Genomic DNA, 144,179 nt, shown 5'->3' on the forward strand with positions numbered 1-144,179 from the left:
TGTTTTACAAATAAGCTGGAGTTGGATAAAGAGTAGAATCTGGAACATGAGTCTTCCTTGGAGGAGGAATGAGAGGACCAAGCAGGTACTTGTACTTCACAACTGCTGAGGGAATATAACCAGCTGAGGAATTCAGCTGTGAAATTCACTACTTTACAGTGTGGAGAATGCCAGGAAATTTAAAGAGGAAATGCAGATTTTTAATTAGTAATGGATTGAAGGGTTATAGAGCACGGGCAGGAAAATTGAATTGAGGTATAGATGAGATCAGCCACAATTGTACTGAATAGCAGAGAGGCTTGGGGAGCAGAAATGCCTTACATTCTTATATCGGTGGTGCCTGATGCCCAGACTTTCGAGAGAGTAGACAAGCAGGAGGCTAGAAGAATTCAGCAAGCCAGGCAGCATTGCGAGACGCAGAAGTCAACGTTTCGGGTGCAACCCTTCTTCAGGACTGGGGATGAGTGTGGGGGGAGCTGCAGATAAAGGGGGTGGTGAGGCAGGGTGGTGAAGTGGGTAAAGGTCAAGACAGGTAGAGGGTATTACCTGGTTGGTCAATAGGAGGAATGAATTCGGTTGGTGGCAGTGAGGGGTAGGCAGTCAGGGGACAGGGAGGAAGGCTATTTGAAATTAGGGAGGTTGTATCCTCTACCTTCTTCACCTGTCCCCACTTCACCACCCTGCCCTCCACCATACCCACCCCCAGTCCTCAAGAAGAGTTACATCAAAATGTCGACTTCTCCACCTCCTAATGCTGCCTGGCTAGCTGTGCTCTTCCAGCCTTCTGCCCATCTACTTTGGATTCCAGCATCTGCAGTTTTTTTTTTGTCTCTAACCAATGCTTTGGAGGAAAAACCGTTAAGGCCATCCTAGCGACATGGTGACTCAGTGGTTAGCACTGCGGCCTCACGGTGCTAGGGACCCGGGTTCGATTCCAGCTTCAAGCTACTGTCTGTGTGGAGTTTTCACATTCTCTCTGTGTCTGTGTGTGTTTCCTCCCAAATCCAAAGATGGGCAGGTTAGGTGAAATGGCTGTGCTAAAATAGCCCATAGTGTTCAGGGATGTGTAGGTTAAGTGCATTAGTCAGAGGTAAATGTAGAGTAATATGGGTCTGGGTGGGATACTCTTCAGAGGGTCGGTGTGGACTTGCTGGGCCGAAGGGCCTGTTTCTATACTGTAGGGATTCTATCTATCTATAAAAAAGCTCGTAGCAATTGCCATGCTGACATGGCTGCAAGAGCCACACGCATTCAGCAGTGGTTCACTTGATTGTATGTCTCAGCTCTTATTACAGAGAATAATGTTACTCAGTTCCCAGCAAAGAAAGAAGTCAGCTGGCAAGCACACTGAAGAATGTTATTCTCCAAGATGGGAGTTCCACCACCAGCAGTGTCCTGTATTATAGACCACAGACTGTATACACCCTGAACATTCCATTTTCGGTCCAACCATCCATGCCGATCAGATATCCCAACCCAATCTAGTCCCACCTGCCAGCACCCAGCCCATATGCCCATCCAAATGCCTTTTAAATGTTGCAATTGTACCAGCCTCCACCACTTCCTCTAGTAGCTCATTCCATACATGTACCACTCTCTGTGTGAAAAAGTTGGCCCTTAGGCCTCTTTTATATCTTTCCCCTCTCACTCTAAATGTATGCCCTCTGGTTCTGGACTCCCCAACCCCAGGGATAGGACTTTGTCTATTTATCCTATCCAAGCCCCTCGTGATTTTGTTAACCTCTATAAGGTCACCCCTCAACCTCCGACCCTCCAGGGAAAACAGCCCAGCCTGTTCAGCCTCTCCTGCTAGCTCAAATCCTCCAACCCTGGCAACATCCTTGTAAATCTTTTCTGAACCCTATCAAGTTTCACAACATCTTTCCAATAGGAAGGAGACCAGAATTGCACGCAATATTCCAACAGTGGCCCAACCAATCTCCTGTACAGCTGCAACATAACCTCCCAACTCCTGTACTCAATACACTGACCAATAAAAGAAAGTATACCAAGTGCATTTTTCACTATCCTATCTACCTGCAACTCCACTTTCAAGGAGCTATGAACCTGTACTCCAAGATCTCTTTGTTCAGCAACACTCCCTAGGATCTTACCATGAAGCCTATAAGTCCTGCTAAGATTTGCTTTCCCAAAATGCAACATCTTGCATTTATCTGAATTAAATTCCATCTGCCACTCCTCAGCCCATTGGCCCATTTGGTCAAGATCCTGTTGTAATCTGAGGTAACCTTCTTCACTGTCCACTACACCACCAATTTTGGTGTCATCTGCAAACTTACTAACTGTACCTTTTATGCTCACATCCAAATCATTTAAGTAAATGAAACAAAGTAGAGGACCCAGCACCGATCCTTGTGGCATTCCACTGGTCACAGGCCTCCAGTCTGAAAAACAACCCTCCACCACAACCCTCTTCCACTTTGAGCCAGTTCTGTATCCAAATGGCTAATTCTCCCCGTATTCCGTGAGATCTAACCTTGCTAATCAGTCTCCCATGGGGAACCTTGTTGAATGCCTTACTGAATTCCATATAGATCACATCTACTGCTCTGCCCTCATCAATCCTCTTTGTTACTTCTTCAAAAAACTCAATCAAGTTTGAGACATGATTTCCCATGCATAAGGCCATGTTGACTATCTCTAACCAGTCCTTGCCTTTTCAAATATATGTACATCCTGTCCCTCAGGATTCCCTTCAACAACTTGCCCAACACTGAGGTTAGGCTCACTGGTCTATAGTTCCCTAGCTTGTCCTTACCACCTTTCTTAAACAGTGATACCACATTAGCCAACCTCCAGTCTTCCCGCACCTCACCTGTGACTATCGATGATACAAATATCTCAGCAAGAGACCCAGCAATCACTTCTCTCGCTTCCCATAGAGTTCAGGGTACACCTGATCAGTTCCTGGGGATGTATCCAGCATTATGCGTTTCAAGACATCCAGCACTTCCTCCTCTGTAACATGGACATTTTGCAAGGTGTCACCATCTATTTCCCTACATTCTATATCTTCCATATCCTTTTCCACAGTAAGCACTGGTGCAAAATACTCACTTGGTATCTGCCCCATTTTCTGCGGCTCCACACAAAGGCTGCTTTGCTGATCTTTAAGGGGCCCTATTCTCTCAGGACGCTAGTTAAATTTGTACTTATGTATATTATATAGCAACTGCAAAGTTCTTGGTCATTCAATCTGACTCCCTTTGAGGCCTCTTTGTGCAAGCAACAACAAGCATGTGTCAGCTTACAGTTAACTTTAATTGCTGATTTGACCTCACTGAAATCAGTAATGACTCATTTTCAAATTACAATTATTAATTTCAATAGAGATTGTGTCCATATTAACGTTGTTGCAGCTGAACAGAGACACTGGATAATTAGAATAACAGTATCTGATAAAAGTGGAACTAAGCCTAGAGCTTAAGATCAGAGAGAACAGGTTGTTATAGTGAGCTGTGTGGAAAACTGCAGAGAGGGTGAGAAGGGTAAGTCATCAGGAATATCACTTGTGAATAATAAAAGTGATGACAAACAAATGTGATTACTCAGTATGTACTGAAGCAATGCCTTTCAAAGGTTAAAACTGACTAACTCAATGTGAATGAAGTGATAAATTAGAAGAAAACAAAGTTCTTCCAGTGCCTTATTTTAAACAAAAATGAGTCAAATGAGTGAGTGAAAAAACTCCCAGCTTAAAGTGACTCACTGCACTGACACTTGTAACATCATCACAGTCTCTACCATTATGCGTTGGGAAAGTGAAAGGCGAGCAAACTGCAATACTCCAACTCCCAGACTGCACTGGGAGTGCAACAAACCAGGCGCATGCGCTTACAACCTCGCCACCCCCTCCTCTGATGTCATGACGGCGGCGTTCGATCCCGCACTCGCAAACGGAGACGGGCGTCCGCCTCGTCCAATCGAAGTAGTGCATTCGGCAGCGCGAGGGGCAGGGGAGGAAGAAGGTGGGACTTCCGGCACAACATTCCAAATCGACGCGGTAGGTAATCGGCTGCCGTTGGTGGCAGTAGCTGGGGAGTGGGAGGGGGAAAACGATGTCTGTCAGTGCCGTCGTTCATGTCCACTTTATATTTTAAACACTACTTTTCCCCATTTAGTCACTTGCTTTGATAAACAAACCTCTTTCGGCTGGAGAAATTTTGTTTTTAAATTTCCGCAATGTGTTCCTGAGGAAGAGTCAGTCGGCGGCGTCGCCTGCCGTCTTGGTCGTTTCCAGGAGGAGCTTCCCAACGGCCGACGCCGTGCGCGTACCCGGCACCGCGCACGCGCACGCACGGGTGGCGCGCCGCGGGCGCAGAAACAAAACAATTGGAGGAGAAAAAAAAGGGAGAGGAGGAGGCCCCGGCCCCGGCCCCAGAGAGAACCGAAGCTCCGGGACAGAGCGAGAGGGGAGCCGGGCCAGGAGCTAGATCATGCGGCCTGCTTCGGAAACCCTGCGTGCGCCCCACTACCACGGCTCCTGTTGACGGGGGCAGCCCTCCAGCCAGGCCGGGCCTCCCCTCTTCCCCTCTTTTCAAAGCAGAAGAGGAGGGGAGGGGGGAAGAAGGAAGAGGATCAGGAATCAGCAACAGGAGGAGGAGGAAGCAGCAGCAGCGACATGCTGGGGCCGGTTTGGGACTGTCCGGGCCTTCTCACATCCTCACTGGGCGGCTGCCAGCATTGAGCCTATTCCCCGGGCTCTGCCATCCAGGTAAGCCTCTGTTCGCAAACCTAACACTCTCCCTGATCTGTTCTCTCTCCTCCTTCCCTCCACTCCGAAGAGCTATTGGAATTGGGGAAGTGACAGGGGGCGAGACGTTTAAAATATACCCTCGCTCTACACGGTAGCGGCTCGACTTTACTCACGCCGGGAGTGGGGAGAGCGACAACATTGTTCGTGGTGCCACATTGACGAGTGCTACTTCTTAACTCTTCTCCCCCCTCGAAATCTTCATCTATTTATGAGAATTGCAGTGGTCAGATCAAAAAGTGATCAATGTGTTATTGGTAACAAAGACGTTTTAGAAAATAGAGAGGTGCTATTTATAAACAGTGACACCCCCACCTCCAACCAAGACACTTTTCAAGAGGACATAGATTAGTTTAACAACGTTTTAGCGTCCTTTGCTGAGATGTGCTTATTCTGTAAAATTATAAATGTCTGCCTTTGTTCAAGGATTTGATTTAATCTCCATTCCTGTTGATCATTTAATGTTTCTTTGCATCTGTGAATTATTTTTCTTTCACCACTGGTAGGATATAGATTTTCAGGAACTGTGTAACTATTGATTTTGCAGAACGATGGATCAGTTAATCTTGAATTTGAGAACCTTCAATTTTTTTCAGTCTTTATATACCCAGGTTTACAAGTCTGTTTACCAGAATCCTTCAAACCAACATGTGTGTTTGTACCTTTTTAACATTTGTGTAGCTAACCTTGTGTGCTATTGATAAAGGTGCTGTTAATCCAATGTGTTTTTGGTATTGTAAGATAAATGTTTTCCTGAGAAGTCAGGGTGTAACTAACAATCTGTTCATCCAGCTGTTTAAATATTATGCTTATTTTTAAGCTTCAGTGTGGCACTTTGAGTAGTTAGGTCAAAAATGTGAGTATGATTTGGATTCAAAATCTAAACACTAAACTTGGATAACCTGCTTCTGGATAATGTTGTGGGCATGATAATACTGTCCTACTTGTTGATGCATCTTAGAAACAGTGTTTACTGAATGTTGTTAGGATGTGGTCATTAGGAGAGACAATGACCTTGGTACTAGATTAGATTTAAATTAGATTCCCTGCAGTGTGGAAACAGTCCCTTCAGCCCAACAAGTCCACACCAACCCTCCGAAGAGTTACCCACCCAGGCCCACTTCCCTCTAACTAATGCACCTAACACTATGGGCAATTTAGCATGGCCAATCCATCCGACCTGCACATCTTTGGACTGTGGGAGGAAACCAGAGCATCCAGAGGAAGCTCACGCAGACACTTGGGAGAATATGTAACTCCACACAGTCTCTGGTATCGGAGGTAATGGTTCCCGAGGCTAGATTCGAACCTGTGACCCTGGTGCTTGGAGGCAGCAGTGCTAACCATTGAGTCACCATGTTGTTGCTGTGCTATCAATCCAGAGGCCTGGGTAATATACTGGGGACCTGGATTCCAATCTCACCATGAGAGATGGTGGAATTTGAAGTCAGTGACTGTGACACCATCATCAATTGTTGTTAATATCCTTTTAAGGAAGGAAATCTGCCACCCTTACCTGGTATGGTCTATATGCGATTCCAGAACCACAGCAATTTGGTTGACTCTTAGTTAGATATGTTTATCGTGATGTATTGTTTGCTTCCCACCTTATTTCTTTCCTAGGTTGTTTACATTGTTTTATGCCATCAATGTCAAATTGGATAAGATTGCAGCAGGCAAAGATGTACTTTGTCAGTTGCTGTAAGATTGCTACCCATGGACTCGGGCTAGGAAAGATAATTATGTGACGAGAATGCAGTTCTTTTCTGTCACATTGTGGAATGAAGCTTTTTGGTCTTTGGTATCGGAGGCAATGGATCAACACAACCTAGTTTTTGTTTTGTTCCATAAGAGTGAATGTGATTAAAAATATTGTATTTGTATAAACATTCTCTATTAGGGACGTAGGCCATTCAGCCCTTCGTGCCTTTTGTACCATTCAATGAGATCATTGCTGATCTGTGGCTGAACTCCAAATACTTACCTTTGCAGTTGTAGGTATAATATGCAGTTGTTATTGCTGGAGCCTGTATTTCTATTCAAATATAGATTGACTTGGAATTTGTGTGTAAGCTCTTCACAGTGATAACAGCCTTGTCAATCTGAGAATCTTTTGTACATAAAATTTCCTATTATACCTATCTGAAAAAATACCTTCTAAAACCTGTCTTCTCTAGGCTCTTGAGTTGTGGTCAGTGTATTGTTCACATAACCTGAAGGTATGTTTGGTGCAGATCATAAGAGTGATGTCTGTTGAATTTGTTGGACCTAATGTGATTTTATAGAAATTGAGATAAAACAGACTGAATGAATGGTCTTGTTGAGATATAATTCTGTTATAGGCTCATGGTTGTCATGATGGATCTCTGAGTGTAAAACCCGATTGTGTGATTGTTGAATGTGAAAATGAACTGTAAACTGACTAGTATATTAATTTCCTTGAATCATTTAATCTGTGTGATTGTTTTGCGGGCAGTGGACAAATTCCTTTTACCCATTGACACATACTTTGAACATTGGAATAACTGCAAGTGTAATATTTGTGCATGCACAGTTCCCTGAGTCATATTTATGATTTTGCAGAGCTTTATCGTAGGATGTTGTATACAGGATAACAATGTAAATAATGTGTTGGAATTTTGGTGGTGGCATTGATAATTTATAGGACAGGCCTGTCTCATGGGTTTATTTAAAAATTAATTAACAGACCATGGCCAGTCAAACCGGCATTTATTGCCCATGGGGCAGTTGAGTGTCAATCACCTTGCTGTGGATTTTAGTCACATCTAGGTCAGGCCAAGTGAGACAATTTCCTTCCCTGTAGGACATTAGTGAATCAGATGCTTTTCTCCACAATCGGTAATAGTTTCATGGTCATCATTAGACTATTAATTCCAAATATTTTTATTGAATTCAAGTTAAGAATAGTATAAGCTGAGACTTGATTTGGAATAAGATTATAGTTATGTAGAAATTTTGTAAGTTTTTCAGTGGAAATTTCAAACACAATTCAAACTGTAGGACTGCCCAGATAATGTGCTGGTCTTTGCTGGGATGATGGGATGGGTTCTACAATTCACATTTGGATTAAGGCAAAGTAAATTGGGCAGGATTTCCACTCGAGACGCTACAGAAACGAAAGAATAAGAACATGTTTCTAGGACAGGGAAGGTTCAATTTAGCTGTATTACCCTTGCTCTTGAATGGCCTGTAACTATGGTATTGTGATTTTCCAGTTGAAGAATATATAGAAGACCAATGATATGGGAGAAAATGATCAAAATCACAAATATCCACAAATATCTTGTATATAGCCTTCGAAGATGTTACAGTTCAGAAGAAATTAACTCATGTAGTCTGGTGTGAATTGTTGTATATTCCCACAAAATCAAAATTAATACCAAGAACTAAACCAGTTCTGACTCTGCACTATTTATTGTTTCAAAGTGCACTTTTTAAAAATGTGTTTATGATGCAGCAGGAGCAGTGATGCCAGTGGAAAAATGTGATTACACTGCCTGATTGGTCTGGTATGTTGCTCACTATTCTCTAACTGGGTCAGCTTTTATCAGTTGAGAACAGCTGATGCCGAAGTTTGATCTTTCAATTAGTGAATGTTAAAAGATGGCTTTCTGTTTTATCGTTGCTGATCAGTATGCAAATACAAAATGTAATCTTTGTAGGGAGGCAGTAAGGTAATGCTAGCACTTTTTGTTCAGTGCAGCTTGGGCAATAAAAGACAGCATTAAAATCACGGTAAGACTTCCTCATGGTTTTATGCTTGTTGCTACAAAAGTTGTATTGCGTTAGTCAGAACAGTTTTTCTTCCCACTTGAAATCTGTCTAGTTTCATTTGGAGAGTTGAAAATAAAATAGGATTTAACACTGATTGGGTTAGCAACTTGGCTGGTGGAATGTGATTGTAAAAATTTAACTAGACGTTTGGCCTGCTCTGGTAGCAATCGCTTTTGATCGCTGGCTATTTTTAAACTCCAGGTCAGAATCCCTTAGGATTTCAGTCATATGTAACCTTAAACTGCTTATTATTTGGATTGCATGTGGCATCCTACCCTTGAACGAAGTACTTGAGGAGTGACACCTGCAGATCCAAGCCATAAAGTAAAGAATTTGAAAGAGAGAGAGAGTTCATTTATATGTAGTCAGTTACAATCCAATTAACGGAGCCAGTGGGTTGAAGTTGTCAGTCGTTTTGGGTAAACCAAAAACATTTTTTCATTAGTGCAAGCGCTTTTTATTTTGCAAACTTAATTCGTCACATAAATTTGAGCATTGCTGCTTCAATTCTTTGACAGTTTTTTGAGACCAGGTCTTTAGCTAGTGATTATTTTGATTTTGGCTATAGTAAGCTGAAGTCAGAGTGAATGTTACTCTTGTTAACTTTGCAATAATATCAAAATTTCCTGCAAGTGTAGCACACAGGATAAGCAGGTGATTCCTTAAAAATGAATTTTCCAAGATGGTCAATTAAATTCTTTTAACAAATGTTAGGATTGCAAGATGATTCGGGAATAAGCTTTAGATTTATTGTATTTGTAAGATACAGGCTGTGTTCACAAGGCCAGCATATATTGGGTTACCACAAATTGCCCTCAAGAGGTGGTGATGATCTGCCATCTTGACTTTATGCAATTTTTAGTGCTAATCAAAAAGAAGTTCCTTAATTTTGACCCAGTGATGAAGACGAATAATGTATTTTTGGGTTAGTATGTGACTTGGTGGAACTTGTAGGGGTGCATTCCTGCTGTCCTTTCCTTTTCCAGCAGATGATTTAACAGGTTTGTAAGAAACTTTGAAGAAGCCTTGACAACTTGGTGAAATACATTTTGTAGGTAGGACATGTTGCTTCACCAGTGAGTGAGGTGTAGATCTTTTGGACTGCTTTGTCCCAGTGGTATCCGGTTTCTTGAGTTCCTGTTTATGCTGTGTGAGAGAGATTACTGCCTATCTAGCCATTAGAAGGGGCAGTTGCTAAATGGTTGCTTATTTATGCCGTGCATGTAGGTAAAAATAAAATTTATGGAGCATCTGTAATGCGATGAACTGTCCCAAAGCATTTTAAAAGGGTGCTCTGAAGTGAAGTGTATCATTCAGCTATAGAAGGCATTATTAAAGGAGTTGACCAAAAGCTAGTTCAAAGAGGTGGGTTTTAAGGAGTTTATTAAAGGAGGAAATAGATGCAAACAGATTTAAGGAAGACATTTCAGAGCTTGGAACCTAAGCAGCTGAAGTTAGAGCCGCTAAATTATTGGCTAGTGAATCCTGTTGTGGAAGTAAGATGACTGAAGACCTTACTAATTGGTTATGTAAGGTGTATGATCTCACATAGAACAAATGTGACCAACAACCTTGTGTACTGTAGCTACAACTTTAAAATGTCAAACATTATGTTAACTAACTTATGAGTAATATGCTTGTTTTTTGGACACTCTTTCATTGCACAGTAACTGAAAGGTACTGTTAATTAACTATATTTAGCTATATAAACCATTGTTCAGTTTTGCACTATTGGTATTTTAGAACTGTTAGGATCAGTCAGTTTGGGAGTGTGGATACCAAAATCCTGATAGAGAGGGGATGTACAGCATTTTTTTCTCTTGAGATGTCAGGTGGCCTTTCTTTAACATTCATTTTGTATATTCCTAAGAACAAGTATCAGCTTTTTATGATCACGTGAATTGAATTATTTTGGATACGTATATATGTATTTATTGAGACGGAGGAAATAACACTAAGAGGTTTGGTCAGCAGGTTATGAGGAAGTTTCAGTTGTAGCCTTCAAACAGCTCCTTTCTGTCTTTTACATTTATGTGGAGGTTATTTTAGGGGCTGCTTTTTGCATATGGTGTACCTAAACACCACGAATACAGAGGAACCTCAATTATCTAGAATTCGATTATCCGAATATGATATTATCCGGCAAGATTGCAAGGTCCCAATGCTTGGCTAAACTATATTACCTGACATTCGATTATCTGGAATTCGATTAACTGAACGAAACACTCCCCGTCCATGTCCTTCGGATAATTGAGGTTCCTCCCTTTACTTTTGTTTAATTATATTTCTTGAGTTGAGTTAAAAAAAATTGCTATCATGGCATATGTTAGGTATAGACAGGAGAGATCAAGTGGATCCTTAGAGTATAAAGACAGTAGGAATATACTCGAGGGAAATCAGGATGAAAGGGAGAGAATAGGGCCCCTCAAAGATCAGCAAAGCAGCCTATGTGTGGAGCTGCAGGAGATGGGAGAGATACTAAAAGAATATTTTGCATCAGTGTTTACTGTGCAAGATATGGATGGTGACATTTTGAAAAATGCCCATATTACAGAGGTGGTGATGCTGGATGTCTTGAAATGCTGAAAAGTGGATAAATCCCCAGGCATGATCACCTTATTGGGATTGTATTATAGACCCCATAATAGTCAGAGGGAAACTGAGAGAGAAATTTGTAAGGAGATCTCAGTTATCTTTAAGAATAATAGAGTGGTTATAGTGGGGGATTTTAACTTTCTAAAACATCGACTGGCACTGCCATTGTGTTAAAGGTTTAGATGGAGAGGAATTTTAAGTGTATACAAGAAAATTTTCTGATTCAGTATGTGGATGTACCTACTAGAGAAGGTGCAAAACTTGACCTACTCTGGGAAATAAGGCAGGGCAGGTGACTGAGGTGTCAGTGGGGGAGCACTTTGGGGCCAGTGACCATAGTTCTGTTAGTTTTAAAATAGTGATGGAAAAGGATACACCAGATCTAATAGTTGAAGTTCTAAATTGGAGGTAGGCTAATTTTGATGGTATTAGGGAGGAACTTTCAAAAGCTAATGGGGGGGGGGGGGGGGAGTATATTTTCTCAGATAAAGCGACGGCTGGAAAATGGGAAGCCTTCAGAAATGAGATGACGAGAATCCAGGAAAGGAAGTTCCTGTGAGGGTGAAAGGAAAGGCTGGGACGTATAGGGAATACTGGATGAGTAAAGAAATTGAGGGTTTGGTTAAGAAAAATAAGGAAGCATATGTCAGGTGTAGGCAGTATAGATCATGTGAATCCTTAGAAGAGTATAAAAGCAGTAGAAGTATACTTGAGGGAAATCAGGAGGGCCAAAAACAGGCATGAGATAGCTTTAGCAAATAGAATTAAGGAAAATCCAAAGGGTTTTTACAAATATATTAAGGACAAAAGGGTAACTAGGGAGAGAATAGAGCCCCTCAAAGAGCAGCAGGACAGCCATTGTGTGGAGCCATAGGAATTGTGGGATGTACTAAACGTGCATTTTACATCAGTATTTATTGTGGAAAAGGACGTGGAAGATATAGAATGTAGGGAAATAGATGGTGAAAAAATGTCCATATTACAGAGGAGGAAGTGCTGGATGTCTTGAAATGCATAAAAGTGAATAATCCCCATGGACCTGATTAGGTTGTACCCGGGAACTCTGTGGGAAGCTAAGGAAGTGATTGCTGTGCCCTTTGCTGAAATATTTGTATCGTCGATAGTCGCAGGTATGTTGCCTGAAGACTGGAGGTTAGTTAACGTGGTACGACAAATTAAGAAAGGTGGTAAGGAAAAGCCAGGGAACTGTAGACTAGTGAGCCTGACATTGGGGATGGGCAAGTTGTTGGAGGGAATCTTGATGGACGGGATTTACATGTATTTGGAAAATCAAGGACTGATGAGGGACAGACAGCAAGGCATTGTGCATGAGAAATCATGTCTCACGAACTTGATTGAGTTTTTTGAAGAAATCTCATGGGAGATTTGTTAGCAAGTTTAGATCTCAGGGAATACGGGGAGAACTAGTCATTTGAATACATAACTGGCTTGAAGGGAGAAGACAGAGGGTTGTGGTGAAGGGTTGCTTTTCAGGCTGGAGGCCTGTGACCAGTGAAGTGCCACAAGGATCGGTGTTGAGTCCATTATTTGACTCTATTTGAATTCTATAGTTAAGTTTGCAGATGACACCAAAATTGGACACCAAAGAGGATTACCTCAGAGTAGAATGGGATCTTGACCAGATGGGCCAATGGGCTGAGGAGTGGCACATGGAGTTTAGTTTAGATAAATGTGAGGTGCTGCATTTTTGAAAAATAAATCAGAACAGGGCTTATGCACTTAATGGTAAGGTCCTGGGGAGTGTTGCTGAACAAAGAAATCTTGAAGTGCAGGTTCACAATTCCTTGAAAGTAGAGTCGCTGGTAGACAGGATAGTGAAGAAGGCTGAAAATGTGTTGCTGGAAAAGCGCAGCAGGTCAGGCAATATCCAAGGAGCGGGAGAATCGACGTTTCGGGCATGAGCCCATGCCGAAATGTCGATTCTCCCACTCCTTGGATGCTGCCTGACCTGCTGCGCTTTTTTAGCAACACATTTTCAGCTCTGATCTCCAGCATCTGCAGTCCTCACTTTCTCCTAGTGAAGAAGGCATTTGGTATGCTTTTCTTTATTGGTCAGAGTATTGAGTACAGGAGTTGGGAGGTCACGTTGCTGCTGTACACGACATTGGTTAGGCCACTATTTGAATATCGTGTGCAATTGTGGTCTCCTTCCTATCGAAAAGATGTTGTGAAACTTGAAAGAATTCAGAAAAGATTTACAAGAATGTTGCCAAGGTTGGAGGGTTTGAGCTATAGGGAGAGGCTGAATATGCTGTAGCCCTTTTCCCTTGATCTTCGAATGTTCAGGTAGATTAGATTAGATTACTTACAGTGTGGAAACAGGCCCTTCGGCCCAACAAGTCCACACCGACCCGCCGAAGCGCAACCCACCCATACCCCTACATTTACCCCATTATCTAATGCTACGGGCAATTTAGCATGGCCAATTCACCTGACCCGCACATCTTTGGACTGTGGGAGGAAACCGGAGCACCCGGAGGAAACCCACGCAGGCACGGGAAGAATGTGCAAACTCCACACAGTCAGTCGCCTGAGTCGGGAATTGAACCCGGGTCTCGGGCGCTGTGAGGCAGCAATGCTAGCCACCGTGCCGCCAGGTGTGACCTGACATAAAAAGTTGTGAGGGGCATGGGTAGTATAAAAGACCATGTCTTTTCTCCCTGCGTTGGGGGAGACCGGAACAAGAGGGTTATAGGTTTAGGATGAGAAGGGAAAGGTATAAAAGAGACCTAAGGTGCAACTTCTTCACGCAGAGGGTGGTGTGTTTATGGAATGAGCTGCCAGAGGAAGTGGTGAAGGCTGGTAAATTACAGCATTTAAAAAGCCTCTGGATGGGTAAATGAATAGGAAGGGTTCAGAGGGATATAGGCCAAGTGCTGGCAAATGGGACTAGATTAGGTTAGGATATCAAGTGGGCATGGACAAGTTAGACCGAAGGGTCTATTATGACTCTAACTGATAATTGTAGTGACATAAGTTGAAGTATAATGCCATAGTATTTAGCATATGTTTTCCTTTTAGGCTTCCAACGATACTAAGAATCTGCTGCAAAATGAGTCTTGCAAATCTCCGATAGACATACATTGAAAGAATTAATAACTGTTCTTAATCTTTCTTAGGCAAATGCTCCAAAGCAAGCTACGTGGTACTGTTAAATTAAACTGTTGCTTCAACTTCACCCGTCTTCAGCTTGCATTTGTGTTTGAGGATAGTATTTTGTGTCAACGATGCTGATGACCTAGTTGAGGAAGTTGTTATTGGTAACATTGCTTTTGTTCTGAGTTATATGCTGAATCTCTGTAATATTGAAGTGAACTGTAAACAGATGAGGCAATGCTCCCCCCTAGAAATTTGCCAACAGACCAGTACTCTGCTGTTGACGTTAAATGGACATTTATATCTCACTGCTTGCACATCAAGTCATAGTTTCGCAGTAGTGTATATACATCTAGTAAGGGAACTGGGATTAACGTTACTGTTTGAAGAACTTAAGTTAAATTGCTCTCGTGGCTTGCTTATTACTAAATCAGCTGCTTGACGTTATGATCTATTCGAGGTTCAAAATCTCCTGTGCTATTTAAAGTAATGGTAAAATTCCCAACGAACTAGGACAATCTGTTTTTCCGAGTTACAAGTACTGAGCATTATATCACTGAGTATTATATCACATAACCTAATGTATAGATCTGTGTGAAACTTAAAGTGGCCCAAACAGAAAAGTGTTAGTTGTTTTTGAATGTCTTAATTTTGAGCTTTGTTTTAATGTTAATATTGGGAGATCGGGTGAATTCACGTTTTGTAGAATTTTGTTAATTAAGTGTGATTTGTTTTAGGATGTTCTCAATTGTCTCTCTCGCTGTTGGTGGAATTTATCGCAGCTGACAAAATGAGAATAGAACTTTCAAAGCAGATTATGACGTGGATTGGCCTGATGTCTTAGTGAGATGGAGGCTCTTAATAAAGAGTATTTTTAAAGCTTTGAAATGTTATCTGTTTATAATAATGTTGATTTAAAGTTAAAAGAGCATGATAGAATTATGTACACTACTTAGTGTACTCCTCACTTTTGTATACCGATTTTAAGGAATAAGTTAAAATTCACACTCTGAAAAAAAACTCTACAAAATTTATTTAACACTAGGTTAGCTGACAAAGAAATCATTTTGTTATTGTGGAAATAACAAACTAAAGATAAAAAAAAGTTCTTGTTTATAATAGCTATCCTATTTCTTAACTATTTTGCAATGTTGGGGAATAGACCTTTTGTTAATTGTCTCGGGTTTTGCACTCATGGTTTTATGATTACCATCAATCGCACTTGGAAAGCTGCTGGGAAATTCTGCTTTAACTTTTCGTGCAAGTTACCATCAAATATTTTTCCCCGAAGGTAAAATTACACATCAGCTTGCAAATATGTAGATTGTGTAACTCCCAAACTTCATGTTTTCTTTCTCTTACCTGATCTTGTGTTCAGCTCTTTTGTAATTATATGAACTAACTGGCATGCAGAAAGCACAACTGGAATACAGCAATTAAATTCTAATGCTTCCTCATGGCCTGTAGCCTGACAGAATAGGAATATTCTGAGGCTTCTCGACAGAACGGTGTTCCACTAGTATTACTGATGCTGTCATTTCTGTACTAAACAAGAGCCGTAGCTGCACTTAGCAGTGTAGGCAACGTTTAACAAAAGAAAATTAAAGATAGAAGCTGACATAATTATTATGCTCTTAATAGAATTCAGGAAAGGTGATTAGCCATCAGAATGAAATATGTTATAAAACAAAATTTGATACTGACCTATCCGGTTTGCTCTGTCACCCTTAGATATGAAACCTCAAGTACAAAGAATATATATTATACTCTCAATTTTTATTATTCTTGTCAAAACCTGAAGCTTAATATTGAGCACATTCATCAAGTTTGGTTGCTGTTTCAGTTCTTTTTTCTGCATTTTGTTGTAGATTTTGCTGTTCTAATCCTTCCTTTTCCAGCCGTAATTGATTAAGTTTTGTTGAATTGTCCATATTTAGGATTTCTAAATGTTAATTGAGTGAAAAGTTGCAAACGTTTGATGCTTGGTGCATTTGCAGTTAATGCAGACCTTGCTAGGTTGGAATTGCTCAGCTGTTCCATTTATTGGCACTGGGTGGAATTGCCATATGTGTAATCAGAATATATTATTTAGGGGTCACACAAAAGCCTGTATTTATTCCCATACTTGTAGCTATTTTATTCCTTGATTATAAAGGGTGTAAACAGTTTTAATCAGCAAAGCTTTTGAGGGTGCACTGCATTAAAATGCAGTTTGGGTGAAGCTAGTTAGCACAATTGAACCAACAATAGTGTGACGTTTCATTGCATTACTTAAATATGGTAAGATTGAAGCCATTGTCTTCAGTCACATCCTCTAGCTCTGCTTCTTCTCCTTTTGTCCTGGCTAACGTGAGGCTGAGCCAGATTGTTTGCAACCTTGATGATGTATTTTATTCAAAGACATGCTTGCATGCACACATTCAAACCATTAGCAAGATCATCTATTTTCAACTCCATAACATTGCCTGTCTCTGACCTTGCATTAGGTTTTCTACTGCTGAAACTCCCTCCTGTGTGCCTTTGTTTCTTTCAGATCTGAAAATTTTAGTGCACTTCTGGCTGGCCTCAATAGATTATCCAAAATTCTGCCCATGTAACTTGCAACAAATGCATCAGCCATCATCCCAATGCTTGCTGACCAACACTGGTGTTAAACAGTGCCTCAGTTTTAAAATTCTGATCCTTGTTTTCAAATCCCTGTGTGATCTAGCCCTTTCACTGTCTCTCCACGATACCCTCAAGCCAAGATATTTCAATTTTAGTGTCTTGACTTTCCTGATTGTAATTGTTATAGTACTGGTGGCTGTGCTTTCAATTATATGGATTCTCAGGTCTGGAATTCCATCCGTGAACTTCTCTGTTCCCCCAAGTTTTTCTTCCTCTAAGATTCCCTTCAGCTCTTTAAAACCTACCTCTTTCTTTGAACTTTTGGTCAACTTCTCATATATCCCCTTATGTGGCTTTCTCTATCTTTTAATATTACCTCTGAAGAGCCTTGGCATGATTTGTTACTTTAGAAATGCTGTATAAGTTGAAATTGTTGGTGCTTTTAAGTCCTGATTAGTTCTGAAATACAGGTCAATAAAGTTGGCTATGTAAAACCTATTTGACCTGTTGAAACCTATCTCTTTTGCCTCCAGCTTGCGTGACCTAGTGTTCATTTATGTTTTGAATATCCTTAGTGTCATTGGCTCATCTGCTTGATTAGCATTTGGATCAAAGTATCATTTTTAGAAAACAAAAAACAATCAATTCTAATCTGAAATTGTAATTTAGTTCACTTAATATGGCATTCAATTTTTGAGTCATATTAATGCATTCAAGCTTAATTTGTGTAGATAATCTAGATTGACTCCAGGTATTGATTTTTTTCATTGAATTAAATAGGTACTTTCAGAGGAGATGTTAAACTGAGACTGAGTGTACAGAACATAGAACATTACAGCACAGTACAGGCCCTATGGCCTTTGACGTTGTGTCGACCTGTGAAATTAATCTGATGCCCAGCTAACCTACACTGTTCCATTATTATCCATATGTATGTCCAATGCCCAGCTAAATGCGCTTAATGTCAGAAGTCTACTGCTCCTACTGATTAAAGAAACTACCCCTGATATCTGTCCTAAATCTATCACTCCTCAATTTAAAGCTATGTCCCCTCGTGTTAGCCTTCACCATCCAAGGAAAAAGGCTCACATTGTCCACCCTATCTAACCCTCTGATTATCTTGTACGTTTAGGTTAAGTCACCTCTCAACCACCTTCTCTCCAACGAAAACAGCCTCCGTTCCCTCTGTCTTTCCTTGCAAGACCTTCCTTCCATACCAGGCAACATTCTAGTACATTTCCCCTGAGCCTTATCCAAAGCTTCCTCATCCTTCCTATCATGCAGTGACCAGAACTGGACACGGTACTCCAGGTACGGCCTTATCACTGTCTTGTACAGCTAAAGCACGACCTCGTGGTTCCGAAACTCTAATCCCCTACCAATAAATGCCAACACACCATATGCCTTCTTAACAACCCTATCGACCTGGGTGGCAACTTTCAGGGAGTTATGCACCTGGACGCCGAGATCTGTCTGTTCATCTGCCAAGAATTGTACCGTTAGCTCAGTACTCTGCATTCCTGTTACTACCACTGGAATGAACTACCTCTCACTTTTTTTGCATTAAACTCCATTTGCCACTTCTCAGCCCAGCTCTGCATCTTATCTATGACTCCCTGTAACCCACAACATCCTTCTGCATTATCCACAGCTCTGCCCACCTTAATAAATTTGTAGATGACACTAACCCATTCTTCTACACCCAAATCCAGATTCATTATAAGAATGACAAACGGCAGTGGCTCCAAAATGAGCCTTGTGGCACATCACTGGTAAATGAACTCCAGGATGAACATTTCCCAACAACCACCACCCTCTGTCGTCTTTCAGCTAACCAATTTCTGATCCAAACTGCTAACTCACCTTAAATCCCAAAACTCTGTATTTTGTGCATTTGCCTACCATTTGGAACCTTATCAAATGCCTTACTGAATTCCATATACACCACATTGACCACTTTACCTTCATCCACCTATTTTGTCACCTTGAAGAACTCAATAAGGTTAGTGAGGCAGGACCTACCCTTCACAAAACTATGTTGACTATTCTTAATCAAATTATTCCTTTCCAGACTATTATAAATCCCATCTCTTATAATCTTTTCCAACACCTTATCCACAACCAAAATAAGGCTCACTGGCCTATAATTACCAGGGTTGTCCTGACTCCTCCTCTTAAACAAGGGAACAGCATTTGTTATCCTCCAGTCTTCTGCCACTACTCCTGTTGACAATGATGACATAAAGATCAAAGCCAAAGGTTGTGCAATCTCCTCCCTGGCTTTCCAGAGAATCCAAGGATAAATCCCATCTGGCCCAGGGGTCTTCTTTCTGCTTATCTGTGCTGTTGACGCAAATGGATGTTGAACATTCTGCTGTACTATTCAAGGAAGGTGAGGGAGTGTCGAGCATTCTGAACTTCTTCCTTTAAACAACAGTGCAGAAATATTTTTGTCTTGGTCGAGAGTGTGTGGATCTGGAAAAGCACAGCAGGTCATGCAGCATCTGCGGAGCAGGAGAATCGGTGTTTTGGGCAGGAGCCCTTCGTCAGGAATGAGGAATCCTCATTCGTGATGAAGGGCTCTTGCCTGAAATGTCGATTCTCCTGCCCATCAGATGCTTCATGACCTGTTGTGCTTTTCCAGCACCACACACTCTTGACTCTGATCTCCAGGATCTGCAGTCCTCACTTTCTCCTGTATTTTTATCTTGGCTGAGTGCTTCCAATGTTTTGAAGTGGAGTCTCAACAATCTGCATAAGTTTGTTAATTAAGACCAATTGAATCTAAAGTCTCAGTGAAATATCTGTGGAAATAGCATATTCCCATTGACATAAATGAAAGTGGAAGTGTTGATTGTGTGATATCGTTGAAGAGTTAACTATGTGAACGGTTAAAAAATCCGCAACCTTTGGATTTTCCTTTGAACTAAAATTAAAATTCAGTATTTTGGAATTTGATTGGGGATGGGGGAAGGGGGGTTTCTACATAGCATCTGATGCACTTGTTCAGCTTTGCAGCTATCATATAACGTAATACTTTACCGCAGTATCTCGTCAGGAATGAGGGCGATTTTAATATGGACTTCCCCACTCTGGGTGGGTTGAAATGTTCGGCAGCTGGCCAAATCTCTTCAGGAGGCTTGAGTCACAGGAGAGTTATAAGTAAACAAAACAGTTACATAAATGCTATTAGAAAATTGCCCAGAAAAAGTTACACCAGTGCATATAATCCAATATATATGAAAAATGTATGGAATTAACTTGTACAACCATTAAATGCAAATGTTGTACAATATGAAAAAGCACATAATGCTCAGTTGAATTAATTTAAGAATGAAGCACCGTTTTTCTACGTAATGTAGAATTTATAGACATTTATTAATAGTTTTCTTTGGTGTCTATACAGGTTTCAACTGGAAAGTAGGGCAGATTGATCTTGGTGACTTCAAGAGAAGGGCACAGAAGCGGGAGTAACCTTTATATAGTTCTGGAACCGTCATACTTAAGGAAGGAAACCACTACTGTGTCGGAGGAGTCATTCTTGTTGAATAAGAAGCTGACTTGGAGGTGGAGTTGCTTGGATTGGAAACTGCATACTGTGGGGGAAAAGTTTGTGCTTTGGATCTGGTCTGGGAGAAAACTGGCAAGCATTTGAGGACTGGAGAAAGTCTGGCTACTTCAGGAACTTTGTTGTGACAAGAGCTGCTGGTGGGGTGTGTGGCGTGACTGCTGCTTGTACAAGGTGGGTGTACCTTCCTTCCTTGTGAGGAGTTTAATTTTATAAGTTTTCATATCTTTGGGACCAGGTATTAAGATCAGCTGGGGGTGAAAAAGACTTTTGGGAATGGGCAGGGCTATTATAACTGGAGGGTTCTTGAGGCACAGTGGTATTATCCCCACTTCTGAGCAAGAAGGCCTGTGTTGAAGTCCTATCTGCTCTAGAGGTGTGTCATGACATGTCTGAACGGTTTGATTTTTAAAATATCTATCGTGGTTGAATGTTGCAAGATGGCGATAAATGGAGACTTGCATAAAATGGTACTGTTAGGCTGCCATGGAACTGCTGATGTTTTTATAATTTTTAAATGCATAGGTTCGTTCAGCAATAATACCATGAACTCTGATAAGCATATCCATTTTCATTAAGAATTCTAGAACATGTAATGCATTATGCATTATTCTGCAGCTTTGTATAATTTTGTGTGTCCTTTATGCAATGGGTATTGTGGCTTCCTGAGAGTAATGAGACACTTAGGCATTCCAATCGATTGACATTCAAACAGATGTTTCTTCCAATTTTATTCAAACATGCGCCACTTTGAAGCCTACATATATACTCTCTGCCTTTCTTGGTTCATTAAGTATTTTGTTTTTTTTTGATCCTCTGAGCCAGACTGACTTCTTATGGTAGCAGACACATTCACAACTAGAGAAATTGATTGATTGAGAAAGCACTAAAATTGCCTGCTGAATGTTTGAAATAAGAACAGAATGTGCCAAAAAATGCCCAGCTAGTTAATGAGCACCTGAAAGTTTAATGCTGGCCTGCCCAAACTTGTGACCAATATCCCTGGCAATGTAAGGATTCTTTCTCTATGTTTCTTGAAAAAATATTTTTAATTTGAATATTTCAAAGAAAGCTATTTTTAGCTTTGTTATTAGCTGTTCATTTAAGATTTATCCATGTGTAGGTATTTGAAATTGGTGACATATCTAAATTAAATGACACATTAAGTGGAACATTATAATTTCAATTATATATGTAATACATAAGGCTAAATGGTATGGGTTTATATGAAGAGAAAATGAAAGCCTGGAGACTCCTCCAAAGTTTTAGGAGCAGGCTTTTTAAATTAAAAATGAGAAGTTCTATAAGGAGTTGAATAGGTCAGTTGGATTTTCACCTAATTTTACGTTTTATTCTTGCATGGCCTCTGGGTGTCCCTAGTAAGGGCCAAATTTATTCCCTTGTTTAATTTTTCTTCAACTGAGTGGTTTGCTTGGTTTCTTTGGAGGGCAGTTAAGAGTTAATCAGCTAGCCACATGACTGTGTCTATGGAGTCACATACACAAGATAAGGATGGCAGATTACTAAACCAGTTGGGTTTTAGTGATAATCAATTACAGTGTGCAGTCACCATTATTAAGACTAGATTTGTCTTCCAGATTATTTTATAAATAGAATTTAAATTCTACTGGTTGAAATCATGGACCCATGTTCTCAGAGTATTGCTGAGGCCTCTGGATTGCTCCTCCACTGATTTTACCATTATGCTACCAATTCCCTCTTTACTAATTATGGTACCTCTTCATCAGTTGTGTATCTTTCAAAATAAGCATTCTCTCCTGACTTCCAAAGCAAATTTCAGTGTATTTCAAATTTTTACTTTGAAACTTTGGCACTCATGCTCCAGATTATTTTTGTCATTTGTGACATTTTTGTGGATTGCTTTTTAATTTGTTAAGCTCACACTTAAATATTGGGAATGCACAGTAAGTGAACACAATCTAAAAAAGTTTTTCATTTCAATTCTTGTGCCAGCTATCTCTTGTGCCTGTTGCATAGTTTCCAGATTCTTTGAATTTTACCTTTATAGTTTTATGTATGGAAACTTATCTAATGAAAATCCATAAGCATTGAAATATCTATCTCCCTATTGCTGTCAAAAAAAGGATGATTCATTTATTTATCACAAAAAGATGCTGACTCCCCCAATCGGCTTGTTCATTTTGACCCCAATGGTGTACTGTCGTAAATTTTAAAGTATTACAATGTGTTCTAGTGATTTTAAACTCACTTGTAATTTACATATCCCTTTTTCTGAGTAAAATATACAGTATAACTGCCTTGTAATCTTTGATATAATCCCTGAATTGTTTTCAACTTTATAGGCTTCATTATTCTATTCTGGCATCATCCTCTCTATACTTGGGAATAGACAGGAATAGTGCTCTTAGAATGGATTGGAATGCCTGGGCCTTTCAGACCCAGGAACACTGATATTCCATGTACTGGGCGACGAACATAACCAAATGATGCAAAGGTCCCTTTGCATCCTACTGTGTGCATATCGACACACTCGCACTCTCCCGTTGATGCTCTCATGTGGTCTTGCTCTCGCACTCAACCTACCTGGTGGTGACATGTTGAAATAGTCTAGCATTTGCATTTTCTCATAACTGGGATTACAAGGAAGGAAGTAGGTTGCATGTCATTGGGATGGTGTTCGCCTTGATATGCAAGTGCATTGTCCTTCGCCATCTTTCCTGAGAAATTCAAAATTCCAGAGCAGTCTAAAGGCAACAATGTTACAAATAATTTGTTTTATCTTTTTTTAATGGGGCCACCTTCTTTTAGGTTGACTTATTGATGTACTGAAAAGAAACTTAAGCTTGACATCACCTGCAAGTTTTTCTAAATAACTCTCCCTGACCTTGCTTTTTCACTTGGTTACTGCTTTTTGTAATCATACAGCCCTTCATTCCAGCTGTTATTCATCTTTCATGTGTAAACTTTTTTGTTCAATGTAACAATTCTTTTAAAATGTAGCTGTATTACCCAATGTTCCTTTTTTTGAACCTCAGAAATCTGGACATGAGTTATAATCCACAAATTACCTTCCTGATTAGATGTTACTGTTGATATGTAAATTTAATTTTTTCCAGTCTGTTTTAGTTATTACTTTGTCATTCCTTTGGTTCAGCCTTTGCAGATTTTGAGCTCTCCAAGTTAGATTACTGTTTTGATGTGAAAGTGCCAGTGTTGGACTGACGTGGACAAAGTCAGAAATCACACAACATCTAGCCCAACAGGCCTATTTGAAATCACAAGTTTTTGGAGCGTAGTCAGGTGAAATGAGAGGGAAGCACACTGATTACAGATTTTATGGGCAGAGAGATCAAAAGATCATACAATGGTGTGAGCGGAGTGTCAAATAATAAGCCTCTGCAGGTGACCAAGGACGTTAGATAATGTGAGTAAAGTGTCAATAAATGATTTAATGACTGGAGGACTGACCTAAATTCAGTTAAATGAGGCAGACAGATAATTGCAAACAAAATGTGCTGGAGACAAACCAAGTTACTGGAATAACATTGAACAAAAACAGAAGCTGCTGGAGAAGCCCAGCAAGTCCAGCTGCATCTGTGCGGAAAAACCAGAGGAAGGGTCACCGAACTAGAAACTTTAACACTGATTTTTCTTCTCAGGTGCCAACAGACCTGCTGAGCTCCCCTAGCAACCCCTACCCCAGCTCCTGATTTACAGCATCTGCAATTCTTTTTGGTTTTTATTTGACTGGAACAATTTGGTAGGTCTAAGAGTCGCATGCCGAGGGCCTAACCAAGGTAATAAGTAATCCAAAACTGTACAAACTAGTTAATGTAGAGAGATCATAACAAGTTATCAACGTGATGGTGTCAAAACAGGACAGTAAGGAAGATTTTACAGATACTGAACAGTATGATGGGGTTACACATCGCGTGATAGGAACTCAAGATCATGGTTGAGGCCACCTTCATGGATATGGAACTTGGCTATCAGTTTCTACTTGTCGTTTTTTGTGTATCTAGAAGGCCGCCTTGGAAGACGCTTACCTGAAGACCAAAAGCTGAATGGCCTTGACTGCTGAAGTGTTCCCCGACTGGGAGGGAACATTCCTGTCTGGTGATTGTTGTGTGGTGTGCATTCATCTGTGTCATTGTGTCTGCATGGTCTTGCCAATATCTAATGCCCCGGGGCATCCTTGCCTGCAGTGAATGAGATGGCCGATTCATGTGAATATCCACTGTGTATGTGGTGGGTGGTGTTCTCATGTGTGATGGGAGTGTCCGTGTTGATGGTCTGACATGTTTTGAAGAGGTTACCATGCAGGGCTGTGTGCTGTTGTGGTCGATGTTGTCCTGAAGGCTGGATAGTTTGTTGCGAATGATGGTCTATTTAAGGATTGGCAGTTATTTGAGGGTGAGAGGTGGAGGCGTAAGTATGATTTTGGCAAGATGCTCGTCATCAATGACATGTTGAAGGCTGTGAAGAGTGTGATGTTGTCTCTCCGTCCCGGGGGAGTTCTGGACAATGGTGCTCTATCGGTCATATCCTGTGTCTGTCTTCTGAGGAGTGTTCACTCCCAGGCTGGAAGCACTCAATGGTCATGGACAGTCAGCTTCTGATCTTGGGGTAAAGCGGCCTTCATGATTCTCAACAATGTAGAATTGCCAAGCAGAAACTGATAGCCAGGTACCATACCCATGAAGGCTACCTTAACCATGATCTTGGGTTCATCTCGTGTTACGTGTGACCTCCACCCGCTTTTTTGCAAACTCTTCCTTACTGTCCTGTTATGACATCATCACCTTTATAAATTATGATCTCTACCTTAAATAGTTTTTACAAAGTTTTGGATTACTTATTACGTTGGTTACACTCACAGGACTCTTTGCTGTAGGACTTGTTGGGCTTTTCCAGCAACATTGGTTTTTGATCCATGTTTTCCAGTCATTTGGATTGTCTCCAGCGCCACCTTATTTTTAATATGTCGTAAGAATCTCCCTTACTCCTTTAATCGGGTTATAGGTCATCCCTTTGATTGTTATTCAGCTATTGTCTCTATACTCAACATCTAACACTCTTGGTCACCTGTTGAGACTTAATATGTTACACTCCACTCACACCATTTGTATAATCTTTTGATTTTTCTGCCCATAAATTCTATGTTCTGTGCGCTTCCCTTTCACTTCACCTGATGAAGGGGCTACACTCTGAAAGCTTATGATCAAATGAACCGGTTGGACTGGTGTTGTGTGATTACTATTTCTCCAACTTGGTTTATTAGTAGTTATCTATTTTTGCTCTGTTGTTGAAATTTGTCCAGTTGAAGACTGTCTTAAAAGATGTCCTGAGAAAATCAAGTAAATCTTTGTGCTTGCATTGTTAGTTCTGTCCAAAGTATTAAAAGTTTAAAGTCTCACTAATATGACTTGCTTCTTGCAGGTGTTCCTATTCCTTCCGTGAAACCAGTCATGGGATCCATAAAATATTCCAATCAAAATTGTTTCTTCCCTTTAATATATTAACTAAGGAAGTAACAAAGAGGATTGATGAGAGCAGAGCAGTAGATGTGATATATTTGGACTTCAGTAAGGCGTTCGACAAGGTTAGATCTCATGGAATACAGGGAGAACTAGCCACTTGGATACAGAACTGGCTTAAAGCTGGAAGACACAGGGTGGTGATGGGGGGTTGTCTTTCAGACTGAAGGCCTGTTACCAGTGGAGTGCCACAAGGATCAGTGCTGGGTCCTCTACTTTTTGTCATTTACATAAATGATTTGGATGAGAGCATAAGAGGTACAGTTAGTAAGTTTGCAGATGACACCAAAATTGGTGATGGAGTGGACAGCGAAGATGGTTACCTCAGATTACAACGGGATCTTGGTCAGATGGACCAATGGGCTGAGAGGTGGCAGATGGAGTTTAATTCAGATAAATGTGAGGTGCTGCATTTTGGGAAAGTAAATCAGAGCAGGACTTATACACTTAATGGTAAGGTCCGAGGGCGTGTTGCTGATCAAAGAGACCTTGGACTGCAGTTTCATAGCTCCTTGAAAATAGATTCACAGGTAGATAAGATAATGAAGAAGGTGTTTGGTATGCTTTCCTTTATTGGTCAGAGTATTGAGTACAGGAGTTAGGAGGTCACATTGCAGCGTGCAGGACATTGGTTAGGCGACTTTTGGGCGTGCAATTCTTGTCTCCTTCTTATTGGAAGGATGTTGTGAAACTTGAAAAGGTTCAGAAAAGATTTACAAGGATGTGGCCAGGGTTGGAGGATTTGAGCTGTCGGGAGATGCTGAACAGGCTGGGGTTGTTTTCCCTGGAGTGCCGGAGGCTCAGGGGGTGACCTTATAGAGATTTATAAAATTGAGGGGCATGGATAGGGTAAATAGGCAAAGTCTTTTCCCTGGGATCGGTGAGTCCAGAACTGGAGGGCATAGGTTTAGGGTGAGACTGGAAAGATATAAAAGTGACCTAAGGGGCAACCTTTTCACGCAGAGGGTGGTACGTATATGGAATAAGCTGCCAGAGGATGTGATGGAGGCTGGTACAATTGCAGAATTTAACAGGCATTTGGATGGGTACATGAATAGGAAAGATTTGGAGGGATATAGGCCAGGTGCTGGGACTAGATTGGGTTGGGATATCTGGTCGGTGTGGACGGGTTGGACTGAAGGGTCTGTTTCCATGCTGTACATCTCTATGACTCTATGGGCAACATTATTCTTTATCTCTAATATTGAGTGTTTGACTATTGATTAAATGTAAGTTTGATGTTTGACAAACCAATGGTACTGTATTTATTACTTTAAAGAGTGATGTCAGTGTGTATTCACGCTAAATATTAATATGCAGTACTGTGAATCGGATAAATCCAATGTGAAAACCAGAACTGATTCAGAAATGAAGGAGTAAAGAACTCTGACACTCTCCTCCAAGAACTGTCAACCAGTTTTGTTGTGGTGTCACATTATTAGCTGTTTTGGCTCACGGTGATACTGCAGTCACTTTGTTTTTATCAGAACAAGATAGTATTTTAGTTAATGGAAACCTGAATTATAAATTGAAAACGCTGGCAAAACTCAGGACAGAGATACCATTTGCGGAGAGAGAAACAGAACTCATGCTTTGAGTCCAGTATATCCCCTCTTCATGACTCTTGAAGAGTCATACTGAACTAGAAACATTACAAAATGAGAATTTCTCCATCCAGCACTATGTTTTTATCTTGTGCGTATCCTGAAGATGTATTGTAGATGTAGTGTTGATGGTAATGGTGCTTAATGTATAGTATTATTAGTACCATGGGCTAGTGTATTGCAATTATTGTGCATAGCAGTTAGTAACTGTAATCAATGTTTGCTTTGATATGGCAAGATGGTGACAAAGTACACTCTTTCAAGGAAGCAAAATGTTTCCCTTTCTCTTACGTGGATACGTAGTTCCATAGGAATTTGGAGGGATGTGGCTGGATCAGAGGTGGGAGGAGTGGTGGTGGTGTAGCATCGTATCAGACATAATCCTGATCGTTACATCCAAAAAGAACTGTAGGGAGAATTTCAGTTCTCAACACTAACTCCATTATCCACACAACTTCATAATTAGCAGACTCAATGCTGCTCAGTTTCTGTACATCCTGTTATACATAGTGTATCAATTACTGAGTAGCAAAAGTTCAGTTGTCCTTTCTCCTGTGCTTCCTTTGCGAAGTTTCCTCACTGCCAAGTATACTGCTGTAGATGAATTATGACTTTACATGTCCTTACAGACCACTAGTACCTCTACCATGTAATCATTCTTCATGTATGAATTTCAACAATGGTTGTCAGCAGATTGCATGATAGATGGGGACAGAGCATTGATTTTAATTCCATCCTTTGTAGTTTTAGAAGTACTGAGACCAATTGAAGTACCCATGTAATACCTTGACTTAGCTGAGGTCAAACAACCCTCTTTTGTCTTTGACTTAAATGCATCAAAGGATGTAACATTATCATGCATTACACTAGATACTCCTATCTAAAGTAATAGTCATGATAAAGTTACATTTTTCTCAAGAAAGGGTCCCTTGTTAAAAATGTGTAAGCTGCACTCTGATTTGCAAGTTAAATTTGTATTTGTACTCAAATGTGAAAACAACTCTTCCTTTCTTTGCCTAACGAATATTACTGCTGCATATTTCATTGAGAAAGTTACCTTTAGTTCTTGGAAGTTTTCATAATTTACATTTCTGGAATCAAATGACACTGGGGACTTAGTACCGTATACTGTGAATACTACTAAGCATTTGAATGTATTTAAATTTACAGTACTACTTCCAGTTAAATGTTTCAGAAGAAGATAAATCACCACATAGTATGTGCTTCAGTTAACTTTGGGAATACATTCACGTAATTGAGTATTTCACTTCAGTTTAATAGAAGAGGTGAATTGTATTGTTTCAAACGCATTATAATAAACATTACTACTGACCAGCTTGGTTAAACACACCAGTATTAATCGTTTAGGCTGGTCTATGCTTTGCTTGCAAGTATAAGGTAACATTTGTTTAGAGAATTTTTAATTGTGTGAGGTGTATTTAGGAACATCTTTGACTAGAAAATTCTGTGGTGTTTACAATACTGTGCATGTGCAGAGCTGAAGTAGTGTATTTTTATTTTATAACTTATTTTTTATTTGACAGGTATGGCCTCACAACTGCAAGTGTTTTCACCAATGTCAGTAAAGTCTAGTGCCTTCTGCAGCGTGAAGAAATTGAAAGTGGAGCCCATCAACTGGGATGCAACGGGGCAAGGCTGCAGCACAAAACATTGCAATCAAAGCAAAAATCCTTCAGTGACTCAAGTACAGACAAATCTGCCCCACCAGGCATCAAGCAGCATCGTGGTTTATGAACAAAATTTACACACCACCACTGCCTCCGGGTTGATCCCGGTTAAGAGTGCTGACAGTGGGGCTTGTACGGCGGCCTTGTCAGTTGGATCATCCAACGGAGTACAGAGCTTGACACGCAGGAGCACAGTCACACTGTTGGATACCTATCAAAAATGTGGACTGAAGAGAAAGAGTGAGGAGATTGAAAGCAGTGGCAGTGTGCAAATAATTGAGGAACACCCACCTCCGATGCTTCAGAACAACACTGGCAGGACTGCGGTGGGTACAACTGCCACCACCACATCAACTGTAACTTCAAAGAATGGCAGTTCCACTAATGAAGGGGATTATCAGTTGGTACAACATGAAATACTTTGCTCAGTGGTCAGTAGTTATGAGGTATTGGAGTTTCTTGGCCGTGGCACTTTTGGGCAGGTAGTAAAATGCTGGAAAAGGGGCACCAATGAAATTGTGGCTATCAAGATCTTGAAAAATCATCCATCTTATGCACGGCAGGGACAGATTGAAGTGAGCATTTTAAATCGTTTGAGCACAGAGAACGCTGATGATTACAATTTTGTCCGGTCCTATGAATGCTTTCAACACAAGAATCATACCTGTTTGGTCTTTGAAATGTTGGAACAGAACCTGTATGACTTCCTCAAACAGAACAAGTTCAGCCCTTTGCCCTTGAAATATATACGACCTATCCTGCAACAGGTGGCCACAGCCTTAATGAAGCTAAAAAGTCTTGGTCTCATTCACGCAGATCTGAAACCAGAAAACATTATGTTGGTGGATCCGACCCGTCAGCCCTATAGAGTGAAGGTCATAGATTTTGGTTCAGCCAGTCATGTTTTAAAAGCAGTTTGTTCAACATATCTGCAGTCTCGATATTACAGGTCAGTGAATTGTTTTTAATTCTTCTTGGGGCATGCATCATTTTGCAATTCAGATCATCAATTATGGTAGTGATTCAATGATTAAACCAAGTTACTTAACCTTTATTTGCAAAGGATTTTTTGTTTTAAAGTAGAATGAGGGTTGCTGGGGAGGGTGAATGCAGAGCTTATGTCAAGCCACTTGTTTCCCCTGTTTGTTTTCCTGATGCCTTCAATTTGGCCTTGGCTATATTAACTCTCTGGCCACATTTGCATCCCACATTTAACCTGTGCTCTCATTGTCAATGTATACTTTAAAATAGCATGAGTTGGTGATAAGATTGGCATTATATTCCAAGTTTTCCACTCTGTGCTGCTTTTTGGCAGTAAGATTCATGTTTTCTCTTTTCATGATTGATTTTGAAGCGAGGAATGTTAATATCAAATCTGCAACCTCATCGGTAGAACTGAAAACTGTTGTTGTGCAAGGCCAGTATTGTTGACAAAGTAAACATAGTCGCCACCACTTAATATCTACATTCACACTAGGAAGCCATTTATTAGCTAAAACATATTCAACCATGATGAATACCCATTTCAAAGCTGTTGGTTATGATATTTAAATACTATTTGGGTAGAAGCAACTGTGTTAACTTGCGAGTTTGCTTGATCAACTAAGTAGTATTCACTCCATTAGACTGGCACAGCACAACCACATTAGAGCAAACTGACATGTGTTTAGCCAAAGAATACAGCTTTAGATTCAAAATCAGATTTTATTTTGCAAAAAAAAGGTTAATCGCAGTCTTCTTTAAGTAGTGTGTTTCAGCCATCAGTGGATGCAGTTGGTACCTATGAGATTCATGTGAGGTTTGCCAAAGGTTTTTAACTCTACTCCCTTTCAAAAGGGAGGTTCACAACTAATCTGCTCATTTTATATACTTAATATTCCGACAGATGTCTTTCCGAGGTTTTTCTGAAGTTCTGTCTAATTGCCCTTCTCCCAAATAATTTTTCAGTGCCTTTGCTTGTATAGCAATGTTTTCTTTATCCATTCATGGATGTGGGCATTTATAGTTGGGCTAGCATTTTATTGCACCGTGGTGGTGATGAGGCCTGATCTTGAACTTTGCAGTTCATGGCGTTTGGTAAGGCCGTAGTGCTGTTTGGTAGGGAGTTCCAAGTTATGACTTGGGCGGCACGGTGGCACAGTGGTTAGCACTGCTGCCTCACAGCGCCTGTAGACCCGGGTTCAATTCCCGACTCAGGCGACTGACTGTGTGGAGTTTGCACGTTCTCCCCGTGTCTGCGTGGGTTTCCTCCGGGTGCTCCGGTTTCCTCCCACAGTCACAAAGATGTGCGGGCCAGGTGAATTGGCCATGCTAAATTGCCCATAGTGTTAGGTAAGGGGTAAATGTAGGGGTATGGGTGGGTTGCGCTTCGGCGGGTCGGTGTGGACTTGTTGGGCCGAAGGGCCTGTTTCCACACTGTAAGTCTAATCTAAAAAAAATGACCCTGGACAGTAAAGGAACACTGATATAGCGCCAAGTCAGGATAGTTTGTGGCTGGGAGGGGAACTTGGAAGTGATGGTGATCTTGTGCAGCTGCTTCAGCACTTACATCTGAAAGAAGGGAGGTGAAAAAAAGAAAGGAGAGTAATGCATTTTAAGTGTGAAGAGAAGCTAATCCAAAATCTATATACAGATCATAATAAAATGCAATTTTTATGATTCACTGTATCTGGTATGAAATTCTCTGAGCTGTCAGGAGAGGGAAAATAACCCCTGGCATACTTTCTCTTCAGAAATGCTTACCCATTGCTCATTTTGTGGTGTAAGTTTTAATTTTTGAAATGGCTCTTCAGTATATACAAAAGTTTTAAAATAAAGTTTAAAGCATATATTTTGTTTTATATAGCATATTGGTTGTGTGTTTGTAAAGGTGTTCAATATGCATTTTATTGGGATTATTCACCAATTGCAGTCACTCATGCCAACTTTACTTCAAAAAATAGATTAAATTGCAGTAAATTCAAGATAGCCTGAAGTGTACAATGTGTCCACTGCTTCATGTTACAAATTGTATAGGACAGAGTGAGGAAAGTTGAAGTGCAGTACTTAGTGTCTTAAGTTGTATTTGCTCATGTTCACAAAATTGACATTCTTTCCTTCCCAAACAAGGAAAATATGTATGCTACTCATGGTTCAAAAACATATTTTCATGTTTATATATTTTGATTATGTTCAGGACATTTTTGTTCACTTCTGCTTGTCATGTTTATCTGGGTAAGCGATTGTTTTGTAGCTTTTTTTTGTCAAACATTTGTATTATTTTATTTTGCAGTACAGTATAAGATTATGATTTTTATTGTTGAATGGTTAAGTTCCTTGATGGAGCAAATACAGAATGTATATATCAAACTCTGAAACATTTGGTTAAAATGTAGCATCTTGTAATATGGAGCCTTATTTTGTGTCTGTTTGTTTTGGTATGAAGCCATTGAGACATTACAATACAAGCTCACTATGTTATTGCATAGTGCAACAAAGTACTTGGAAAAGTTGGTGTTTTACAATACAGTCAGTTCTTCTGTAAGGCGATGGTTGAGTTCTTGTGCACCCCTGTGTTATAGAAAAATTGTGCTTTATAAGCAGTGCTTGAAGTGTTACCGCTGTAATCACGTTACAGCCAACATGTTTTAAAAGTTCGTGCTTCAGAAACAGCCTCCCAATTCGTCAATTACATTACAGCAAAGTAGCCTTGACGAAATGCATGTTATAACAATAATTAAAAACAGAGGTCATTTGACAAGTCATCTCTGTGCTGATTCTCCATAAGAGTAAATTGACTGATCCCAATCTTTTCCTTGTAGCTGTGCCTTTTTTTCCCTCTTTAGATAATTCACTAATTCTGGCTGCCTGAAGAGGTTGTGGAGGCTGGTACAATTACAACATCTTAAGACATCCGGATGAATATATGAATAGGAGGGCTTTAGAGTGACATAGGTCAAATGCTGGCCAATGAGATTAGATTAATTTAGGATATCTGGTTGGTATGGACAATTTGGACTGAAGGTTTGTTTCCAAGCAGTACATCTCTGACTTTTGCCATTGTTTCTTTGGCCAATTACCTCAATTTAAATCTCCTCCAATTGTTGATCTTTATGCTAGTTGCAACAGTTTCTCTCTATCTATTTTGTCCAGTTTCCTTTATGATTGTGAATATCTCTACTGAATCGCTTCTTTACCTTCTCTAAATTGAGCTACTCAGGTCCACCAATCTTTTTTTAGGCAACTGAAGTCATATATTTTTGGAACCATTCTCGTAAGTCTCTTCTGAGCCCACTTCAATGCCCTTACATCCTTTGTATAGAGTGGTGCTAAAATTGCATACAAGTTTCCATTTGAGGCTGAAGCAATGTTTTTATCCAAGTTCACCATAATATCCTTGCTTTTGTACTTTCTATCTCTAGTCATAAGGCATATTTGGGCTCTATTAGCTACTTTCTCAATCTGCCCTGTCACCTTCAACAATCTCTGCATGCATACTCCTATGGCACGCTTCTTCAACACCCCCTTTAGAATTTTATCCCTCATTTTATATTTCCATTCCTATTCTACTTCCCCAAATCACTCCACACTTCTGAATTCAATTCTTGTCAACTGTGTGACTGACTACTCTGATGATCTGTCCATATCATCTTAAACTTTATCACCATCCTGGTTGCGAATATGACAGTTTTGTGGCTCTTGTTTATTTTGAGTTTGTGCTCTTTACAGTCAAGACCAAATCATTCATTTTTCTTGTTTTACAATATACATTGCAGATTAATATAACAAAAGTTCTGAGTGAAGGGCTGACACTGAACAGTTAAAAATGTGAGGGATTAAGAACATGGAATAGAAGAATCAAACCTAAATGAATTAGATCTAAACCAGGGATCAGAGAAAGCTTCACATGGAGTGAAAAAGCTGAGGAATTAATTTATAAGGTTATTCAGACAGAAACTGTCAACATTAAATGATTAGATTGAATATGAGGATGAAAGAAAAGGAATCAACGGGGTGAAAACTGTGGTTAAATGTGATTAGAACTAATTTACCTTTTGATGGGGAAATGTTGATGCAAACTTGATGTCTTGAATAGTCTGTAAGTTTGTGTCAAGAGTTGCATTGCTTTATGGCAGAGTTGATAGTCTCCTTTATGTAACTATTTAAAGAAACAAAACTCCGGACTTGATCCATGATCTCTGCTGTCTTATCCAAGTTGAAGTAGTTTAATGGAAACATCAGTGGTGTGCTAACTTTGCCAAAGTAATTTTTTCTCTCAATCGCAATCTAATGATGATCACCTTGCTCAGTTGCTCTCTAAGAGGAATAGCCAACATAAGTTCACGTGACAAAGTTTGCATTGGCAGTTCATATGGCGCATCAGGCCACTTTGCCATTCAGTATATTTACGGTGACCGTGGGCTTCAACTCCACTTTCCTGTCTATTTGATTCCTTGTAAGACCAAAGATGTGTGTTTTAATGAAGTTGATACTCCTTCGTCTAAACTCTGTAAACTCTAAACTTTGATGAGCCTCTTGTCACAGAACAGGGATTAATTTGGTGATCCTTAACTGTACTGTCTTCAATCCAAGTGTGTGTTTCCTTATGTGGAGACCAAAGCTGCATGCCGTATTCCAGATGTATTTTCACCAAAATCCTGTACAATTGTAGCAAGAGATCTCTTTACTCCTGTACTCCAATCCATGTGCAATAAAGTCCGGCATGTCATTTTCCCTTCTGATTGCTTGCTTTGTGTATCTGCCACAGCACACCCAAATCTCTCTCAATATCAGCACTTACAAGTTTCATAGATTTAAAAACAATCTCCATTCTCTTCTCAGGTGAATAACTTCACAAATCCTGCATTATAATCCATCTGCTGTCTTTTTGCCCACTCACTTTACTTGTCTGTATCTCTTTGTGGCTTCTGTGTGCCTCCCATTGTTTACCTTTCCATCTAGCTTTGTATCATTAATAAACTTTTCTGTTTCACTTTGTCTCTTTATCTAAGTTATTAAGTGGCACTATTCATTGCCTGCCAACTTGAAAGTACCTTGTTTATGCCCACTTTCTGCTTCCTGTCTGTTGTTCAGTTAAGAGATTACCCCTAACCCCATGAGCTCTTAAATTGCCTATTAATCTTTTGTGTCCCAGCTTATCAAATACCATTTTGGATTTTCAGTTATACTACTACTGCTTATTTCCCTTTTATCTACCTTGCTAGTTACATCCTCAAAAAATGTCAATAAATTGTCAATCAGATTTTTCCTGTCATAAGAGTATGTTCACTCTTTCACCTTTTTAGATTATTTTTGTTTTTTTTAAGTGCATTGTTTAGTCTTAACTAGTAAATTTCAGCTTTTTCCCGACAATTTGTTTGGCTAACTGGCATGCTTTCAATGTCTTGTAAAATGGTTTAATATTTGCAAGCTTCCACTCTGAAGGGACTATTTCCTAATCAAAGGAATTTTGGCAAACTGGTGCTAGTGCTTGCACTATCTCCACAGTTGTGATTACTGAAAGGTGGGTTAATTTTCTACTTGTCACTTACAGTTACCTTGGTCCTCGTAGTACTCTATTAGAAAATTTTGTCTTCCAGCCCTACTGTTTAAGCAGATAATCTCAGCTGAGACTCCGGTATGCCATCAAGGGAGCTCTCAATTATCAAGAGTAATGCCACTCAGTTTGAAATGACAAATGAAGGCAAAAAGTTGGCATTACAGACTTAATTGAAGACATATTATGTCACTTTTCTAAAATCAGCATGTTTGAAGATGGAAGCTAAATAGAATGTAAATACAATCAGTGCCAGTGAATAAAAGAAACTAATCATTAACCTGCTTTTTATACAAAATGGTGATTTTGTTGTTTACCTAAACAGTCTTTTACATTTTAATTGTTTTTGAAATCCATTTGGTTTCTGAAGAGCTATGATTAGACTGTATGTAACTTCATATCTCGTCCAAAAACACAATTAACTTGTCAACAATTGTGCCAGTAAGGAAAATGACATTAAGTGAAGTAAATTAGCATTCAGGTCTAAAGTTCAGTATTTCCCAGTGGCATTGTAAAACAGACTTTGTTACCTGCTTTGACTAGGATTTTTTTGCTGTTTTTCATTATTTTGAATGTACAATATTTGCAAAGAGACATTGTAACCTACAACAATGTATAAAAATGGACCATTTGTAATGCAAGGCAATCAGTTACAGATGTGTTCAATTTTCAGGGTGGTTTTTTTTGAGTGTGTGACAGATACACTGATGACTGGAAATGAAGCATGTACTTCTGACTCATGCAGGAAAGCGTGTGTTTGCAGTGTATGTTTGAGCAAGAGAGTTTTGAGGTCACAGTCTTGAGTGGTCTTGGACTTCCCGTTACATTGCATTACCATAGAGCCACCTAGTTCTTGTAAAATTAAAACTTTTGAAAACAGTTATTTTTTTCAAAAAGTACAGACCTACGTACTTAAGAATCTTTTCTCTTTAAGGAAATATGAGACCACATTAGCTATATTACATGTTAAGATTAACCACTATTGTTACCAAACATTTCACCTAGTGGATTGCAGAGCTAGAGCGGTGAGGAGGATCTCAGATTTGATGCTTCAGTGGAAAATTAAGCATAAGTTGGGAAACTGGACATTGCAATTAGTTTTAATCACTGAGGAAGAGAAAGTCAGTTCAGACAAGCTTCTGTTTGTGGTCCAGACACCAATGATGGAACTTTTTTTTTATTTAACCCATTTTTCTAATAAACCTGTCAAGCGATGATTATACACCTCAAGGACAGGTGGTACTTGAACTAGGGCATTCCAGTCCAGGGGGTAGGAACCCAATCACTATGCACAAGAGGGCCCCCTGGTAGATGGTAGATGGTAATGCTTGAGTGGGGTATCAGAGGTGGCCCTGTGTCTGTGGGAATTCTCTCAAGAAGAGAGGATATTGTGAGAAAACAGTAAACAATTGGCAGGGAATTAAGCTTTACTTTTTAAAAAATGGACCAGGTTTTTGTTATTGGAATATTGTGTGCTTTCTCTGGTTGTTCTTTGGAATTGTGAGGTCCCTAACAGCAGGTGGTGATTGTCTAATCTGAGAGTCTTTAAAGCAAGCTGTTTACTCAATTAATAGAGCATTGTTGGCCAGGTGAGCATTTATTGCACATCCTTAATTGCCCTTGAAAAGGTGGTGATGAGCAGCCTTCTTGAACTGCTGCAGTGGAAGGGATTTTCGTTCCAAGATTTTAATTCAGTGATAGTGTCGAAACAACTCTGGATGTCCAAGTCAGGATATTATCAGACTTTGAAGGAAATGACTGCACTTGTTGAGGTTTTTCATTGAAAACTGCACGCATATCTTGAATGATAGGGAGCCAGCTGGCAGAACTAAACCTTTGTGTGACCCTGTCCTCCATGAGACATGCAATTTACATGAACCTATAATGAATTAATTAGCCACCAATTGGAATCTGTTTTCTTTCCTCTTTTGGAAGAGATTAGAACTAGGTTAAGATTCAGTTTTTTAAAAACAAATTAGGGGTAGGGTTCTTGTGGTGTAGCAGTATCCCTTCTGGCCCAGAAGTAGGGACACTACTGTGCCTGATGACTTCTGAGGGAACTATAAGCTAATGTTGATCAGTTTTTTTTCCCTAATGCTCATTGCTTTTTAATCTCTTTATGGTTAAAAAAATATCATAGTGTAACTTTTTCTGAAAGTGAAATGTTGCAATTTCTGATTAAATTTTTAATTTGGACTTTGGGAGCAAATGAATTTAATAGTTTGCACAAAGTTGAAGTTAACTATAGATACAAGCTTTATGATTTTTTCAAATTCTCTTGCCTTTTGATTTTCAACTGAGAAAATCTGTCAATTAATGCTTAACATATAAATTTAAGTTGTTTGTGGATGATAACAGGCTAGTCATGTGAATCTTGAAATCGTTGACCCAGAAGGTAGAGATGCATTTTTTTCAGCATCAGATGTGCTGTCCTTATATAGGGTGGAAGTAGGTGATCCTTGTGCTGGAGAGACTATTCTGAACTTTTATCTGGTGCAGAAACTTGGACAACATCAAACAAAGTGGAACAATGATTAGATACTGAGATGAAATGGATGTGTGAAGTAATGAAAAAGGACAAAATTAAGAATTAGTCCATCAAGGGTTAGGGAGCACTGTGGAAGCTTCAAAGCAAGTGGCGATGAAGAGATGGCAATGGAATGGCCAACTGTTGCGGAGCGAGAAAATATAATGTTTTTAGTGTTGGAGGTGAGACTACTTGAATGAAGAAAAGAAAGGAGAAAATGAGGACTGCAGATGCTGGAGATTAGAGTTGAAAAGTGTGTTGCTGGAAAAAGCACAGTTAAGCAGCATCCCGAGAAGCAGGAGAGTCGATGTTTTGAGCATGAGCTCTTAATCAGGAATGAGGAGAGAAAGACCTAAGGCCAAATGCAGAGATGTGGCCATGGGAGACTTAAATGCAGTGGATTGGAAAAGGATCTGGATGACTTACAGGAACAAATTGAGAAGGGTGTGAAACGGGATTGTGGAGACCCTGTGTAAAATGGAAGGACCTGAAAGAAGAAAATTGTAACTAATCCATGACTGTTCGTTGAATAAACAGTCTGACAGTGAAGCAGTTGTCACGAGAAGTAACAGTGTTAGAGCTTGATCGACCAACTGATGTGGAATCTAGTCCTGTGTTTTTCATTAAAGTTGTCAAAGGTACAGCATACATATGAGGGTAGAAGCCAACGAATACTCTGGGGAATCTGAGACCAGGTTGTGGAGGCATGAAGTGGAGTAATACTAGAGAACTTCTGCATACAGTTTGACAAGAGGGGGTGCAAGCTTGCAAAAACAAAGTATTTAGGATCAAGAATTTGGTGACATTTGATCAAACCTGTTTTTCACTTCCCCATGGTTCTGGCATTAAAATTGATTAATGTTTCTAATAGCATCCTGCAGTCTGATATAATGATGACATGATTAAAAAAACACTCCATTCTTTGCACAGTTAACTGCATATTATCAAAAATAAATAGCAGAAACCATGTTTTTCTCTTGGTGAAACTGTTTTGCACAATAAATACCATATTTTGTAGAGGTACCTCTTGAATACTTAGGGCCACATCCTGAACACAACTGAGCATGAATAAACTGCAAATGGGGTGCATTGCAATTACCTTATTAGTATGGAAATTTTAGCTACAGTAATTCAGTTCTGGTCAGTGAAGAAACATTGTCTTGAAACAAAAACAGAAATTGCTAGACAAACGCATCAGGTCTGGCAGCATTTGTGGAGAGAAATCAGAGTTAATGTTTTGAGTCCAGTGATACTTGACAGAGGAAGAGTCACTGGACTTGGAACATATAACTCTGCTGTCTCTCCACAGATGCTACCAGACCTGCTGAGTTTTTCCAGCAGTTTGTTTTTGTTTCAGATTTCCAGCATCCTTAATTCTTTATGTATTGATTATTAGTCAATCTTCACTTTTCAATACCTTTAGACAAAACTGTTTAACATGTTGTACTGTCACCATCACTAGCACAAGTTGAACTAACTTAGTGTGTGTTGTACATTTCTGCTAAATACCAATCCTGATTTATGCTGAACCTACTGAGATCATCAATCCAATTTCTCTCTCCTTGTGATGCGATTAGTATTTTTGATGATTGACTTAATTTCCATGGATTCCAAAATATAGAATTTTTTTTAATAAATAGATATTTACTCGTGTATAATGCTTGCTTTTGCTTTCTTTCCTGCTGTCATGAGGACCTGGAATAAAAGCTACTGGAGAAGTAACTGACTTACAAAATTATCACCAACATTTAAACTAAACAGCTGGTCTGAAAGCAAGTTGTCTAAAAGCCTTCACAAAGAATGTTGTTTCTTGCGCACATGTTGAACTGACCTTATATTGTCAGTCACTGATAGTGTGTTGTTTTAAAATGTGCTGCATTCTTTAATCCTTGATTGCAAATGTAATAACACTATTTGATGAGGTGCAGTGTAAAATTATATAAAGTTTGTTTATTTTTCCACCCCCTGTCCAGCGCCGCCGCCACCTTCCTTCCTCCTCTCCACAGAGATGTGGGATCGCTGCAGTTGCTTCATATTCTTTGTCAACCAAGCCAATAACCAACAAGATTTTCTAGCTCTCATATTGTGTGCCCATCTGACATCCACACTTGGGCACTTTCCAGCATGGGTTGTTTGGGTATGATCAAGGATTGGAATTTCCATTGCTGTACTTCGCTACCAACGTATTGCAATTCTAGGGCTGTTGAGATCACCTTGGCTAAACTTAACAAAATAAAACTAAATCAGCACAGACCAGGAATTTGACCTGGATCCACGGTCTGTGCGCTGTTGCATGTTGGTTTTGTCCAATGAATTAGTGAGGAAACTTCCTGCATTTTAAAAGTAAAAGGCAGCTAGTTGACAGAATTTATATGTACCTTTCACTTGCATTAACAATAAATGTTGGAATGCAAACAGCATCTTCTCTTTTGGTCTGACATTGGTCTTCCAGCTTATGTATAAACCTTTCATTGATTTGATTCTTACTATGAGTAAATTGTGTTTATGTAGATTACAAAGTTATACATTTATATAATGCAGTGGGTACATTGTACACTCTCTGTAAATATATCTTTAAATGAAAATGCACCAAAATTTAGGGAGTTGGTAGCAATGCAAGAACTGGTCTGTAAAATGTACTTCCAAATCAAGAATTTCCCCACAGTAATGAACCCTGTAATTTGCAAATAGCTAGCATATCCAGACTCCCTGAAGATTTGCAGCCAAAACCAACATCTGTGGGAAGCCTAACCAAGTTATGTAACCTAAATATTTGTGGTGGGGGAGTCCAAAACTGGAGGGCAACGATTTAAGGTGAGAGGGAAAAGATTTAAAAGGGATCTAAGGGGCAGCGTTTTCACACAGAGGGTGGTGTGTGTATGGAACGAGCTGCCTGGGGAAGTGGTGGAGGCTGGCACAATTGCACCATTTAAAAGGCATCTGAATGGATATATGAATAGGAAGGGCCAAATGCTGGCAGATGGGACTATATTTATGTACGATATCTGGTTGGCATGGACGAGTTTGGCCGAAGGGGCTGTTTCTGTGGTTATCTCTATGACTCTTTGTTAACACGTTGGTGCGATGCATTTCCAAAATATTGAATAATGCATATTGCTAAATTGCTTTACAACTGTTTTTAAAGAAACCAATACTTCAAGCTGGTCAAAATAATTGAATTACGATCAGCCTTCTCGTTCCCATTGCAATGAAATAACACTACCTGGCCTTTTCCATTTCCATTTAGTCCTTTTTAAAACTCCAGCACCTTACTTTTTCTTTTCTGTGGGCTTAGCATTCATTTTCTTCTTATCTTTTAAGCATCCTACAATGCTAATACTTTAAAGATGATGACTTTATATGTGTTTGTTTTCTGTTCTGTGCTGAAACTGCTATTTGCATCCTATTCAAGCCATAGACTAATTTGCACATCGCCCTCACTTTGCAGAATCATATTGTCCTGCCCCACATCTCTGTTCACTTTTAAACATTGAATTTAAACATACATTTTTAAATCCTTTGGGTTTTCATCTTTCTCACTTTCTCTCTTTGATCTCTTGCTCACTCTCATGCTCTCTGTCTGACCCGCCCCCCTCTCCCTCCCATTAATTTCTTGTATCTCACTGGCACTCGCTCTTGGTCACAGGCTCTTTTTGCTTGAGACACTGTCTGTCTGGTCGGATGGTCGGTGTCTCTCTCTCTGTCTCTCTGAGTGTGTGTGTGTCTCTCTCTCTCTCGATCTGGCTGTCTCTCTCTCTCTGTTTCTGTCTCGCCTGCGCGCTCTCACTCTCTCTCGCCTGCGCACGCGCTCTCTCTCTCTCTCTCTCACGCGCCACTTTCTCTCTCTCTGTCTCTTCCTCTGCATGCGCTCACTCCCTGCCTCCTTCGCGTGTGCTCTTTTTTCTCTCTGTCTCACTCCTATCTCTAGCCTAGCTTGCTGGGAATTGTATTATCTGACTTCTCACTTGTTCCTTTCTCCCATATTCCCAGTCCCAGCATTGCTGGCAGTGCCTTCATGCATAATCTCTGAACAATTGAAACAATATACTGGTTATGTGTTTTTCTAGTTTAGCTGGTAATTTTTGGATTAAAGCCAGGTTATGCACCAGATAAGTATTTGGTCCTTTTTTGCGTATATCTTTTTGAAAGAATCAGTATTTGTTGTTTCAACAGGCTCCTCTACCAAGTTGAGAATTTTGTACCCAATTTAAACTTTATGCATGTGTGTTTAAGTAATCATCCACAAATACCATTTCAAGATACAGTAATTTGGGAAGATGCTTTACAGAATTGTAGAAAGTGCAGGTACATTGTGGAATAAAGTTGCTTTGTAAAATTACGGTTTGGTTTGATCATTCAATATGTTGTGACTTGTAGCTGCTTATATTCAAAAAATTCAACATTAGACTTGAACCAGGACAGGATCAATCTGGTATGCTCTATATACTCACTATTTTCTCTGTAACTGATGTGTCTTGTGTCATTTATAAAGTTGATGGAATCTTACTAAATGGAAACTTTGTTCAGTGCACTGAACTATTGTTTTGTGTGGAAAACGTGTTCGGTTCTACCATATAAAAAAAACAATTTGATTTAGTGGGTTGGAAAATTGGAAGGTGTTTTCCAGGTTGTGCTATCACACCTAAGATGGATGTTGACAGAGGCCTGGGTGTATAACTTTAGTATGAGGAGCCTTGAAACTTGCAGTGTCAACAATTTAGTTTCCTGTCATCAGACGTGTTGTTTACTTGATCTGAGAGCTTTGGTGCACTCAAATTGCTAATTTCAGTGAGTACTAAATCCTGGCTTAAAATCAGCAGTTTCTTCAAATTACTGTCTTGTGATTAAATGATTCAACAGAAATTCCATTCCATTGTTTGTGTTATCTCTTAAAATGACCAGAATCTAGTGATATTAGATTCACTAATCTAATCTATCAATCCGCACGTTATTTTGATGCAGCAAGTTTTACTTCACATGGACTAAGCTATTATTAAACACTCGTTCACTGAGCCGAAATAATACGAAATAAATTTGTGTTGATAACATTGGTAGTTGTGTAGGGATGTCTGTCTGTTCCTAATGTTAGCGTCCATTCTGTCACCAGTCAAAAGCAGCAATATGTCTTGATCTCAGTCTGAAGAGTTTCTGTTCAGTTACTACTTCCATCTCCTCCACATTCCTCTCACTATACTATTAACTGACTACACAAGTATTTTTATGTTTCTGTTTGATATGAACAATTAATGCTGAAAATGTGCAGCTTTCTACTTCTCTCTAAAAAAGTGAGTGCTTGGCATAAAGTGCAGAGACAGGAATTATGTATTCAGGCCACGTATCCTTGAGGTTTGGCTTCTGACTAAATATCTCAACAGAAGCCAATGAAAAATAATGGAGTTTCTTGGCTATTAAGCAAATTGATAACTGGTCACTGTAACCCCTTCAACATGTAAACAAAAATCAAAGCAAACTTAGTTGACTTTCACTGTATTGGAATAAGAGATAGCAAATCATATACATCGATACCTTGTATTTTTCAACCCAAGTAACTCCTTGTCCAGCTATGTTGTTGAATGGTTGCAATTGTCATATGTTGACTGACTGATTTGGATGGCTTAGACCAAGTGTAGATCTCACCAAAAAGAGCACAGCACAACACATGATTGTTTCTGGATTCAGTTGGGTGGCTGATGGCATTTTCAACAATTCAGGATGGCATTGATCTGTGCAATGACTGAGCTAGGAGGCGTTAATTTTCATTACTTTTTGCCCAGTTTGCTTCAATGTCATTATGGCTGTACAAGGTTATTTGGAGACATGGAAAATGTATTTGACAAGAATGTGATAGAATATTCCGTTTTATTTGTTTCTTGCTGAACAAATTAAGATTTTATATGTTGAATTATATAGAACATGAATCAGTTATTGTTTGTTTTTAGAGCTACTTCTATTTAGATCAAATAATTGGTTAACTGCAGGGTTGTAGCCAAAGTGCTTGTGTGATCTTAATCCTTGAGTGTCGTTAGTGTGATCTCACCTGTGGTTCTCTCAGATATTTAAACTTGGGTTTTATGCGTGCAAGAGGGCGGAAACCATCTGTGATGTTAAAGATCCAAAGCAGTCGTCTTTTGTATCCAAGTTAAGTTGTGATGCAACTCCTTGTATTGATTGTTTGATTTGGACACTTTGCCTGTCTGTGTTATTGGCCCAGATCTGGGAGGTCAGTGATGGAGTGGTGCTCATGTCTTGCTGCTCTTACAGCCATCACTGACTCTGATGATTTTGTCATCATGTTCAATGTAGAACTCTCCCATTGGGCATCGGGGGCATGAGTGTGGTTCTTCAACCAATCAGGTTAAAGAGGCATGACTGAGGTAAGAGTCCAAACCAGAAAGCATAGATTAGAATGAAGTAGCAAGGTACTTGAGGTCTGAGATTGTGTTCTGTTTCCTTTTGAGTTACCACAAACCCAGGTTGGGCTTCCAGACTCAGGGCCAACAGTGGAACCAGTGAATTTTCATTGCTGATGACAAAGGAGCTGGAACCTTGAGGAACTGGTACTGAAAACTTGGATTTCCTTTTAAGCATGTGAGAAACATTAGACGCGCGCTGGATTTTGAGGTGTGAATAAATGAACAGAGGATCTGTCCAGAGGCAGGTCACAACAGTATTAATTTAGGATATTTAATTAATTATAAATCATGATTAGAAAGCAAAAGGAGTTGAGGGAGGAAAAAGGCAGAATCTAAAGACTAAGAAAAAGACAAGACAAAATCTTAATATGAAACTTCACACAAAATAAGTTTGACAGTAATTCATGGCTCATCATACCATTAAAAATTTACTTACACCTAAATGCAACACTAGTGCGAACATTTTTTTGGCATGGTTAATAGTTTTTTTAATGCAAAGTGTAGGCTACTGTAATGATGTACTTTCTGTTCTATTTTGGATGATTTGACAAGGATTGTGTCTGATGATTCTTCTCAATACTCTGAGATGAGTTCACATTGCTTGGAAGTGACCTTTGTCCAGGCCTTTGCCACTGCTACTGGGATGTATGATGGTGTGATCGGCCAGGGAGAGGTTTATGTGATGGAATGTTAGCCGAGGATGGTGTTCAGAACAATTTGGAGTAATGGCACTGAATATGTATGTCATGTTTGCTTCCCATTGGCAGTTTAGTGTGCAAAGTCATTCTTCTTGAACATATTTTGGGAAACATTGCCTTCCATGAATTGCTTGCTATCTTAATGATTGCCGAAGTGGACTAAAAGCTATTTGAGCTGGTAGTTGGAATCACTATGAAATGGTTTACTCCAACTTTTTGTTTTAATATATTTATGAACAGTTATACTTGTCTCTGAACTTGGTTTCCATTATAAATTGCTGGGCATGTAATTGAATGTACCTAATTAATCTTGCCACTCAGTAATTACACTCTGCTGAAAGCAGTGATATTACATTGCCTCCCCTGAGTGATTACGATGTGACCAGTTAATCTAAGGTGCTTCCATTATCTTTGTTGACATAGGAATTTATAATGCAAAAGAATAACAAATATATGTGACAAAAATATAAATTTTTGAATATAAAATAGAAATAGTTATTAACTCCACTGTTGAAGTGATTGTCTTGTTTCATAACTTCCCCCATTATGTCTCTCTATGACTTGGTTCCATACTTTAATTTTCCACTACTCCTGTGAAGCACTTTGAGTCATTTGATTGTTAAAGCTGCGATGTGTATATATAGGGTGTTGCAAGACAGTGCTAATTATATTCAGTTATGGATAGGCAAATTGTATCTTTGATCTTCAAATCTTGGAAGTTTCAGTCAGGAAAGAAGCCATTTGATCAACTATGCTCTAGTACACAGTTGTGACCAAATGCAGTCTCCCACATTGTATCTGCTTAGAGTTAAAATACATCTGTGAAGTATATTTGACTTCAAATCCCAAGATTAATGCAGAAATAGAAGTTGTATTGTTTTTGAAAGAAAGAAAGAAATCTCATTTTAGATTGATTTATTGGGAAATACTAAATGTAAATTTAAATGTGGATAAATAGCTGTATCTGTTTGATTTGGTATTCAGCACTGTTAAGATACATAAAAATAATTTAAAAATTACCCATCACACCACTATAAGTTACTATTATTTCCAAACATTTCCTTTCAAATATGCTGTTTCAAATGCTGAAAATACATTATTTTTGTACCCAAATTTGCATATCTAATGCCTTGGTGATTTCAGGATGTATGTTGTATGATTTGCATGGTGCAATTACATCTCTCATTGTGGATGCGCACACATTTCTAAATTATCAATTTCAGTCTGTTCGCTCTTATTGTCCCTCCGTATCTATAGCATTTACAATCATCGGTTCTGTGACTGATCTAATTTGTCAATGCAAAATAGAGTATGTACTGAATGCAGTACAACTCCTTTTTGTTTAACCCTGGAGGATCAGTTTACAAAATTGCAAAATCCAGCAGTTGTGAACGTATTATGTCAAAAGCAACAATTTCAATTCAAGTTAGAACTATAATCATTGTAATTTGGACTTTCTATCATCCTTATTCCTTTCATCACTTGAATTTGTATGAAAAATCTGTGATTTTGTTTTAATTTTTATTTTTAAAATTCTTACTGTGCACTACCTGCTGCTGTATTGTCAGTAGTTGGTTCACTTCAGCTTTGCATGTTATCACTGTGCACTTAAACTTTCTTTTGAGGAGATTCTGTCAACAAGATTTGGTGTACAGATTGAAGAGGTTTGTTTCCAGAAATGTTTTTTTCAGTACTTGATATTATCTCTCGCTTTTGGGATAACTTCTTTCATAGGCTGTATCTGCATCTTTCCTAACCTCTGTTCCTTTTTATTTGTTTTGACTTACTTTCTGTCCTTTCCATCTCTCTTGCATTGTTTGTGCAGCCATTCTGTACCAGGTCAACCATACACTTTCACCCAGTATTTTTCCCCTCATTTCCTTTCCCCACCCCCACTTGAAATATTCAGGTAATATGCCTTATTTAGTTTAGCTTTGTCTTAATTTTCAACTTTTTTATTTTTAACTATTGCAAGTATTTTTGCTTTCTTCCTCTAAGTTTTGATTGGTACTTAAAACCATTATGATAAATGTGAACTGAGGTAACTTAGTTTAGTTGTCTGTTCACATGCACAAATGTCTTAACTTCTGTTCATATTCTTGAATTTACAGCATTAGAAATTAGTGTTAATTATTATCCTGTGACTCCAAGGCCAGTTCATTGCAATTCTGATGTGCTGTGCCATGAGGCAATTATTGGTCATAGGATTACTCTTCCAAGAGTCTGTTTGGACTTGTTGGGCCAAAGGGCCAGTTTCCACACTAGGGATTCTATGATAATATTTTGGGTAGAAATCCACAATCTCCAGTTGTCCTGATGGCGAAACATTTCTGGCAGTACATCAGCTCATCAGAGTTGCCAGGTTGGAGATATCTCTGTTAAATTTACCTAAAGCTAGCACAAGAGGAACCAAATATATTTTTAATCATTCTGAACTTGTGTGAGAAGCTGAGCAGCTGCCTTTGAATGAGATTTGTGCTGGGGTAAGTTTGACTTTAGTGGCAAGCAATTCCTTGGTAGAAAGTGTTTTGATTTCTGGTCAAAGGTGGGGTCGATATTTTGTCAAAAGTCATCAGTTAAGTTTAATGAGACAGATTATTACTTGAGTATGTGCTAGATATGAATTGTTTACCTCAAAAGGTCACATCATTTAGAATTTTTGTAGATATGACCTATAGTGTGAAAAGTAGAACTGTAATTGACCTTTTTGTTAACGCAATCAAGTTATTGAAAAATAATGTTCAATACTGTATGAATAGCCTGAATGCCTTTCAAATGGCCTTGGTTGCATGCTGGACTGCACTTTTGTTTTTGTGCATCTAAGTACGCAGATTGCAGAGTTTTGAAGGTTCATTGTGTACTTTATCCAAAAGGTTACAGTCCTAGATACTAAGTAATAGCATCTGTATATTGTTGATGGAATAATTTAATTAGCCCTCTTAAAATTAATTGGTCTTACTTATTGCTTAAGGTCTCATGTTTCTTTGCTTTTTTTTGTTATGTCCTATTTATATTAGTGATAATATAATAAATAAGATGTTCAGTGGCTTTACAAAGTTAGTATATGAACTTCCAAAATTGTGGATGGTCCCTTTGATTCTAAGCTTCACAAATGATGGAACTGGTGAGGAGCACGCTCGAGAATTCATAGAGTTCCAGTTGGAATGCCATTTTTCTATCAACAAACGCATTGAGTTAAACTCCATCTACCACCCCCTGAGAAAAAGAACAGGAAATGATTTCACCACAGGAAATGGCATCACCAACCCAAATAAACCAAGCATATAAATAGAAATCAGGAATCAGCAGCAGTGCTTCGTCCTGAGGCCTACTGAAGATGTTACCTAGTAGGGTGACGAAACGTCTGAAAATGAACCTTCCAGCTCAGCGAGCGAATCTACATTCAGAACTTCTAAATATCTGATGAATTGCCTCTTTTGTGCCATAGCTGAAATAAATCCAACTGTTTCTAGTTCAGCAAATACAATTGAATAAATGGAAACTTTGATAGGTTACCTCTTAGTTAAACTTTACATGGGACTGGAAGAACTGTGGGCAGCAGACTTGATAACTGGTTGTGGACTGTCACAGTCTTTTCCATTGAGCTCGGATGGTGTCCACTCTGAGATTCTCTTTAAATATTCTTCAGGTTTTAATAGTACTCTCTTTAAGTACTGGAAAAAGTGAACTTAAAGCTTGGCCTTTTTAAATAAATTGGCATCTGCTGAGCTACTTTTAAGTGTTCCTTGAGCTGCTATGATAATTCTGCACAGAACATGACTACTGATAATTAGTTCACTTACCTCCTGTTCTGGTTTTAGTTAGATTTCTGTGGTTACCAGTCTAAGACAGTGTAAAATGTGTCATTCTAAAAGTCGGACTTTAGTCTCAGTTTGAAAATATTATACTTTTTCCTATGTATTATTGTGGCCATGATATATCAAACATAAGTAAAGCTTGTGTTTTTAGAGCTGATGATTTGCATTGCTTGTTGAATGCAATGCTCAAGTCATGTTTTTTGTACATCTGTATCATTGAGGATTGTCTCTGGAATGAAATTGAAGGATTTTTGCATTTGTTACATTGATTGTAAAATACTATGATCCTTTTCCTGTTGTGAAAACAGAATACTTTTGTCTAATCAAGTGGTAAGCTACCTTTTGATGAATTGAATAACAAACAAATAATTTGTTAGTATACTTTGATATCCTCTTGCCATTTCTGACATTTAAAATCATGCAGTTCTGCTGTGACCCATTTTTTCCTACTGCTTACTTTATAGCTCCTAGTTTAAAACATGTTTGTATTCTATTCATTGTTCTTTGCTTAAGATGTAATAAGTGTGTTGTGTATTTACTTCATTTGCAGCTAAATTCATCTGTCATTAACAGATACGCATCACGATGACTCTTCTGAAAGTTTTATAATATAATTCATCTTTTTGGATTATCTTTCTGTTTACTGAAAACCTGAAATGTTTTGAATGTGTTATTCAGACTAATTTAGATTATGTTAATGCTATGCAACTTGTTATAAAGCCAAAGAGGAGCAATATCACTAAAGGCTAGTTAGCTCATTTGTGATGTGTAGTCAGCAATTCCTATTTTGTCACCGTTAACATAAGATATATTGGGGATTAGAAATTTTGGAAATTGCCTGTCTCAACTTAGTATGTGCTTAACTGAGCATGGCTCCCAGCTTGTTTTCTGATTGATGCTGTAAATTTTGAAGTTACATCCACAAATTAAGTCAATGCAGAAAATCTAGCCTTTTTTCCATTTATCACCTGTTGCAAGACATACTGTTTCATGTACTAACCCAAGAAGATTTGAAATGTCAAATAGTACTTCTAAGAGCCCATTTATTGATGTATTAAACTGGAAACATTACAAAGTGTTTCCAACTAAATATAAAATTTGGCTCATTTGTTTAAGAAAGGATAGAGTAAAATTGATCAAAGTCGTCTTTCCATTTGAAGTCTGGCTATGTAAACATGTGGGCATACATTGAGAGTTATAGATCAGACTCCTGAGTATATATATTCCTGGATGTGTTTACAGAAGATGATTGAGTACTGTTTAAGTTCTCTGAATACAATTACATAACAAAAGTCAATAATACAGAGAATGTTACAAGTGGCTAAAGTTACCTTTACATATTTATTCTATAATCCAAGTTTTATCTGGGATTTTGAATCTGTGCCGATTACTGTAGCTATTCTAATTCTAATATAAAGGTACAATTGACATGGGAGTTGTTGCATCTGCTAACCCACTTTAAACTACACACATTATGGGTATAAATATTTAAAGTTGTGCGATTATTTCCATCTTTGTTCCAATTTAAACTTATTTAAATTTTGCATTCATATTATTTCCTGGACGTCTGAAGTTCTTGTCTATTCAAAATCCTTGCAAAAATACTTTTCCTTTCTAGATTTAAATTGTCCTTAATCATGGATGTAGGTTTGGGTTATTTTTTTTTGTGCTGTTGATGTTCATTTACACTCTCACTAGTGTCCTTGCATATCCTTACACCACATCGACCGACTGGGACCACACATCCATCCTAGGACAAGCCAAATAGAAACACGCACAAAAATTCTTAGAAACATGGCAGTCCAACCGGAGCTCCAACAATAAACACATTGACTTGGATCCCATTTACTATGAGAAAAAGAACAGGAAATAACATCCCCATAGAAAATGATATCACCACATGAAGTGACATCACAGACCCAAGGAAACCCATACCCATAAATAGAAAGTGGGCTACATCGCCAGTGCTTTATCCAGAGGCTCACTGATGATGTTACTTAGTATGGTGATGAAGCGTCTGAAACGAACTTTCCAGCTCAGCGAGCAAACCTACATCCAGAACTTCAACCTGAGCTACAAATCTTCTCAAAACTCACTATCCTTGCAATGACTTCAGAAATTCAAAAAAATCTTTCAGCATCAGCTGTTTGGGTAGGCTGCAGTTACTTGAACTCGAAGAGTTAAAGGTATATAAGTTGACAAAGAAATTATCAGCGATTTCCTATAGAACATAGAACAATTCGGCGCAGAACAGGCCCTTCGGCTCTCGATGTTGCACTGACCTGGGAACTATTCTCAACTCGTCTCCCTACACTATCCCAAAATCATCCATGTGCTTATCTAAGGATTGTTTAAATCTCTCTAATGTGGCTGAGTTATCTACATTGGCAGGTTGGGCATTCCACGCCCTTACCACTCTGAGTAAAGAACCTACCTCTGACATCTGTCTTAAATCTATCACCCCTCAATTTGTAGTTATGCTCCCTCGTACAAGCGAACGTCATCATCCTAAGAAAAAGACTTTCACTGTCTACCCTATCTAATCCTCTGATCGTCTTCTATGTCTCTATCAAATCTCCTCTTAGCCTCCTCCTTTCCAATGAGAACAGACCCAAGTGTCTTAGCCTTTCCTCTTAAGACCTTCTCTCCAGACCAGGCAACATCCTGGTAAATTTCCTCTGCACCTTCTCCAATGCTTCCACATGCTTCCCGAAATATGGCGACCAGAATTGTACACAATATTCCAAGTGTGGCTGCACTAGCGTTTTGTGTAGTTGCAGCATGATATTGTGTCTCTGGAACTCAATCCCTCTGCCAATGAAATCTAGCACATTGTGTGCCTGCTTAACAGCACTGTCAACCTGGGTGGCAACTTTCAGGGATCTCTGTAGATGGACTCCAAGATCCCTCTGCACATCCACACTACCAAGAATCTTTCCATTGACCCAGTACTCTGCCTTCCTGTTATTCTTCCCAAAGTGCATTACCTCACATTTAGCTGCATTGAACTCCATTTGCCACCTCTCAGCCCAATCCTGCAATTTATCCAAGTTCTCCAGCTTGGATTAAGTTTGATCTGGGAAAAGGGTTTATGCAAGATAGGACTACATAATTCGAGTGGAAAAGTTGGCCAGTTTCTTTTGTTTATGAAATCTGAGATTTCTCTTGCTTATATTTTCTTATTATACATTATTCTAGTAACTGAAACAGTCATATTTGATATTCTAATCTGGCAATTAACATTCACTGCCTGCTCCTGTACTCACGTCAACCAATCGCAATGTTGTTTACAAAATAATCTGAAATGCAACTTTAATTTTTTTTGTCCATGACATTGTGCTTACTGAAGAATTTCTTCAATGTTTTGATTCACTTGCTCAAATATAGGCATTGAGAAGTTATTACTATACACAATTATATTTGCCATTAAAAGGATATTGCTGCTTTTGCTTGACCTTAAGTACCTGTTTTGATTGTTTTAAATTATTATGCATTGTTAGTTTAAAACAAAAACATTCAGTATGCACAAGTTCTATTTTGCTAAATAAATGGTTCTTTGTGCCACAGTAAATTAGCGATCAAAGTACTTTTCAAAAATATATTTAAAAACAGTTGAATTCATGAGCAACTACTACAGAATTGAGAAGGCTGAGGAGGGAAACTACACTATGGTTACAGTTTTTTTTAAAGGAGTGATTGACAACCTCAGCGCTACTTTTCCTATGCATTTTGTAATTGACATGTTCAAAGGTTTTACAACCTTAGATGGCCCAGGTGCCTAAAATATTTAATGTATGTAGTTATGTCTTCAGTTATGCCTTATCATGTGATCGTCGTCTTTGTTAAATGCAGTGAATTGTACTCCTTTAGCATTCTAGATTTTCCTGTTTCCATAATCAAAAATCAATACTAAAATTGGAATGCTCTTTACTGCATCACCAGAAAAAGAAACTCCATGCAGTAGTGATAAAGATGTTTTGGATTTATGTAACAACATATCACATGGAAATACTTAATACACTAACTTTTTGAGTGCAGTATTGTTTCAGCGAATTATTATTGTGATTGCTCTGATGTTTACATCAAAGGCCAAATTTTCTTCAGGAACCATTATGCATTAATGTATCAGTACTTTGGACCTTTGCTTTATATATATTGAACCGACTACTGTAAATATAATTGACTCCTATTGTTATCTGGATGGTCTATCTGGAGCATTGCCACAAACTGCATTGAATAAATTTATGAATTCACATATTATATCTGTAGTGCTTCCAATTTAGGCAAAGTCAGTTGAAAATGTGATCTGTTCAATAGTGCTTCCTCATAATATCTTTGTCAATCCCATTCTTCTTCTATAGGTCTCCCGCTAGTTTCTCACTTTCATCTTATTCATCCAAAATCAATCCAGTTTTTGTCTCATACTAAAGGGAGCTCAGTCTTGACCTAACTTGAGTGTCTTCTCCCTCACACCCTCCCTGCCCCACATGCCACAAAGTTAAACTTCTTACGTATGCTTTTAAATCTGTGCTTTTGAGACTTTTGCCCTTTGACTCTGTTTTGAGGCTTAAAAACTGGTGTGACCTTGTCAGACCAGGGGAGGAAGGGCTTAAGCAGGTGGGTGGGATAGGGGGCAACTGTTATAATTTGGTTGGACTCGATTAAGCCAATTACCGTCTCAGGGACTCGTGGTCTCAAAGTTTTAGCCTCTGTCTCCCGTTGGGATCCTGACCTCTGCTTTGAGCCACCCTGGTTTAAATGATCTTGTGAGTTCACTCCTTCGATAATTCTGTGATCGTCAACTTATTCTTTTCTCTTTTTTGGCTCCATCATTAGCAGCCATACTTTCAGCTATTTACAGACATAATTCCCACTTTTTTTTGCGTCCCTACTTCCTTTTCAATCCAATTTTGAACCTATCATATTCATCAAGCTTCTAACATCTTTTAGGCTTTGTCCTTTCTTTGTTTTATTATACTCTGGACAGCATTGGGAATTTTTCCTACTTTCTAAGTACTCCAGAGAAAAATATTTTCTAAGAATCTTAAAGTTCCAAAGCTCTTATAACCAGAGGAAAATCTTTGAATTGGTACCACTGTTGTAACATAAGAGGCAAAAACCAATTTTATCCACAATTTCGTGCACGCATCCCACGTGCAGCATCTGCTTTAGGTGTTGATTCAGGATTAAATGCTGTATAGGACAGCAGAAATCTCTTACTCTTTTTTTGAATAGTCTCATGGATGTGGTTATGACCCCTTTCCTTGCTGTTTGAAGAGTGCAGGAAGATCTTTATGCTAATCTGATCTTAATATCTTGCTGATAAGATGACACCTCCATTGGTGCATATTTCCTCAGTGCTACACTAAGGTGTCATCTTAAGTTATGTACTAAAGTAAGGTTGAAAGCTTTCGGTTCTGAGAAGGGTGTCACCAGTGAGCTAAGATTGAGACAAAATGCAAAAAGCAAATTGTCGTGTTATTGATTTGTGTCAAATGATTAGTGTCAGGACTCTTGTGCTATTATTAGCTGCTTGGGCATGTATGTTTTGCATTTCGGTTAATACTCTCAAATGGAAAGTTTACCCATCCGGGAAATGTAAATTGCAAGTTTCCAAAGATTTGAAATGCACATTTACTGTACTTGAATGATGTTCAAACCATCAAAATGACCTTAGAAAGATCTAGACTTCTTTTGAAGTGTTCATTAATTAGTGTACAATTTTGTGCTAGGAAAATGAACTGATCCTTTCATGTTCTTACAGTTATAAAGATGTATGGTACATTGCCCTAGAATCAGTAGGTGCTAATATTTGCTTTTTATGCCTTCCAATTTTTCATGTTTGAATTCTGCTCAGCCCATCACTGACTGGGACAGCATAATACTGTGTCGTTTAGTAATTTCAGTACATAAGTGGCCAATATGCATTACCATACTAGCTTTTCATTGAATAGTATTCCTAAATGACATGATTTTGAATAAACTTATCCTCTTTCATCTGTGATACACGGGTAGAATGATAATATATCTTTGTTTCTTTAAAATTCTATTGTAAAATATTTATTTCAAGCACCATATGAATTTGGCTTTTTGGCTCTTTCTAAAAAAAATTGAAAATTAAAGTTGCGTTTGACAGCCAAGAGATTTGAATGGCCAGGCTTTAACATGTGAACAGTGATAAAATAACCTATAACGATGTTACAAATGATACCACATCCTTTTTTTAGCGAGAACAGGATTCTCAGGCAAGCACGCCCCTGAAACTTCTTGCAAGGTTGTTCTTGTAAGTGATGTCCTTCATTTATGTACATCTGAAATGCCGATTCTAACTTTCACCTCACCATTGCCTTTGCAAGTTTGGAAGCTAATTTTTATTTGATCTGATACTAGCTGGGTTCCAGGGAACTTATCGCTTAATGTGATATTAGTGTGATGGTAGATAATGTTAGTTGTGTGCATAATGCAAGTAATAGTCATGATTTGAAAACTGTACACACGTATCCCTATGCTGGCACAAAAAGTTTCTTGTTTGTGTAAGAATGCGCATAAAGAAAAGGAAATTGAAGAAAAATATAATAGTTGAGATGTTTTAATTTTGGGTCTGCCACCACACTCTTCCAAGGTTTCTGCATTTATAAAATATAGTATATTCTGAATTAAGTACATTTAAATAGGCCCTTGAGTTTTTATTTTAATGTATAACTTGAATTAGTGCAAGGCTAATATAGTAGAAAGCATTTTGCTGTAACTTTTCTGTGGATCATATAAATCTTTGATTGGATTTATTATTGCTAAAAATGTGTTGCTGGTTAAAGCACAGCAATTGGTGGCACGGTGGCACAGTGGCTAGCACTGCTGCCTCACAGCGCCAGGGACCTGGGTTCAATTCCCGCCTCAGGCGACTGACTGTGTGGAGTTTGCACGTTCTCCCCGTGTCTGCGTGGGTTTCCTCCAGGTGCTCCGGTTTCCTCCCACAGTCCAAAGATGTGCGGGTCAGGTGAATTGGCCATGCTAAATTGCCCGTAGTGTTAGGTAAGGGGGTATATGTAGGGGTATGGGTGGGTTGCGCTTCGGTGGGTTGGTGTGGACTTGTTGGGCCGAAGGGCCTGTTTCCACACTGTAAGTAATCTAATTTCTAAAAAAAAAAGGTCAGGCAGCATCCTTCCTGTTCCTTGGATGACCTGCTGTGCTTTAACCAGCAACACATTTTCAGCTCTGATCTCCAGCATCTGCAGACCTCACTTTTTACTTGGATTTATTATTGTCACATTCACTGAGGTACAGTGAAAAGTATTATTTTGTATGTTCACCAGACAAAGCTTAAACACGTACATCAGTAATCAGTATGTAAGTAATCTTTCCCCAATAATAAGTTTCTTGGCTATTTTGAAATGATAGTAATGTAAAGAGAAATTTCATGTTGCCTACATCTAAATTAACGGTCTATGAAAAATTTTTGTTGCCTGGAATAATAGAATCTTGCAGTATCAGAGAAAAAGCACTATTTCTGTGCTAACTTAGTGAGTGAGCTATTTGTTTAGTTCATTGTTCTTTTGTTTATACATAGCCAAGTAAATGTTTCATTTTCCAGTTCTACTTAATCCATTTTTGAAAATTGCAATAGAATTTGCTTCCACCATTTTTTTAACTGTGTATATTCCAGAACAGAACTGTCTGTTTTAAGAACATTTCCCTATTTTCCCCTTTAAAGTTTTGTAATGTTATCTTAAATGCACATCCCTTGTTTACTGATGCATATGTCAACAGTTTCACACATATATACTATCAAACTATGCTGTCCTCTCCCACCAACCATTTGAGTCTCTAACTTGTGTTATGTCGTCTTATTCTTCCTACCAGAATGCATCACTCTACACTTCATTCAATACACTTTATCTGACTTGGGTGTCATGTCTGCATGTCTCTGAGCTGTTTGTTATATTTTCAACTTTTTGGATTGCCTGAAATCATTTATATCACTTGAAAGTGTTCTTCTGTAATGGCCAAGCACAAGTCATTAATGTACCAAAAAGGGCAATGTCCCAACACTGATCTCTGGGGAAAACATTGTACATTTCCTTTCAATCTGAAAAACAAAAATTCTCTACTGTTCCACCTCTTAAACAATGTTACATCAATGTTGCCATTTTAATTTTTATAGGCTTCATTTCATAACAAGTCTATTATGTTGAATATATTTGAATGTCTTTTCCTGACATTTTGGCTATTTTGACTCTTTCTTAATTTGAACAGAGCCTGACAACCCTGCCCATTCACACTGGACAGCATAAGTAAATTGATGGGTAGCATAGGAAAGAAACAGGGAGTTACCTTTGCATTAGAATGACAAATTTCACAGATGAAAAGAGGGACATTAGGGTTTTGTGAGCTATCCAGACTTTTTGCTGAATAACTATGAGCTAGCAAGCATATAGAGTAGAGTAGCTTTTTATTCATATCACAATGTACAATTGGTAAAGTAAAAACTCGACAACGTTCCTCCAAGACTGAGGGTGCTACGTGGGCAGTACCAACTACACAATCATATACGGCATAAAGTGCATAAGCGCAAAACACGCGAAAGTTACAGTGTAATAAAAGGATGTCAAATAATAGATATTTTTCTGGCAGCAATTTGAACTCATGCAAAGAATTCCAGATGGAAAACAGTCCAATCATATAGTGGTAAGGAACCTGATGGCTTGGGGGAAGAAACTGTTGCACAGTCTGGTTGTGAGAGACCGAATGCTCTGGTATCTTCTGCCACATGGTTGGAGAGAGAAGGGTTTGATTGAGAGGTGTGTGGGGTCTTCCACGATGCTCTTAGCCTTTCGGATGCAGTATGCAGTGTAAATGTCTGTAATGGAGGGAAGAGGAACCCTGATGATCTTCTCAGCTGTTCCTACTATCTGTTGTAGGGTCTTAGGATCAGAGAAGGTGCAAGTCCCGAACCAAGCAGTGATGCAGCAGCTCAGGGTACTCTCAATGAATCTTCTGTGGAATGTGGTGAGGATGGGGGAAGTGGGAGGTGGGCTTTCCTCAGCTTGCGCAGAAAGTAGAGATGCTGCTGGGCTTTTTTGGCTATGGTGCTGATGTTGAGGGTCCAGGTGAGATTCTCCACCAGGTGGATACCAAAAAATTTGGTGCTGTTCAGGATCTCCCCGGAAGAGCCATCTTATACCCAGCGGAGCGTGGTTGCCATGCCCTCCTGAAGTCAACAACCATCTCTTTCGTTTTGTCCACGTTCAGAGATAGGTTGTTGGCTCTGCACCAGTCTGTCAGCCACTGCACCACCTCTCTGAATGCTAACTCGTCATTCATGCTGCTGAGACCTACTACAGTCATATCATTAGCGAGATGAGCGGGCAGTATTTTGTTCCGGTAATTGATTATTCGGATAATCGATTCAGTGACTTTCCCCTGGGGCTTGGGAGCATTCTACTAAGTCTACTCCCTGTTCAGGAAACTGCAGCACACTGTGTGCGAGGCTCCACCTCCCGCCCGCCCCCAATCCTGTCCAACATTGCCGCTCTCTGCCCACCCCCGTCCACCCCCAAAACCCTGTCAAACACCACCCTCCCGATTGCCCCTGCCCACCATAAAACCCCGGCCAACACTGCCCCCCACTCCCCATCTGCCCCTAAAGCTCCATCAAACAACAACCACCGCCCGCCCCCGAAACCCTGTCTAACACCACCACCTACCAACAAACTCTCCCCCCACAATGTTGAGCTGCCTCTTTGATGGTCCAGGCCAGGTTGGCCGTTGCTCTTGTTAGGATGTGGTATTGCAAAGATGTTTCTGGGATGGCCATTGTATCCAAGTGAATCAGAGTATGATCAGCTATGTAAAACCTCAAAAGTTGTAAAATGTGGCACTTTTAATATGTGTGTATTAGTAATGCTCAAATATCGCCATTTATGAGATGGCAGTAGGTGGTTGTGAATATGGGTTGGTGGGTTTATATGGGTGGTGTGGGGGGGGGGGGGGGAGGAGTTGGAAGGAATTGTGTTAGGAGGATTGGAGAGTAGGAAACTCTGGAGAGAAAAGGTGATGAATTGAGATGAAAGTTAAAATCATCCAAGATGAGGCATTGCTTGGTGCAGATACTGATGGAGGAAATCATTGAATTATTTTGTAAAGGAAATTGAAGTGGTCCTTGGGTGGGTAATATTAAACCTATATATAATCTCAAAGAATGTTTTGTCAAAAATGTTCTATGTATTAGATGAATTTAGTTTTGTAATTTTCAATATTTTGAACAAAGATGGATAGATGTTTGTGGTTCCTGGTTAAGCAGCAGCTTTTCAATTGAAATGTCTGAGAGGTTCTGACATAACACAGTACCATTTGGCTAGCCCCATTTATTCCAAAGCCAAAATTCAACTTTTTAAAAAATTTTATTGACACTTATTACCTTGCCTTGCTTTTAAATTACATTCCAAAATTTAAAGGATGTTCTCTTTGATTTCTGCCATTGCATACCTGTGCCTTGTGTAATGGCAGTAGAAATTATAATAAGAGGTTTAAATGTTTGGTGTCATGCTTCCTAGCTAATGCATTACATTTGGAATGCTGATTTTTGTTTTTCACACAATGCCTATCAATCATGTATGAAGGGTTTTTGACTTTTTCTGTTTTCCTCTTTGCAGAGCTCCTGAAATTATTCTTGGACTACGATTCTGTGAAGCCATTGATATGTGGTCACTAGGATGTGTTATTGCAGAGATGTTTCTGGGATGGCCATTGTATCCAGGTGCATCAGAGTATGATCAGGTATGAAAAGCCTCAAAAGTTGTAAAATATGGCATTTTTAATATTTGGTGTGTATTAGTATTGCTCAAATATCACCATTGGTGAAAATGCTTCATTTTGTGCCAAATGACTTTATTTCCTAATAAGTAGACTATGATTGTAACTGATGAAGGGCTTTTGCCCGAAACGTCGATTTTGCTGCTCCTCTGATGCTGCCTGACCTGCTGTGCTTTTCTAGCACCACTCTAATCTAGACTATGATTGCAACTGATCTGATTTAGAATACACTTAGATTTTGAGTTTGAATATTTTTCCTGATTTGAGAGAGGCTTGTTGTGGCAAAGTGCAAGGCTGGTGGTATTCAATTTGCATATCTTTCTGCTAACACGTTAGCTTTTTTATTTTATTCATTTATTCACTCGTGGCTTGTGGATGTCACTGGCTGGCCAGTGACAGTGAAGGAACAGTGATATATTTCCAAGTCAGGATGGTGAGTGGCTTGGAGGGGAACTTGTGAGTAGTGGTGTTTCAATGTTTCTCCTCCCCTTATCCTCTTAGCTAGATTAAAGTGGATGTGGGTTTGGAAGGCGCTGCCTAAGGATCTTTGGTGAATTTCTGAAGTGCATCTTATAGATAAAACATAGTCCTACTACTGACCATTGGTGGAGAGAGTGGTTGCTTGTGGATGTACCAATCAGGTGGGCTGCTTTGTCCTGGATGGTCACACTCCTGACTTGTGCCTTGTAGATGGTAGTCAGGGTTTTGGGGAAGGGTTTTAGTTCCTGATGAAGGGCTTTTGCCCGAAATGTCAATTTTCCTGCTCCTCGGATGCTGTCTGACCTGCTGTGCTTTTCTAGCACCACACTAATCTCCACCATCTGCAGTACCATCTTCCGCCAGGTTTTGGGGAGTCAGGAAGTGAGTCACTCAGTGCAGTACTCCTAGTCTCTGATGTGTTTTTGTAGCTACTATGTTTACGTGACGAGTTCTTTTGAGTTTCTGGTAAATGGTAACGCCTGGGGTGATAATGGGTGATTCAGTGATCATATCACCATTACATGAAACTGTGTAAGCAACAAGGAAGAAAAGAAGGTTCAAGGAATGAGAAGGGGAAGACTGGTATTTTGAGGATGAGCAGTGGTAGGATTGTGGTGTGGAACAAGTAAGGGTGATGGTCATGCATGTAAGATGGATAAGGAGAGCAGAAGAAAAAGTAGAAATAAATGACGATCGCATTTGCCTCCAAACGCAGACAGGAGTTGCAGGTGACCAATTTTCCTTACAAATGAGATAGGCAAGAAGTGATGGTCTGTTACTTAAAATTATCAGGACGGATGCTACTTTGGCATCAATTGCAAGAGCTGTGTGAAGGTTGGCAAAGGGTTTTTATATTTTGAACTTGACTTCAGTGGAAAGAGTGGTAATTAGATTAGACTAGATTAGACTTACAGTGTGGAAACAGGCCCTTTGGCCCAACAAGTCCACACCGACCCGCCGAAGCGAAACCCACCCATACCCCTACATTACCCCTTACCTAACACTACGGGCAATTTAGCATGGCCAATTCACCTGACCCGCACATTTTTGGACTGTGGGAGGAAACCGGAGCACCCGGAGGAAACCCACGCAGACACGGGGAGAATGTGCAAACTCCACACAGTCAGTCGCCTGAGTCGGGAATTGAACCCGGGTCTTCAGGCGCTGTGAGGCAGCAGTGCTAACCACTGTGCCACCGTGCCGCCCATTGCCACTGTGCCGCCCATTGAGCTTCTGCCTGGGGGCTGAGTTGGAAATCATTTGATGCGCTGCCTGGTTTCAGCTTTGTGAATTCACCTTTTTGTGGTTGAGCAATTTTTCTGCTGTCCAGTCATGTGTTGGGGACAATTCTGCAGTCTCTTGAGCGATAAGTTTATAACTTAACAGTTTTTACATCAAAACTATAATGTTCTGTATTCAAGAAAGTTATCTTCTATTGGTTGTTTAGCTGCAAGTGCCTTTTAGCTCTTTTAAATAAAAACAAAATGCTTGGAAGTCTTCTGTAAATCTGTTTTATTGAAGAGTTGGTTTCAACTCAACACTTTAACTCAGGTTTTCCTTTGTCGATGCTGTGAAACGTGAATTTTTCCACCATGTTTGTTTGTATTTCGGATTTCCAGTATCAACATTACTTTACTTTTTTGTTCTTTATTTCCTTCTCTTGAAGTCCAGAATTTTTTTTTACAGTGCATTTCATTTTCTTTAAATATATCCAAAAATTTGCTGCTAATGTTTCCTTTATCTGCTACTTTGTCTTGTGTACCACCTTCAAGTGAAATTATTGTGTGTTTTAGCCAGCTTTGGTGTCTAACTCTTGCTGTATTTTTTCATGTGCATGTCACTGGATAATGTCAATATCCTTGAGCATATATGTAATGTACCTTATATTTATGCATGGCAGTAACAAATTTTGAAACTATTTCCACTAGCTAGTAAGAAAGGCTGCTTAACTGTAAAAGTTACAATTTCCTTATTTAAACTTCAACCACTTGTCTGTTACCTGTACTTCTGATTTTATAGATGGTTTACTGTGGTACTACCACAGTAGTTGCGATTTCAGCATTTGATGTGGTATGCAAAAAACTGTAATTATTCAGCCATACTTACCCCATCCCTGAAACAGTGTAGGTTTGTGCTAGGGAGCATTTACTTCCAGGAGAGCAAAAATTCTACTTTGACATTTCAAGTTTCTAATCAAAGAACATATACTGAACAAGACTGAACCTGCATATCAAAATATTTTTCCATATCCTTAAATGTTCTTATTGTTATAACTCGGTGACTGACCGAGGCATATGAGGACATCTGTCCTACACTAAATATGTGTAAGACAGAGCTCCCCACCAATCTGCCCCTATCACATCATATTGTGTGGACAATGTGGACTACATTTCATACCTTAGGAGCCTACTATTGACAAGGGCAGACATCAGCAAGGTTCCTCATCATGTTCAGTGTGCCACTGCAGCCTTTGGTCACTCGAGGAAGAGATTGAAGACCAGGGCCTCAAGCCCAATAACAAATTCATAACCTACAAAGCAGTAGTGATGTGCATCACTTGTGTGTCTGAGATCTGGACTATGCATAGCAGACGCTTTAGAATCCTGGAGAATTGCTAACAGTGCTGCCTGTGCAAGATCCTGTAAATCCATTAGTAGAATGGGTGTACCAATATCAGTATTCTTGCTCATGCCAACATCCCCAGAATCAAAACATTAACCATGCTTGATCAACTCCGCTAGTTTGTCAACATCGTCACAACGCCTGACGTGAGACTCATATAAAATGAGCATTGTATTCAAGAGCTTCAACATGGCAAGTGAGCCCCAGGAGAGCAGAGGAATTGCTTCAAAAATACCCTTGATGTACAGTATTCCCATCGACACCCGGCTACCTGAAGAAAGGCATCTGTGGAAGTTCTGTAAAACTCCAGTCTCATTGCCAACAACCAATAGACGTTGAGTGTTTAAGAGAAAGGGGTGCGTACCCTCCAGGTATCCCATACTCTGCTCCACCTGTGGCAGACTGTTAGTTGTGCATTAGACTCTTCATTCATCTGAGAACTAATTTTTAGCTTGGAAAAACCGCAAGACACTACCTAAGAAAGTATCAATCCTTATTAGGAAATCCATGAGCCTCATTTATCTATCAGTTTCTTTCATAGAGAACTAAGTGGGGAGTTCTTTTCATGTGAAAAGTCACTGTACTCATTTTCACTTAATGAGTCAATCAGTGTATTTGTAAAATGAAGATTTATTTTGGTTGTGGTCAGATTAAGGGCTGAATTATTTGCTCTGATAACAAGCCAGTTATTTTAAATGGGATTGTACCTCCAAACTCAAGAAATAAATGCTGAGTGACATTGAGTTTTCTCATTAGCAAATATTCAGACCATTTGTAGCATTATTATTTCTTTTCCACCTGAGATCTGACTTGGTACAGACGTTGTGTTGAAAATAGGGTCTTCTACTCTCTTAACTTGATCATTGTCAGAGATAGAAGAAGTGGTTTTATTTTGGTTTTTAACCCTCCTTGAGTTAAAAATCATTATTTCCATATTGATGTTTAATTGACAAAACTCTACTTGAGCTTAAAACTGAGAAGACCATCTCATTCATAGTAACTGCCCTTTTGGCAAACCTGCTGGAGGTCTAGTGGCTAAAGTTTTGTTCTTTTAAGCAGTTTTTTTCAGTGACCTCAATCCATAATATTTAGAAGATATCACTCTGAAGTTTAATGATGTCACAGTGACCTCAAGGCTGATTGAGTTTATTACTTGAATCCTAAGTTGTTTTTCTATAAACTAAAAATACCAACATGAAGTGCTAAAGCGTAATTCTGTTCCAGTAGTCTAGTATCTTCTCACACACATACAATTTGTATCACATATATATCTCTGCCTGTGAAATGAATTACACATGAAATGAGAGCCTGAAAGTGAGATACATGTTTATTATCACTGTCATTTCTGGGGATGTTTTGCATCAGTAAATAGGTGTGGATAATATTGCAACAGACTTGTTTTTGTCCCAGTTGATTAGCAGAAAACTGGTGTCTGCATGAAGCAACAAATGACTGCTATTATTGGCACAAGGTGCTGCAGTTAATGTTGATAGTCAATATTTGCATTTAATCAGTTGTAAATTGCTTTCAGTTAATTGAGATAAATTTAAGTAAGGAAGGCAAAATGCTGACTCTTCCATCAATATTACGTCACCCCCAATCACCCCATTAACTCCATTTCTTGCACCTGTCATTCCAACTAGAACAGACAATTAATTAATATTTTCCATGGATGGCATTGATTTTGTGCAACCAAATCCCACCTTTAACTGTAGCTCTTCAGATAGCGGAAAACAGTCATTTCAGCATTTTATTTGTTGCCTCAAGTCCAGGGGTGCAAACTTGAATGAAATTGATACATGTCTTTCTTTGTCTCTATGAATAGGTGTGGCTGGATCACACCAAGCTGCAGGATCACCTTTGAGAGTAGAGATAATAATGAGCTTCTTTTCTCTATAAATAACTGTCTCTATAAACTCCTTTCTCCGATCCCTTCTCAAGTCAAATGCCTCTTCTCTTTCAAATTGCCAGGGTAGGGAATGATAGAATTTGTGCAAATCTTTACAGAAATACAATGCAAACTTGCACTTCCGAGCTCAAATCAGCCAAGTGAAATCCCAATTAAAATCCACCACCTGAGTACAATTTTCAAAATTTCTACAAAGTTTGACCCATCCGCTTTCTTCTCACCTACTTAGTCAAGCTTTCCTGTTTATCTGGCTTGATAATTGCCCTTCCATAATTGGCCTTGAGAAGGTGGTGGTGAGCTGCTGCCTCGAATGACTGCAATACACATAATGTGAGTACCCCTTCAATGCTGTTACAGAATTTTTGAGCAATAATGAAATAATAGTGATAGTGTCTTCATATAAAGGATGATGCATGGCTTATTGAGGACTTTTTCGGAATGTGAAGTCTCATATGTGTGTTACCCCAAACTCTTTTTAAGTGGTAGAGTTTGCAAGTTTGGAAGATGCTGTCAAAGGAGCCTTGGAGGCTTGGTGCAGTACATCTTATAGGTGCTGCATACTACTGCAACTGTGAATCAGTGTTGGAGAGAATGAATGTTGAAAATGGTGGCTGAGGTGCTAATTAACTTTGAGTAACTTTGTCCTGGATGGTGTCAAGGTTTTGATTACTTCTAGAGCTGCATAGGTCCAATTAAGTGGAGAATTTTCCATCACACTCATGGCTTGTGCCTTATAGATGGCAGATGGGTTTTAGGGAGTCAGGAGGTGAGTTAAGCACCACAGAATTCTTATATGGTGGGTGGGGAGGGGGATGTGAGTGGGAGCCGGGTGGGGGCAGGCAGGGTCTCACGCGGTGTGCTTTTGTCTCCTCCTGAACGAGGAGCAGACTTCACATAAAACTCCGAGTTGCAGAGGAAATCAATTATCCGAATAAACAATTTCCAAGCAAAATAGTGCCTGCCCATCTCGTTCGGATAATTGAGTTTCCTCTGTAGACATAAACTGCTTCTGTATTTGAAGAGTCCTGAGTGATGCTGAGCATTGTTAGCAAAAATTACCACTTCTAACTTTTTGATGGAGAAAATTGTCAGTGACGAAGCAGTTGAAGATGGGCCAAGGGCACAGTCTTGACTATCTCCTGCTGAATGCCTCAGGACTGCCTCAAACAAACATAGCCATGTTCCTTTGTGCTAGTTCTGACTCCAACCAGTGAACATTCCCCCAAAATTCTCATTGACTTTGGTTTTGCCAGGTCTTCTTGATCAAGTGCTACTTCGATGTCAAGGGCAGCCACCCGCACTTCTCTTGAGTTCAGCTTTTTTGCCCCCTTGGACCTAAGGCTGTAATGAGTTCAGGGAATGCGTGGACCTGGCAGAACCCAAGCTGAGTGTTAGTAAGTTTTTGTTGGGTAAATGCCCTTCATTACCACTGTCACGGATCCCTTGTATCAGTTTAGTGATGGAAAATAGACTGAGACATAATTTTCCCCAAATTAACATTGCGAAAACTTATCATAGAATGTTGCAGAGTGGAAACAGGTCCTTCAGCTCAACATATCCACACCGATCCTCTGAAGAGTATCCCACCCAAACCAATTTCCCTGCGCTATTACTCTATGTTTACCCCTCACTAACGCACTTAACCTACACATCCCTGAACACTATGAGCAAGTCAGCATGGCCAATTTACCTAACCTGCGCATCTTTGGATTGAGAGGAAACCGGAGCACCTGGAGGAAACCCACACAGACATGGGGAGAATGTGCAAACTCCACACAGATGTTGCCTGAGGTTGGAATTGAACCTGGGTTCCTGGTGCTGTGAGGCAGCAATGCTAACCACTGAGCCACCGCGCCACATTCTTTAGCTTCTATAATAAAGGTTGCTGTTTCACCAGTGACAATATTCCCCACTCAATCCATATTTTAGGTTAAACTCTATCATTGGTAACTGTGACATTCAATTTGCCCTGAGCTAAACTTTTTGATCATAAAGACTACTTTCTGTATTAGTGTTACTTGTATCTGTCTTCATCTCAAATTGCTGCGTAAATGTACTTACGGAATTAGGGAGGATATTGATTATAACATCTTCCAACCCTAAAATTATCTTCTACCAAATGTTAGAACTGTACTCATCCAGGTAAGTGGAGAGTCTTCCATCACATTCTTGGCTTGTGCCATGCAGAGTTAGCTATTGGAAAATACAGGGGAACCTCGATTGTCTGGTTCAGATGGGCAGGCACTATTTCGTTCAGATAATCGATTATTCGGTTAGTCAATTCAATGCTTTTCCTCTGAGGCTTGGAGTTGTTAAAGTCTGCTTCCCATTTAGGAGACTGCAGCAGTACACAGCATGTGAGACTCCACCCCCAAAACTCTTCCTCCTCACCCCAACCAAACCCCTTCCACCACAATCCGCACCCCCCCAACCCAGTCCAACACCACCCTCCGCCGCCAACACCGCTCCCTGCCTGGCCCCATCCAACACCGTCCCCACAAGCCCCCTATCCAACACCGCCACTGCCTGCCCAAAGCCCCTCAACACTCCCAGCCATGTCCACCTCCCCTACTCCAGGGCAGCCAGATAGTACACCATCAACGAGACTGTTGTTGGTGCAGCTCCTTTGTGGGTAAGTCTCCAAATAGCACACAGACACGCATGCAACTTTTTGACAGGTTCCACCTTGTCCCTGTACAGGACATTGTTGGAGAGATTATGTGGTGAAGGGGGAGTTTAGGTTACACCCCTCTGTAGAACTCCAGGGAAAGTGGGGTGAGAGAGGGTGGAAGGTCAGTCATTTGGAGACGGTGCCTGTTTAATCACTGTAAACAAAAGACACGATTACTGTTGGAAACACATCTTTGACGTAATGTTTCTATTGAGACGTTGAGATCTCCTTCAGATAATCCGATTTTTGGATAATCGAGGTATCTCTGTACTCAATATCTGACAGTACCTCATGACAGCAGTTGTAATATGACAAGTGTAGTTACATGTTTCGTTGGTGGTGATCCTTGGGCTTTTGATAGTGAGATTCAAATTTTTAATTTTTTAAGTTAACATATTTTTCTAATTGACAATTGTACACCTCTGGAGCAGGTGGGACTTGAACCCAGACCTTGCTGTCCAGAGATGGGGACTCTACCTCAATGTTACAAGAGGGCCCAATAGTGAGATTCAAAGGATTGAATGTCAACATGGTTCATCTGACTCCCTCTTGGTGGAAATGATCATTGCCTGGCATTCAGTGGTATAAATGTTAATTACCATTGCCAGCTCAAGACTGAATGTTGCCCAAATCTTCCTCCTTGTGGGCAAAGACTGCTTCACGATCTGAGAAAATTCAAAGTGGGATTCCTCACTCTGCAGTCATCAATAATTGTCCCACTTTAAACCTTCATGATGTTGAAAAGATCATTGAAGTAGCTGAAGATGTCTATGTTGAGGGAACTGTCTAGATAAATGTTTCCAGTGATGTCCTTCTGAGATGATTGATCTCCAACCATATCAGTCTTCCTTTGTGCTTCATATGATCTCAAACACTGAAGTTTTCTCTTTGATCACTGCGAAGTCCTGGTTTTACAAGGACTTCTTGTTTCCATATCTCAAAGCAGATTTGTTTAAGGGCAGTCAGTGTTATCATAAAAGTGGAATTTATCAATTGTATTTATGTTTGGACCAAAATTGTAACCAGTCCTTGAATAGCCCTGGCAGAAACCATTGAGCATAGGTGAATGGATAATTACTAACTAAATGCCTCTGAGATTATGAAATTAGAGGTATACAGTTATGTTATTGGTGATAGTCTAAAACAGCTAAAGAATGCCCCAGTTTGAGCTACTGAATTTGTTGAATCTGTTCCATTCAGTATAGTGTTAGTGCCACAATACATGAATGAGGGTGTCCTCGTTTTGAAGCCTTATCTTTACATTGGTAGGTGTGACCACCAGACTAATACTGATATGGATGGATTAATATGTGGCTGGTATGAGCATAGCATGGTGTTGTATTGCATTGCAACTCTGCAAACTAAATTGTAATTTTTCAGTAACTTGGTGGGAGAGGTGTGTGTTTTGGAAGGGCGAATTTCTGCATTGCACATGAATTTAATAAAGTCATCTACGCAAGCTTTAGAATTAGTAGAAAGTTGCAATTACAGTTCTTTTCTGTTTTTTTTCTTTCAGATACGCTACATTTCTCAAACACAAGGTTTACCAGCTGAGTACTTGCTAAGCGCTGGAACAAAGACGACAAGGTTTTTTAACAGAGATCCAGATGCAGGATATCCATTATGGAAGCTGAAGGTTATTTAGATCTTTGATTTAAAAAAAAAGCTTCTGGGATTGACAGAAGTCTTTAAGTTAGCTTTTGAAAGTAGATGTGCAAGTTTAAAAGCTTAAAGCCCAGTACTCCCCTGAGGGGTATCACTTGTCTGCACTTGCAGCCAGTTTTTAAAAAGCAGTTTTTATCATAATCCTTCTTATCTGTAATAAAGTTTGATGTGGTTTTTGTCTTTTCAACTCGTTAATACAACGTATGATTTCATAAATTGAAATTGTTTTGTCAAGCACAGGGCGTTTTTCATTGGAGAAAAGGAGAAGAAAAGGGGACCTAATTGAGGTATACAAGATAATGAGAGGCATAGATAGAGTCGATAGTCAGAGACTATTTCCCAGGGCAGAAATGATTAACATGAGGGGTCATTGTTTTAAGTTGGTTGGAGGAAAGTATAGAGGGGATGTCAGAGGCGGTTTCTTTAAACAGAGTTGTGAGAGCATGGAATGCGTTGCCAGCAGCAGTTGTGGAGACGAGGTCATTGAAAACATTTAAGAGACTCCTGGACATGCATATGGTCACAGAAATTTGAGGGTGCATGCATGAGGATAAGTGGTCAGGACAACATCATGGGCTGAAGGGCCTGTTCTGTGCTGTACAGTTCTATGTTCTATAGTCTGAACAGCTTTCTAGCTAACTAGATAATGCATGTTTAAACAAGTAGGGTTGGGTACTCGATGTAACTCCTATTCTTCTCTTGAAATTTGGATGTGAAAGTCCGACTTAAGTTTAACCTTGGGTGTTCTGTTTGGAGAATTCCGAGCGTTACATCTGCTGAGCTCTTAGTTTTTAAACTTCTGATGTATCGCTGCTGTTAGTAAATGCTGTGAACTAGTCAGCTGATTGACATACCTTTGCTCATAAATATGACACTTAATAAGAGTTTGTTCTCCTCGAAGTAATTCTGATTAGCTGTAAGGATAATCCAAACACAACTTAGTGTTCAGATTCTTGTCCAGATTGCATTGTGAAGTAGCTGTTTCCTGCAAAATTCAACTATTGATCGTTGTAATCTCAATATAACAAGGAAGAAGTCTCTTTTTAATCAGTGTTAAACAGCTGCAGGCATTGGATGATACTGTGTGCTATTTCCCAGCTATAGTGCAAGAAGTTTTATAAAACCTCCTGTTTGCCTATCTAAGGCTATTTTTGTGTTGCTACCAAAGTAAGAGAGAGCTTGGTTTACTAGCAATTGTAAATGCCAAAATCATGTTTTAATTATTGCAGATGATATATTCTGAATTTGGGTTAAGTGTAATTCTCTCTTTTTTTTTGTTTTATCTGTCTCGGAATAAATTTTTTTTGTGAATAAGTAATAGACCTTTTAACTAAATGTGTTAAATGTTAGAAGTCCGCTAATGGTGCTATTAATTCTGAGTTATAACCAGTCAATATGAATGAGGGAATGAACAAGCATCAATGTGACCATGACAGTCTTCAGAATTGAAGCTGAGATAAAAATACATTAAGGAAATATTTAAATGTATGTAACACTTGTTAGAATTCCTCTGTAAATCTATCAAAAGCAAAGTGCACTACATGATTAATTTACAGAGTAAGAATCCTCCAAACTTGCTACCAGAAAATGATAGAAAGCAGATTAATGTTTAATTCTGTAGAATTGTCATGGCCATTCTTTGAATTTTTAATGAGATTAACCTTTTTTAAATTTTAAAACAAATCATACTCATTGAGCTGCAGTGCCTTCCATTCAATTTATGGAGTCAGTAAAATGACCTGGCCAGTAGCAAGTTGAAGTTTTGGTTGAGGAAAATGCCTTCAGTGCTTCTTGTTTAGGAAAATTTATCTTTTTTTTCTCTATTAGACACCAGAGGAACATGAGTTAGAGACTGGGATCAAATCGAAGGAAGCAAGGAAGTACATTTTCAACTGTTTGGATGATATGGCACAGGTAAAAATGGAGTTTGACTTGTTTAGCTTCTGCATAGCTCTGTTGTTATCTGTGTGTAAAGCACATTTGAGGCAATGCTGGGAATTCTCACTCTAGTATTCTTTCTCTTAGATTTCTCCCCACTTCTCTCAGTTTTGAGCAGATTTGTTGATAGCGGAAGTAGCCATATTTGCCACTGGTCCTTAAAACTTAAAATATTTGACCTCAATTTGAAATGAACAGTTTCACCAAGCTCATCAGATCCACTTAGGCTTTCACTTTCAACCCATTAAATGATGCTGTTCCATCAGAGTCTTTTTAAAAATTGCTTTTGTTAGTTGTCTGGAATTTAACATGGGCTGGTGGACAAAACAGTTCTTTCTGGTTTATGTTTGGTTTGTTCTATCATATAATATATTTGCATTGTTATCGTTATAGTTTGAAAGTTTGTATTTCAACAGAATATTATGCGACTTAATTCTTTTGTGAGTAGTTTTAGTTGTTGACCTATGAAGATACTTACTGTTATTTGTAAAAGAGCTCCACAGAGCTCCCACTTGGGTTAGTAGATTTTGCATTAAGATAATGATGAGGTTCAATTTGTACTGAATTAAATAGAGTAGCTGTGGTTGCAAAAGTTGTTCCCTTGGTTTAAGAAGCAGAAAATTGTTTTATCATAAGGAATATTGTGGGGTATCTGACATCCCCATATGAATTTTTTTCTGGGAGGTGGGACTAAAAATGGCACATTTCATTCGGCAGCTAGAGTGACCTCATTCTCTCCTCGATGCAATGAACTTAAAAATCAGTTGCTTTCCAAAGCTGAGGGATCAAAGTCACATCTTCCTGAATTTTATTTCTTGGTTTCCCGTTGAATGAAAAACCTCATAGATGTGATGTTAAACATATGTAGATGCAGAAAATCTGAGGGAATTCAGTGAAGACCAACAGGACAAAACTTGCACCTATCCACTGTAGAGACCCCCAAGTCAGAAACCCCACAGTCAGACTACTTAACATAACTCTGGTGGGCACCAGTCAGTTTTCAGTATTACTGGTACACTGATTAGGTAGGAATCTTGCTGCAGTACCTTGCCTTATCAATAGTTAGCTATGATGAGCCTCTCTTATTGCAAAATTCCTGTTCTGCTTAGAGCCTGTAAACTATCATTCTCCAATCAATTGTATTGTCAAACTAGCCTTGAAATTCTGAAATTTCCTGTTTGTCCCAAGTACTTCCCATGTACCAATCAACCCACAGCGCGTTCAGCAGTACTGGAAGTTGGATATTCATAGATATGTCTGAAGTTGTGTACCATTAAGAATGTAAAGTAAGAAAGTGCATACATAGTTCAACTAATGGAGATTACAAACTCCAATCTCTCTTCGTTTTCTTCCTTATTTATTTTGATTGCCTGAATTAAGCTTTCTTGTTTGTTCTGGTGACAGTGTTACAATAGATTCTACTAAATTATGGAGCTTTTAAATGAAAGAATGAGACTAAATCCAATGTATTTCAAATGTTACTGCTTGGAGTGCTATTAGTGAGCTTAACATTTTGTCCAACTCTAGTGAAATCAATTTCGTTGAGCAGTATAATAACATCGTTGTTTGCCATTCTACTTTCAGTTTTAAAATTCTGATTCTTATTGCAGTTTTAGAAACTACCGGACCACCATCTTTTTGTACTACTCATTCGGCTGCCCTCCTGATAGCAGTGACTAATGCTGGTACATTGTTCCATAATTAGCCCCCAGCACACGTCTGTGTTATATGCACAAATCAAGCAAATTATATTGGAAAAATTTCTTTACAAGGAGTCTGATCTGGTCTTCTAGTTCTCCTGAATGGACAACTTTACAGTATCTAAAGAGAGATTAGAAGAAAAAAGATTGGCTTGTAACTTTCTGGTCTTTTTTTTCCTTTTCACTTTACACCTTGTATCATTGCCCAGTAGTGTTAAGACCAATTATATTACCCTAACTATATTGCAATTAAAATTCGCTATAGGCCAGCATCGTCTGGTCTTTAAATATGGGATGCAACATATTTACAAATTTAATCATTGGGAAGCTTGTCCTTTTTTTTAAAATAATATATCTGGAATAAGGACAAGTAAGAAATTAATATTACTTCAGTTATGTTCTTTGACAGTTCATGCCTTTACTGATTGATGGTTTTAAAGTCTTTGCATGTTACTAAGTGTTTAGTGTACAACAAGATCCGCTCCTATGCAATGCTGAGTACTTAATCCACAAGTGTATTTAGTGATAGAGGATTATTATTGAACATTATACGTATGTTGATAAAGATTCTTTTACCAATTCCCAGGAATTAAAAAAAATATTCTGTGCATTACTACATAAGGGACTTGAACAAGAGAAATACTCCAAAGTCTCAAGGGCCATTGAAATTTGCCAAATACACTTATTCATCTCTTAAACATTTTGACATTTGGTATTCATTGATATGACCTGAAACATGTTAGTGCAGTGAAAGGAACTAGCCAAACCCCTGCCATATTTTTATCCTCAGAAAATCTGACCTCAACCTGTAAACTGTGCACTTGACGCTTAAGTTAGACCAAAGATTAAGTACAATCTTGAGATAGTCATAGCCTCTGTAACTTCTTAATACTAACTTATTTTTTCAAGATGACTGTCTTAATTCAGTTAATGACAAACCTATTATCACATTGTCAATCAGTAAAGAGAGACAATGATAATGTGTAATGTTTTCTGCTTTTAGGTGAACATGCCAAATGATTTGGAGGGAACAGACATGTTGGCAGAGAAGGCAGACCGGAGGGAGTATATTGATTTGTTGAAAAAAATGTTGACAATAGATGCTGACAAGAGGGTTAATCCGTTAAAAACCTTAAACCATCCATTTGTTACCATGACACATCTACTTGACTTCCCTCATAGCAATCAGTAAGCTCTTTAAAATACATAAATATTATTTGTGAAATGAAAGACGTTGTATCTTGAGTTTGGAAATTATAATGTTTCACCTGTAGAAAGTTGCCTGACTGTACTCCTGTCTCAGCTCATCTGTTGCAGGAAACTTTTTCCTTGTTTTGTTCCTTCTAGATTTGTGTTCCATTTGTACCTCTTACTGGCGCTCTCACCTTTCAACCTACATAAACTTGATGGCTTTCAAAACTTTGCTTTCTTGTTCTAACTTGCACTGAGCTTCATCCATCAACCCCTATGCTTGCTGAAGTACATTGATTCCTGATGACTCATGGCTCAATTTTAAAATTATCTTCCTCATTTTCAAATAATCTCTTGTCTTGGTCCTCGCTATCTCTATAGCCATAGCCATGTACAACCCCCAGAGATGTGTGTTCCTCCAGTTCTGGACATACTCAAACATCCAATTTTAAATGCCCAGCAATTGTCGGTATTGTCTTTGTCTGCTAAGGCCAACTGCTTTTATATCAAGTTAACCACTTCACATTCCTTTCTGTCAAACTTATCTGTAAACCTACCTTTTATTTTAAAGGTAATTCTTCAAATATACATTTTGACTAAACTTTTAGTCATCTACCTTAATACCACTTGCATTTGCTCAAAGTCAGACTTTTTGATATTGCACCTTGGAGGTTGAGATGTTTTACAATGTTAAAGGTATTCTATAAATGCAATGTTATTGTTCCTAGTTAAGGTCTTATTTAAAGCTACTTTTATGCCATGTAAATATTATGCAAGCACATGTTTCTCCAAACAATTCAACAATTCAAAATAAGTCAATTAAACCAGGCATGCAGCTTGCAGTCCAAGTGTACTTCATTGTCTGGAAAATCTACCTCCTACTTCATGCAATGACAGATCAGATATACCCCATACTAGTTTTTTTTCATCTGACAAAAGAATCCAAATAATGATACTTAATGATAGAATGGTACAGTGCAGGCAGTACTTAACTGTAATTTGGCAATTTATTGTGTGTCTGTGCATGGCTTCCCCAGAACCCATAAAGCTCCGCTCTTTCAAGATAAAAAAGAGTAATTGTATGTAAACCTAATGTTTCTTCTGCAGGTTAGGCACTATCGTTGTACTTTTTATCCATACTTTTGCAAAATGTGTTTACTGCAGATGCATGGCTGTGTACAGGAATGTGTTGGAATTAAGTGCACAGCTTATGTTTTTAATCCCATTTAAAAAATGAATATATTGACATTCCTTGTAGTGTGAAATCCTGCTTTCAGAATATGGAGATTTGCAAGCGTCGAGCCAACAACTATGAAACAATAAACCAGAATAAAAGCCCATTTATTGCACATGTTGCACCGAGCACAAGCACAAACTTGACAATGGCCTTCAATAACCAACTCAACACCATGCACAATCAGGTATGAAGATGTCTTTTTAAGCCCAGTTTAACATAAAAGTGTAAAAGTTTCCTTTAATTGCTTTCTAGTTTGGTGTAGAATTGAAAATCTGAGTCTAGAGTTGTTGTGGTTCTGTTCGCTGAGCTGGGAATATGTGATGCAGACATTTCGTCCCCTGTCTAGGTGACATCCTCAGTGCTTGGGAGCCTCCAATGAAGCGTTTCTGTGGTGTTTCCTTCGGCATTTATAGTGATTTGTATCTGCCGCTTCCGGTTGTCCGGTTGACACATCACAGAAGCGCTTCACAGTAGGCTCCCAAGCACTGAGGATGTCACCTAGACAGGGGACGAAATGTCTGCATCACATATTCCCAGCTCGGTGAACAGAACCACAACAACGAGCACCCGAGCTACAAATCTTCTCACAAACTTTGAGTCTAGAGTGTTATTTCATGTAGAAAGTAGCCAGAAGTTTCACATTGGTATACTAGGGACTAGGTTTTTGACTTCACGTTGCTAAAGAATGTTTGTAAAGAGCAAGTGTGTCTGTTATCGACATTGCACATGAGGAATAGAGAATGTTCTGAATCCTAACAGAGAAGTTTAGACGCTTTGAGCACAGTTATTGCAAAATGCATTTCATGCAATTGTAAGTTGATGGTCACAGAATTTGCAGTGTAGATTTGCAGTTATTTAAGTCATATTCTGGAGTTGGATTTTCATCCATTTAGTTGCATGGACAATGGAGAGACAATTATACTAACTGAGCAGTTTTTTTGATTCTATCCTATGGGGAAAGAAATTACCATGTGTTGTACTCATTCTGATACAATTTGCAGGACGAGCGGAATTTGATAAGCCCAGAGTCTGTTTTTGAGATTGAATTACAGGTCTTTCTTAAACCCTATGTTATTACTGATGTCTCTCACATTATAACCTGTTTGTTAGAAAATAACGATGCTTGCATTTTTTCTCACATCTCACGATCTGTCTGTATTTTAAAATAATTACCAATGTAGTGTCCTTTTTAATTTAAGTATATTGGCTATTTTACATCAATGTATGCAAATGAGTTATTGGACAAACGTAATGTTTTAATACTCTGATAGATAGCAAGTATGTACTAAATTCCAAAAGAAGGAATTGGAGAAAGAAAATAAATGTTAAGAGCAGTAAGGGCAATTGAAATGTTGCATGAGTGATATGGGGAAGGTGTCTTCTGGAAGGGATTATGACTAAGCTAGATATATGCACGCCATATATAGGGTAACAGTCCTCAATCTCTATATTCTTAAAGCAAAATGTGCAGGTGAACTGTAAGTTTAAGTGAGGTAGCTTCAGAAATTCTAATCAGTTCTATTATGATTAAGACATATCAATATAAAGGTTAATTGTAGAGCAGAGAGTGTAGCTGATGTGTAACTTGTTAATATTACCTTCCTTTCAAGAGTAATAAACTAACATTCTTATTATGGCCCACAAAGTAAAGTGGATCCCCTTCTTTAATACCTGTGTGTAAAATATTACCAGGCAGCATCTGTTAGTGGAGGAACAGCATTAACATTTATGCTTAATGATATTTCATTAGAACCTACAAAAATTAGGTATAACAGGCTTTAAACTAATTCAGAGGTGGGGAAATGGGTGGCGTGTATTGACAGTGAATAAAAAGGATGGTTTCTAATTGGTTGGAAGATGCAGTATAGGATGATACAGGATGAAAGGATATGCCAGTGACACAGTAAAGAAACAAGGATTTGGTCTAGAAGTAGTGCACAGTCAACAGATTTCCACCATTGCTACAATGATGCCAACACTAAACAGAGCTTCCTGTCCCTTTTCAATGTTATGAAGTGACTTCTGGTCCTGCAGCAAACCAGTCCACTTCTCTGTCAAGCCCTCCCTCTCCTTGCATACAAGAAATTCTGCACCTACCCTTTACCTTCTCCTTTCTCATATCTAGTTTTCCAAACTGCCCTGTCCAGGAGAAACAGCAACTTACTTTGTATTGTTTTTGTTTAGTACAATTTTCAGTTGTTAATGTGATCTATTTTACTCTGTGCAAGGAAGACCTCACAAATTGGGTGATCGCTTTGTGGAATATCTCTCCAATCCACTGATGTGACTCCCAACTTTTACTTGACTCTTCTCCTATACTAACCTTTCTGTCCTTAAACTGTTCTTTTAAAATTTTGCTGAGCTGCATTGAAACAGACCCTCATCTTTCAATTAGCACTTTATAACCTTCCTAACAGCACTGATAACATTCTGTAATTGCAAGTCATAATCTCACATTAATTGTTTCATACCAGTTACTACCTGCCCTGCTGTATTTTCTGTGCTCATTTCAGATTTCCACCATCTGCAGTACTTAGAATCGAAAGTCAAATTATTTCAAAAGCTATCAGATTTGTTAGACAGTAAAACATAAGATCAGAATTAGGCCATTCAGCACATCGAATCTGCTCCATAATTTGATCATGCTTAGTATGGTTATCAACACCATTCTTCTGCCATTTCCCTTTAAGCCTTGATTCTGTTATTAATCAAGAACATACTCCTTTTATATTTTTATGGATAGGATTTTGTTAGCTTTGGCCGCTTAGTGGTTGAAAGGTTTTAACATTGAGTGTAACTTTTTTTGCTCAAAATCAAATGAGGGATGGGAACAGTGTAAATGGATGTAAACTGCTTTGTGGGAAAAAAGGAGAACCTTGTGAAAATACTATTTCAGTACTGATATATCTATTTTGGGAATTACTTGAGTGACATAGCAGTTGTAAAAAGATAATCCTCAAGAGATGTATTGAGATAATTGTTTGTGTAGAATATTCTTGGAATTCTTGAGGAAAAGATTATGACATGCAGCGGTAATGGTTAAACTGGCTATAAATGTAATTTTTTTTAACTGGACAATCTACTTGCATACGATTCTGTTATAAATCCTATGAAAAGCTCCCACTTTGTTATATTACTAACATATAATTTGATTCTTGAATTCTTTACTTCCTTTAGGCCAACACCCTGGCACCTACCTCCACAGCTGCAACCCTTTCACTGTCCAGTGCTGATGTATCTCTGCTTAACTACCAACCTGCACTCTACCAGCCTGCAGCAGCACCCGTGGCAGGGGTTGCACAAGCAAGTATGCCTCTGCAGGCTGGAACGACACAGCTGTGTGCGCAGGCTGACCCCTTTCAACAAGCCCTCATTGTGTGTCCACCAGCATTTCAAGGTAAACGTCTTTTCTGCCCCTCATAACTGTCTAATACAAATGCCAAGATCCTCGTGCAATTCAAATACCCTCTCTGAAATCTGAATCCCTTCCAAAATCTATTTAATGTGCACAGACTGCCAAGCTCAAAGAGCAACATCAGCCTTACAATTTTGAGTGTGTATATAGACTACACTATTTTATGGCAAACCTTATGTTTAATTTAGTTTGGAAATTGTTCAGCCCTGTGGTCAGCAGTGGATTGTATTTCTGTGGAGTCTTATTGATTTTGCTTGTTGACTGCTTTTCAAATTGCATTACATTATGGAACATAGCAAAGATTTTGGATTTGATTGGAAAATATTTTATTTTAACAATCAATACTGATTTACATTTGTCAGTTACTGGCATCTTGATTTTTAAAAAAATAATTGGAGCTGTTAGACATCTAATCTTTTGAGTGCTATTCATTGAGATGCTGCAGTTTGAGATTCAGTGGAAACATTGAGAAATCATTGAAAGGGCGAGAGAAAACATTGGTCAGTACTGAAAGCTTGAAAGAAACAGCAACTGTAGTTGAGGAGTAATCGCAGTGAAATCTTTAATTACAGAATAAACTAATTCTGTATACTAGGAGTTGAAATTATTTAATGAGCTGGAAGCATATTAGTATGGCGAAAGTGAGGACTGCAGATGCTGGAGATTAGAGTGGTGCTGGAAAAGCACAGCAGATCAGGCAGCATCCAAGGAGCAGGAAAATTGATGTTTCAGACAGGAGCCCTTCATCAGGAATTCCTTCATCAGAATTTCCTGCGCAGATTAGTATGGGTAAGGCTTGGTGTTCCAGAGCAGCATCTGAATCCACATTTAAATTCATTTTTTCTGTCACTATTTGGGTAGTTCATGTAGAGAATTAAATATGAGGTCTGGTTTAAGCTAGCCTGCTGAGTAGGTTTTGAACAGGTCATAAGATATAATAGCAGAAATAGGCCATAGATAATGTGATTTTGATGGTGTGTAATGATTGTCCGGGGGGCTGAACAGGCACCTTGAATTTAGCTGAGGCCGGCGCTTGCAATGTCCAATGAATGTCTGTCTGTTACCCTGTGATAGTAAATGAATTGCAATCTTTATGAAAGATTTTGGCTGTTCTGTTTAATATAAAAAGTCACCTTTTAACTTTATTTTTGTGTTTTGAAATTAACTGGACATACACGCTGTGTCTTTTTATTGACAGGGCTGCAAGCATCTGCAAAACATTCTGGCTTTTCTGTTAGAGTGGAGAATGCAGTGCCTGTTGTACCACAAGCACCAGCTGCACAGTCCATTCAGATTCAGCCAGGTGTTCTTGCTCAGGTAAGTGGCTGACCAGTCTATTTAAAGTTGAAATTTGTTTCCCAATCCTGAACACATTAACTTTTGCTGGGCTCCATCAGATGGTGACATCTCTCTGGTACCATGCCTCGACAGTCATACATCATTATGGTTAAATATCACAAGCAACCAATGGCCATTGATAACTTTCTACCCCTTTGTATCACTCTTTTGTTTGTCTACCAGTGAAACAACATGAAAACTAATAACTACAGGCTAAAACTTTTCAAAAGTACAATTTCCCTTCTGAAGGTTGCCTGTGTGATTGCTTAATTAAAGTTAAAACTATTTAAGATGTTGATTTACAATTCAACATAAAACTATTTTTCCAAGGATCTTTGCAAATACTCAGTATATTTTGTAAGCTTAAATAACTGCAGCTAACATTTATTTGTTGATTAATTTTCTTTCCAAAACATTTTTTTAAACTAGACCAGTTCTCCAATCCTTCGCCCAAATAACTTGTCTCCATGGTTGAATTTTGATATTTGATGCTAGCAAGCTATTCAATCACTGGCTACTAAAATCAGCACTAGTTCTGTTTAGCAGGATAACATTGTGCACTTTGATATGTTCTCGAGCCACTGAGTTCTGTAGTAACACCCTGCCACCGTCCTTCTGAAATTAATTAACCGGGATTGATTCTGGGACTATGTGGCTTGTGTCACAGTACTTCTCGAGTTAATTTGCTAAACCACAAAGGCAGTATGTTGTCAAATGTATTTGTTATTTTATCATAGTATTTAAATTTATAGATTACTTAATAATTCTTAAAACAATTACTTTTATCAAGTGTAAGTTATTGAATTACATGAAAAGGTGCAGCTGACAGTAATTTAGCTGCAAAGGAAAATAGAAGCCAGAGGCTTTAACTTGAAGAAAGCAAAACTTAAGGATTTGTGTGGATGTGAAGTTATTTGTTTGAATAAAATATTAAAAGATTAACTTTGGAGAAGTAGTTTGCACATGACAAAAATAACTTCATAAAGCATACCAATATCTCTATTTAAATTGTGCCCCTCATGCTGAAACATTTTCGGGTAGTATATACATCAAACAAATGAAAAGAGCCTTTGGAATGTATGCCTCCACAATCTGGTATTAACTAAATGTTAGTATAATTACTCACTTATGGCTAGCAGCTTTTCCCTACCTGGTTTTTGGTTTGTGACTATAAAACTAAAATAAGATGTATTTATGTTTTAGACCTTCCATCATAATGAGCAGGTTTCAGGTCACTACATATCCAACAACCTGCTGTTAAAACTCTGCTTGCATTTTGACAACTGTGAAAAAGTCCACCATAGCAGTTGAGACAATTGACAACATTCTGAAAATAAAAGCCATTTTTTTCCTACCTCCCAATATTAATGGATGGGGTTGGTGGGGAGGGAAGATCCTTTCTTTTTTAAAAAATAGTCTCAGCGATACAGATCATCATCTTCATAATAAATTAGCCAGCTTTTGCTTAGGCCATACTCTGTATTTGAATCAGGTCTTGTTGAAGTCTGTCCATTTTTAAAAAAATGCCTTGCCATTCCTAGGAATATCTTAGCCATTTGGATTGCCACTCCACTCATATTATTACATTAATAGAGTGCTTCTGCATTTTTAGCCAGGATTTCCATTAGGGCTGCCTGGGCTAGCGAGCAAGTCAGGTGTTGGGGCTGGCAAAGTGGCAGAAAAAATTTGGGGCTGGTGGAAGAGGCAAGGTTGAACGAGAAGATTGGCTGGTAATGATTGGGATTCATTTGGAAGTTGAGAGTGGCTGGGAGATTATCAGGGTAGGTAGGTTTGGGTTGGCAGTCAGGTTAGTGTGAGTGGCGACTGGGTCAGATTCAGAGTGGTAAGATTGATTGGGCTGGCTGTGGTGGGTCCCAGGAGTTCGGGCTGGCACTGATGGTATCAAATCCTTGGGGTTCAGACACTTGGGTAGGAAGGAGTCACTGCCAGTTCTGCAGGCCGGTTGATGGTTGTCAGGTGTCCCAGAGGTCTAGTGGTTCAGGGAGATTTAGTTGAGGCAATGTGTGGTGACGGCTTAATAGTTATCCTTATGAAAGTTTTTAATTGTCTAATCTTTCCCAAACAGCAATTAACTCAACAGAAGCAGAGCTTTTTGAATTATTTGATAGTGCAGGTTTGTTTTTTAGGGGATATGAGCTGCAGGAAAATTGTACAACAGACGTTTCAGCTTCCCGTGCAGTAGCCATGGAATGAGCTGTATCTGGGATTCCTCCGGGTCCTGATGCACAACTCCAGTCTGCATTGTCTGACCATTGGAATATCTGCACCTATGATTAAAGATTAACAGGGATGATAACATTATACCCATCCATCCATAGTAGCAAAAGCATATAAACTGCAGTTTTATGTCCAAGTGTTGAATGCCCTGCCCGTATCAGTGGTGAACTCTCCTTCTTTATGTTCATTTAAGCGGGCATTGGATAGGCATTTGGAAGTTATTGGGCTAGTATAGGTTAGGTAGGACTCGGTCGGCGCAACATCGAGGGCCGAAGGGCCTGTACTGCGCTGTATCCTTCTATGTTCTATGTTTTATTTTAATTCACTTGCTGGAGTTGAAATATTTTGCTCACAAATCCACATTTTCACTAGTGTATAATTTCTGTCTATTCAGATGTGACTCATAGACTGTTTTGAATCAGTAAGGGTAGATGAAGTAAAATTCAGTTAGTATGATAGCTTTTATTACATTTGTCCACATGCAGCCAACAATGACCTCTTTTGCATCAGGTTCAGCTGTTAAAAGCAGCCTAAAACCCAAAAACAATCTAAAACCACACTGGTTCAATCAGTGTATAGGAAGCTAGTTGTCCAGGCCAACAGCCTTAACTTGTATCTATATAAAAAAAAACCCAAAACATTATAGCTCTGTTATTGGTGTTGAGTTAACATTTAGGGTTACAATGCTCAAGTGGTTCACAGTTGTGGTACCTTTTTGCCATTATGTCAATTTCAGTGTCTTTTATGCAATATAGATATCGTTTCATTGGAAACACGCTGTTTGGAAATTCGGCAAAATATCACATCCTTTTTTGAGTCCATTTGCAGTCTTTATTTGAACAGTAATCCAATCTTCTTTTGACTCCATCTGGACGTAATTCTACAATTTGAGCTTGATTAGTGCAGTGATTCAGAGTCATCCAGAACCCAATGAAACCTGAAAATGAGTTTTGCCACAAATCATTGTAATGTATCAGGGAATGTCTTTCTGTTTATTCTCTTTTTCTTCTAGGACTGTGGCAATATGGAATAAATAATAACCTTTCTTTTTACAGTGTTGGAAAATGTAATTGTGTACATGATGGTAAATACCTCATAGCTTTGAATGCCATATTGCTGAAGGATATGCATTTCAGTGCGGAGTTTTGAGACCATCTTATTATAGATGTCTTTGTTTAATGATTTTGTTGAGTTTTTTTTGGGGAATGATGGTGAGGAGGAAAATAAAGAAAAAAAAGGCAGAAAATGTAGTTCCAGGTGGCACAGTGACTCACTGGTTAGCACTGCTGCCTCACAGCACCAGCGACCCAGGTTCAATTCCAGCCTTGGGCAACTGTCTGTGTGGAGTTTGCACATTCTCCCCGCGTCTATGTAGGTTTCCTTCTGGTGCTCCGGTTTCCTCCCACAATCGAAAGATGTGCAGGTTAGGTGAATTGGCCATGCTAAATTGCCCATAGTGTTCAGGGATGTATAGGCGAGGTGCATTAGTCACAGGCAAATGTAGAGTAATAGGTTAGGGGAATGGGTCTGGGTGGGTTACTCTTCGGAGGTCGATGTGAACTTGTTGGGCCAAATTGCCTGTTTCCACACACTGGGGATTCTTTGAGTTTATAATGATAAAAATGCATCCTTTTGCTGATGATTTTTAAAGCTATGATGGTGATTTTTACTTTTCTTTAATTTGCAGTTGGCAGTGTCTCTTTTTATATGCCTGATTAAGATGTGCATCAACCCCACTTTAAAATCAAATCTGGTATTGATAGTAGATTACTTTGCATATATTATTTATATTTGCTTCTAAAATAGTTGGGGGTTTAGCTTTTCAGAGTGTTTTATTGCATTGGGATTTGTTGGCTATGGTTTTCTCATGGCTCATTCCTGCTGGTTTTAGATTTAAACTTAAATCTGAATGAGATGGATGGTTCAAGAAACCCAAGTAAACCAAATTTGAATACTCAGCTAAATTTCTGGTTCACTTAACATGCACAGTATTGTCTTTAAGTTTGTTTTTTGTTTTGCTCAAAATTAAATTTTCATACTATTCTGAGCATCAAAAAGGGACACTGCATGTTTGAGAACAAATATATCATGTAACTGACTCCCAACCCCCCCATTACAGGGCAGCTGCACACCGCTGATGGTGGCCACTCTACATCCTCACGTTGCCACTGTTGCTCCGCAGTACGCGGTCCCTTTTACCCTGAACTGCGCAGCCGGCCGGCCTGCGCTGGTCGATCAGACGACCACAGTACTGGTAAATGCTCCCACTCGGTGTGATTCTGTGCACTAACAGATGCTCCTCTAATGCTGCTGCAGAGAAACGGAAGCATGTATCATTGTGTGCCTTATATATTTTCCACGTCATTGGACGTCTTGTCTTTCTTACTCTTCTGAGCATTCTGGTGAAACAAGCTATACTTGAGTCCAAAATACTCAGCATTTCTAAAAGGCTCAAATTGTTTTAAGGACCAACTACAGTGGAATACATTTGTGCCTGACTGTATCTAAATTCCCTGAGAAATACATCAATTGTAACAACTGCCAAATCTTTTCATATATATCGAGTTAGATTGAGGTCGTCTATTTACAGGCATAAGGTTGCAGGGAGGGAGGGAATGATTCTGTCCATAAAATAGTATGACAGGTCATCTTGATGAATTCCGCTTTATGGAAATCATTTCAAGGGAAATCATTTTGACATTCTCTGGATTCTGCCAGATGGAACTCAGTAATTTTAAGTGGATTGTGAATTGACATAACTTATGTTGTTCCCTCTCCCTCTAGCCTCATTTTGTTCAAAACATGTGGGAAATATGGATAAGCACATGAGGTAAAAAGGAATAGGTGGATGTTGACAGTTTTAGTTTGAGGGCTGTGAAGAGTCTTGTATGGAGTACAGATTATTGTTATAAACCAGTTGGATTGAATAACTTGTTTTCAATGTTTTAAACTATGTAATTAAGATTCCTCTCTTGTGTCAGTTTTTCTGCTCCATTGTAATTGTTACAGTAAAGCAGTTTCTGAATAGAAACAGCTTGCTAGAAGCCTATGATGCTTTCCTAACCAGCTAGTCTCTAAGACTTGAAATACCATTGAGGATTGTCAGTAGATCTTGAACTTGTTTTTATAAAAGGTTTTGAAATTGAATGTTGGATAAATAGTTATAATAATAGAGTATAATTTTGATTATAAGTTATATAATGCATTGTTCAAAATTCTTGTGCATCGAGGTAGTTCAGTTATCCTATTTTGAGAGATGTGTCTGCATTCAAGAGGACAGATGTGCAAAGAGGATGTATATTGCTATACTAAATAAATAAGTAATTAAAATGTATTTGATGCTGAACTGGGCCTAGCTGCAAAATCCATACGATTCCATGGTGGCTACCCATAGAGGCTATTGGATATTGATGATACATGTTAATGAAACTCTGCTCTGACTATTACATCCTCCTTCTCTCCTCACATTGTTCAGTCCGAAAATTTGCGCACATGTGTAATTGAAAAACACTGAATTTCTGGTTAAGATGACAAAATTGCCTTGCATTGTGCAAACATCGGGCCAGTTAGAGGTTTAGTTTGTGCTATTAGTGGAACTGTAGTGTACCATTTGTCTTACCATAGAGTCATAGAGGTACACAGCACAGAAACAGATCCTTCGGTCCAACTCACCCATGCCGACCAGATATTCCAACCCAATCTAGTTCCACCTTGCCAGCACCTGGCCCATATCCTTCCAAATCCCACATCCAGATGCCTTTTTAAATGTTGCCATTATATCAGCTGCCACCACTTCCTCTGGCAGCTCATTCCGTGCACGTACCACCATCTGAGTGAAAAAGTTGCCTCTAGGTCTCTCTTATATCTTTCCCCTCTCACACTAAACCTATGCCCTCTAGTTCTGGACTCTCCCACCCCAGGGAAAAGACTTTGTCTACTTATCCTACCTATACCCTTCACAATTTTATACATCTTTATAAGGTCACTCCTCAGCCTCTGACACTCCAAGTAAAAACGTCCTAGCCTATTTAGCCTCTCCCTATAGCTCAAATCCTCCAACCCAGGCAACATCCTTGTAAATCTTTTCTGAACCCTTTCAAGTTTCACAACATCTTTGCAATAGGAAGGAGACCAGAATTGCACGCCATATTCCAAAAGTGGCCCAACCAACGTCTGTACAGCCGCAAAATGACCTCCCAACTCCTGTACTCAATACTCTGACCAATAAAGGAAAGCATACCAAACACCACCTTCACTATCCTATCTATCTGTGATTCCACTTTCAAGGAGCTATGAACCTGCACTCCAAGGTCTCTTTGTTAAGCAATATTCCCTAGGACCTTACCATTAAGTGTATAAGTCCTACTAAGATTTGCTTTCCCAAAATGCGGCACCTCGCCTTTATCTGAATTAAACTCCATCTGCCATTTCTTAGCCCATTGGCCCATCTGGTCAAGATCCTGTTGTAATCTGAGGTAACCATCTTCGCTGTCCACTACACCTTCAATTTTGGTGTTATCTGCAAACTTACTAACTATACCTCTGATGCTGATATCCAAATCATTTGTATAAATGCCGAAAGGTGGTCCAGCACCAATCCTTGTGGCACTCCACTGGTCACAGGCCTCTGATCTGAAAAGCAACCCTCCAAACCCCCCTCTGTCTTCCACCTTTGAGCCAGTTCTGTAGCCAAATGGCGAGTTTTCCCTATATTCCATGTGACATAACGTTGCTCACCAGTATCCCATGGGGAACCTTGTCAAATGCCTTACTGAAGTCCATATAATCACATCTACCGTTGTGCCCTCATCAATTCTCTTTGTTACTTCTTCAAAAAACTCACTCATGTTTCTGAGGCATGATTTCCCACACATAAAGCCATGTTGTCTGTCCCTAATCAGTCCTTGCCTTTCCAAGTACATGTGCATCCTGTCCCTCAGGATTCCCTCCAACAACTTGCCCACCACTGATTTCAGGCTCACTGGTCTATAGTTTCTTGGCATGTCCTTACCACTCTTCTTAAACAGTGACACTACGTTAGCCAACCTCTAGTCATCCGGCACCTCAACTGTGACTATCAAAGATACAAATATCTCAGTAAAAGACCCAGCAATCACTTCCTTAGCTTCCCACAGAATTCTAGGATACATTTGATCAGATCCACTTTTATGCATTTCAAGACATCCAGCACTTCCTCCTCTGTAATATGAGACTGGTTCATTTGAGAACAAAGGCGAGTCAAACAGTCAGGGCAGGGAGATTTGCTAGAGCTGCTCAGGAGGATTTACACTTGTAAGTTGGGCGGTGGGACTCAGGGAGATAGCGAGGAAAGAGATCAATCTGAGACTGGTACAGTTGAGAAATAAAGTGAGTCAAACAGTCAGGGACAAAGGACAAGGACAAAGCAGAGAACAAGGTAGGACTAATATTAAACTGCATTTATTTCAATGCAAGAGGCCTAACAGGGAAGGCAGATGAACACAGGGCATGGTTAGAAACATGGGACTGGGATATCATATCTTGATGCTGTAGACTTGATTTATAGTTCTTTCATTCATGACTTTTCTGAAACAGGAGTTGTGCTGGACAATAGCAACCAGATTTTAAAGCCTTTTAGGAATGCTGAATCCATTGGATTTAAACTGATACTTCATTCACAAGCAGTCAATGACTGGTGACGTAGTCAAATTTTAAAAATTGACTCAATCTGAACTGATTAACAGTTGAGCAAATTTATAGTGAAGACTGCAAAAATTAATTAGCATTTTTGTTTTCTTTAAAATTTATAGTAATAGGTAAAATTATGGATTTAAATTGAGATTGCAGGGATGTGAGTGATCACACCAATGACAGCATTGGATACCTTTGATCTTTGAAAAAGGTCACTAACTTGCATCCTGTCTAATTACTGCCTCAAATAGCCTTTTAATAGCAGACAAAACCTGCTATCACAGCTGACCATCAGATGTTATTAATATATTCAATCTTTAATGTAATTTCCTTTGGGAAAAAAACTTTAAACCTGTCCCCTATCAAACTATCCTTTGATTAAAAATAAGTAAAGCATTACAGCTATTAAATTACAGCCCATTAGCAATTGGCTTTGTTTTTCAAAAAAAACATTCCATCTTAATGGTGGGAACTGGCAAGAAAGAATTGGGAAGCATATTGCAAGGATCCAAATTAACAGAATCATTAATCATGGGTTTCGGAGTAATTGGGTACTTATTCAGTGAGTTCAATAGCTGTAACATGTTTATTTTACTGATCTAATCTTTATATATGAAGTCATATTAAAATTGGGATGTTAGGGAAATCATAAGCTAAGTATTTGATATTTAAAATTGTCCCTGATGGTGTCATGCTGTTCAGTGAAACTATGTAAATGTGCACTACTTGTGATTGTCAGAATTACTTCCTGTAGCATTTGTTATATGCCTGTTTTTTGAAACCAACTCCTATTGTTATAAAAACTATATCCATTGCGGATTTGCTCGTATATTAAGGAAAATTAATTATGGTGGTTGTTTTCAACAATTATTGAAACACTTAGGTGATTGTAAGATTGCTAAATAATTTTTGTGGTCTGAAATTAAACATTAGTAGCATGTTTATTTTTGAAATGGCTCATCCAACTTCTGCAGTTGCTTCCAATGACCACGTGCATTTTGCTATCGCAGATCAAAGGTTGGTTAGAATGTTCCCTCCCTTTTTCCCCTTGCTGCTTGGCATGAGCCTGCTTAGAAGAGATCGCTGTGTCTGTGTGTTCGTATTCCTGCAGAATGGCTCGTCGCACAGAATATCCAAATGTTTGTTTCTGCTTCAGAGCTGCGAGATATTGGATATACTCACTTTCTCTTTCTCTCATTAAACTGTAATGCCTTGTCCTGTGCAGGTATTGGCTTTGGAGGGAGGCGTTGTGTAAATCTAACATCACAGATCTTTGTTTTACCATTGTGCTTCTCTTGCCAGCTGTGTGCGGTCTTCACCTAGATGCTTTGTGTTCTTTTCGGGTGTCTGCAAACTTTTGGGCTCATGTTCCAGGCAGTGGCAACCTTGACAGTCTGTCTTTGTTTGCAGCAGGCGTGGCCTGGAGGAACCCAACAAATCCTGTTGCCATCAACTTGGCAACAGTTGCCTGGAGTGGCTGTCCACAATTCAGTTCCACATGCTACTGTGATACCAGATGCTATGACTAGTACCCAGCAAATAACAGATTGGAGGCAAGTAACCTTTAAGGAAATAAACATTTTTCTTTTTCAGCTCTTATTCTTTGCATTTCCATCCATTTACAAGGAAGGCTTGTCTTGGAATGGAATAATATTTGAATAATAGTTTGCCAGTAGCATTATCACTCGAATGAAATTGTGCCAATTTTGATGAAAATGCTTTTAAAAAATCAAATTGATGTTTTAACAAAAAAAATCTGGATCCCAGATATGTGTTTAATTCTAATTGGTGCTTTTTAAAAAAAATTCTGTTTGTAGAAATTCCCCAAATAAGATTACCTCCTTGTATGGTAACTTCCAATAAATTGGACATGCTGATAATTTTTGTCATTGTATCTTTCATGAGTTATGTGGAAGGGAAAGTACATTTGAGCAATAAAAACAAGCTGCATAACCTTTTGGAAATGAGTACATTTGATCTTTTGGGTATGAGTTAAAACTGATACCTCGGTTTGCTTACTAATTATCAAGTGCTATGATATACTCTAGTTTAAGGTTAATGGAAATGGAAGTTACACTCAAGTGCATTTTCTGAGAGTTATACTGTAGAATTTTTAAATTGGTCATTCACAGACTGAGCATTGTTGGAAAAATTCCCCATGCTTGATTGTTCTTGAGAAGGTGAGTCACCTTCTTGAATGAAGCTGAATGGCTTTTCGGCTAACCATGTTGCTGTTAGTCCAGGCTGACCAAGTTCCTTGAAGGGCCATGCAGTGAACCAGATAGATTTTTATGACAGTCCACTAGTTTTGAGGTGACCATTGCTGATGTTAGCTTTTTATTCCAGAATTTGCATTTCTGTCTCCGGATCATTAGTCCAAGCCTCAATTAGTCCGATAACATAATCATCGCATATACTGTAGAATCCAATGATATCGTTTATCTCTGCTACTAAGAAGTAATATAAAATGACAACTGTGAAAATCTGAGATAATGCTGCACCTTGTCGTGACACAAATTTAAGATTATTGAGGGTGAGGGGAAGTAAATATAAAAGATATTTTTAGGTTCACTGTAGTACTGAATAAAAACGTTGAACAATATCATGTAGCTTATTTTATTTTTGCAGTGGTAATTTGTAACTTAATTGGGTGATTTTTAAACTTCAAAGTAACTTTTGAAAGTACTGCAACAAGATGAGTCATCAATGACGGTTTTATTTATAGCTTTCACCCATCTTTCTGAACCCAGTTTTTGGGTACCAAGTTCACTTATCTTTGTTGTTTTAATGTTAACTGTTTGCTATTTTCATTTACATTGTTTTTACTCTTTGTTCTCAGAAATGCACATTCCCATGGAAGCCAATATAATGCCATTGTGCAGCAGCCATCTTTGTTGGCTGGCCATGTGACTTTAGCTGCACAGCCACTAAATGTCGGTGTTGCCCATGTGGTACGCCAGCAGCAAAACTCCAGGTCTTCCTCAAAAAGGAATAAACAGCTTCACAATGCAAGGTAAAGTGCATATACTGTAGACTTAAAACATAATCCATGTGCATCAAATAAAGTGGATGAAATCAGTTACACTTCATTTTAGATAAAATATTTAGGGCTAAGTAAATGTATTGCTTTTTGTAGAATTGATCCATTGAGATAGTGAAGATCCCTGACTCAGTCTCTGGTTTCTGCTAAGCTGGCTGGTTCCAACGAGCCCATTAGTTGAGTAACTGTAATGCTCCATTGGCATCAACTCCCTTTGCTAAATCAGATTTGTTATCCGCAATGTTTTCTGCTGTTGATTACTGTCCTGTGGCCCTGTATTTCTGCATACTACATTGCCCTTTCCACATCCCCAGTTGAAAAGCAAGGGACACTTAATGCCCATTGATTCCACAAGAAGGGTACTCTGATCTGTGTCACTAGGCCTAGAACATGTACATGCATTTAAGAGCAATATATACCTCTACTCTCCTCAGCCGTAATATGTGGAATGGGGTGTTGGTAGACATTGGTGTCCTAGCGTCTAGACCCAGAATGGGGAAAATAAAAAGGCTTAGATCTTCACATGACTGTCAAATGACTGTTGAAAATGCTTCCTTAGATCTAGCAGAAAACAGGTCCTCAGATGTAATACCCCAGAGTAATGAACTCAATCACAATTACTTTCAAATATCTCTCATAAGGGAGATGCAGGCACATGAACCCTTATGAAGCTGTCACAACAAGCATTAATTATTTTGGGAAGAGGCTAGCTGAGTGCATGGGTAATGCGTTCAAAAAGTTAAACATTCAGATTTTACCAATATATTCTTAAAATCCATTTACGTAATATGGATGACACTGGCTGGGGCAACATTTATTTCTCAATCCTAATGGTCCTTGAAAATGTGGTACAGGTGGTCAGACATCTTCACCCATCGTGGCCCATGTTGGATAAATATACTGTCAGTACTTTACCTAAGAGATGTGGAGTTCTGTGATTTTGACCAGCGGCATTGATTGTATAATGATGCAGTTCCATGTCAGGATGATTTGTGGCTTGGAGGGGAATGTGCAGTGGGTCGGTGCTCCTATGAAATTGCTGCACTTGCCCTTCCAGATAGTTGTGAATTTAGAAATTGCTAGGAGAGCAGCCTTAATGAATTGCTGCAGTACATCTTGTAGACAGTGTACACTGTGTTAGTGGTGAAGGGAGTGAATGTTGAAAGTGTTTGAATGTCGAGCTAATCATGCAGGCTGTTTTGTTTGGATGGTGTTGAGCTTCTTGAGCAGAATTAATTGACAAATGATCAAACAAATACCAAACAAAATTGTCCTATCAACACAAATTACTATATTCTGGTTGTTCCTTGTGTCTAATAAGATAACAATCTTGATCCTAAATCACAAAGAAGGGAAGAATAGTCAACCTCAGTATAGTGGGATGACAGAGTATTTGAAGTAACTGATTTGATCTTAAAACATGAAGAAATGTGTAGAAAGTACAGGTCACTGAAGTCAAAGTGGATTCTTCTGCAAAATCACCTGCTCATGTTTCAGGCTTGAAGTAAACAGATGCTATAAATGTACAGAGTAATCGAAAAATTATGGTTGAATAATCATTTTTGTGTGCAACAGGAATGTTCCTTGCATGGTTTATGATGTGTGATGTTTTGTTTCAGGAGTGCATTCAACCTTCTAATGTACTATGGGGAAATTAAAATATTTTTCCATTCAGAACGTTAACTTATCAAGTCAGGAGACTTGGAAAAGTTTTTATTTTGCTTATTTAACACTTTTTATCTGAAATATTAATTATTTGGTAGTGCAGTGAAGAAATCTTAATTCAATGGAATTAACAATTCCTTGCATGCACTATTGTTTTAAGTTAGAAATGTAATTATTGGCAATGAATTGAATACCTTTGTAGGAACTCTTTAACTTGAAGAATTGAAATAATTCTGCCTAGAGTTGAGCAGAAATCAGATTTAAGATCAAATTGATGCATTTGAAAACTCAGAAGGATAAAGTAATTTAAGTCAGAACTTTGTGCTTTTTCGAACTGTATTGGGAAGTCAAAGTGTTAAACAATGTTTCCTGCTTGTACTTGTGAAAGATGTCATCTACAGTTGGTTGGCACACTAAACGCGTGCATAAGTGTTAATGTAAAACAAAGGAGGTTCCTTTTTGGGGGTGAGGCACTGTTTTAAAAATTATAGGGCATTCTTTTATAATGGAGATGAAGAAAATTTTTTTCTCGGGGGAGTAGTGCAATTTTGGAGCCCTGCCTCAGAAGACAGGAGAAATAAATATTTTTAAGGTGGAGGAGGGTAGATTCTTATTAGACAAGGGAATCAAGGGTATACATAGATGTGGATTTGAAACACACATAAGTCAGCCATGATCTTGTTGAATGGTGAATCATACTCGAGGGACTGAATGACCTACTTCTGCTCCTAACTGATGTGTCCCAAATCCCATGTTGTTCGGCTTGCCTATGGTGCTATATTGGTTTAGCAATGTGCCAGTACTTAGTTTGATATTCTTGCAGAAGAATGCCTCTTCAGCCCTGATACTGGTGATGCTAAGCACCAGTGAAACTGCACCTTCTAGGAACCTCTATCTTCAAGGGAAGAGTTGGAAAAGAAATAAATTATCAAAAAGTATTCTTTAAAAATTCTGAGAGGAGAATTTGCTACTCTATTTGAATTTGAAACTACTTATAACTACTCTCTGGACTTGAGTAACATCTGATCCATTGTATTCACTATTTTCTGCATGAAATGCAGCACACGTGTGGTGAGTTTTTCTAGATGGTCCTTTTGCAGTTATGTTGTCAAAAACAGTAGGAAAATCCCTGAACTAACTTCATGGTCCATTCATGGTATATTGCCAACACACTAAAATTAAAATAACCACCTTTGACGGAATATGTGGGTTTGCATGTGAACCTTTCATGCATTACACAAATTATATTTTTTGTCTGTGTATAATGAGCTCAGCTTCTTCAAAATTGAATTATATAAAAGTCTAACTGCTTTGATATCTTTTTGAACAGAGCTTCTGTAAAAGTTTAACTGATGATTTTAAGCCATGAATCTCAAATCACTAGTTTTCCATAACAAACTTGTCTGTTACTTAATTCTGTATCAGAAATGTTCCTGTGTTGGATGTCACTCCCTCTCAAACATACATGGTGGTTCAAAACAGTCCATCAAGTGCACCCTCCCCATACTGCAGCACAACAGCTGACCATCAGCGACAGACCATTGTGATTCCCGATACACCCAGTCCTGCTGTCAGTGTCATCACCATTCGTAGTGACACAGATGAAGAGGAAGAAACAAAGCAGAAGGTTGGGAGGTAGGTATCTTATTCTACACAAATAATCACTGGAGGTGAAGACATTGCCCACACCACTTCCAAATGCAACCTAGACAGTCAAAGCTTGCTTGACTTTGGAGGTGCTGAAAATACATTGAAATCTGCATTGTTGTTCATCAGATCATTGCTTATTTACTTGCCTTTGAATTGATATTATCATCTTACCTGTGCCTTCTGGTTTGGATCAAATTACTTAATGTTTTTCTGTAAATTTTAATGCAATATTAGTGCTAAACTAAGTCCTAGAATTTTTAGAGTCAACAAATTCAGATGCCCAAGAAAAGATTTCATTCCATACAAGTGGTAGGCTGTCAGTAGTTTTAGCTTTTTGGGTCCAGTTTCTGGCTTTCGCCCTGACACACTGTGGCAGCTTATAATCTATGAATGGCACATACCTTATGATATTCAATTAGATGTGCTTTCACATTTTATTTATAGTGTTTACATGCTCTTGTTCTTCAAGTAGTGTTGTTGACCTCAATGGTGTTCTTGCCTGACTTCCATAGAGTCATAGAGATGTACAGCACAGAAATAGACCCTTCGGTCCAACTCGTCCATGCTGACCAGATATCCCAAACCAATCTAGTCCTACCTTCCACCACCAGGCCCATATCCCTCCAAACCCCTCCCACCCATATACCCATCCAGATGCCTTTTAAATGCACACTTCCTAGCAGTATGTTGATCAAGAGGAGGAATCACAACTATCTTGGATAATCTGGTAGTGATCAGTTTTGAAATTGGGACTGTGGTGATCAACAAAATTTGCATTTCTGTATTTTCTACATTCTTTGTTCAGTAAGTTTAACCAAAGTAATTAGTATTTGGATGGCAAAATAAGGAGCGTTGATCCAGAGTTGGAAAGAGGCAAATGGAGGTCAAACAAATATTAAGTGTCACTGTTCCGTCACTTAAATCCAACAATTGAGTTTCCGGGAGCATTGAGATGGCCCGACAACCATCGTAAATATTTTACTTTCCTTTTTTTCTCTTTAGCTCGAGCACGAAGCAGAGATCAAATGTCATCAGTTACGTCACTGTGCATGATTCTTTAGAATCTGACTCCTCAAACAGTAACAGTCCCTATCCATGTGAACGCCCTCGAGCAACACAAGTTATCAGCAGTACACAGGAAGCTTCTAAAAGAACTTTGGATGCCAGTCATAGTTCTGGATCTCGTACAATCATTGTACAGCCTTTAAAGACGCAAGTCAGTGACAGTATGGGAGAAAGCAACAGTTTGTCAGGTAGGAATATAATTGTGTACCAAAGTGCTTCCAGCAATGAAACGTCACTGTAAACTTAGCTGGATAATTTTATCTTCGCTTCAAAATGTATTCAACATTGATTAAAAATTGAATTACTTCAATGTATAATTGGTTTTGTCATCTGAGCTTTCTCAACCAAGCTGATAATGAGGGACATTGAAATCAAATATGCTTATTAGTGTTTCAGACATGTAAAAACAGATTTTTTTTTAACATTCTCTCCTTGAAGTTAGTTTTGTCTCACTTCCTTTAAAATGTGGCTTCAATTGCTGATGCTGATGAAGTAATCACCTCTATTTTTAATTTGGAAGTGTTACCGTTATTAACCTTTGAAATGCAAACATCCACACTTGGTTTTAAAAGCTTATCAAGATACATCTAAACATTGCTTGTACCTCCATACTGACATGGAGTACTATTACATATTCATTCCATCCATTTGGTAGCAGCACTAGATATTCATAAGAAATTCAATCCCTCTTTCCCTCAACTGTCCCATGCCTTCCTTTTAATCTGTCCTCACTATGAAAGGTATTCTACAGGAAGAAGATCAGAAAGGTTTTGTATTGAAGTGATTACAAGATTCAACTAAATTCATTGGGTGGAAAAATAATTTTAAAGAGGTATTACGTTTACTCAATTGCCCAAGTTTTTCTATTCTTATCCCTTTGTGGTGTCATGAGTGCCTTTGGCAAGGCCAGTATTTGTTGCCCATCCATAGAATCAGCCACATCACTGTGGACGTACAGTGATATGAAGGCCAAGCTTCTAGGATCAGCAGATTTCCTCCACTCCAGGACATTTGTGAACAATATGGATTTTTTTGTATTAAAAGATTTTTTGTCACTTTTACTGAGATTAGCATCCAACTCCAGATTTCTGATTGAGTTTAGATTCTACCTGTATACCCCAGATGTTAATCTGGGATTTTGGATTATGAGTGACATTACCTTTTGTGCAACCATGAATGTTATATTGGGAACTCAATTCATGCAAAAGTGAAACCAGTCTGACTTTGGATTGATTTATTTATTTATTTATTGTGGATCTAAATTGGTTCTTAATTATACTTTTGGAAGTTTGTTTCCTTTTTCACTTCTAGGTTCACCTGATTTTAGCTCTTCGTATTGAAGGGGATTGAAATACAGCATGTTGTTAAGTTTTGCATTGTGCACTCACCTATGAATTTCTTATGCCTTTTAGGCTTTTTCTCGAATGTTTATAAGGCAAAAACAGGCATGCCTATGAGTGGTCAGACTTCAAGCTCAACAACACCAACCACATACCGACAACGGCAGCCTCTTAACCTCAGTCAAGTATGTAATTATTATTTTTGTTTGTAAGATTGATACATAATTTTATTTAGGGAGGGAACCAGTTTTGCTGCCAAAAAAAAGACATTTAAACTAAGTTCTAAGATTAAAGATTGTGACCTACGTAAGACCATAACACGTTAGGAAAAAACACTGACTTTTTGAAGAATAATGTAGAATCGGTGTTAACTGGTGGTGGGGAAATTGTGAACAAATGTAGTCAGTGTGGCCTTAAAAATTTTGTGTGGCATGCAGCCAATTTATCTGTGTGCATGCCCTTTAAATTTTTGTTATGGTTGTATGTGCATCAAGTTACAGTAATGTTTTTAGGCTGCTGCGCAGTTTAGCTGAAATGTTGTTTCACATTAGTTCCATTGTTTTTTTTCTACCATTTTATTAGCAATGATCAATAAAGTCTAGGACAAATGTATACTGTGAAAAGCAATAACAAGGTACCTCTCATGGTACACCATTTATAAGTAAAAGATAAGTGCGAACTTGTAACGAAAGCTACAAGGTTGGCTTGATGAAGCTGATGTTAGAGCAAAGGAGATTGAACACTGATTTAATTGAGGTGTACAAACTTCATGTCAGATTTATGTAGTCTGGACACAAAAAAATGTTCCTGTTTGCTAACTTGAACTAAGGGATATGGGTTTATGGTTTTTGGCAAGAGAGTCTGTAGGGAAAATATGCTAAAAACAAGCCGCAAATAGCAGGAGTCATAGAGGTCAACAGTACAGAAAAGGTCCTTCACCCATCAAATGTGAGCCAGGGAAAAACAAGCCATAACTATTCTAATCCCATTTTCTAGCACTTGGCCCATATTGATGTCTTAGCATTGCAAGTGTATACCTGAATACTTATAAACCATTATGATAGTTTCTGCCTGGACGTGGGGCTTGAAGGCAGTCCTGGGCTTGTGAGGGGAGCAAATGACTTTGAGCTCCAGGATGGGGAGGGAAAGGGAGAAAGTTTGAGAGCTCCAGGATGGGAATGGATGTATTTAAGTTCCTCACTGATGTGCTTCAGCAGGGAGGGATGGTGGGGTGCTGTTTGAATTTGAGCTGAATGGGATTGAAATATAGATTACATTTACTTAGATTAGATTACTTTACAGTGTGGAAACAGGCCCTTCGGCCTAACAAGTCCACACCGACCCGCCGAAGTGCAACCCACCCAGATCCATTCCTCCACATTCACCCCTGCCCCTAACACCACAGCCAATTCAGCACGGCCAATTCACCTAACCTGCACATTTTTGGATTGTGGGAGGAAACTGGAGCACCTGGAGGAAACCCATGCAGACACGGGGAGAATGTGCAAACTCCACACAGACAGTTGCCACAGCACCAGAGCCCTGTTCTCTGGTGCTGTGAGGCAGCAGTGCTAACTACTGTGCCTGAATTCTTGGGAGTGGCAACCAGGGTTTTTGTGCCTTTTGAACTCCTGATATTGGGGCAAGCTAGTGGTGTGTTTTAGCTCCTGGCTGACATGGGATGCATTGGTCAGGTGGCATAATTAGCCCCTGAGCTGAGGGGGGCAGTAGAAGATGGTCACTGTGATGGGGAATTGTTTAAACTTCAGAATTTTAAAGACGCAAACAGGGATTTTATTTGCAATGACAATCAAGCTTCAAAAACTCCATTAAGCCAAAGCCAGTAGTGGACAAAACAAAACACAGCCTCACAGCTATTGGCATTCAAGCAGCCTTCTTGGAGTTCACAACCGATACTATCCTGAAAGGGCATCTGATTAATATCATTTTTCCCATATTTATTAAGGAATATCTGTGAAGAATGCAGGAACTTGAAACACTGGCTGCAACTTTTCTGCAGCTTCCTAGCCTACAATCTTTCAGCTATTAAAATGTAAAGTAGTCAGCTTGAGGGATAAAGGATTGTGACATCTTAGCCATGACCTCACTGAAGCCTGTTGATTGTTTTCAGAACCTGAGTACCAATGGTCTGTGTTACTCAGTTTCCAAGTTAGTTAGTTCTTTGCATTATCCACTAGTGCTGATGCTTTAAAAGTTGCCATTGTATTGCAAAAGGATCTGGGGAGTCTGATTTTTTTTTTACAGAAGACTACTTAATGTACATTTGTGTTTAAAAGCAAAATTTTATCTTTAAACGTTTTATAATCATTTTCACTTCCTTGTTTTTTTTAGGCCCAGCAATCTGTCACTCAAGAGCGAAGTGTGAATCCTGCTCCCCGCAGACAACAGGCATACGTGACACCAACTCTTGCACAACCTCCTTACTCTTTCCAGCATAATAGTCCCACACATCCAGTGGTTCACCCTCACCTGACGGCTGTGTCTGCCCCAACGCACCTTTCAGGACAACCCCACATGTATACCTACACACCAACTGCTGCTGCCTTGGCAACCTCCAGTTCCATGGCCCATCTTCTGAACCAACAAAGTTCCTCCAGACATGCCATGCAACAAGCAACGTACACAGCTCATCCAACCAGTCTCCTCCAACAGGTGCCAGTCAGCATGGGCCCAAGCCTTCTGCCATCTGCCAGCGTTGCTCCCAGCCAGTACCAGCATCCATTTGCTACCCAGTCATACATTAATGCTTCCAGGGCACCTACTCTTTATGCTGGCTATCCACTCAGTCCCACTAAAATAAATCAGTATTCTTATCTGTAGCTTTCTTATTTGCAAATGTGCTGTGCTACTGTACGAGATCTAGACAAATCCAGTTTTGTATGAGGGAGGAGTGCGCTTCATTCCATTAGACAGGACTCTTCTGTGGTGTCATGTTTTGCTTCTGAGCTGGGTCACAAGTCTGCAGGACATTCAGCAGTAAGGAGACTTGGTTTTTAACCCTTTTTTAAAGGAAAAAAGGATATTGGAAATAGACCACATTTTAAATATTTTACAATGATTTGGAAATAATTTTCAGAACCAACACAAATATTTGTTTTTAAATGTACTGTTGCTTTACTTTTGCCAGCTCTTTGCCTGAACACACTGATGAATCTGCTACTTGAAATAGGTTTATGCTGCTCAAAGTGTTAATACTATTGCTTAGGAAGTTCAAAGAATGCATTTTTTCTAGGCCTATTACATAATAAAATGGCAAGTAATGGATGTATCATTTAGATTGATTGAAAAGTTGAAGCCTATACAAATCCTGAATTGCATAACTCATTAATCTTCAAGCGTATCACTGTTTCATTGTATTTTGGAACATTTATGAGAGGTCTTCAAAATTAAAGAAAAATTACATTTTTGAATGGTATGTAAAATAGTTTGAAATATCACATTTTTAGAGTTTTGTTGCAACATTAATTTTGTATTAATCTGGATTTCTTAAAGTATTGGTTTCTGAACAGTACATTTAATTAAGTATGAAAATGAGAAATGAAAACATCTACTTGCTCTTCTGAGAAGTGAATCCATTGAACATTTCAGTCATCTGGTGCTGCCGTCCATATGGGATTAGTGAGCTTTATTTAAAGCTGCAGGTTTAAGAACCGTTTAATCACTTTTCAGTGAGCATATTTTTAAGCAGTTGCTTCTGTAAATTTTACTTGCCTGTATGTTCTTCATAGTTGGTCAAGAATTGTTGAGGATGAATAGCTTACTTAAATGAATTGGAAGTTGGAGAGATGGTGAACAAATATGGTCACTGCTGTATTATTAAATATTGAGTAAACTATTCTAAGTCAGCCATTCTTTAAACTTGTGAAGGACGTGTATTTTAATTGTACTGCACATACTATGTCATTTCTCAGAGTCCAGGGATTTAAGGTGTATTCTGGCACCTCATCACTGCTAGAATCTGTGCACTGTGTAGATTTCATTTGGGCATCAGTAGTGCTGATTTGTAATTTAAGATAACTAAATGCATGCACACACCCTAAAGCTGTGTTTAAATCATGTCCCACATCATGTTCCAGAGCCGTTTTGATCCCTCCCTGCTTAACTTGTTGGTATTTTTAGTGTGTCATGCAGATTGAAAGTGTATTACACACCAGCTCACTGTATAGACTTTCAATCACGAGGGCCTGTGGCATTGAGTTGTTATTGTCAGTTATGCTTGTGCAATTTGCAGTGACATTACTGCCATAATATCCTATTTACGTATAGGAGTAATTCAACTAGTTCCAGCAACTAATACAGCTTTAGCATCAGAGCTGCAGAAGCAGACATGTGACTCTTACAGTTTCCAACAGAACTAGCTACAACAGTCTGAACAAAAATGTAAATTATGATACTTGAATTCTGAATTTTTTTGTAACTCGAGATTTAGTTCCCGATCACCCCAAAGGGATTCTTTTTAACGTACCTGTCATTTCAAGAGAAATTAAGTTGGAACATGTTGGAATGTACATGCAGTGTCTTTGGATACATTTTCGGAACTTTATTAAATGTTGTAGCACTGATGAAGTAATTGTGTTTGAAAAGAAGTGGTCACAGAACAGGCATCATCCGTGTGTTCTGGATGGGAGTAATTCTTTGACTCAGTTTTTGCACAGGTGTGAATGTTGTGGGGGCTTATTTGATGAGTTCTTTCCCCTAGTTAGTGCCTTAACAGATTTTTACATAGTACATTAAATTAAAACTTCTACACTGTGCTTTAGAGAATCCCAACTTGTTACAGTTAGATCATTTGGACTTGTGTGCATGGAAGGCCTCTCGGGAATACAAAACAAAGTGATGGGAGGGTAGCACAGGAAAGTGTATTGTGCTGTTGAAACAGATTTTAAAACATTTAAGTTTATCTTTTCAAAAAAAAATCAGTTGAGTATTTTAATTGAAGTTTGTTTTAGTTTAAGAAAGGGAGATGGAATTTGAAACAGTATTCTTTCTGTTTTGAAGTTTTAAATTTTCGTTTTCATTTGGCACATATAACTATGCTCCTTTTAATGCAGCAAGCTACTTAGAATGTGAAAATGCATGTATCCATGTACTGTCTTCTGAACTTCAGTTCCTTTTGATTTTCACCTTATTATTAAGTTACAATGGTATGGCTGAGCATATTGTACTTATGTGAGGATAGTGCAGTATTTTGGTTTGTTTAATGGATTTTCGGATGAGGAAAATTATGTGCAATTAGCTTTAGATGGTTGTGGTTCTTCTTGATGTGTAATTTTTTAAACTTTATTTTTCAATAGTTTATGGATGCTAACATTCCTTGTGGCAGTAGGATGCTGTCTGAGTAAACCCTTTGAAAGGCGACTACCCAGATTTTGGCTTCTTGCAGGCAGACTGCCTGTAAAGCACATGTTCATCACACCAAAGAAAAGCCGATTTATTCTGCCTCATTTACAGGGCATGGAATAAGTGGTATTGCTTAACAGATATGCAAAGTATTTGCTAATCTTAATTTACAACTTTTAAAAACAAAATCTGCTATTCATTCCAACAACCTATCATTCTTGTTTGCAAACAGCTGCTCAGTGCTCCATTCTGTATTTGAAAGGAAAGTACTACTTACACTACTTCCCTTACTTGGTGTTGAAAGTGTTTATGAAAGCCATTAATTTTGTTTCCTTTCTTAACTCTTATTTCATGCCCTGACTTCATAAGGTTGCAAGGAGTTGATGTGCACCTGGCAATCTCCCAGAGAAATGGCTTTTAGAAATTGCCTCTGTCAAATACCTCTGGTGTTGCAAAACCTGTCTTGTTTCAAGGTTGACCGGGAGATGGTGTTATACGGTGTTTCTGTAGGAAAGGCATTATTCCTGTGTATATGTTTGGAGAGCACAGATCTACATTAGAATTTATCACGCTTAATACCAGCATTATAAAATGATAAACTGGTAGAAATGTGAGGGTTTACAGAAATACACTAGCCTGCTGGTTCAGATGTTTTTTGTAAAAAATTAAATTTCTAACAAGAAACTAACATTCCACCAATGCTTCTATAACCAGGTAACTATTTGTATAGCATTTTTAAAGTGCTCCACTTTATGGAACTTTCAGATGTCAAGAACACCAGGGCCTGTACTTTCCAATCCTCACAAGCTGGGTTTGTATAATGCAAACCAAGGTGTGAGAATCGACCAATTAGTTTCAGGAAGAGTATTGTTCTGTCTGAGCTGAGCACAACATAATGTGAATCTTGTTTTGTATTTGGTTCTTGGTATGCAGGTGCACAACTCCAGTTGATTGGAGAGAGAGCTCCACAGGTCAGCAAAATCTGCACAACAAACTTTTAGTGCATTGAGTTGGTTGAAGCTGTTCACTTAGACAGTCATAGCGAGCGGGGTAAAGTGGTGCTCAAAAATCTGGTGGCTCTTAGTTAAAATTTCACTACTGTCAAATATTTTTACTTCATGTCAGATCCATTTTGACCAATTGCTGAAAGCTACTAATTCCTATATACTATTTACCCCTTCCCTGTCCCCTTTGGATGCTATACTGCCTGGAATTTAGGGAGATTAAATATATATTGACATTCTAAAACTTTGTATTGGATTCCTACAGAGCCAAATGCTCCACTTTATCTCTGCCAAGACTCTGCAAAGTGCTTTCATGATGTAGTATTTCATAGTCTTACTGTATTATATCTACCTTATTGGTGCAGTGAAGAGCATGTGACCTTGTGAAATGGGACATTTTTTTTAACCTTACGTGGATGAACGTTGGTTTAAAGAAAAACGTCTTAAAAGCTACAGCTAAGCACTTTTTAATCTTTGCTGTCAATAAGTGTTCCATGCCCTGTCATTGGGAAATGCACTTGCTGTAGATTGCAATGTACAGTGTCTTTTATCCTGCCCACAAACTAGGATACTCCATTTTGAAAGGAGTAGCCCCAGTTAACAGCACAGCAAAGTACTAATGACGGGTTGAGTTTCTTCTGTGACTTATTATTGAATTTTGCCAATAGAGACTCTCACCATCTTAGATTTTTGTCCAATTCTGGATTCTTGTGGCTAAACCTGCTTTGAAATGGTAGTTTTCTGTGGGATTTTCTTGTGGGAAGGAGCAAAATGCAAAATTTTGGAAGTTTAATTTATTTATGAAAACATTTGCCCAAGGAATAACACTGGTTTTGACCATTAAAACAGGTCGAATAGACCTGTTGGTAAACTTCGCCAGTGTCCTCGCACCTTTATGTACTACTTTGTAACAATTTTTTTGTCAATGTTTTGTAAGGAAACCATCTGTATCCTGTGTAAGTCATTTAGTATCTAAAATGTACATTTAAAGAGATAGTCCAAAGCCCACTCCGGTTGTGTTTGAAGCAATTGACATGGAATTTAAGTAGCACCTAATTAACCTTGTCACAGCCACCTTTGAATACAAATACAGCTTGCTTGTTTCTTTGGGCGGGGACTGGAATTTAAACAAACATTAATCACTGAACTTCAAGCTAATTATGGAGTCAAATATTGATTTTCTTTATTTTTTGGAAAAGAATTCTAACAACTTTGATTTAAGCTTGACTGAAAGTTTCCAGGAATTTAAGGTTGCTGCACTGATTCAAACAAAATTTTCCAGGAGTTTTTTTGTTTCACATAACCTGTGTAGGGCTGTAAAAGCACTGTCTCTTTAAAATCTATATAAACAGTATATATTTATAGGGTTGACTTATATATGGTTACATATGGGTGTGTCATTATTTACTGTTGGCTGGAGCATGTTCTCATTATTTTGCTGTATGTGTCTGCATTTACTAATGCTAATCATATGTGGGTGAATTTTAGTGTTTTTTTAATAGTATGATTGTAGCGAATGCAACAATTGTTAGTAGCATATACTTGGCTTGTATCATTGATATTGCTATAATAGGTTATTTGACTGGTTTGTATAATGTTATTTGCTACTCTAGTTCTTGTATGAACTGCGGTTTTCTTACTTTTTGATATAGCGATGTGATTATCACATGTAATGTGTAGGCAGCTCATAGAAATTATTGATTTTTCTATGGTAGTCTGGCAGTTAAACTGTAGAGGTTATTGTAAAATAATAAATTTAACAAAAGATAAAGAGATTATAGTTATTTAAAAAAAGTTCATAATACTAACTTTAAACTGGGAAAAGGGGTCCATTGTGATGAAACTGTTTATCTTGTAATTCACTGTTTTATTGTCTTTGGTTTCCAAAGTAGCTTGTCTTCTGATTGAAGTATTTTCTACATATGTTAAACATGCATTGAGTTACCAATAAAATGGGCTACATTTGTGTACTTTGTGTTAGCATCATTTTATGCAATTTTATTCGATCTTACTTTATAAAGGTTTGCTGCGTTTTTCACTGGCATTTTCAGTGCATAACACTAGGCTTTGTCTCATCTAGCGTAGTTCTCAGTTAAATTTTGACATGAAATATCCAGAGCAAGAAACCTTAACAAATTATCTCTCACCTGTCATTTCATTGTAGTTGTGTAAGTATTTTCTGTTTATTTTTGAAATCCAATATTGAATCTGCCTCCACAATACACTCAGGTAGTGCATTCTTGCTACTTTCAGGTTTCTGACCCTTCTGCCAATGGGCAGTTCCTCCTTGCCTTCTCTGGCCGGACCCCTCAGGATTATAAACACACTTACCAAACTTCTCCCAGATTCTCACAAAAAATAGTCCCAGTGTTGTCGATGTATGCAGTGAACTGAAGTCTCGTCCCCAGAAGTATTTTTATAAATCACATTTTTAAAACCTTCCCAAACATCCTAAAGTATGAATTTAGATATAATGCTCCAATTGAAGCCAAACCTTTCAGTCCATCCTAGCTTCCTTGAATTTGTACTCTACAGCTCTATTTATAAAGCCCGTAAACTCTAATACCTTACTAACCACTTGGCTGCCACCTTCAACAATTTGTGTACATACCACACCCTCCCCCATGTTCCATTGTTTATATATCCATTTCAGAATTGTTACCTTTATTTAGTCTCTCCCAAAATGTATCACTCCAGAATGTATACTACTTTGTTTGCAATTTTTGAGAAGACTTGTAGCTTAGGTTGAGGTTCAGAACGTAGGTTTGCTCGCTAAGCTGGCAGGTTTGTTTTCAGATGTTTCATCACCAAGTTCGGAAATATCAGTGAGCCACCGGTGAAGCGCTGGTATTCTGTACCACTTTCTGTTTACGTGTCTTGGTCTGTTAAGGTAGTGTTATCATTTCCGGTTAAACGGGGTCCAAATCGATGTATTTATTGATGGAGGTCTGGTTTGAGTGCCAGGCCTTCAGAAATTCCCCTATGTAACTCTGTTTTACCTATCATAGGATGAATGTATTGTCCCTATTGAAGTGGTGTCCTTCTATGTCTGTATATATGGATATACACAATGATTTGGACCCCATTTACCAACCTCTGAGGCAAAAGAGTACCGGAAATTATATCACCCACCTTAACAGACCAAGACGCATAAATAGAAAGTGGGGCAGAACAACCAAGTTCTTGATGGTGCTGCCATTGTCTTTTATGTTAAATGTTTCCATTCTTTGATCATGGAGGACAAGAGTATGTTTCTTAATGTCCATCATACCAGTCTAGAGTCAGGGAGAAAATGTGCTTTATTTCCCTATCCAGGAAAATACAGATTAATCTTAACACAAGCTAATTAAGATAATCTAATATGTCACAGGTTAAACCTGGGAACTCTCTGATCTCTATTGCAAGTCCATATGCTTATATGTAATACAAATGCAAATATACTTTAGATTCCATCAAATCTTCCTCCTTTTCAGTTTCCTCAATGGTATTTTAACAGTTCAGAAACTAGTTTTGTCACAAGTTATAACAAGCAGCAATGATATAACTTATTCTATTCATGGATGCCCCTTGTTTAATTCTTTGCTATTTTTCCCAGTCCATAACAACACTGATGTAATATTCCAGCAACAGATAACCTGTGAGGAAGAAGCAGCTACCATTCATTCTGAAGTTGCTGCCTTAAATGGCCTAGCAAAGCACTTGCTTACATTCAAGAAAGTGACTCATCACCATCTTCTCAGAGACAACCAATGCTAGTAAAATATGCAATAGCATCCACACAACTGAAATCCAGAGGGAGGTGACATTAACTACCTTTGACATCAAAGTTACATATGACTATGTGGCATCAAAGAGTCCTTGCAAAACTAGAGCCAATAAGAATTGGGAGGGGGTCGGGAGAAGGAAGGGGGAGAATCTCTGCTGGTTGGAATAAAGGAGTACAGTTGTTATTAGAGGTCAGTCATCTCACCTCCAGGACATCTCTGCAGGAGTTGCTTAGGTTGTGCCCTTGGGCCAATCATCTTTAGCTTTTTCATCAATGACCTCCCCTCCATCATGAGGTCAGAAGTGGGAATGTTCAGTGATGATTGGTACTGAACATTGCACATTCACGACTCCCCTGATAATGAAGCAGACCTGGATTTGAGTAAGTCACATTTACACCACACAAAAGCAAGGCAGTAACCATCTCTGACAAAGAGTCTAACCCCCATGAAATTCAATGACTACAAGTCCTAAAACCCCCACAATCAACATCCCAGAGGTTACCATGGATCAGAAACTGAACTGGATTAGTCACATTCATTACACAACCTAGGAATCCTGCAGTATGTAACCGACCACCTGACTCCCCAAAGCCTGCCCATTATCTACAAGGCATGAGTCAGTGTGTGATGCAGTGTTCCCCACCTGCCTAGATGGTTGCAGCTCTAATAATGCTTAAGAAGTTTAATGACATTTGCACCCAAGCAGCCCACTTGATTGACACTGTATCCATGTTCACTCCATCACTTGCTCAGTAGCAGTGTGCACCATATACATGATGCATTACAATAACTCGCCAAGGTGCCAGGAACAGCACTTTCCAAACCCATAACCAGTTCCATCTAGAAGACAAGGGTAGCAGAAACATGAGAACAGTACCGTCTGCAAATTTCCCTCCAAACCACTCACTGTCCTGACTTGGAAATATATTGCTGTGGCTGGGTCAAAATCCATGAATTTCCTCCCTCAGAGTATTTTGTGTATGTGCAGTAATTGGATTGCTGCAGTTCAAGAGGAGAACTCACCACCAACACCATAAGGGCAACTCAGAATAGGCAGTAAATGCTGGCCAAGCCAGAGATGCCCAGATCCCATTTAAGTATGGGTAATCCAAAATGGAGGACAAAACATTTCTGGGAATATCAGGTTGGTCCTTTTTTTTTGAGGTATTTTCGGTGTTTGAGGTGATTTCCTCAAATTCTAGAAGCAGCAATTACTGTTTTATATGCTGTTGCATTGTTTTGCAACTTTGCAGCAAAAAGTCAAAACAACAGCACTTTTTAAAGGGTGAGGAACAGATAAAGGCATATGGTGAGGTCAGTGCAGGAGAGAAAGAGAGACTGCTAACTGACAGCAGTGAACCTTTTGCTGTTCGAATTCATGTATCGCTGGACATCGGAATGCCACTGAGAAAATTAACAGTGAAATTCACAACTGAATTTTGGGAGACCCTGTTTGGGAGAAATCACAGCACAGAAACCAATAAGTGAATTTTTAAGTGAAGACTTGCAGTAAGTCTGCAGTAGTGAATAGAGTGGGTTCTTCCTTGATTATGTTTTAATGAGATATATATCTTGATTTAAACTTAAAAATATAAGCCATAAGTATTAAGTTAGCATGGAGCAGTGTTTTGTAGAGGAATAAGTCGGGCTATTTTCTGGATCTGTAGATTGGAACAAGCAAAACTGGCCTTCACTAGAGTAATTTGCTCTTCTTGTCAGATGTGAGTGTTTAGGAAAAGTTTGTGTGTTACTGAGGATTATATCTATTCGTTGGTTGCGACTCCCATCAGATCGAATGGATCAGTTGGAGAGACAGTTAGAGGCAATGAAGGATTCACAGTTTTGGATCATTGGAATCTCTTCTGGGGTAGAAGTGACCTGGACAAGAAGGGCAGATTGCACCTGAATTGAAAGGGACTAATATACTGGCAGGGAGATTTGCTCAAGCTGCTCAGGAGGATTTAAACTATTTAGATTGGGAGTGGGGTGGGGGCGCCCAAGGGATGTAGTGAGGAAAGTGATCAATCTGGGACTGGTACAAGAGCAAGGGATGTGATGGATGGCAGTTATAGGAATGGAGAAAAGTTGCAGATACAGTCACATAAATGGGCTAACTCCAGGAAAGGTAAGAGAGGTAGGCAGGTAGACCATTTCAAACAGGTATGCTGTTTTGGAAAATGTAGGGTAATGGACACACAGGAAAATGTTGCACGAACAGCCAAGTTTCTGGTATTGAGACAGGGTCTAATGCAATGACGGATACATCAGGTTCCAAGAGATTGATTGTGTTAGGGGACTTGTCAGAGGCACAGAAAGACGTTTCTGTGGCCAGCAGCGAAAAATCAGTGGTATATTGCCTCCCTGGTGCTAGAATTAAGGATGCCTCAGAGGGTGCAGAATGTTCTCAAAGGGGAGAGGGACCAGCAGGAAGTCCATGATTCCAATATGTACAATGTCATAGGAAGAGAAAATGTTGAGATTGTGAAGGGAGAATATAGAGAGGCAGGAATTCAAAAAGGAGATTCTCGAGAGTAGAAATATTTGGATTACTCCCAGTGCTGCGAGCGAGTGAGGGCAGGAACAAGAGGATAGAGCAGTTGAATGCATGGCTGAGGAGCTGGTGTATGGGAGAAGGATTCACATTTTTGGATCATTGGAATATCTTCTGGAGTAGGAGTGACCTGTACAAAAAGGACGGATTGCACCTGAATTGGAAGAGGATTAATATACTGGGCAGGGAGATTTGCTAGAGCTGCTCAGGAGGATTTACACTTGTAAGTTGGGGGTTGGGACTCGGGGAGATAGTGAGGAAAGAGATCAATCTGAGACTGGTACAGTTGAGAAATAAAGTGAGTCAAACAGTCAGGGCAGGCAGGGACAAAGCAGAGAACAAGGTAGGACTGATAAATTAAACTGCATTTATTTCAATGCAAGAGATCTAACAGGGAAGGCAGATGAACTCTGGGCATGGTTAGGAACATGGAACTGGGATATCATAGCAATTACAGAGACATGGCTCAGGGATGGACAGGACTGGCAGCTTAATGTTCCAGGATACAAATGCTACAGGAAGGGAGGCAAGAGAGGAGGGGGAGTCGCGTTTTTGATAAGGGATAGCATTACAGCTGTGCTGAGGGAGGATATTCCTGGAAATACATCCAGGGAAGCTATTTGGGTGGAACTGAGAAATTAGAAAGGGATGATCACCTTATTGGGATTGTATTACAGACCCTCTAATAATCAGAGGGAAATTGAGAAACATTTGTCAGGAGATCTTAGTTATCTGTAAAAATAATAGGGTGGTTATGGGAGGGAATTTTAACTTTCCAAATATAGACTGGGACTGCCATAGTGTTAAGGGTGTACAAGAAAATTTTCTGATTCAATACGTGTACCTATTAGAGAGAGTGCAAAACTTGACCTACTCTTGGGAAATAAGGCAGGGCAGATGACTGAGGTGTCAGTTGGTGGAAGGTGGGGGGGGGGGGGGTGGGGAACACTTTGGGGCCAGTGACCATAACTCTCTCAGTTTTTAAATAGTGATGGAAAATATTCAACTGGATCTAAAAGTAGAAGTGCTAAATGGAGGAAGGCTGATTGGAGGCAGATGTTCACAGTTAAAGGACGGCAGGAAAATGAGAAACCTTCAGAAATAACGTGAGTCCAGCGACATTATATTCTTGTTAGATTGAAAGGAAAGGCTGGTAGGTGTAGGGAATGCTGGATGAATGGAGAAATTGAGGGTTTGGTTAAGAAAAGGAAGGAAGCATATATCAGGTATAGACAAGATAGATTGAATGATTCCTTAGAGTATAAAGGCAGTAGGACTATACTTAGAGGGAAATCAGGAGGGCAGAAAGGGAACATGAGACAGCTTTGGCAAATAGGGATAAGGAGAATGCAAAAAGGTTTTTACAAATGCATTAAGGACAAGAGGGTAACTAGAGAGCAAATAGGTCCCCTCAAAGATCAACAAAGATGGAGGAGATACCAAACAAGTGTTTTGCATCAGTATTTACTGTGGAAAATGATATGGAAAGTATAGAATGTAGGGAAATAGATGATGAAATCTTGAAAAATGTCCATATTACTGTGGAAGAAGTGCTGGATGTCTTGAAACACATAAGTGGATCAATCCCCAGGACCTGATCAAGTGTACCTGAGAACTCTGTGGACAGCTAGAGAAGTGATTGCTGGCCTCCTTGCTGAGATGTCTCTATCATCAGTAGTCACAGGTAAGGTGCTGGAAGACTGGAGGTTGGCTAAAATTGCGCTACGGTTTAAGAAGGATCATAAGGACAAGCCAGGGAACAATAGACCAGTGAGCCTGGTGTCAGTAGTGGGCAAGTTGTTGGGAAACCTGAGGGACAGGATATATATGTATTTGGAAAGGTAAGCACTGATCAAGCATAGACAACATGGCTTTATGCAAAGGAAATCATGTCCCACAAACTTGATTGAGTTTTTTTTTGAAGAAGTTATAAAGAGGATTGATGAGGACAAAGTGGTGAATGTGATCTACATGGATTTCAATAAGGCGCTCAACAAAATTTCTCATGGTAGACTGGTGAGCAAGGTTAGATCTCATGGAATACAGGGACAACTTGCCATTTGGAGGTAGAACTGGCTTAAAGGTAGAAGACAGAGGGTAGTGTTGTTCAGACTGGAGGCCTATGACCAGTGAAGTGCCCAAAAGGATCGGTGCTGGGTCCTATCTCTTTGTCATTTACATAAATGATTTGGATGTGAGTATAAGACATACAGTTAGTAAGTTTGCAGATGACACCAAAATTGGAGGTGTAGTGGACAGCGAAGAAGGTTACCTTGGATCACAATGGGATCTTGATCAAATGAGCCAATGGGCTGAGAAGTGGCAGATGGAATTTAGATAAATGTGAGGTGATGCATTTTGGGAAAACAAATCTTAGCAGGACTTATACGCTTAATGGTAAGGTCCTAGGGAGTGCTGCTGAGCAGAGACACCTTGGAATGCAGGTTCATAGCTCCTTGAAAGTGGAGTCACAGGTAGATAGGACAGTGAAGAAGGTGTTTGGTATGCTTTCCTTTATTGGTCAGAGTATTGAGTACAGGAATTGGGAGGTCATGTTGCAGCTGTACTGGACATTGGTTAGGCCACTGTTGGAATATTGCATGCAATTCTACTCTCCTTCGTATCGGAAGGATGTTGTGAAACTTGAAAGGGTTCAGAAATGATTTACAAGGATGTTGCCAGGGTTGGAGGATTTGAGCTATAGGGAGAGGTTGAATAAGCTGGGCCTGTTTTCCCTTTAGCGTCGGAGGTTGGGGGGTGACGTTATCCATGCCCCTCATGATTTTATAAGCCTTTATAAGATAAATAGACAAAGTCTTTTCCCTCAGTTGGGGAGTCCAGAACTAGAGGACATAGGTTTAAGGTGAGAGGGGAAAGATATAAAAGAGATCTAAGAGGCAACATTTTCATGCAGAGAGTGGTACATTGATGAAATGAGCTGCTAGAGGAAGTGGTGGAGGCTGATACAATTGCAACATTTAAGAGGCATTTGGATGGGTATATGAATAGGAAGGATTTGGAGGGATATGGGCTGGGTGCTGGCAGGTGGGACTAGATTGGGTTGGGATATCCGGTCAGCATAGACAAGTTGGACAAAAAGATCTGTTTCTGTGCTGTACATCTCTATGACTCTTTAATTAAAAATGAAATTGAGAGTTATTTGAAGAAATGTTTCCTTCAGTTCAGATGCTTCAGCAATGGCCTTCCTTTCATTGGGAGGTCAGATTTGGAGATATTCATTGATACTTGCACAACATCCAGTTTGGTTCAGAACTTCTCAGATACTGAAGCAGTCAATTCCCATATTCTGTATTATTGGATAACATCCCTGTTGGCGATGAGTGATAAAGAACAATCGTGCCAAACAAAGACCATCCTCCCTTCAGTTTCGAGTGCTGCATCCATCAACATAAACATTCATGATGGTTCACCATTTATCAGAACGTAACTGAGCTAGCTACATGAAATGTTAAGACTGCAAAAGCAGATATGAGATAAGAAACTCACCTCCCAACTCTGGAAGTTGTTTTAGGCACAGATCAGGAGTGTGACAGAATCTCTCTATTGTCTGGATGAGTACAGCAAACTTAATTGACATTTAATCCAAATATTTGCCTTATCACTGGAACACATTGGTGGTAGAATGATGTTGTCTCCAAGATGCACTGTTGCAACTCACCAAGGCTCCTTCAACAGCAACTTTCAAATCTGTAATGCATAGAACCTGCAACAACAGGGCATCAGGTGTTTTGACCCAAACCAAGGTTTAAGTCACATTATTGTCATTGGCTAAGATATCACCATTTTTTCCCCCCAGTGGCTCTTGTGTTTTCTGACAAGCAATTTGGTTTGCATCACATTACATTTCTTTTTCTCAATTCATTCACAGGATATGAATCTCATCAGCTAAGCCATTATTTATTGGTGGCTCGATGGTTAGCACTGCTGACTCACAGTACCAGGCACTGGGATTCGATTCCACCCTTGGGCGACTGTCTGTGAGTTTACACATTCTCCCTGTGTCGATGTGGATTTCCTCCCACAGGCCAAAGATGTCAGATTAGGTGAATTACCATGCTAAATTGTCCATAGTGTCCAGGGATGTACAGGCTACGTGGATTAACCATGAGAAAATGCAATGTTACAGACATAGAATAGGGGGTGAGTCTGGATGGGATGTTCTGGATTGTGTGGACTCAATGGGTCAAATGGCCTGCTTCAAACACTGTAGGGGTTCAATGATTTGATGCTGATTTCAAATCCAAGAAATCCCTTCCAACAGTGCTCACCATTACTGCTTTCTCAAAGGCACATAGACACGATGGCTGAGCTGGTGAGATTTATATTCTGTGAACGAATTGAGGAGAAAAACTTGTGATGCAAGTAAGAAGCAAATCAAGATGTTTGTCAAAAGACAGAGAGGGTAGCCACTGGGAAAAATAAGGAGCTTAAGAAGGAGTCTCACTCTTTTTACCATCTGCAGTTGGCATATTGAAGGTTATGGCCACATTACGAATAGACCTTCGAAGGCAATCATACGGCCAGAGAAGGGTCACAAGAGCTCGGTGTGAAATGAGACGAAGAGGGAAACCTGAAACTGCTAAGATGGTATGAGATCACATGGAATGAATGAATTATTGAACTAGAATCAAGCTGATTCATCGCACGTAGAGTAATAGAATGAGCCTGGGTAGGATAGTTCTTGCACTAATCAATGATCGAATAATGGAATTAATGACTAGGATCAAACCTTGACTATTGTCTGCATGAAAGACCACATGAAATAGGAACAGGAGTAGCCATTCAGCCCCTCAAGCCTGCTCGGCCTTTTAGTTGGGTCATGGCTGATCCTACATTCCTCACATCCCCTTTGCCTTTACTATTAACCCTTGATTCCCCGACTGATCAAGAATCTATCGCAGTCTTAAATATACACAAGGACTTTGAAGGATATCTAATAACATACTGTGAACATTTTTGGAAAGATTGAGATGGTGCCTGGCTTAAATACCTGAATGTCCAGAAAGCTTTTGAGCTATTACTTGAAATTCTAGATAAAATTTGGGAGCTGGATTCAGAATTGGCTGAAGGAGAAGGAAGAAGAACTGGTCAAAACAAGCTTCTCAAACAAACATTATGGATGGATCAGAATGTGGCCTGTCAAACTATCCTAAACATAGTATTCCAAATACAGTTAGATCCCTGGGGCAGATTTGGAAAGGAAATATTCCTCCAATCAGAGACCGCTTTGTTTAACCCCATTTGTTGCTGATAGGCAAATGCAGCAGGGAAAAGGCCTCTGATTGAGAGAGCTGAGCCAACATCTCTACCTTCATTTAGGCTGAGGCCTTGCCACCAGGAGGGTCAGTGAGACCGCTAGGCAGTGCACATGGAGGACATTTGTGAAGACAGAAAAGAGGCTGGGCAGGGAGGGACATGGCTGTGAGTCAGCCAGGGAAACAGTTGGGAATTGATGAGTGCTGGGAATTGATGGTTATAATGAGACTTTTCTGCTCACAGGCACTGACCTGAAAGAACAGCAGTCAGGAAGGCAGGGCAAGGAGGTCTGAGGAACATGAGAGAGGGGAGTGTGTATGTTGGGGAGTGTGGAGGTCAGTATGTGAGAGGGTGAGTATGTGAGGGAATGTGTGCATGGGTGTGCAAGAGGGAGAGTGTGCACATGGGTATGTCTGTGTGAGGGAGTGTGAGAGTGGGTGGGGTATGTGTGGGTGAGGGAGTGTGTGTGTGAGAGAGAGTGTTTGAAAGGGAGTGTTTGGGAGTATGTAAATGACAGTGCATGAGACGGTGTGTGAATATGGGCAGGCTATGTTTGTGTAGGAGTGTGGGCATGTGTGAGAGGGAGTGTGTATGAATGGATGGGTGTTTGAGAGGGTGGGTGTGTGAGAGGGAGTGTGTATGTGTGTAGTCTCTTTACTTTTGCTTTCAATTCCTCTCCCAATAATTCATAATATTCCATGAGATTTCCTGACTACTTGCTGTAAGTGTAGGCTAACTGTCTGCAATTCATGCACTGGGGCACCCACATCCCTCTGCATCTCAGAACTCTGGAAACTCTCACCATTTGGATAATAAGCATTTTTAATGTTCTTTCTGCTAAAATGGACAAGTTCACACTTTCCCACATTGCCCTCCATTTGTCAATCTTGGGATGTGGGTATCATTGGGTGTGTCAGCATTCGCTGCTCATCTTTAGTTGACTTGGTGAAGGTGGTGATGAGCTGTCATGTGGTGAGGTACACTTACATTGTTGTGAGCGAAGGTGTTCCAGGAATTAATTCCAGTGACAATGAAGAAATGGTGATACATTTGTAACTCAGGCTGGTGTTTAACTTGGAGGGGGAGTTGCAGGTTGGTGGTATTCCCATGTGCCTACAAGTCTTGCCGTTCTTGATGGTATCGTTTGTGAAAAGTGTTGCCAAAGGAGACTCAATTCATTGTTGCTTCTCATTTCACAGATGTACGCCCTGCTGCCATAGTGTGAAGCGAGTGAAAGTGTGGTGCCAATGAAATAAGACACAGGATCAATAAAGGGGAACTAGAAAAAAACAATATATTTGGATTTCCAAACAGTGTTTCATAAGGTGCCACATTTTTGGTTATTTGATAATACAACAGCCTATGTTGTTAGGGGGAGTACATTTGCAAAGATAGAGGATTGGAAGACTAGTTGAAGACAGAGGGTGATGAGTGTGGCATTTTTAGGAAGGCAACCTGTAACTCGCAGAGTGCCACAGGGATTAGTGCTGGGGCCACAGTTATTTGCAATATATATAAGTAACTTAGATGAGGGAAGTGAATGTATTGTAGCCAAGTTTGCAGTGATAAAACAATAGGTGGGAAGGAAAGTGATGGAGGTAACATACAGGCTCTTAAGATTGATATAGACAGGTTAGTGGAGTGACCAAAATCTTGACAGATGGGGTACAATATGGAAAAGGTGAGATTATGCACTTTGGCAGGAAGAAAAGAGGAGCTAAATATTGCTTAATTGGACAAATAAGCTGCTGTTTTGAGGGATGTTGGTGTCATCGTGCATGAATCGCAGAAAGTTAACATTCAATTTCAGAAGGTCATAGGGAAAGTAAATGGAATGTTGGCCTTTATTTCAAAGGGAATGGTGTATGAAAATAAGGAGGTCTTGCTGACAATTTGCAAGGCACTAGTCAGACCACAGCTGGAATAAAGTCAACAGTTTTGTGTCCCTTATTGAAGGAAAGAGATATTGGCATTGGAGATAGTCAAGGGAAGTTTCAGTAGATTGATCCTGTGTACAAGGGGATCTTCTAATGAGGAGAGGTTTCATAATTTGGACTCAGTCACTGGAGTTTAAAGGAATGAGAGGAGATCTTGTTGAATCAAATAAGATTCTTACAGAGTTGGCGGAGTAGCTGCAGAGAGGTTGTTTCCCCTTGTAGAGGACTCCAGGACCAGGGAGCATCATCTCAGGGTGAGGTGCCACCCAGTTAGGACAGAGTTGTAGAGGAATTTCCCCTCTCAGAAGGGAGTGAACCTGCAGAATTCTACACCGCAGAGGGTTGTCAAGACTGGGTCGTCAAGTATTTTTAAAATGAGAAGTCGCACGACATCAGCTTATAGTTCAACAGATTTATTTAAAATCACAAGCTTTTGGAGTGTTGTTCCTTTACCATTTGGAGCGCTTGATGAAGGGGCTACAGTCCTAAAGCTTGTGATTTCAAATAATCCTTTTCGACAATAACCTGGGTGTCATGCGATTTCTGATTTTGTCCACCCCAGTTCAACACCACATCAAGTAACTTTAAGGCTGAGATAGATTTTTAACCAGTAATCAAGGGTTATAGGGAAAAGGCAGGAAAGTGGAGTTGAGGATTATCAGAGCAGCTATGACCTCAGTAAATGGCAGAGCAGACCCAATGGGCTGATTGGCCCACAGCTGCTCCTATATCTAATATCTCAGAGCACTGCTTTGTTCCGTGGAAACAGAATCAGAGTTCACTTCTCAGGTTAGAGCTGCTGTCAGAACTGGGAATATTCCAGGTTGGAGCAAGTTTTAAACAAGCATGGATACAGGGACAGGGTGTGGCCTGGGGAAGACAGGACAGACTAGAGCTGCGATGACAATGGTTTTGTTTCCCTTTTATAAACTCCAGCGACTTTGAACTGAGCTTGTGTCCTTTGAGCACTTTCCATTTCAAATGTACATTGTAAAAAGTCATTTCAAGGTGGATATTTTCTCTTTGCCTTTCATCAGCAATTAACTGTTATATGGTTGATTGTCTAAGGTTAACACAATGCGTGCAACACGTATTTCATGCTTTTTGTGTATTCCTAAGTCTAATTAGAGCAGCAGCCTGACTGCAAACAGCACAGGAGTTTATAAGCAGGGGCTGACCTTGTACCATAGACCATTCTAACTGCATTACAGCAAAGGCCTTTTTTTAAACAATGCAGCAAATGACTCTGAGGCATAATCAAGCTGAGAGTCTGAGTGTTCAGATTAGCGACACTGGTGACTGGAAGGTATATTGAGAAAAACAGGCATTGTGAATGATTAGATTGCTAATCATTAACTTGTCGTTTCTGATTCCCATGTGAGCAGGACTAAGCACTATTAACAGATCAAACAATCTATAACAAAGTTCAGTTGTAATTTAATGAGATTGTGACTTTGTTTCTTTTTGGAATATTTTACCACTATACTTCTCTTTTGATCAATGAGGAGGCAATGGCCTGGTGGTACTATTAACCACTGTTAATCCAGACAGCCAGGTAATGTTCTGGAGACCTGGGTTTAAATCCTGTTGTGGCAGATGGTGGAACTTGAATCTGATAAATATCTGGAATTAAGAGTCGTATGTTGACCATGAATCTATTGTCAATTGTTGGAAAGACCCATCTGATTCATTAATGTCCTTTAGGAAAGGAAACTGCCATCATTACTCTTGAGTTGACTCTTAACTGCCCTCTGAGCAATTAGGAATAAGCAATAAATACTGGCTGAGCCAGCAATACCCTCATTCCATGAATGAATAAACAAGGAATGGCTGGAATTTTCCCAAAAATTCAGAATTAGGATTGAAGATGGAAGGTTGGGAAAGAAATGGTACAATAACCCTCCAAGGTGTTCCTTTCTCTGTGTACTTCCACTGGGAGTGGCTTCACACCGCTTACGGTTGCATGCAGCAGCAGAGAGAAGCCAAGTGAAGGATTTGTTCAGTTCATCAGACTTACTTTTTCTATGCCTTCCAACTTCTGTGGAGGTGGACTGGGCACTTTGCCAGGGTGCAGAGTGGGAGGACACAGCAGAGATTGACACAGCTGCCCTGTGTTGACAGGGACTCCCCCAATTTGGACCGTTTCCTCCTTGCTTCAAAGGCGACCTGTGGGAAACTGAAACAAACCTCAGAAAATGCTGGAAATCTGAAAATCAGACGATGCTGGAGAAACTCAGCAGGGCTAGCAGCATTGGTGGAGACAGAAAATGTCTTGACATTTTGAGTCTGTAAGAAGAATGTTGACAATTCTTGAACTAACGGTTAAAGTTTAAAAATAAGACAACCACCATTTAAGACTGAGATTAGGAGGTTTTATTTTTAATCAGAGGAATGCAAGTCTTCTGCAAGAGGATATGGAAGAAACTCCTTTGAACCTCTTTAAGGTAATGATAGAATGAGGCTAAAAAGTGATTGTGGATGGGCAGGGACAATGGTGTATTCAGGTCAACCATGACTGTTAGAACAGGTTCAAACGGCTGTGTGGCCAACTCTGGCTCCTAATTTACGTGTTCTTACAAATATGTCTTTATAAATAACTCCAAACATCCCACATTGAGCACATCATTGAAGCTGACAATTCTTTGTCCTTCTGAAAGCGAGCTTCACTGTTGGAAGTGATATTAAAGCACCTATTACCTCAGGCAGTGGTACAAATATCCCATTGGATTATTCAGTGAGATGCAAGGAAGATCGCTCTGCCCCCCTGGTCTCTCAACCAACACTTCAAACTGATTACATTTATCGCTTTGCTGATAGTGCAATCTTGATGTGTGAAAAATAGTGCTCGTCCTTACAACAGTGACCGCTCTTTGAAAAAATACTTCATTCATCATAAAGTGCTTTGGAATGTTCTAAAGTTGTAAACGCTATTTTGGAAATCCTAGTTCCTCCCTATTTTATGTAACCCTTGGGGAAAACAAAAGCTGTTATCTCATTGCAGCAATGATGCTTCCTTTCAACATGTACAGAGATATCCAAACTATTGTTTTGGCCTCTCCATCCAGTTGGTTGTCATTACAGAGTTGAACGATTACATCGTTTGTGGAATGGCAGCTCAGAGTTCGTGACTGTCCTCTTCCTGTCAGCTAATCTGGGGATTGGGGGGGCAGGTGGGAATTGCTGGATTTGTGGATGGAAATTGGGAATGGGCTGAGCTTAGGGTCATTGCCTCTGGAAGCAAATTCAAGGGTCAGGTGGAAGTGGGCTGATGCCAAAAGTGTCCAGTTTTAAAAGACTCACCTTTATCTGCTGGGACAGCAGCATTGTTCGGGACTTGAGCACAAGACGATCTAAACCTCACCCACGACTCTCCCTCGATACCCTCTTCCATATACAATTACCAAGTACCAGTCATGTAGAGACCCACTGATTGATTGTTGTCACATATACCGACATACAGTTGTTTTGCATGCTCTCTAGGCAGATTGTACCATACAAACTGCGTCAGGGTAGCAGAACAGAGTGCAGAGTTCAGTGTTACAGCCACAGAGAAGGTGCAGAGAGAAGGAGGTCAGAATTGACGTTTGAGAGGTCCATTCAAAGGTTTGATAATAGTGGGAAAGAAGCTGTTTTTGAATCTATTTGTATATTTCATTCAGAATTATTTGAGAAGCTTAAAAATCTGACAAGAAAAGCAGCCTTAAAATTCACCCTTAAAAATCCTCTCAGCAACTCAAAAAGAAGTCACTGGACCAAGTTTAAATTTCCTGAACAGCAATGTAAAGAACTCAGGTAAAGAATGCATAAGTGAGCTTATGACTCAAACACTCAAAATGAGATTCTATTGAACAACTCTGTCAGCAAAATCTGCAGAGCTAAATACTTTTAAATCTTTGAGGTCTGCTAGTAGTTCTGGTACCTTCTCAAATCATTGAAACAGCCTGAAAGACGGCAGAGCTATCAAAGGAAACATGACAACTTACACAATCAAATGTGAACTCCATTAGTGTTCAGTGCAAAGCAGCACTTTAGCCAGTGTATAATTTACTGGAATGGAGCTGAAAGAATTTTCAATTTCAGGATACCGTTCAATTTAATGTTCTTTTAAGAATGACATCTTATCATCAATTATTGCTTTAAAAACATGTCAAAATAAAATGCAGTGTATTATATATTTTAAGTTGGCAAAATCTTTTGAAATTACATGTGCTCTCATTCTTAATTTTAAACTGGTATTCCTCTATGGTTCACAATACCTCTGAACTGGCATGAAGCAAGTCAACTGTGAAATGTGGTCCCACTCCTTGAAGTTTGTGTAAGGTTGAATAATATCTGCTCCTGTAATGTCAGGACAGCAAAACACAGGCTCACGGCCCACCCCTTTCTCACGCTGACGAAAATTGTTGGTGATGTAAGTGATAGTCCCTTTACACAATCATCGAAAGTAGAAGCAGGCCATTCAGCCCTTACCAATCCTCCAAACCCACCCCCCTGTCCTATACCCTGCATTTCCTATTGCTAACCCACCTAATCTACACATCCCTGGACACTATACGCAGTTTAGCATGGACAATCGACCTAACTTGCACATGTTTGCTCTGTGGGGCGAAACTACAGCACCTGGAGGAAACCCATACAGACCACAGGGAGAATGTGCAAGTTTTACACAGTCGCCTGACAGTGGAATCAAACTTGAGTCCTTGGTGCTGTGAGGCAGCAGTACTAACCACTGAACTACCATGCTGCTAAACTATGTGTTAAGCCCACCTGACCTATTTTGATTGCACGGGGATAGGAAACTTACTTACTAACATGTTATTGTATTTTCACAGCTCTGTGGCGAGAAGCAGCCTATAAAAGCACAAAGATACTCCACCTAATTCTTAATCCGTAGGACTGTTATCATCAATGTCAAATTCTCTGGGTTGAGGATTGGGCCTGGGGTGGTGAATCAAAGATCGTTGTAGTTCCTGGTAACAAGAATGATGTGGGAAAAATTAATTTATAGGACGAATTTAACAAAAAGCACTTCCAGAATGTCACCACTGCTACCAAGGTGACATGTATTATCTCAGTTCTTTTGCGAAGGCGGTGATGAGATATATTTTTAAATTTCTCTACTCAATGTGATGGGTGAGTTCTTTTTTAGATTAGATTAGATTACTTACAGTGTGGAAACAGGCCCTTCGGCCCAACAAGTCCACACCGACCCGCCGAAGCGCAACCCACCCATACCCATACATATACCCCTTACCTAACACTATGGGCAATTTAGCATGGCCAATTCACCTGGCCCGCACATCTTTGGACTGTGAGAGGAAACCGGAGCACCCGGAGGAAACCCACGCAGACACGGGGAGAACGTGCAAACTCCACACAGTCAGTCACCTGAGGCGGGAATTGAACCCAGGTCCCTGGCGCTGTGAGGCAGCAGTGCTAACCACTGTGCCACCGTGCCGTTCTCCTGGCTTTGACCCAGGAACAGTGACAAACACTCAGGGTGTGAGGTGTGACTAGGAGGGGAGCATGTTTCCAACTATCCTTGTCCTTTTAGATGAGAATCGCACAGTAGACAGCTACTGTCAAACGATTGCATCCTTTCACTAATCATATATTTTTGCTGTCATCAATTTTGAATCAGGTTGAATGACACAAGGAGCTGAGTCACACAGCAAACTTTTAAAAAGGCAGAGTTTTTTTTTGAAAAGTGAGTGATGGGGCTTCGTGAAGCCCAAGACAGAGACTGGATGTTGAACATAGAACATAGAAAAAATACAGCGCAGTACAGGCCCTTCGGCCCTCGATGTTGCGCCGACCGAAGCCTACCTAACCTACACTAGCCCAATAACCTCCATATGCTTATCCAATGCCCGCTTAAATGACCATAAAGAGGGAGAGTCCACCACTGCTACTGGCAGGGCATTTCATGTTGCCATGCTGAAGCTGAATAATGCCATGTAAGGGGGATGGAGAATAGAAGTAGGGCCTGGAGATGTAAAAATGCCACCCAATTTACACTGGGTGTAATACTTGGCAGGTTTTGGCAGAACCCACATGAAAATAGATGTCAATTCCATGTTGCTGCCTGTCTCTATTTTATACAATCATACTGCACGGAAACAGATCCTTTGGTCCAACCAGTCCATAATTCCAAACGAAACCAGTCCCACCTGCCTGCGCTTGGCCCATACCCCTCCAAACATTTCCAATTCATATACTTATCTAAACATCTTCTAAACATTGTGACTGTAGCCACATCCACCACTTCCTCTCGAAGTTCATTCCACACATGAACCACTGTTAAAAAAGGTTGCTCCTCATGTCTTCTTTAAATTGTTCTCCTCTCACCTTAAAAATATGACCCTGCAACCCACAAAGTCTTGAAATTCCCTCCCCTAGGGAAAAAGAGACCTTATCCAAAACCTGGTTCTTTTATAAATCTCTACAAGGACACTTCTCAACTTCCTATATTCCCGTGAACAATGTCCCAGCCTATCCTCTTGAAATGTGACATTTTCTGTGAGGTGGGAGGGTGGGTGTGAGTGAATCCTGTAAGGTCAGCAATCCATGGCACATGGAAGACTGTTCCAAGGTTAGGAATCTGTTTTGACAAGTTTAGAAATTATTGGCAACCACGTGCCATCATTAGATGCTGCATGACAAGTGATGAACATTCTTATAGTGGTTTCCAAAGTGAAACTTTACAAGGTGGATCTTTTAAAATATCTCTTCAAATTGAAGGTAAAGCAGAACATTCTGAATTAGGCGCACACTAATTCTGCCTGGACACAAGGCCATGAATCCAAACTGTTACTGTTGAAAAATCAGGTGACACCTTGGCACAGAAATATGGACAGCTACTTTTTTGGTCAGATATTCAGATTTGGAGAGGAACAAAGAAAGAGTATTGCCACTCTAGAGGGAAGCATCAGGTGTCAAGACCACTGCAGGTTGATTTTGTGTCAACAATTCAGCAGAATGCTTGCTACCGTTGGCTTTCTGTGCACAAGAGAACAGGACCCTTCTTGATTTCAGGAATTGTCAAGGTGGGCTATGCTGGTGGATGTTGGTGCTGGGATAATCTGGCTGAGTGGAACAATTTTTGATGGATGCTGGAAAATTCTAACTTTGCAAGCTGAAGTGATCTTCCTAGAAACAGAGAATACATTAGGGTTTTTTCACATTGCTGCCCATCCATCAGTAGCATGTAAAGTAAAAACATTTTTTTTTGATTAAGCATTTTGATTAAGCTAATTAGTTTATGCAAAAGTCTCTTTTCTTTTAATTGCCTGTTAAGTAATGCTCCATCTGTATGAATTTTAATTTGCTTGTTAAAGTTAATGCCTTAAAATATGAAATCTTGTCCAGTAATTCATTTCATTGGTGACTGGAAAAATTGTTGTTGTTTTTACAAACAGCTCTTGGTTTCCATAAGGATAATAACAGTGATCAATCCTGTTCTTAAAAGGAAGTCACCAATGATCAATATTGTGGAAATGCTAAAATACATTAGAGTACTTCCTTTATTGGAAATAGAGCTCTCTTCTGCATTCTGTTGTTAATGTGCTATTTGGAACTTCCATGTTAAGTTTTACATTGATAAACAGTCGAGCCATCTTTGCATGATTGAAGAAGTGCAATGGATGACCATCATTTCAGGCTACTTCAAAAGGCTTTCATAAATTAAGCTTTACAGACTTTACAAATGGAATGTTTGGCTGAACTCCCAAGTTTGTTGACACAACTATCAAAAGACCATGAGTTTTGTTTTTTACTGACAACAGTTAGGAGTAGTTAATAATGCTTTTCTGAATATATTCTTGAATCGTTTGATTGACTGCTATATGATCACCTTTTTTCATAAAGGTGTCAAGCAAAATACTATTCAGTTTGAATAAGGTTACTGTTTATTGAAGAGGAATGGGGTGAAGCTAGAGTCTCTGACACTTACAGAATTGGGTCCTCTCTGTGCAAGGTAATGGGGCCAACTCTAGCTTAACCTCAGGATCCTACAATATAAATATTGGCATTGAGGGCTGAGGGGGAATGATGTGAGGGACAGGCATTGCCATTCTTACTCCGTTCATGCTATAATACTGAAAAATCCATCTTTGCGAGAGAAGTGGGAGGCACATTTGTGACTTTTGATCTGAATTTCTCTCGGGGTCAGAAGGCAAAGGAATTATTCAAACTACTACTCTGTTGATAGTTATTCTGATTTAAATGATGGTTTGGTTTGTAGTTAAGTTAGTTTGTAGCAGAATCAATAATGTTGCTGTACAATTCTGTTATTGGAGTCCTCCTAAAAGCACAGATTTGCAACCTCAAAGTTAATAAGTAAGAGTTCTGGATGTTGGCAAACAAGAGCTGAGATCTGACTGGAAAAATACTGAACCGAGTTAGCTATTGTCCATCAGTGCAATCAGTCCATTGAACAATACAGTATCAGAGTTGCAATGTTAGTAAATATAGAGTCATAGAGCTGAAAGCATGGAAATAGACCCTTCATACCAACTCATCCATGACGAACAGCTATCTTAAATTAATCTAATCCCATTTGCCAGCATTTGGTCCATATCCTCTAAACCCTTCCTATCCATGTACCCATCCTTTAAAATGTTGTAATCCCACCACTTCCTCTGGCAGCTCATTCCATACAAACATTACCAATACATTAAAGTCTATATTAATTACATTAATATTCACTGCACCACAATCACATCTTGCACCAAATCTGCTTTTAAAATATTTATTCTAGTATTAAAATCATGACTCTGCAGGGCCTCCACTTCTAAAATATGTTGTTATCTGCTGGAAGCCTGAAAAGGCACAGTATCAATACAAATTGTTCCCATTTTACATAAATTACTGAGATGACAGGATGAGTTTTGGTTCATTTGGAGTTGAAAGCTTTTGGGGCTGTTAGATAGATTGTTAACATCAACATCCAACTAGTATTGTTTCCCAGGCCATTTGAAATACAGTTGAGGAAAATCAGCCATGATTTACACACCTGGGTGCAATTTAGGTTATCCACTTTGTATGGCATTTTCATTCGAGTTATTTGAGTAAGAATGCCAGTTTTTTTCCCCCGAATTAGGCACTAACCAACAGGCCAATTTAAATTTGCACAAGATCTGACCAACTGACATGGTATAGATGTCTGTGCAGAGCAACGTGATCTCGATATTAGAGCTGAAAAAGTAGCCGTCTTCATAATCTACATCTGCTCAGTGTTGAGGCAATGGTTTATAGCCACATTATCACACGCTCTTCAGTAATTTACTGATTCCTTTGGTAGATATTGTGCATCAGGCCAATAAACAGACCAACCACACAATGTCATTTGTAACCACAACTGAATCCATCCATTTTTTGCATGAGAGTGTACACAGGAGACAACTAGAATAGCAAAGTGGTTATCGTACTGGAAAAGCAATGCAGATGGGTATGCTAATAACCTGGAAATATGAATTCAAATTTTACTATTTATATAAATCTGAAATAAACATCAAGGCAAGGGCACAGAATGGGAGAATGTGGGGACTGGAGATCAGTTGAGAGTACGGTGCTGGAAAAGCACAGCAGGTCAGGTAGCGTCTGAGGAGCAGGAGAATCGATGTTTCAGGCATTCCCGCACAGAACGTTGAGGAAAGGAGGTGGGGTGTAGGAGTTTCAATATCTATCAACAGTTAGCAGTGCTGCTATCAAGCCACTAAGCTGGGAAAATCCTGAAGGATATACCTTGTCTTCATTGCTCATACCTTTTGAGTATAGGAGTTGGGATGTCATGTTGAGGTTGCACAGGACATCAGTGAGGCGTCTTCTAGAGTACTGTGCCCAATTCTGGTCACCTTCTTATAGGAAGGCTATAATTAAGCTGGAAGGAGTTCAGAAAAGATATACAAGGATGTTGCCGGGAATCGAGAGTTAAAGGGTGACATAATTGGTGGATATTTTTCACGGAGCATTGCTGGTTAGGGGTGACTTTATAGAGGTTTATAAAATCATGAGGGTCATAGATAAGTTGAATGGCAGGTTACTTTATCTTAGGGTGGGGATTTCAAGACTCTGGGCATTTTTTTCAAGAAAGATTTAAAAAAGAAGGGCATTTTTGCTTTTACGCAGTGAATGGTTCATGTGTGGAATGAACTTCCAGAGGAAGTGACTTACACTGCTGTCCGATCCAGCAGTGAAGGTTCAAAGCTGCTGTCTCTGTTGCTTGATGTTGTGGCTGGACATTAGTTCAGCCACTTGTGGAGTACTGTGTGCAACTCTGGCCACCCTACTATCAGAAGGATGTTGTGAAACTTGAAAGGGTTCAGACAAGATTTACAAGAATGGTGTTAAGGTTGGGGGGGCTTAAGCTATTGGGACAGGCTGAACAGGCTGGGGCTGGTTTCCCTGGAGCATCGGAAGTTGAGGGGTGACCGTCTACAGCTTTATAAAATCATGAGGAACATGGATAGGGTAAATAGGCAAGATCTTTTTCCTTGGGGTGGGGGATTCCAAAACTAAAGGCAACAAAAACTCCCAGCACGGCGAACAGAACCACAACAACGAGCACCCGAGCTACAAATCTTCTCACAAACTTTGAACACCTACGGGCAAGAAACGCTAAGACAAGCCAGGAAATGGGAATCCTGTCCTAACCGCCTAAGCGCCGCATATGAACAACTCCGATTCCTGCATGAATGCCAGATGCAACAAAAACTCCCAGCTCGGCCAACAGAACCACAGCAACGAGCACCTGAGCTACAAATCTTCTCACAAACTTTGAAAACTAAAGAGCATAGGTTTAAGGTGAGAGGGGAAAGATTTAAAAGGAACCTTAAGGGGTAATGTTTTCACACAGAGGGTTGTGTGTGTATGGAATGAGCTACCAGAGGAAAGTGGAGGCTGGTATAAATACAACATTTGAAACGCATCTGGATGGATATATGAATAGAAAGAGTTTAGAGGAATATGGCTCAAATGCTGGCAAACGGGACTAGATTTATAAAGGATATCTGGTTGGCATGGATGAGTTGGACCAAAGGGTCTGTTTCCATGCTGTATATCCCCATGACTCTATGGTGGATGTGGGTGCAGTTACAATGTTTAAAAGACTTTGGGTAAGTACATGAATAGGAAATGTTTGGAGACATATGGGCCAGAAACAGGTAGATGGAAAGAGTTTAATTTGGATTATGGTCAGCATGTACTGGTTGGACTGAAGGGTCTGTTTCCATGCTGTGTGACTCAAAACTTGCCACAAATTCAGCAGGCAGATAATGGGAGAATGAACAAGACTGATGAGAAACACAACTTAATTTCCAGTGATCTAACAGTTGTAGAGAGTTTTGTCTACAGTAGTATTAGTCGTATTGGCCAATGCACCATCCTTGTGAGGATAAAGATTCTCTCTGCACATGAGTGCACTGGTGCCACTACTGTTTTGAATGGGGATTGATTCAGAACACTTCAAGCCAAATCAAAGCCAGGTGCTATGAGCCATCAGCAGAACTGTACGCCACAACAATCTCCAAACTCTTGGCATATCCCTCATTCTAGCACCATGCCAGGGTCTAAACCCAGCTCAATCAGAAAGTATACAAGCATATCATATGCAGCATTAGACATACTCAAAAATGACACTAGAAACCTCAGATCCAACAAAATCACGTTAATTTTACCAGGAATTAACATTACGACCCATTAGTACTTGGAAAACGTTTGAGAATATTTGAGGAAAAACATTTACAATTAAAGATGAAGAACAAAACGAACAGAATATGTTGATACCGATCACTGATTAGGCTGCAGGTAGACATTCCTGGTGGGATTCACTTACTCCAAATTAGAGAGACTTGGGAAGTAAAATCAAGCAGACAGCTGGAGCTAGAATAGGACAGAGCATCACTGAGTTCAGAACACCAGCTACATTTAATAATCAATTAAATGGGAAGATGATGGGCTGCCATTCTGCATTTCTATAGTGCTTGAGAATTCATGGCCTCCCAAAGTATATCACAGCTATATATTTTGAAGTTGCTGGTGCAATGTATGACATGTAGCACCAAATCTGTATGCAGCCTGATGTCTAAAACAAAAACTAGATAATGACCACCTAATCTGCTGTAGTGTTGCCAGTTGCTGGGTAAATATTGGCCTCAGTACATCTATGAGAACTCACTACAGTAGAAGATGATTTTACCTCCAATTGTTGAAATAGATAACCACCTTGGTTTACCTGAAAGGCAGCAGCAGTCCCCAGTACTGCACTGAAGCTCCCAGGCTTAATTATGTGCTTATGACTTGGTGCAAAGCTTGAACACAAAAGCCTTTGACACAGAGGCAAAAATCACTTCTAACTGAGCTGAAACCTTGAATAAGCAAAACTGTGGCAAAGGGCTGTTTTCACTTGAATTTGTGATCTGGCAGCAGAGCAAGATCATGATTTAGCCTCACAAATAAGTATCTAGGGAGGAGTATCCTAAAGTTACTTTAGAATGTCGATTTAACATTTAAATCGTCTCAAGGAAGAAGAATGGGAAACTGAACACAATAAATCAACTTAGCCACAAATATCACCCATCCCTAGCCTTCAATAATGCCGAAAGGAATTAATAGTATCTGAAGTTTAAGTGTAGAGGCCAAGGACAAGGAAGTGAGCAGGGGACATGGAGTAAATATCTCAATCCTCCTCCCCTTCTTTCACTCAGCACCATTAACTTCTGATCCTTTAGAGGTTTGGCGAGCGGGGGCTGGCCGTCACTAATTTCGGTTTTTAGTCGAAGGCAGTTTAGAAACAAGACGCAGGCGAAGTCCCTCATTAGTCTCATTTATCCGAACAAATCGCTCGCGGTTGATGTCTGCTGCTCAGTGGCCTTTACAGAGAAGGTCACAGCCCTCAGCCCGAGGATGGGTCAGTTTCAGGTCGTCCCGAGGTTGGGCTAAGGAGGGGGAAAGGGTTTTATTTCACTGCCAGACCAGTCCTCCTCAGGCCTCCTCCAGCTCCACCAGGACCCCGCCGCAGTCTTTGGGATGGAGGAAGATGACGGGTTTGCCGTGGGCTCCGATCCGAGCCTCGGGACTCAGGGTGCGGATATGGAGCTCCCGGAGCCGCTGGATGGCGGCAGACAGTCCATCCACCTCGATGCAGATGTGGTGCAGGCCGCCGTCTCGGTGTTTAGTCAAGAAGCCGCGGATCGGGCTGTCAGGGCCCAGCGGCTCCAGCAGCTCCAGCTTGGTGTTGCCCAGCTCCACAAAAACGGTGACGACCCCGTGCTCGGCCAAGGGCACCGGCTCGCTCACCTGGGCCCCTAAAACATCCCGGTAAAAGCAGCGGGCCTTCTCCACCCCCGGCACCGCGATCGCTACATGGTTGAGACGGCCTAGCTTCCAGAGAGCATCCCCGATGCCCGAGCTGAAGGCCCGGCTCCCCATGGCAACCTTCAACATGGAGGCCGCCATCTTGCTGCCGCTGTCAAAGTCAACTTTATTGACACTTCATCCGGGGCATTGTTAGTCGGCCCGAGATCCCACACCTTCTCCCGAGGCACACCCAGCCCCTGGCACCCAGGCCCCGCCCCTTCACCAGGGGCACTCTCAGCCTGATGCCCCGCCCCTCTATCCGGGCACTGTCAGTCAGCCTGAGGTCCCGCCCCTTCAACCGGCCACCGTTGGTCAGCCCGAAGCCCCGCCCATTCATCCTTGTCACTGCCAGCCCGAGGATCCGCCTCTTCCTCCGGAATATCGTCAACCCGAGGCTCAGGGGCACGATAGGTCAAAATAGAGGGCCCGCCCCTTTATCTGGGGCACCGCCAGCCAGCTCGAGGCTCCGCCCCTTCATCTGGGGAACCATCGTTTAGTCCGATTCTCCGCCCCTTCATCCGGGCACTGTAAGTCAAATCGAGGCCCCGCCCCTTCACCAGGAGCGCCGTCATTCAGACTGAGGCCTCACCCCTTCATCCGGGTACTGTCCCAAAGCGGGAATCTGTGTTCTTGTTGTCCTCCCATGTAGGCCTGACTCTAGAGGATTTTGTAAACTTTGCAGATATTTCGCAGAGGGTGGAAAATCAAAAACATGTGGAGGCAGAGGATCATTTGATGAAATCTTGCCTATGTTAAGGTGGAAGCTGAGATCTTACCAGTAGGAGTTGCCACAATAAATGACCATTTCAAAGGCCACCACTCAGAATGAGGTGTAGTTCAGTCAATATAACTTGTTTAAAGTGATATAACAAAAAGGAAACAACCAAACCATGTTATTACATCCAGAGTCTTACCGACCAGTGGTTCTTACCTCAATAACCATGAAGTGTTTCAGGAGGCTGGTCATGTCCCATATCAACTCCGGTCTCACAAGCCTGCTTTGATTCACTACAATTTGCTTATTGACGTATCTGGTCCATATTGGATGCCATATATCTAGGTCTGCAATCATCCCTGGAACATCTGGACATCAAGGATTTATATGTCAGACTCACCGTTCATCGACTGCAGCTCTGTATTGATCACCATTACCTCCTCCAGACTGATCTCAAAACTCTGACATTGGTCTTGATTTTGTCCTTTATAACTGGATCCTTAACTTTCTGACCCACAGGTAGATAGGATAGTTGAGAAGGCGTTTGGTATGCTTTCCTTTATTGGTCAGACTATGGAGTACAGGATTTTGGAGATCATGTTGCAGCTGTACAGGACATTGGTTAGCCATTTGGGCTATTGCGTGCAAATCTGATCTTCCTATTGGAAGGATGTTGTGAAACTTGAAAGGGTTCAGAAAAGGCTATTGCCAGGGCTGGAGGATTTGAGCTATAAGGAGAGGTTGAATAGGCTCGGGCTGCTTTCCCTGGAGTGTTGGAGATTGAGGGATGACCTTATAGAGGTTTATAAAAACATGAGGAGCATGGATAGGATAAATAGACAAAGTCTCTCCCTGGGGTGGGGCTATCTAGAACGAGAAGACATAGGGTTGGGATGAGAAGGGAAAGATGTAAAAGAGACTCAAGGGCAACTTTTCACGCAGAGGGTGGTGCATATATGGAATGAGTTGCCAGAGGATGTTGTGGAAGCTAGTACAATTGCAACATTTAAAAGGCATCTGGATGGGTATATGAATAGGATGGGTTTGGAGGGATACATGCCAGGTGGAACGAGATTGGGTTGGGATATCTGGTTGGCATCGACAAGTTGGACCAAAGTGTCTGTTTCCGTGCTGTACATCCCTATGACTGACTCCGACAGCAATCATTGAAGATGGGTAACCGCACCTCCTCTACACGAACACTCAACACTGGACATTCACCCCCCCGCCCCCAAAAATGGATGTGTACTCAGCCCCCCTAGTGAATTCCCTGTACACCCATGACTATGTTGCCAAATTCCAAATGAATGCCATCCATAAATTTGGTGACAACTCCACTGTAGTAGGATGGACATCTAACAACAACGGGTCAAAATACAGAAGGGAGATACAGGTAGTTCTTCTAAACTGCTTTAGTTGCGTTCCAGCGAAACCCCACTTAATAGCAAATTGCTTAATATAAGTGATGGGGCCAATGGGAAAATGGGGGTTTGGGCAGACCAGCAAAAAATATCATTCACAATCACTCAAAATCCCCAAAAAAGTCTAACACAAAGTATAACACAACCTGAATGAAGGTATAACTCATATTTATCAATGAAACAAAAGCAAATTTAACAGAGTACATTAAAAAATTGTTAATGCAGGGACAGAGGATCATTGGTATGTAAGGTAGACTCCCTCATTCCTATTAAGCAAGCTATTTCACATATTCTCTCCTTGTGCTCAAAATGCTTTACAATGTCTAGACTCTCTTCCAGTGTTGTAGCTTTTCTTCTGCATTCACAACATGCAGTCTTATCACTTACTAACATTCTTGTCACTCGCATGCACAGAATGAGTCACTGCTGCAATTCTGCTGTTGTAAATAGAGGTAAGCGTTGTCAAACATATGGGCGGCATGGTGGCACAGTGGTTAGCACTGCTGTCTCACAGCGCCTGAGAGCCGGGTTCAATTCCCGACTCAGGCGACTGACTGTGTGGAGTTTGCACGTTCTCCCCGTGTCTGCGTGGGTTTCCTCCCACAGTCACAAAGTTGTGCGGGTCAGGTGAATTGGCCATGCTAAATTGTCCGTAGTGTTAGGTAAGGGGTAAATGTAGGGGTATGGGTGGGTTGCGCTTCAGCGGGTCGGTGTGGACTTGTTGGGCCGAAGGGCCTGTTTCTACAAGTAAGTAATCTAATCTAATCTAAACATACCATTCCTTAATTCCTCGATGACATTATAAGCAAATAAGGCTGCTGGAACTGGTGTTATCCAAGAACTTGGTGGCCTTAGTGGTGTGGTGCAATGAGAACAACCTCTCTCTCAACATTGGCAAAACTTGGTTGCACTTCAGTCCCACGCTCCTGATCTTCAGGCACCCGGTACGGAGGAAGGAGGGCAGGTCTGAAGACCTCCTCGTGGGTCTGCTGCTGGGCCTGGCCAAACTGGCCATAAACAGGTCCAGGCAGCGGGCCGTGGAGGGGGTCGTTAGGGCCGACTGCCTGCCCCTCTTCCGCTGTTACATTAAGGCCCGGATGTCCTTGGAGAAGGAGCATGCGGTGTCCACCAACACCCTGGAGTTGTTCAGGGAGAGGTGGGCGCCGCAGGGAGTGGAGTGCATCATTTTCCCCTCAAACTCTATTTTGATTTAGTCCCTGCCCTCCCCTTCACTGTTTTGATCACACAGCATTGCCCTTTGATGTGAAAGGCATTGCTTGTCACTGGCCACTCGGGTGTTTTCCTATCTTCCTGATGGTGGAAATTGAATAAAGATTCGTGCACTTTGTGTCTCTCACTGTGTCTCACACCTGCACACACACACCATGGGTGCTGGGGTAAAAATAAGCACTACCGCAGTTAGGCGGTAGTGTGGGGGTTAATTAAAAAAGAGAAAAAAATAAAAATTCATACACTTTGTTCTTTCACTGCGTCTCACACCTGCACATACACAACATGGGTGCTGGGGAAAAAATAAGCACTGCTGCAGTTAGGTGGGAGTGTGAGGGTTAAAAGAAAACAAAACAGGAGGGTGAGAGGTTCTATTCACTCTGAGAGCTGCCTCTGAGGGAGCTGGATCAGCGTGTGTGTGTGTGTGTGTGTGTGTGTGTGTGTGAAAACAAAAAAAAATAAACAGGAGTGTCAGGCATCCTGTCCACTCTGAGTCTGGCTCTGAGGGAACTGGTTCAGTGTCAAGGAATTTCCACATATAAATAAAGGGTGACTCGGTGATGGGATAATGGCCTCTGTGGAGTTTTTTCACTGGTGATGTGAGCAAAGCATGCTCCTGAAGAAATTTCCTTGTAACAGTCATCTTTGAGTTGGAGTAAGTATTCTGCTGTTATATATAAAAAAAACCCAGAAGATCATTGCCCTTTAATGTGATGGGCACTGCTTGTCACTGGCCACTTGGGTGTTTCCTTTCTTCCTGGTGGTGGAAGTTGAATAAAGATTCATACACTTTGTTCTTTCACTGTGTCTCACACCTGCACATACACAACATGGGTGCTGGGGAAAAAATAAGCACTACCACAGTTAGGTGGTAGTGTGGGGGTTAAAAGAAAAAAAAACAGGAAGGTGAGAGGTTCTGTTCACTCTGAGAGTTGCCTCTGAGGGAGCTGGATCAGCGTGTGTGTGTGAAAAACTGTTTGATCACACAGCATTGCCCTTTGATGAGAAGGGCACTGCTTGTCACTGGCCACTCGGGTGTTTCCTTTCTTCCTGGTGGTGGAAATTGAATAAAGATTCGTACACCTTGTGTCTTTCACTGTGTCTCACACCTGCACACACACAACATGGGTGCTGGGGAAAAAATAAGCACTACTGCAGTTAGACGGTAGTGTGGGGGTTAAAAGTATAAAAAAGGAAACAGGAAAAAAAGGAGACAACAAAAACCAGAAGATTCAGAGAGTCTCCTCAGTCGAGGGACTGGGTTTGAGCTAGCTGGTCACAGCCCATGTACAGTGCACACATAAATAAAGGGTGATGGGATACTGGCCTCTGTGCAGTTATTTCACTTTCCTTAATTTAATAGTAATCCCACCCTCTGAGTTTTCATTGGCCAATTTGATGAAGATTTCAGAGAAATGAATTTCCCACATTGTTTCTGAAATTCACAGGCCTGGGAGTCTGATGTTGCACATGAGGGTGACAGAGTAAGAAAGATCTCAGGTATAATGGCCAGCCTGCATTAGTAGATGCCAGTAGTAGGGTCTCAAGAACTATAGAGATGAAAAGCTTAACAGGCAGGATCTGGCCACAGTCACTTAGCACTGACTCTTGCTTAGAAGTATGAGTGGATATTTATTGATGAGGTCTGAATGTGTAGCTATATTTGTCCTCATTGTCAAATAATCTGTTTGTGCCCACTGTCTTGTACAAAGACAAGAAAAGAACCTACTGGTGATAGTCCTATTTGTCCTGGACTAGTGAAATGCTTTACACAATATGGTATCTACACTCCCCATCCCATCTAAAAGCCAGTTGACCTACTAGAAGAAGTAGAAAATTCATTTTAAAAAATACAAGCAAGCTATTGGGAAATAAAGCTGGAAAATTCCTTTCCAAATCCATTGAGCAATTAAAAATAGCAGAGGGGACTCATTAAGTTGTTTATGTGGTTTTCGGATGAAATCATAATAATCTTTTATTAAATAATGTTTATGCCATTGTTGCATGTAATTAGCTGAGGAATTCTGATCTTTCAGATGGCTGAAGTGAATTATATCTGCCAGATAAGGAAAGGTTTCTATTTATGTGTCACTTTATCTTATCTCACATACTTTCCATGCAACGGACGACTTGGGGGACGTTAGTGGAAAGTTTGTGGGATTCAGAAGGAAGGTGAGAGCCATTTTACTCCTCAGTTATGTTTGCATTCCTTGTAAGGGCCCACCAAACAAGGCACAGGTTTAAATTTGGAGCTCTTGCACTGTTTTGTGTGTTACAATTCAAAGCACAATCTTTGTTACTTCTTTGGATTTTGTTAAATGTGTGATGGTACAGTTCTGCAATTATTATTAAATCCTTACATCCTTCTTACAAAATTTGTAATATTTTCAACAGTGTGCTGAGACGAGTCAGTGCCCTATTAAAAACTTTTTTATCTGTGATTGCCTAGAATAATCCAGAGATAATATTATATTAATGGAATCCCCTCTTAGTCTCAGAGATAGACTATCTGCTTTAAACAACATGCCTCAGCTGTTTACTGGCAACAACATAATCAAATATTTTATATGTATAAATAACTCATTGATAATCTCAGAGAAACATTTAACATAGGATCTTATCGTTCACTTTGTTAATCCACAGAATGCTTTGAGGAATTCTTACACTATAATCAGGTCATTGTAGAGGGAACATGAAGTGTATCTGTAGTTCTCTCTGAGTCAGACGTTTGTGGCTTTAATTTCCATTCCAGGGAGCGGAACATTTGGAGTCATAGAAATGTACGGCATGGAAACAAACCCTTCGGTCCATACTGGCCAGATATCCAAACCTAAGCTAATCCCATTTGCCAGCACTTGGCCCATATCCCTCTAAACCTTTCCTATTCATATACCCATCCAGATGTCTTTTAAATATTGCAATTGTACCAGCGTCCGTCACTTCCTCTGGCGGCTCATTCCATACACGTACCACCCTCTGCTTGAAAAAGTTGCTGTTTAGGTCCCTTTTAAATTTTCCCCATTTCACCCTAAACCTATGCCCTCTAGTTCTGCACTCTCCAACCCGAGGGAAATGATCTTGTCTATTTACCCTATCCATGCCCCTCATGATTTTATCAACCTCTATAAGGTCACTCCTCAGCCTCTGACACTCCAACGAAACAGCCCCAGCCTGTTCAGCCTCTCCCTTTGCTCAAATCGTCCAACCCGAGCAACATCCTTGTAAATCTTTTCTGAACCCTTTCAAGTTTCACAAGATGTTCCCAATAGGAGGGAGACCTGAATTGCATACAATATTCCAAAAGTGGCCAAACCCAATGTCCTGTACAGCAGCAACATGACCTCCTAGCTCCTGTACTCAACACTCTGACCAATAAAGGAAAGCATACCAAATGCCTTCTTCACTATCCTATTTACCTGTGACTGTACTTTCAAGGATCTATGAACCTGCACACCAAGGTCTCTTTGTTCAGCAACACTCCCCAGGACCTTACCACTAAGTGTGTAAGTCCTGCCCTGATTTGCCTTTTCAAAATGCAACACCTCCCATTTATCTAAATTAAACTCCATCTGTCACTCCTCAGCCTAGTGGCCCATCTGATCAAGATACCATTGTATTCTGAAGTAACCTTCTTCGCTGTCCACTACACTTCCAATTTTGGTGTCATCTGCAAACTTACTAACTATACCTCCTATGTTCCCATCCAAATCATTTATATAAATGACAAAAGCAGTGAACCCATCACCGATCCTTGTGGCACACCACTAGTCACAGGCCTCCAGTCTGAAAAGCAACCCTCCATCACCACCTTCTGTCTTCTACCTTCAAGCCAGTTCTATATCCATATGGCTAGTTCTCCCTGTATTCCATGAGATCTAACCTTGCTAGCCAGTCTACCGTGAGGAACTTTGTTGAATGCCTTACTGAAGTTCATATAAATCCAAGTTGAAGTCTCAGTGCAATATGGAAGGAGAATTGCACTGTCAAAGGTGCCATTCCTGTGGTTAAGCCAGTTGCATCTCTTTTGGGTAGGTATGAAACTTTCCATTTATTCAAATATGAGCAGGCATGTTTTCTCAAGCAACAATCCACACGTAACCATTACTTAACATAGACCACAGCTGGTCATTTTCTTTCATTGTGGTTTGCTTGTGCAAAATGGCTGATTAGTTGCCTACATTACAATAGGAACTACTATTCAGGATGTTTTGAGGCTTCCAAGGTGAAAGGTTCTATATAAATAAGTTGTTTCAATCATAAGGAAACATTGACAACACAGCTGTTTGGTTCAGTGTGTCCATGTGGTCATTTTGGTGAAACAATTCAATTGCAGGCACACTTCAAGCAATTACAGGAGTTGGGAGGTCATGTTGCGGCTGTATAGGACATTGGTTAGGCCACGTTGGAATATTGCGTGCAGTTCTGTTCTCCTTCCTATCGGAAAGATGTTGTGAAACTTGAAAGGGTTCAGAAAAGATTTACAAGGATGTTGCCAGGGTTGGAGGATTTGAGTAATAGGGAGAGGTTGAATAGGCTGGGGCTGTTTTCCCTGGATTGTCGGAGGCTTGGGGTGACTTTACAGAAGTTTATAAAATCATGAGGCATGGACAGGATAACTAGACAAAGTATTTTCCCTGGGGTGGGGGAGTCCACGAGAGGGCATAGGTTTTGGATGAGAAGGGAAAGATAAAAGAGACCTAAGAGGCAATGTTTTCACACAGAGGTTGGAATGTGTATGTAATGAGCTGCCAGAGGATGTGGTGGAGGCTGGTACAATTGCAACATTTAAACGACATCTGGATGTATATGAATAGGAAGGGTTTGGAGGGAGATGGGCCAGTGCTGGCAGGTGGGACTAGATTGGGTTAGGATATCTGGTCAGCATGGACGAGTTGGACAGAAGGGTCTGCTTCCGTGCTATACATCTCCAAGACTCTAATACACTGCAAAGTAATGAATGTTTCCTCAGCTGCATTAACATCAGTGCATGGCATTCTAATGAAACCACACAACCAGGAAGATGCCAAGTTAATCTGTTATCTGAGTCATGTTAATCCTTGTCTGACAGTGCTAGAATTAATCCGGATGAAGGAGAAGGGACAAATCTGACTGTGATTCCTGAATTGATCAATTAGATGTTTAATTTTTGATTTATTCATTCATTGATGAGGGCATCGCTGGCTGAACCCAAATTTATTGCCCACGCTAAATTGTGCAGAGGGCAGATAAGTGGTCTGGAGTTTCATATTGGCCAAACCAGTACAGATGCCAGTTTTCTTCCCTAAAAAGGACTTAACTGAACCAGATGGATTTTTTCCAACAGTTGACAATGTAGATTCATGGTCATCATTAGTGTCTAAATTCCAGATGTTTATTGAATTCAAATTCTGCCATGGTGAGAAATGAATCTAGGTTCCCAGAATGTGACCTGAGTCTCTGGATGATCATTCCAGCAATAATACCACTAGGCCATTGCCCAGTTAGGTTTGTATTACATAGCTTTCACAACATTATTACAACTTGATCCAGCTGGACACTCAAATGCCTTAAATTTTCCAAATTTCAAATGATTGAATGTTGGCTGTAACAAATGCCAAGACTGTGGAAGGTGATTAGAATTCATAGAACTACAGCTCATCACTGCCCAGAGGCTTCAGCACTGATGGAAGGGACCTAATGGTAAATATTTTAAATTAACAGCTTATGGTTACCTTCTACTCATTGAACCAGTTGGTACTAAATTATCTGTACACAGATAAAAGTCCTGAAAGGCTAGAAATCCCAATCTAGTCACAAGAGCAATTGATTGCTGGCAGAGCAGGAATTCCTGGATTTGGGACACTGCTGGAGAGAAAGTCCAGTCATACTGGGTCGATGGAAGACCAGTGTGGTATTTGATTTGAGACAATTAGATAAAATTGGTCTTGAAACCAGTAGCATTGATCACTGCACCAGTAATATTGGTTGTGGAGCTAGTTATACTAGTCAGGCTGCCTGTCATGGTGCAGAGTGCTGAAGTGCACAATGTACACTATGGTACCAGATGGTTTGCAGTAGGTTTTATTGTCTCTGTTGTTCAGGCAGACACTCTCTGTTTTTCCGGGGTCTAATGAATTAGACATAAACTGTGGTGAGAGTTTGTGCTGCTCAAGATGTATTTGGCAGCATCAATTGAGATACTCATTCAAGAATTCAAAATGTATTTTATTGAGGATGTAAATTAAGGTGTACAGCCAACATAAGAAGAGTCAATTCTTTGTTAAAAAAAAACAAAAGGATTTACTATTACCTCATCCCCCAAAATGAGCATGGTTTGCTGGCTTGTCTTCTCTAGCACTGTTGGCAAGTCCATTATCCAAGAAATAAAACTTGCTATTTGTAGATCACTTCATTAGTCAGCCCTTGGAGCCAGGATGACAGACAAAGTAAGCTGCAGATGGTGAAGAAAATGGCTACAAACACGACAAAGTCAACTTTGGCACACTATGAGCTGAGATATTGGTCAAAGATGCTCCAAAGATTATCAAGAGCATGTAGGTGAGTGTAGAATTAAAAACTATAACTATTTACAAGACAGCTTATTTTTAATTACACTCAGCCTAACAAGAGAAAGTGCAGGTTTGGATTTAGGACAATTGTTCGCATTGATGAAGTGGGAACATGCACTATTATAGCTTGATCTGCCGTCAAATTTGTCAGCCGGGGTCTTGACATGTCATGAAGCCGAGAACATTTTTCCTTTGGTGCTCTGTGATCTCCAGGCTATCCTGCAGTTGCACCTGTTGGAGAAAATATCATTTCTCTGCCTCAGAGGTCTGGAAATTGTGCAGACTAAAGTTATGAACATACTCTAGAGACCCTGATAATATGTTTGGGAGCTGGAGAACCATTGAGAGAATCCTATTTTTAACATCCCATTTCAATCACACCAGTGGTCCTTTAGGACCATATTTGGTGCAATGTAAGAATCGCCATCCCTTTGTTGAAAGAATAGCGGGTACCTGAACGGTCTCTAGGCACACAGCTTTTGCAATGGCTGCACAGTGCTGTCACTCACCTGCAGTGATCTGAATGGTTCTGGTCTCATGAGATCTTTCACCCAGCTTGTCTGTGGATATTGTGCTGCAATAAAATGTAAAAATAGAAGGTTCATTATTTTCTCCCAGATGCTCTACTCTAATCTCATATTTCACAGTTCAGAGCCTTCACCTTCTGCATGAGACCTTCATTCCCTCCCTGAATTTGAATGAGCTCCTTTTCTGTCACTCATTTACGCACGACTCTTTAAAATAAAGGATGGTTCTGTTGCATCTCCCGCCTGGATCTTGGCCATTGGAGTACAGCTGGGCATTCCTGTCATGAAGCCATCCATAGAATTCCCATCAAGTGCTGTCTGGCCAGCCTTGTGTTTCTACCAACAAAGAGAAATTTGAGGTTACGTTTTAGGCGCTGAGGTGACATGTACAGCACTGTAAACAGTGTATCATACGCACAGATTTGGCTCGATAGTTCTGTAATACTATACTTCAAATTTTTAATCATACAATAATCCCCAGAGTGTGGAAGCAGGCCATTTGGCCCATTGAATCCACACGTACCCTCTGAAGAGCATCCCACCCAGATCCACCCCTCTAACTCAGCATTTCTCATGGCCAACGCACCTAACCTGCACACCTTTGGAATGTGGGAGGAAACCAGAGTACCTGACAGAAACCCACAGAGACATGGGGAGAATGTGCAAATTCCACACAGTTGGTTACCCGAAGGTGGAATCAAACCCAGGTCCCTGGTGCTGTGAGACAGCAAGAGTGCTAACCACTGAGCCACCTGTCACCCCAAAATGCCTTCAAATACATTCAAAGATCTGAATGAGTGGGTCCAGCACCTCCCTGGTTGCTGTAGTGGCCTCCAATGGCTCTTCACCTGCAGTATTCTGCTCAGATTAAGAGAATTATCAGCTCTCTCTGACTTCTCACAGCTAATCCAGATGGGACCCTTCAGCACAATTGTACTCAGCCCTTTTTGTCTTTATCGCGAAGGGGGTCTGGATCGGTCAATGGAACACCCATTGATGTACGCTGCTACATCGAATGCAAGCTTAGTTGCAAACAACATGCACTGTGTTTTAGAGATCATCACAGTTCCACATGTAGCCCTCCTCAAGTGCTCCCCTGAATCCATTCAACTAAACATCCTGCTGGGATCATGAGATTGTGGCTTGAAATGTTATGGTTCTTCTGTTAGCATGATCCTTTGTACTCCAGCATTTAATTGCAACCATTATATTTGAAAGAGATGAAAATATGAAATTTGTGCAACTGACCAGATGTCTGTTGTCCCAAATTCAAGGGTATTTATATATTGTGGGTGATTGCCTGTCCCTTTTTGATATTTCTAGGGATCCAGATCAAGTTTGGTTGAGTAGCAGAAGTAGGTGAGGGGTGCTGGGAGCATGATGGTGGATTGCAGTATTAAAGGTTTGCTGACTGCAAGACTAAAAACTATTGCAGACTTTGTCTTTCCAATTAGAGCCACTAGGGGGTGGTGTAGTACAAATAATTTAATCCTAGAAGCATCAGGGGTGCTTAGTGCACCATCTCTTGTCAGAAACAAAGCTAAAGCTAACACAACACCAGGTTATAGTCGAACAGATTTATTTGGAAACTCTAGCTTTTAGAGTGCTGCTCCTTCATCAAGTGGGTGTGAAGTATAAGATTGTAAAACATGGAATTTACGATCGTATACTGCACAGCCACCTGATGAAGGAGCAGCCCTCCGAAAGCTAGTGCTTCCAAATAAACCTGCTGGACTATAACTTGGTGTTTTGTTATTTTGATGTATGATAGTGGTTAACATAAACCATTAAATTAAAAAACCCAGTCAGAATGTTATACTTGAGACATAGACGACTGTGTTTTTTTACAGAAGAGAAAACATTGACCTAAAATGGCTGCAGTGGTCACCTGACCACAGATTGAGGCAAGCTTCAGGAGACACCCATGTGGACTGCACAAAACTGTCTAAAATTCGCTGATCCACTCATCTGGATAGAAGTTAAAAATAAGTTTTAAAAAGTCCATGTGTTTTGATTACGTATGTATTTTCGGCACTTGTAGTCTAAAGATACTGACACCAGGCCATTGCGTTGCATCAAGAAATTCACACCTCCTGTTTAATTTACACTTGTATGATCATTTCACATACTAGGAAATGAAATGATTTTTGCAAATTAGCCAGCTTGAAAAGACAACACAGGGACTAAACACAGAAAATACCATAAAAACTCATCAGATCCAGCAACATCTGTGCAGAAAGCGACATAGAGTCATAGAGATGTACAACATGGGAACAGATTCTTTGGTCCAACCCGTCCTTGCCAACCCAATCTAGTCCCACCTGCCAGCACCCGGCCCATATCCCTCCAAACCCTTCCTATTCAGATACCCATCCAAATGCCTCTTAAATGTTACAATTGTACCAGCCTCCACCACTTCCTCTGGCAGCTCATTCCATACATTTACCACCCTCTGCGTGAAAAAGTTGCTTCTTAGGTCTCTTTTATATCTTTCCCCTCTCACCCTAAACTTATGCCCTCTAGTTTTGGACTCCCCGACCCCAGGGAAAAGACTTTGTCTATTTATCCTATCCATGCCCCTCATAATTTTGTAAACCTCTATAAGGTCACCCCTCAGCCTCCGATGCTCCAGGGAAAACAGCCCCAGTCTGTTCAGCCTTTCCCTATAGCTCAAATCCTCTGACAACATCCTTGTAAGTCTTTTCTGAACCCTTTCAAGTTTACAATACCTTTTCGAATTTGTCAGAGATGAAGAAGTGAGAAGAGTAATAATTTTTATAATGTGGAGGTGCCAGTGTTGAACTGGGGTGGACAAAGTCAGAAGTCACATTACACCAGATTATTGTCCAACGAGTTTATTTGAAATCACAAGCTTTCAGATCGCAGCTCCTTGATCAGGTGAAGTCCGACTTCATCTGATGAAGGGGCAGTGCTTCAAAAGCTTGTGATTTCAAACAAACCTGTTGGACTATAACCTAATGTCATGTGGCTTCTGACTTAATGTTTTTTATCAGGGAAAGGGAATATGGCATGGTGGGAGTGTGAGGTGCAGGGTGATGGGGAAAAAGGCAAAAAGGGAGGCTGCAGGTTTGGATGAAAGAGAGGAGTGAATCAGTGACAAATGGGATTATGGTGCAAGGCGAAAGTAATGGTAATTGGGTGAGTGAAGCAAAAGGTGAGTCCAGAAATCTAAAAGCGACATCATTACAAACTGTAATCCCAGAAGTAAAGGCAAAGAAAAAGGTAGTGGTTGGGCGTCTATTCCAGAAAGAAGCTGACAAAGAAGTGTCAATTTTCTGAGAATCTGCAGTATTTTTGATTTCGCATTGGTGTTCAATTTATTTCTTTTCCAAGCTGACAATCTGTCAATACCTCCCTCACGCTGTAAGACATACTCAGGTCTCTTTGCTTCATCCTTGAGGTTTGATCAGGCATCATCCTGTACCCTGCTGAACTGTTCTTCACTTATTGTCTGGTTTTTGTGGTCCACATCCATGTGTTTGGGTTCAAGACAAAATAGTTGAGGAGAAGACAAGATCAAGAGCTGCCTTGAGAGTTAGGGCTTCTTTATAACACTGTTT

The 144,179-nt window shown here is 39.8% G+C and overlaps 2 protein-coding genes across 4 annotated transcripts; one reads left to right on the plus strand and one right to left on the minus strand.

Annotated features, from left to right (window-relative positions):
- The first annotated feature begins 4,031 nt into the window (after window positions 1–4,031).
- LOC132828438 (homeodomain-interacting protein kinase 1-like) lies at window positions 4,032–105,239 on the plus strand. 3 transcript variants are annotated; one of them, XM_060845566.1, is made up of 17 exons: window positions 4,032–4,735; window positions 20,295–20,630; window positions 29,124–30,216; window positions 59,911–60,034; window positions 69,269–69,388; window positions 71,245–71,331; window positions 74,059–74,243; window positions 75,505–75,667; window positions 78,661–78,880; window positions 80,097–80,215; window positions 84,594–84,728; window positions 89,555–89,697; window positions 90,984–91,157; window positions 94,275–94,484; window positions 95,502–95,752; window positions 96,977–97,089; window positions 99,257–105,239. In XM_060845566.1, the coding sequence occupies exons 3-17, from the start codon at window positions 29,126–29,128 to the stop codon at window positions 99,743–99,745; spliced, it is 3,624 nt and encodes a 1,207-aa protein (XP_060701549.1). In that variant the 5' UTR covers window positions 4,032–4,735; window positions 20,295–20,630; window positions 29,124–29,125; the 3' UTR covers window positions 99,746–105,239. The 3 variants fall into 3 exon arrangements, with proteins under 3 accessions (XP_060701549.1, XP_060701551.1, XP_060701550.1); XM_060845568.1 differs by having other exon boundaries at window positions 89,558–89,697; XM_060845567.1 differs by lacking the exon at window positions 20,295–20,630.
- Window positions 105,240–128,451: 23,212 nt separating this feature from the next.
- On the minus strand, window positions 128,452–130,328 carry mcee (methylmalonyl CoA epimerase). Its single transcript, XM_060845569.1, has one exon. The coding sequence runs from the start codon at window positions 130,254–130,256 to the stop codon at window positions 129,783–129,785; it is 474 nt and encodes a 157-aa protein (XP_060701552.1). The 5' UTR covers window positions 130,257–130,328; the 3' UTR covers window positions 128,452–129,782.
- Between the last annotated feature and the right edge of the window lie 13,851 nt (window positions 130,329–144,179).

Source organism: Hemiscyllium ocellatum, chromosome 26, assembly GCF_020745735.1.
Source record: "Hemiscyllium ocellatum isolate sHemOce1 chromosome 26, sHemOce1.pat.X.cur, whole genome shotgun sequence".
In the NCBI taxonomy this organism is placed as follows: Eukaryota; Metazoa; Chordata; class Chondrichthyes; order Orectolobiformes; family Hemiscylliidae; genus Hemiscyllium; species Hemiscyllium ocellatum.

Bases quoted from the DNA above. Each gene is read 5' to 3' on its own strand.
- LOC132828438 (XM_060845566.1), top strand. From the start codon at position 29,126: ATGGCCTCACAACTGCAAGTGTTTTCACCAATGTCAGTAAAGTCTAGT. The intron at 60,035-69,268 runs GTATGAAAAGCC...TTTTTCTTTCAG, and splicing joins GTGCATCAGAGTATGATCAG to ATACGCTACATTTCTCAAAC. The intron at 91,158-94,274 runs GTAAAGTGCATA...ATTCTGTATCAG, and splicing joins AAACAGCTTCACAATGCAAG to AAATGTTCCTGTGTTGGATG.
- mcee (XM_060845569.1), bottom strand. From the start codon at position 130,256: ATGGCGGCCTCCATGTTGAAGGTTGCCATGGGGAGCCGGGCCTTCAGC.